At 45.2% G+C, this 144,179-nt stretch overlaps 2 protein-coding genes and 1 pseudogene across 3 annotated transcripts; 2 read left to right on the forward strand and 1 right to left on the reverse strand.

Annotated features, from left to right (window-relative positions):
- The first annotated feature begins 19,919 nt into the window (after positions 1-19,919).
- Positions 19,920-51,201, forward strand: LOC118577440 (annotated as a pseudogene).
- A 170-nt stretch (positions 51,202-51,371) lies between these two features.
- Positions 51,372-83,112, reverse strand: C1H10orf143 (chromosome 1 C10orf143 homolog). The gene is made up of 4 exons (XM_036203632.1): positions 82,981-83,112; positions 63,917-64,078; positions 63,745-63,807; positions 51,372-51,924 (listed from the first exon to the last, which is right to left on the reverse strand). The coding sequence occupies exons 1-4, from the start codon at positions 83,047-83,049 to the stop codon at positions 51,895-51,897; spliced, it is 324 nt and encodes a 107-aa protein (XP_036059525.1). The 5' UTR covers positions 83,050-83,112; the 3' UTR covers positions 51,372-51,894.
- An 18,159-nt stretch (positions 83,113-101,271) lies between these two features.
- On the forward strand, positions 101,272-131,848 carry Glrx3 (glutaredoxin 3). Of its 2 annotated transcripts, XM_036206499.1 has the most exons (12): positions 101,272-101,465; positions 108,811-108,919; positions 116,073-116,161; positions 116,316-116,390; positions 117,033-117,234; positions 122,411-122,583; positions 122,774-122,835; positions 124,741-124,798; positions 126,487-126,539; positions 127,434-127,473; positions 127,564-127,656; positions 131,598-131,848. In XM_036206499.1, exons 5-12 carry the CDS (start codon positions 117,195-117,197, stop codon positions 131,646-131,648), a joined length of 570 nt encoding a protein of 189 aa, XP_036062392.1. In that variant the 5' UTR covers positions 101,272-101,465; positions 108,811-108,919; positions 116,073-116,161; positions 116,316-116,390; positions 117,033-117,194; the 3' UTR covers positions 131,649-131,848. The 2 variants fall into 2 exon arrangements, with proteins under 2 accessions (XP_036062392.1, XP_036062384.1); XM_036206491.1 differs by lacking the exon at positions 116,073-116,161 and having other exon boundaries at positions 101,278-101,465.
- Positions 131,849-144,179: the final 12,331 nt, after the last annotated feature.

Consider the following 144,179-nt stretch of genomic DNA (forward strand, 5'->3'; position numbering starts at 1 on the left):
TCACCATGGCATGCTTGTACCAGCACTTACACACATCACACAGTAATAATCAGTAAATTAAAATAAATGAAAGCAACTAAAAGCCTGCTCTAATACAAGAAGGTGTCTAATAAAAGAGAGTGTTTCTACAATAACTGTTGTAATACAGCCAGATACCACTGTGGCCCTCCCCATATGTGATGGCTAGGAGCCAAGAGAGAAGCCTAGACCCTTAAGGGACCTTACCACCCAAATGAGGAGACTGAATGGAGGGTCAGAAATTGTGCTATCACTCAGCAGAAATGAGGAAATGCCTCATCCCATAGTGTCAATGGGGTTACTCTCCTACCCTTGCCAGCTATTGGGACCTAGTGGGCAGCCAGATATCCCAAGCTACCTGGCAGCAATGATCCCTAGTGGGGGCAACAGAAGCAAGATGATGATTCTCTTTCCTTGCCAGAGTAGTATCAGAAAAGACCAGCTAAAACTGAAAATTCAAATAAGATGGAGTCCTAAACATAATGCACAAAACATCCAGGTTTCGATCAAAAGCCACCAAGAACCAAGATGCTTTCAAACAGAATAGAACATTACAACAAACAGATGCCAACAACCAGGTAGAATGGAATTCACTATGTAGACCAGGCTGGCCATCAGTGGTCTACATTACTGGGAAGCTTCCAAGCCAGCTGTCAACCAACAATTGAAATTGATGAGGGTGAGGGGGGGAAGGAAAGTCTCAGGAAAAAAAGAGAAGACGTAAGGAAGACCCACATGGAGGTCTTAGAAATAAATAATAACATAATTTAAATCTAAAAATTCAACAATGGAATGAAAGAGCCAGAAAAAAAGAACTGAAAAACTTAGAAGAGGAGGAGGAAGAGGAGGAGGAGGAGGAGGAGGAGGAGGAGGAGGAGGAGGAGGAGGAGAGAAGAAATTTCTCAATTTAAAATAGAGAGAAATTAGGGGTTTGAAAGTGAATAGAGCCAATTCTGATGGTGCACGCCTTCAATCTCAGCATTTGGGAGGTAGAGAGAAGCAGATCTCTACTAGTTCAAGGCCAGCCTGGTCTACATAGTGATTTCTATGCTAACCAAGGATACACAGCAAGACCTTGTCTCAAAAGAAAGGAAAACAAACCAACAACAACAAAAAAAAAAGTGGGAGTCTGAGGAACATGTGGGACTTTACAAAGAACTGTTCTCACTGAAGAGCCAAGAGTGTGTATGGGGATGGCTTAGGGAGATGAGGGAGAGGCTGAAATGTACTGCATGGAGTGATGAATGAAAACTACCCAAATTTGGCAAAAATGAATAAGCCTATAGATCCAAGAGGCTGGGCAAACAGACTCCAGAAATCCACAATAATGTACATTCAGCCCAACCCTGAAAACTAAGAAACAAGTGGGACATTCTGGAAGCAGGAGCAGAGGAGATACCCTACTGGTGTGAGAAAGGAGATCTATGGCTGTGAAATTCTCATTAAAATTTAAAAAAAAATTAATTAATTAAAAAAAAAAAAAAACCATGGGATCCTACAGGAGCTGGCAGAAAACACTTCAAGCACTGGGAAAAAGAACTGCCAGTCAAGTCCTATACACAGGTTAAAAACTGCTCCTCAACATGAAAGGAGCAATCGAGACATCTTCTGATGGACACTGGGGGAAACTGCTGCCTGAGCTCCGGCCTAAACATACACCTTAAAGGGAGTTCTCTAACACAAAAGAGGTAATGAAAGGAGGGATCCTGGAAGAAACAAAGAACCCAATAGTGAACTCTAGATGGAATTCTAAAGAAGTATTCAAATAACCATAGGAAAGTGGAGCAAATGAGCGAAATAAAAGGCAGAAAGAATAAACCAAAACCAGTATGTTAGTTACTCCCCCTTGCTGTGATGAAATGCCATGAAAAAAGGAACTTAAGGAAGAGTTTAAGGAAAAGTCCATAATGACACACAAGCCAGCGCAGGAAGCTGACTGGTTACCTTTCATTAGCACACAGGAAGCAGAAGCATAAGAAAATGCAAGAGGGAGAGAGAGATCAGGAAGCTGATGAGAGGCTTTGAACTCTCAAAGCCTGCCCTCAGTGACGTACTTCCTCCAGCAAGGCTCCACCCCTAAGCAGTGACACCAACTGGAAGCTGAATACCAAAGTTCATGAGCCTATAAGAGACATTTCTCATTCAAACCATAAGAAGCAACATATCAAAACTACATTACAATGTAAGCATTCTGAATCCCCCAGTAAAAACAAATTGGCAGAATAGATTTTTTTTCTTTTTGATGACTTGACTATGTATTGTGTTTAAGAAATACAGTCAGCCAGGTATGATGGATTTTTAATTCCAGCACTCAGGAGGCTGAGGAATCAAAGTTATGCGTTCAAAGACAGCCTGGTCTACATAGAAAGCTCCAGGCTAGCCAAGGGCTGCATGGGGAGAAACTATCTCCAACAAAACAAATAATGAAATTGCCTTCAAATACAATAATATAGGTAGGCTGAAAGTAGAAAGACTGAAAAAGAGAACTCATATAGACATCAATTAAAAGAAAGGATTAGCTATGATAACATCATAAAAAGGTAGAATTTGGAGCAAAGGTAATTACCAGGAACAAAAAGGAGTCATAGCAAGGCTAGGAGGAGGAGGAGGAGGAGGAGGAGGAGGAGGAGGAGGAGGAGGAAGAGGAGGAGGAGGAGGAGGAGGAGAGAAGAAATTTCTCAATTTAAAATAGAGAGAAAATAGGGGTTTGAAAGTGAATAGAGCCAATTCTGATGGTGCCATCACAAAACACAAAGCTGTGAATTTAGTTCTACTGCGGTCAGAGAACACCCTCTGCATGACTTTGCTTCTCTGTTGAGGTCTGTTCCATGATCTAGATTTTTTGTTTACACTGGGGCCTTTCATAGAACCTTGGAAAGAATATGCCTAATGTTATTATTAGTTGGACTGTTCCAGAAATGTCAATCAGGTCCTGATTGCATCAACTTGTGTTGAGGTCTATGTCTGTGCTGATTTTGTCATTATTCTGCCAGCCTTTGAGATAATGCCCTGAAATCTTCAACTATATTGCTCAATATATTGTTTTTGCCATCTAATGGGCTTGAGCATATTGTGATCCTCCTGCATCAGCTGCTAAAGAAACTGGTTTTACAGCTGTATACTACCCTGCTAAGCTTTCACCTTGGGTTCAGTAACAGAAAAGCCTCCAATGCTTGGAAGCAGTGCAAGGTGATTTTACCACCTTATGACTCAAAGAGAAAGGAGTGGGGGAAGAAACCACAAACATATTTCACAGTACTGTGTTCTGAGACACAAGTGAGGCAGTGTTAGGAGGCAAACCTAGCATTAAATGTGTGCATCAGAAATGGTGCTGGGCAAAGTGGATTTTTAGGCACAAGTGAGGCAGTGTTAAGAAACAAACTCAGCATTAAATGTATGCATCAGAAATGGTGCTGGGCAAAGTGATTTTCACAAGAGCAAACACAAGACTTGAGTCTGCCTCATACTTCATATAAAACTAAGTACAAAATACACTATAGGTTTATAAGTAAAATATTAGCAAACAAAAAACTAAGACTAATACAGAGGAGGCCAGTGAGATGCTTCATCAGGTAAAGGTACTTGATCTCCCAGCCCTACATGGTAGAAGGAGAGAACCAACTCCTGCAAGTTGTCCTTTGACCTCATGTGTGTGACATGGCACACACATATGTATACACACAAAATAAATAAATAGATAGATAGATAGATAAATGTAGTAAAGCTATTTAAAAAGAATAAAGAAGAAGAGGAAATCTTGTGGATCTAGGGTTAGTCAGAGAGTCCTTTAACATAGGGGGAAATCAAACTTAATATATATATACTTATATACACACACGTGTGTGTATATAACCTTAAAAAAAGAAAACTTTTGCTTTGCAGAAGACCCTGAGAAGTTGCCAAACAGAGAGTAGATAAGCTGCAGACTACAATAAAGAATTACAGACTACGTGTGTGATAAAGGATTCCTGGTCAGCACATATGAAGATGTCTCAAACTCAACAATGTAGCAGGAATCTTAAAGAGTCTTATTAATAAAATCAAACTCAGGCCAGTTATTGGGGTGAATGCTGGAAGATCGGAAAAGCAGAACAAGCCACAGCTACCTCACCTTGCCAGTTCTTCAGCTGATCCTGTTTCCTCAGACTGGAAGCCTCTGAGTCCTCATTCAGAATAGATCTCAGCTGAACTGCTGCTCAAAAGCCTAAAAGTTTAACCAGCCAAATGCTTAACTCACTTAGTTCTTGGTCCGCATGCCTTATATACCTTTTTGCTTTCTTCCATCACTCCCTGGGATTAAAGGCATGAGTCACCATGCTTGGCTGTATCCTTGAACACACAGAGATCTGTCTAGCTCTGCCTCCCAAGTGCTGGGATTAAAGGTGTGAGTGCCACCATTTTCTGGCCTCTGTATCTAGTGGCTGTTCTGTCCTGACTCCAGATAAGTTTATTAGGGTGCACAATATTTTGGGGAACACAATACCACCACACAACAGTATGAGAGAAAGTCATCTTACAAGGAGTTGGGCAGAAAATGTGGAAAGATGCTTCAATGATGAACACAGCCTGATTAACCACATGTAAGGATGCAAAATACCATCATCACTACAGAGACTCAAATGAAAGTCATAAGGGGCACCAACTACAACCTGTCTGAATGATAAGGCGTAAAACTGTGAGGACACATTCCCACCTTCTGGAGGTGAGAATGTTAAATGCTTTGGCCACTCTGGGGGAAAACAATGGTTTATTTTGATTGTTCGTTGCTTGTTTTCTGAGGGTCTTATACAGCTCAAGCTAGCATCTAAATCCACATGTTGTCAAGGATGACCTTGAACTGGTCTTTCCACCTCCACCTTCCAAATACTGAAATTGCAGGCATGCACCACCACACCCAGTTGGGAAAATGGTTTCTTAACCATCGAGTTTGATTTTATTAATAAGACTCTTTAAGATTCCTGCTACATTGTTGAGTTTGAGACATCTTAGCCTATGTGACTTGCGACTGCACATCTGAGTTTTTATTCCTGAGAAATGACAACTATGTTCACACAAAACCAACTGACAAATGCTGCTGCAACATGGACAGTGACATTCAAAGCAAGCCTACATGAGTCTCCAACACCAGAGTTTAACACCGTAGATGATTGCACTAGTATAGGCTATTTTATTATTGTTTTTGTTTTGTTTTGTTTTGTTTTGTTTTGTTTTGTTTTGTTTTTATGCCAGGATCCAACCAAGGGCTTGCACATGCTGGAGAATGAACCACTGAGGTACATCCAGAGCTCTTTGTTTTTTGAGACAAGGTCTCACTCTACAGCCTAAGCTGGCCTCCAACCCAAGACCCTCCTGCCTCCACTGTCAAAGTGCTATATTCCAGGCATGGGCCACCACATTCAGTGCTATAAACATGTGTAATATATTTTAGTCCACACATACACTATAACTTGTAGCATTCTTGAAGTGACCAAGTTCTAGGAATGTGTAATTGTGCTAGTTCATTTTGTATTCCTATGATAAGATACCATGATCAAAGCGGCTTTGGGGAGGAAAGATTTGTTTGTTGTAAACATACCCAGAGAGATAAGAGTCTATGGTGACAGAGCAGAGGCATGGTGGCTAGAGCAGGAAGCTGAGAGCTCACATCTAGAACCATAAGCAGAAAGCAGACAGAGCAGACTGGGAATGATGAGAGTCTTTGGTCTTTGAAAGTTCACTCCCAAGTAGTATGCTTCCTCCAGCAATGCCACACCTCCCCACAAAGGTGCTAACAACTAGGAACCAAGTGTTTGAAGGCCCTAGACTTTGGAGGGTATCTTGTTCAAACCATCACAGTAATGCTTTAGTGGTCTCCAGGATTAAGGAAGGATGTAGATGGGAAATGGGCAAAATGGACCTTGTGGTAAGAGGACATTTCCCTTTTGACCTCATGTATGTGGCTTGCTTGTCAGTGACTGCACCCTGGCTCTGCACAAAGAGAGTCTGGTTGAAGAGGATGTGAAGGCTGTGCATTACCTCTCATAGCTGTGTGTGAACCTGCAAAAATAGGAAAGAGATTAGGGTCTGGGGACATGGCTCAGTGGATAAAGCATTCGCCAAGCAAGTGTGAGTACCAGAGTTCAGATCAGCAGCAGCAGCATGCACGGCCAGGCAGCTGCCTGTAATCCCAGCTCTTGGGAGGCAGAGACAGGATCCTTGGGGCAATCTGGCTAGCTAAGCCAGTCATAATTGTTACTCTCCAGATTCAGGGAGAAATCCTATCCCAATAAAGAGGAGGGTAGTTGAGAAAGACTCCTGATGTCAACTTCAGGCCTCCACATGCATAGACACACATACATACACATGTGCATCTGCATACATACATACATAATACACACACACACACACACTCACCCCACACACAATAAGTACATGCATACATATATGCATGCATATCATATATACATATATGCATGCAAAAAATATAAAAAGTGCCAATGACAGTTGATACCTGATGACAGACATTATTGTCATCCCACTACAGAGGAAGAGAGTGGGGCTTTCACAAAGACAGATAGCTCTCTTGGGGTCACAACTCAAGACACTGAACTGGGATTCCTGGAATTATAACTTGAAGCCTCTCAAAACCTTTACAATCTTCAATGGAGAGGAGCCTCCTTCCCTGGCCATCCTCTGGCCCTTTGTGCAACCTTTCTTGGACTCTGCACTCAAGGATCTCAGAGCTTCCTCTCTTCCTCCCCGTCCACATGTCTCAGCATCTGTACAGAGCTAGCTCTCTTCCTAGGACAGGATCTGGCTACAGATAGCATGTTCCTGGGAGCACCTGACACCTGAACTGAGTCCTCAAGGTGAGAGATGAAGACAGCATCAGAAGGCTTCACCTAGCACCATATGACCCCATGTCCACCAATGCCTAGAGAAGATGAGGTTGTGGAGATGGAGAACCAGTTAGTGACCACCTGGGCTGGGGATGGCAGAGGCAGGCAGCTGCTGAACAGTGCTGAGTTTCCCACGGCAATGAGGAAACTGTCAGAACTTGCAGTGCTGGGGTTATCTGCTCTGTGAACTAATGGCTACCCGAGCATGTGCTTTAATTGGTAAACATGGTCAGTTTTATACCATATCATTGCAAACAACAACAAAATGAGAGTCTAGTTTTGGGTCTGGGAACAGGACCCATGGAAGACCTGGCCTCCTGGTTGCTGCACATGCATCAGCAACAGGAAGTGAAGCAGCAGCTTGTGGAGAAGGCTGAGGTGGCCAGAAGCCCTGGGTCTTCCAGCCCCTGGGGCAGCCCTGAGGATCCAGAACCACTGTCTCACCCCTGGAATCACAACTGGAAACCCAAACTTCATGGTCAGAGCTGGTCCTGGGAACCCATCCACAGGGAATTCTGGGTCAGGTCTCCTGATGCCACACTGTGGAGGCTGACCAGGTTCAGCCGGGGGTGGATTTCAGAAGTCCTTGTTCTTCACCGAGATGAACCAACTCTTCAGCCACAAAGGACAAGTCCAGCATGAAAGGATCAAGGATCAAGGCCAGCTGGCCAGCTGTTCCCACCTTGCACCAATCCAGTGAACTAGTGGCCATCATATGTGTATGTGGACTAAAAAATTCTTACCCTGTGTTGGTTGCCATGGATCTGGGCTGAGACCTTGAGAGGGCTGAGTCTGTCTGAGCAGTTCCATCCTGCCTATGCAAGAGATGCCAGGGCAAGGAAAGAGGCCAGCTGTAAGGCTGTCCTACTGCATGTGCTGGCACTGCCAAGCTCCTGGCTCAGGCTCTCTCATCCAGGCTGGGTTCCGAGGCTGAGGACAGCCTCCAGGCACCTGTGCAGACAGTCTGAGCTATCTGCAAAAACAGCACTTGGGCCTTAACCTCTGCAGAAGTGTCCAGGAATCCATTCCTGGCTGCCTTGTGGCTGGGCTGGGAAGTTGCAAGGAAAGGTATCCAACCCACACCCACTCAGCATTGATCTAGCTAGGCACTGGGGAGACTCGTCAGAGGGAGTCCTGCAGGAGAGAATGGAAAAAAGAAAAAGAAAAAAGAAAATGGTATACGGTTCTTAGCAGTACAGCCCCAAGTCATCAAAAGGCCCCATCAGAGATAGGGTAAGTGCCGAGCAACTAGCCACGATGACACATAGTAGGAACTCTGTCTGTCTGTCCCAGGTCCATGCAATGGACAGAGGACAAGTGTAAGGCCATCAGACACTCCTGCAAACCATTCCAATGAGAACTCACTTTGTGCCGTCAGTCTCCATGTGTTGAAGGAGACCTCAGGAGCTCAGGCCCAGTGGCTTGGTGGGATTGTCAGATGTGATGATATTCAAGGTCTGCTCTGAAAAGAGAGTCCACAGAAACGGGCAAGGACACATGCCAGGAGACGTGATCCCACCTGTCCTAGGATTGCTGCTGCACTCAGCTCCCTGCGCTGGCCAGTGACGGGGGGTGGGGGGGGGGGGGTGGGGGGGTGTGTCTCGCTGGTGTGAGTCATGACTTCTCACTTGTTCTAGCTTCACCTTGTTGCTGTGTAAAACATTCTAACCAAAAGCACCTTAGAGGAGGAAAGAGTCTGATGGCTTACACTTCCAGGTCACAGTTCATCGCTGTGGCGACACAGGGCAGGAACCTGAAGCAGTAGCTCGGCTCCATGGCTCCTGCCCTCCTAGGTTCCTGCTTAGCTTGTCTCCTTTTTTTAAACAACAACAACAACATAATTCTTTATTGATTTTTTGGGAATTTCACATCATGCACCCCTAATCTCACTCACCTCCTAGCCCATCACCCCTGCAGCATGCCCCCCAAATTAATTAAAAACAAAACAAATAAAAAAACACCCCACTCCCTCCTCCACCTTTCCAACACCTCTTCATTCCTCCTAGTAGCATCGGGAGATGCGGTGTGTCATGCAGTATACCCCTTTGTCCAATTAGCCCCACCGGAAAAATGTTCATTGCAACGAGTCATTGGTCTGGTTCAAGGCCTCTGGCATACCATCATCACTGGACCCTCACCGAAACTCCTGTCGGATATCCTGCTGTTGCCCCAGCCATGGAAATCCTGTGCTTATCATTCTGCAGGAGCAGTCTCTTCACACACTCCAGCAGGTCATAGATGGGGTAGATGTTAAGGTGGGCCAATCCAAGGCCCAAAATGAGGGTCTGGGTGGTAGCTGAGCTGGTTAGTCCACTGGGACCATCCCCTAAGGTGAGGGCCAGAGACAGCTCTCCTAGGTCTATTACGGTCAGCTTTCCGATGCCCATGTTGAGGGATAGGACCATCTCTCCCGAGTGTGGGGGTTGGGGCAGCTCTTCCATGGTGGGGCGGGGACAGGGGGAAGCAGCTCTCCTGCTGCAGTGTCCAGTGAGAGGCAGGGCCAGCTACCCCAGCTCTTGCAGTAGTGTGGGCTTTGTTAGCTGGTCATGCAGAGATGGCATGGTTTTAGAGCCCCTGGTGACAGTTATCTGTGGGTGAGTATGCTTGGACATGGGTGGAGGGTTTCTGATGTGGAAGGGCAGGCTCTCTGTCACAGAAGGTGTCTATGAAGATACCAAGATCGAGTCCCTTGGACCTGAGTACACTCTGCTCACCCTCACCGTACACAGTAGTAGCCCTCTTCACCTTGCCTGGGGGCAGCCATCTTGTCAGCCACTCAGTATGAAAACATCTGTCCTGCATAAGCCCCATCATACACTCTACTTATGTGCCAGGCCCACCCACGACAATGACTGGATTTGCAAGACTCTGATTTCCCCTTCTGAAATGAGACTCTCCTGGCATCAGCCTTGTGGATGTCAAGGCATCAATAATTTAGGCAAAACTTCTGGAAATATTCTAGAAAGAAAGAAAAAAGAAAAAAAAAAAAACTACCCCAAATCAGGTTGATGTCCAGCCAAAGAACTGATTGGATTTGGAGATCTAAGTTTCTGTGTGTATGTGTGTGTCCATGTGTGTGTTGGTGCACATGTGTATATACATGTACGTGGAGGCCAGAAGTCAATCTCTAGTGCCATTCCTCAGGAGCTTGGTTTTTGAGATAAGGTCTCCCACTGGTACCTGGGCTCACTAGTGAGTCCCAAGGATCCTCTTGTTTGCACCTCCCATTGCTGGGATTCAGAGCTGGGGCTGCCAAGCTTGGCTTTGTACATGGGTACCTGGGGTCAAACACAGGTCCTCATGTTTCACTGATAGAGTATCTCCCCAGCCCTGGGTGAAAGTTTCTTTTGTGTCTTTCTAACAACTTGTTTTTTCTTTATTTTTTGAGACAAGGTCACACTATATAGCCCTGGCTGGCCTGGAGCTCACTATGTAGACAAGGCTAGCCTTGAACTCTGCCTCCCAAGTACTGGGATTGAAGGCATGCATCATCATGCATGCCTGGCTCTCTGACAGCTTTCTTAGGGACATACTCCAATAAACCCAAGAAGGTGAGGAAAAGAGGCACAGGGTCCAGAAACCAGCCATGCTGTTATGAGCTCAATATGAACAGGGATTCTAGTCTCAAGGGCCTGGAGTGTGGTCTGTACCCATCAGCACTTAGAATAGCACAGTGAAGAAGCTGGCTTCCTACTTTATATCAACATGGAAAAATAAACGCTGCTAAGAAGGACAAGAGAAGCAAAGAGCTATGGAAGAGTAGCCAGAACCTGTATAAAACATCTTAGAATGATTTTGAGCAACTGAAAGAGTGTAAAAAAAAATCCAAGTTAAGGGGTTCTCCTGGATGCTCTCCCGCCAACTGCCAGTCTTAAATGGTGTAAGATTGCATTCCCTTCCTGGACATGGAAAGGAACACTGTCCTGATTTATGATGGTTCAATTTACAATACTATCCTCATCTTTGTAGTGTTCAGCAGGGACTGTACTTTGAATTTTGACCTTTCTGAATTTAAAATTTAAGGTAGATACTTTGCCTGTGATGCTGGCCATTGGCTGGTAACTGCCTAGTACACAGAAAGCCACTTGACCATGAAGGAAACCACCAGCGCTATTTTGTGTTGCCTGTGATTTTTCTTTCTCAAACTTAAGTCACTTTATTTTTCTAGCCTTAAAAACCTTACATGGTGGCCACAGCTAGAGCCTGGATCCCCTGCACAGGGACTCTGATGTGGTTTTTCATAAGATGGCCAGTGAATTATTGATAGGGAGATTTGGAGAATATGGTCTCTTTCCAGAGGATGGGGATCAAGTAGCCATAAGCTCTTGGAGATGGCATCAAAGATGGTCATGGTGAAGTTGGCCAGGGTGACCATGCAGCCTGTGGCTGATGTGGAGCAGCCAGTCATCAGTACCAGCTAGCAGCAACAGCTTCTTGCACATAGGGACAGAAATGATTCCAGCTTCCCTGGGGAGAAGGAGAGACTCACCAGCATAGAGCCACAGGGGCAGTAACCTTACATGAGATGGTGTGGAGCTTGCCCATCTTGTTCTCCAAGTACTCTCTTTACACAGGGACAATGGAAAGCTTGGCCAAGATGATGTCCCCTCGAATGGCAGTGGCTACCTCCTTAGATCTCTTGACACCAAGATCAACGTAACCATTGTAGTCCCCAATAGCAACAAAAAGCCTTAAACCTGGACCATTGGCCAACCCGAGTCTGCTCCTGCACTGGCATGATCTTTAGGACCTAATCCTTAAGGGATGCTCCCAAGAAGAAGTCGGGAATTTTGGATTCTTTGATGGGCAGGGAGAATAGGCAGATTTCCTTCACAGACTTGATCTTCATGGCCTGACCAGGTGGCCCAGTTTGGTGAAAGGGATCCATTCCTCGTCCTCTGCTTTACCCTCCCCCGGCCAACCCCACGGCCTCAGCCTCCAGGAACCACAGCCTAGCCAATGCATGGACCACCACTACAACTACAACCCTTAAGACTGCTGCTTTATCCTCCGTGGAAGCCACTACAGCTCCTGAGGAACCCCACCCCCCATCGCCCCATCCCCCACCCTGCTATACCAGTGTGATCCTCCATTTGGTGTTTTCCCACGGAATAAAAAGCCAGCAGTTTGTTTATGGTATTGTGTTTTGTGTTCTTATACCCTCAACACATATGAATACATGAAGTGTTCGACACTTTATTTGTAAAATGGTCTTTATGTTACATGGTTTTTACCAACTGTAGGCTAGTGTGGGTACTGTAAATTCAGGGTAGGCCTGGCTGTGATATTTGGTATTCATGGTGATTAGTGTGGACTGTCAACCTCACAGGAGCTGGAATCAGCCAGGAGACGAGCCTCCAAGTACACTGTAAGGGCTTATTTAGATGAGGTTAGCCTCTGGGCATGCCTATGATTTACTTCTGAGCTTAGATTAATTAAGGTGGGGGGACTCACCCTGAAGGAGAGTGGCATCGTTTCCTGGGCTCCAGGCCTGGCTGCAGCAGAAAAAGTAGGAAGCGTTCATCACTCTTGGCATCCTGACTGCTGACGCCGCTTGCATCCATGCCTCCTCTGCCATGGTGTACCCTGGAGCTGGGAACCAGAATAAACACATTCTTCCTTTAAGATGCTCTTGTGATATTTTATCAAAGCAACACAGCAAATATCGAATATGGTGTGTTAAGCACACAGTAACAAATGCATTCTTGACTTGTAATAGTTTTAATCTATGATGAGGGCATATCCACTGTAAATAGTATTTATTTACACCTGTATTTATAATATCCTAATAAGAGTTTGCTGGCTGTGGAACTAGGGCAATTTCAGGGGTGACAAAGTGACAGGTTCAGAAGGGAGCATCAGACACACCTTCTCTGGCTCCCTATGATTTTGTAGCTCCACCCTCTCTTCTTTCACTTCTTGTTTTCTCTTTCGGGTCTATCACTACTCGATAGACTGCATCTTTCTCTCATCTGCTGATTTTTCTCCACTTGACTTCTCCAAACAGGAGAGTGAGCCCTGTGTTGTGGTTACTGCCATGCAGGGCTTTGCGTGTCGCAGCTGCCCACCACTCGTTGAGTGACTGAGCTCTGGCTCAAGAGGAGGGAGAAGACGGTAGCCCAGGCCCACCCAAGAGCTACAGCTGTGAGCTCAAGCCTCACCCTGTGCCCTGACACCAGGGGCCCTGTGGTGACCCACTTCTGGCCAAGCAGAAATGGAGGTGTCTGCACATGAGTCCAAGCCATTAAGGAAAGCTGGAAGAGCTAAAAATAATACCACTAACGCAATGAAAGGGATGATGAAGGAAGCGGAAATGACCTGACTTCTCTTTCATCCTGGGACACGGAGTAGAAATTGTCTAAAATTGGTCAATCCTGAAGCAGCAGTAAAAGCATTTTATTTAGAAATACGGTAGCTACAACAAGTTCTGAAAACATAAACCGTTAAAATGGTCTCTCCCGAGAGCTGGGCACGGGGCAGACAACGGTCCTTTTTCATTTAATATCAGTCTACATTGCCTTAATATTTTTACTTTGTGTGTTTATTACTTTATAATTTTAAAAATGTGGGGGGAAAGCCATGTCCTCAGACTTCAATATCTTTGTTTCCTGTAAAAATGTCTTCACTTATTTATGATTTAGTATTATGCCACTGGACTTTATAGAGGGTCAATATAAAAAATGGCCATCCGAAGAGCACATCTGTGTTGTTTGAAAACTCCAATAAAAGGCATTCATGCCCATTATGTCCCCTAATGTCCCCTATATGAGGATTCATGCTGCAAACTTCCAGAACTTCACACCTGAAGAAAGTTTGCCTCGACAGGGGAAAAATATCAACCATGAAGATGAAGGGCAAAGGGTTAGCTTCTTTCTATAGACTTCACCAAGTTAGTAAGAAAACCCTCTAAATATTCCGACAGAGAAGAGAGGGACTTTCCCAAAAGAAAATTAAAATAGCCAAATAAACCATGCAATTAATCTTTTTAACTCTAGCAGAAAATACAAAAAGAAAAAAAACCCAAAAAACAAAACAAACAAACAAACAAAAACCCAACAACAACAACAAAACAACTACAGAGGAAGGGAAACAAATAGAAAAGCATGATGGGTGGTAGAGACCTAGAACCTTCAGGGGCTCTAGAGATGGAGGTGCCACCTTCTGCTGACCAACTGGATAACATGACCGAAATGTGTGTTTGTTCATGTGTGCGTGCACACGCATCTGTGTGAACACCTGTGCATATCCATGCAGAGGCCAGAGGAGGATGTTAGATGTCATCCTTTATCTTTCTATGTGTTATTTTTTGAGACAGGGTCTCTGTACTGGCTGGTTTTGTGTGTCAACTTGACACAAGCTAGAGTCTTCAGAGAGGAAGGAGCCTCAGTTAAGGAAATGCCTCCATGAGATCCAGCTGTAAGGCATTTTCTCGTTTAGTGATCAATGGGGGAGGGCCCAGCCCACGGTAGGTGGTGCCATCTCTGGGCTGATGGTCCTGGGTTCCATAAGAAGGTGGGCTGAACAAGCCATCGGGAGCAAGCAAGCCAGTAAGCAGCTCCTCTCCACGGCTTCTGTATCAGCTCCTTCCTTTGGGATCCTGCTCTGTTTGAATTCCTGTCCTGACTTCCTTCAGTGATGAACAGCAATGCTGAAATGTAAGCCTAATAAACCCTTTCCTCCCCAGCTTGTTTTTTGGTCATGGTGTTTCATCACAGAAATAGAAACCCTAATTGAGACAGTCTCTCACTGACCCTAAAATTCCCCCATTTCAGCAGATTGGCTATTTAGTAAGATCCTGGGATCTGCCTGTCTCTTTTCCCCAGTGTTGGGGTTATAGGCACACATAGCCATGACTGGCTTTAAAATAGGTACCAGAGATTCGAACTCAGATCCTCTTACTTTGATGGCAAATACTCTTACTTACCCATCGAGGCATCTCTCTAGTCCCCTCAAAAACTTTGTAGAAAGATCCCTGTGAAGGGCTGGGTGTATCCTCACCTCAGAGGGTGTAGTGTGAGTCTGAGTGTCACCTTGCCAAGCAGAAGTCTGTATCTGGGCTCTGATATCTAAGTGTTTTGCTTTGTTTTTGAGACAGGTCTCACTATGCAGCCCCAGTTGGCCTGGAACTTACTATGTAGACAGACTAGCCTTGAAATCATGGATACCCACCTGCCTCTGCCTCCCACCCAAGCACTAGAATAAAGGCATGTGCCACCATGCCTGGCCTATGTGTGTGTGTGTGTGTGTGTGTGTGTGTGTGTGTGTGTTTAAAGCAGGCCAGTAGGTTCAGAGTTCCGAGTTCAGACATTTTTGAAAACCAAAGGACTTTGCAAACTCATTTAACTTATCACATGTGTGGGTTAGGACTGCCATGTGTGGTCACGGGACTTTAGTTGAAGAAAGACTTTTAGAAACAAGAAGTATGAATAGGCCCTTGGTTGTAGGCAGGAAGTGAGCAGCAATGAACTCAGGCTGGACAGTGGCACTCTGACCTGGTCACCCTGACCAAGACTCCAGGGTTGAGTAGGAGTGGCCAGGAAGATCCAGAGAGAATCTCTGACTCTTATTGACTCGCAACCTATGCTGGGCCACGAAAATCCCCAGAACAGGGAGACAGATGTGACAGTTGAGTCTCTGAGGCAGAGCCAAGTGCATTGGGTAGCCCTTCCAGCTCCAGAGCACACCAACGAGGAGGGGCTGGCACAGAAGGCCTTCAGAGCCAGGGCATGGGTGTGTGACATGTCAGGGACTGGAGGGTCTCACATGGGGGCTGTGAGAAGCATCTTCCTATTTATAGGTTCATTTCCTGAGACTTCTCATTCAGTGTTTAGGACAACAGCTCCCTGCTCTCCAGGAGACTCCTGTTCTGATCCCATAGGGCAGCAGGCAGGGGGTAGGGGGTTGGGAGCAGGGCCTGACTGGAACTGAAGAGCTTGGCCATTCAGAGGAGGGGACATTTGTGTTCCTCTCCTTGTACTAGACAGTGTCTTTAAATTCCTGCCCACCTGGAACCTCTAAGTGTGACCTTGATTGGAAACAGGGACTTAGAGTATCTAATCACTTACCCTAGATTTGTTCTCATAGGTTGAAATGCACTCTGATCTAATGGTTCTCCTTCTCGTAGAACAGGACACACAGACACACCTAGGGAAAATGTCACATGACGACTGAGGGAAAGACCGGAGGATGAGTCCAAGCAAGGAATGCTGGGAAACTCCAGCAAAGTCTAGAACTTGGAAGAGTAGCCAGGAAGGATTCCAACATGAGAGCCCACGTAGGAAACAAAGCCTCCCCTTGAGTCTGGACGCCTGGCTCCTGAATTAGGAGGGAAAACTTCCTATTTAGGGACACTTCCTTACATGTGGTTTCACTTTTGTGATTTCATTTACACACGGTCAACCTGGATTGCAAGATATTAAACGGGAAATTGTGGAAAATAAGCCATTTCTAAGTTTTAAATTGCATACCATTATCAGCAGTGTGATGAAATCGCCTCCATTTTCCACTCTCTCTGATTTGGGATACAAATCATCTCTCTGTCTCGAGTATCCACTCTGTATGCAATACCAGCCCATTAGTCACTGAGCAACTGCCAAACTTATTAGATCTACTGTTCCAGTAACATAAGATTTTATTTTATGTAATAATGGCTTCCATCCTTAAAAAAATACCGTAGTGTATTTGTATAATCACTCTATTTCATTATTTCTTATTATTAATCCCTTGCTATGCCTAATCTATAAGTTAAAGTCCACAGGCAGGCTTGTAGAGGAAATAACAAAATTCACATAGAGCTTGGTATAACAATGCATCCTCTGTGGAGCTTGGATAAGGGGCTCAACTGTATTGAAACATGTTAAAACCACCCATGTGTTGTTTTTTGTCATGAAGCCCAGAAAATGAATATACTTTTCCAACAATCCTAGGACGGGCTGACAGCCCCCGCTAATGTGTCTGTCTTTTGGTCTGCAGAGGGAAGAAGGGGAAGTCAGACTACTCAGCAAGTCTCTAAAGCACCTACCTGGGAGTGGGCCTATCACATCTGCACAGGGCTACTGCCTTGATCTGGTTATCCCAGCCAGCAGAGAGCTGAGACAGACAGAGGAGACTGAGTCTGTCATAAGTGTTGATCCCAGCTGGAACAAAGAAGGTTCTGCTGTGAAGAGGAAGATGGATGAAGGTACTGTCTGTGGCCTGGAGGTGGATCAGATGAGGACTGTCTTAGTCACTGTTCTATTGCTGTGAAGAGACGCCAAGGCCATAGCAACTCTTGTAAGGGAAAGCATTTAACTGGGGCTAGCTTACAGTTTCAGGGGTTTAATGCATTATCACGACAGAGGGGAGCATGCCAGCATGCAGGCAAACATGGTGCTGGAGAAGTAGCCTAGAGTTCTAAATTTATATCCACAGGCAACAGGAGGAGAGGCTCTATGCCTGGCTTGGGCTTCTGAAACCTCAAAGCCCATTCCCAGTGACACACTGCCTCAACAAAGCCACACCTCCTAATCCTTTCAAACTCACCCCCTAAGTATTTAACTATATGAATCTATGGGGGCCATTCTTATTCAAACCACCATGTCTCCTGAGGCCTATCCAGTGAAGGGGGCTGCATCACAGGAAGGGGCCCATCCTGAGTCAGCTGCTGAAGTGAGCAGAGACAGCACACAATGCAAGCCACAGTGGCTCCTCTCTAGGGGTTTTCTACCAGAGAAGGTGACAAAAATGCTAACATGTGGCATGAGAGATAATTTGGCCCTGTCTAAACAAAGCCATCAAGCAAGCAGGTGTTACAATGTCATTACAGCCCATCTGGTACCCAGGGAGCCCAGAAGATGCCCAGCAACCTTCCAGACTTAGATGTGGCCATACTTCCTTGACCTTTGCTGTGACATGTCTCTTTGAAATGAAATGTGCCTTTGACCTTTGTCAGGCCCTATGAGAGCCACCTATCACTCCCTGGTGGAGCATGAGGGATTCAGTGCCATCGTCCAGCCCCTTTGCTTTCCACTCCACTTGGCAAAATGAGAGAGAACAACTGGGTTATTCTTGGCTACAATTGGGAGTCTGTATTACTGCTTAGCTCATGTGAACAGTAGAAGCAACCCAACGCTTGCCAGCGGAGAAGAATTTAGGTCAGAATTGCAACCCCATGCATCAAAGCCAAACAGGTGCATCACTGCCATGGTGACAGGCAGAGGTGGCCCTTTAGAGCTGTTACATAGCAGCTACTCTGTGGAGAAGGATGTGGGACAGTCATCACCTCCCAGTTCCCCAGAAATGCCAGACAAGCAGATTGTCCATGCTGTCTGACCACTGAGCTGGCAGAATTGCTCACAGTCAGGTAACTGAGTGTGGCAAAGGTAATGGTGTACATAGAGGGGCTACCAGGAGGCCTTAAGAAACAGGGGTTCCATCTGTGTTTCCTGGCAATGAGGGTACCTCAAGCCACAGGAATATAGGATCCCACCAAATCCACAATTCAGACTGGAAAATGCAGGGGGGAAAATTTGTCTGTTTGCACATACATTACTACAATAACCATGTGGCATATCCAATTAACAGAAAACTACTCAGTCATAAAAAGAAATAGAGGACTGATCCACGTCACAACATGGACGAACCCTGCAGTCAATTGCTGGGTATCAGAAGCCTAGCTTCAGGTTCAGTAAGGGATGCTGTCCCAAGGGAATAAGGTGGAGACTGATAGAGCAAGACATCAATATCATCCTCAAGCCTCTGCACAGGTATGCACAGGCTTGTGCACCTGCACACATAAGTGTGTATTCAACACACATATACACACACAACAGATAGGGCTACATGGGATAGCTCTGTGAACAAACTCAGTGTCTGTGATCTGATAGCTAGAGCTCAACCTTGTACATGGCGGCAGGTAAAAAGGTAAACATCTGCACACACCCACATGCACACATTCTGGGTAGCACTGCAGCCAGTATTTTGTTTTGTTGTTGTTGTTGTTGTTGTTGTTGTTGTTGTTGTTGTTGCAAACTGTTCTTGGGCTTGGCGTCAATCAAGTTGTTCTGAAAGTGTCTGGGATGAACCTCAATAAGGATGCTTGGGAGATAGGAGACAAAGCACCATCTCCCCCTCCTTCAGCAGAGTGCACAGGCACCAGCTCTGTGGCATTAGCTCATCATTACCATGACTGGAGGGTCCTGGCAGGGGGAGTGTGGTGATTTGAATGAAAATGTCCCCCATAGGCTCACATGTTGGTCCCCCAGTTTGTGGAACTATTTGGCAAGGATTAGATATGGCCTTGTTAGAAGAAGTGTCACTAGGGACGGGCTTTAAAGTTTCAAAAACCCATGCTATTTCCCGTTAGCTCTCTTACTCTCTACCTTGTGCTTGTGGATCAGATGTGAGCTCTCAGCAACTGTTCCAGCACCATGTCTACCTGCCTGTTGTCACACTACCCACTGCCATGGTCATGGACTCACCCTATGAAACTGTAAGCCCCATAAATGCTTTCTTCTATAGGCTGCCTTAGTCATGGTATTTTGTTTGTAACTAAGGGAACATCATGGGAATTTAACAGTATGCCGTGTGCCAGGCACTTTGAGTTCCAAGATGTGGGGCTAGGATGAGTATCAGACATCCAGGGCCACAGCCTTATTTCTGCCAGTCTCCTACAAAGTGGGCTCCAAGAAAAAATATGGCAGCAGCTGGGCAGAACGTAGAGAGAACACAGCCTCATGGCTGAGAGGAGAGGTCTGGTGTCCTAAAGGCCATTCTGCACACACTCTGTCTGGAGCTGGGTTTCTCCCCACTGCCTTTACCCCTTGATCTGGAGTTTGAGATGAAAAGCACCTTCCTGGCACATTTAGGACCACACCTAGCCCGAAGTAAATGTAGGACTCCCAAGTCCTTCTTTGGAGGGCCTCTGAAACCCATAGGATGATGTACAGACTGGTCAAGGACATCAGTGAGGGGAGCTCCCAGAGCAGCACCAGGCAGAGAAGAATGGGGTCTCAGCAACAAGGCCAACTGGGGCTGATAACGAGGATGGTGGTGGTACCATATCAGCTCTCCAATGTGACAGGTATGAGCCACCAGGCCTCCTGAGATGGGATTGGGCCTGTCACCCAGAGTAGCTGCTCTGTTGGAGACCCTATGCACATAGAAGAGCAAGGCATAGCCACCAAAATTCCTAAAGTAAGGAGATGGTGACGGCGGACCTTCTTGGCCTTCAGGCAAGACAGAGGGTTCAGAGCCAGGGCATCAGTGCTCAGTGACCACAGACATGAAGTATTAGGGAAGAAGGTTCTGGTCCAGGGACACTTGTGACTCTGCCCTGACAGCCACAAGCAGCAAGGCACCAAACATCCAAAGAGTCTCTTCTCCCCAGCTGTGGGCCAGCAAGAGTAATAGTAATAATAATAATAATAATAATAATAATAATAATAATAATAATGCCCCCATTCAATAATACTGAGAAGTGCTCATGGGAAGGTCCCGTCCACATCTCTATAACCAGACTAGAGCAGACTTGGGCTACAACTCAACTGGGAGGTTGGATTGCAGAAGCCACACAGCCAGCCACAAGCCTGAGCTGTTTCCTGGAAGATAATTATTTTATACTTATCAAAATAAGTGGTTCACGGGAAGGCTCTTATTTTATAGTCAATTTCAGGTTTTTCCTATTATGTGGTATGTTCTTAGTTGAGAGTGGAAGCATGGCTTCAAAAGCAAAGATCCTGTGGCCAACCCCTGCTTTACCCGCGGGGGCTTCAACTGTGCTCAGCTCCCATGTTCCGGTCATGACCCCAGCCACTCTGAGTCCAAGAGGCTGAGCAGATGGGCTGCAGGAGGAGGAGATACCAATTGTGGAGTGAGAGCTATTATGCCCTACCTTATCCAGACATTGCCTGTGCCTCTGGCCCTTGGTCCCTTTGCTGGCCCTTGGTCTCCCAGGTAACTGGAAGGCCATTGCAAACTGGTCTGTGCTAAGTGGCCCCACTCCTCTCCTTGGGAGCAAGTTGTTCTTCCTTGCCAGTCCACTTGGAGTCTCTCAAACTTGATGACAGCCATCTAGGAATTTGGAGAGAAAGAGACTATGGCCTGACAGGGCCTGCACTGGAGTGTGGGGCAGCATGGTTGATAGGGGAACCTTCAGTGCAAGCAACCCATCCTTAGTCCCTTCCCCTCTGACCTGTCATTCATTATTGTAGAAGGGTTTAGGGTAGAGGCACTGACATCTATGACATTAATCTAAGAGAGCCCCAGGGGCTGTTTTCAGAGCAAAACAGGAAAGAATTTAGGAACAGGGCAATTTCACAGGACAGAATAATGAATCCAACCGAAGTGTGAGATATGGATTTAGCATCACCTGAGAGGGTCTCTAGATGGTCTGTGGGAACATGTTTCCAGTTTAAAATCTCCTAGTGGATATGCCAATTTTAACTGTTTTTCCCCCCAGATACCTCTAAATCTCTCCTTTAGACCACACTGTGTATCTGTCTGTCATGTGGCAAGTGGGGTAAGAGGCACATCATCACCACTTTCCAGGTAAGTCTCCCAGCTAGGCTGTGACTGGCCTGTATTTCCCCATGCTGGGTCCCAGAGCCTGGGCAGCCCCAAGAGGTGGGAGGTGGCTGTATCAAAGAGCATTCTTCTTTGAACAGGGAAGCTCCTCCCAATGCTATCTGAGATTGCTGCTTGGTTTGGAGTCATATGTATATTTAATTTTTATAATAATTTAGCCTCTCCTTTTCTGGACCAAAAAAAAAAAAAAAAAAGCCCAGAGCAAGGAAATGAGCTACCTCAGGCCTCATAGCAACAGCAGCACTAGCATCGAAGCATCCCTAGACATCTTGTCTGTGCCAGAGACTGCTCTGAACTTCTCTCCTATTAACCCATTTAACCCCACAACATATCATGGTGCTATCCTCATTTTAGAAAAAGGAAAAGTGAGGCATATGGATGAGAGGCTGAGAAGTTCTCCCAGGGCCTCAGGGGTGGTCAGACCACCTGAGCTCAAAACCCATGCAAAGAGAAGGCTGTCTGATGACTCTTTCTGTACTTCTAGGTTATTTACAGTGATTTTTACCCCACAAGTAAGTCAAGGCTGCTTAGCAGTGTGGGCTCCCACTGAGACAAGCTGAGGTGCACTAGGAAAGCAGGACTTCCCTGGGTAGCTCTGGCCTTCATGGGCTACTGTCAGGATGACCAGTGGCTTCCCAGGTAGAAATCTTGGGGGCATGGTAGAACTCAGGAGAAAAGGGTTGGGCCTGCCTGCATACATCCCTTGAGCCTAGGGAGACTCATTAACCTAAGTCTTGAGGTCCTTTACTGCACATTCCACTTGTCTGTGTTCTATTGATTCTGTCACCTTGCTGTGCAAGATTCCCTAGGAATATACCACAATGATGTGCTGATGAAGACTCTCTTGAAGGGGTATTACTATTTGAATAAATTGTTCTTAAGGTGTACCTACTTATGAAATAATCACATGATAGTATCCCATGGAGCATCATATGCACCATAATGTATAGAAGACCATTGAATAGTGTGGTGGTTTGCATGAGAATGGCCCACATAGGTTCACATATTTGAATACTTAGTCAACAGAGAATGGAGCTATTTGAAAGGATTATAAGGAATAAGAGGTGTGATCTTGTTGAAGTGGATGTGACTGTGTGGCTGGAGGAATTGTGTCCCTGGGGGTGGGTTTTGAGGTTTCTCTCTCTCTTCCTATGGATCAGAATGTAGCTCTCAGCTATGATCCAGGGCCATGTCTGCTGCCATGCTCCCCATCATGATGATCATGGACTAAGCCTCTGAAACTGCAACTAAGCCCCCAGTTAAATGCTTCTTTCATAAGAGTTGCCATGGTTATGGTGTCTTTTCACAGCAATAGAACATGACCAAGATAGAAGTTGGTACCAGGGGTTGGAGAGTTGCTGTGGCAGGTCTGACCATGCTGTTTGTTGGCAAAATGTGAACTTTGGGGCTTTGGATTAGGAAGGCAGCTAAACACTTTAAACAGGACTTAATGGGCCATACTAGTGGAAGCATGGAATACAGTGATGCCAAGAGCATTATGATGGCCCGGTTCAAGAAGTTTCAGAGGGGAAGAGTATTAGTAAGTAGTCTAGAGACCATTCTTGTAAGATTTAGGCAAAAAGAATATGGCTGCTTTCTGTCCTTGTCCTAAAAGTCTGCCTGAGGCCAAATTGAAAATTTTTGGATTAATGGAGTTGGCAGGGGAGATTTCAAGATAACCTAATACTGTCTGTGTCATGTGATTATTAGTGATCACACTTATGCATATGTATAATGAAAAGCAAGCTTGACAAGGAAAAATACAAAATGTACAGTTTGAGGAGAAAAAGAGCGCCAGAAAGTACAATGAGTTAAGTCCTGTGCTTAAGAAAATTAAAAGTTTAAAGAAAAGCTGGGTGCTAAGTGGAATAAAGGGAGTGGTGACCTCAGGGCAGGACTCCCACCCCGCTAAACTTCCAACTTGTAAAAAGGAACTAAAGGAAAACTTAAGCAGTGAAGGAAAACAGAAAGCTGATGCAAATCTAACTGAGAGAGCCGAGCTCCAACCCCATCAAGCAGCAGAACTTGGCAACTTTAGCTCAGTGGATATAGCTTTAGAGGCAAGAATATGACAAAGGGGTTGTGGAATCTGCCTCCATAGCAAAGGAAAGCAGCTGAAGCCAGATAGGATGAAAGAGCCTGCTATTCAGGATGGAGCTGTGGTACAGAAGCAAATCTCTCTCAGGGTCAGGTTTCTGCCTTGAGCCCTTTTGCATATTTCACTAAATTCTAAACCAGTGCTTCAGGAAGACTTCCTTGCTTCAGGAACTCTGAATGCTGGTGTGAATGTCAAGTGCACATCCACATCTAAGTGGTTGCTTTATTAAGTGTGCTCTCAACAGCACTAGAAAATGAGAGTGGGGCCATCTTTGTTGGGTCTTAGTGCAAAGTCCATCGATACACAGCTGTATTGTAAAGGGGGGCAAAGTTAATCCTGTTACATAATCAAAGTGCTGAAGCTGCCCAGAAGCTCTTCCCAGAAGAACTACCTGCAGCTGGTGGCTACCCTACAGGACACACAGCCAGCCAGCTCCAGGACACGGGCCAGCAAACTTTGTGTGTATAGGACATAGGTCTTTGCCACAACCACTCAACTCTGCAATATGAGGAAAGGACAGACACAGATACCTTAAGTAAATACCAGTGGTCATATCCCAGCTGGGCCAGGCCAGACCTGGGCAAGTAGGCTAGCATTTGCCAGGCCTTCCTAGGGGTCTTTTCAAGTCTGAAGTCACCAGTGCTTCAAGACTAGTTCAAGCCAGTCTATCTTCCTTGTGCCTTGCTGCAGCTGTGATCATAACCCCGTTAGGACAGTCACTGTTTTGACGTCCAGCCATGGCTTAGGATGCTAGGCTGTTTCCTTCACTCCTCTTGCTGACTTCTGGTTCCTGTGTGTGTACCACCCTCCCTCTCTGATTTATTTTTCTTATCCTTGTTTCTGCTTGTTTAGCAGCATTGTAAAGCATGTGGGACATGAGGTTACCTTCCACAGGGGCCCACACTGTCTGCTCATGGACTTGACACCCTCAGCGAGGACATAGGGGCAAGTGTCAGATGGCTGAAGGCAAGCTGGCAAAAGGTGGGAAGGCCCTATAAGCACATGGCTTCCTGGGTCTAGAGAAAGGCTTTATGCTATCCTCCCTGGTCACAAATCCCCTCAGGCTCATGGCAGTTTTGGGTGGGAGTGGCAGCAGCATGCTGGAAACCCAACAGGTGTAAGTCTGATGACTCCAGTGCTGGCTGAGCTCCAGGCCAAGCCTTTGCCCAGTCCTGCAAAGGGCCTCGAATGACAGCTCGTGGCTTCCAAATGTCATTCCTGGGCCAAAGGGTCACTTTAGCACCCAGCTTCTTAAACTGTGGGTCATGACCCACACAGGGGTCATATAATTGAATGTGGAGTTTGCAAAGCTTTGACAGCTGCCAAAGGTTGCAAGCAATGACCAGAATCTAATTCAAAACCAAGCATGGGATAAATCTGGGGTATTTCTGGCAGTGCTCACCCATGCAATGTTGCATTTTTTACTGCGCGTACAAAGTGTTCTGCTGTGTAACGAGCAGAACAGTTTGATCTCAGAAAACAAGGGCTCTTGTCAGTTCCTGTCAGTCTTCGCATGGGGCATCAAGTCAGTCTGCCTTTGAATTGTGTGTCAGAATATTTGATTTTTAAAATTGCCATTTCACTCACTGGCCAGAGCGTCATAAAAACATTAAAGTCGTTAGAATTCATTTTGGCTTGGGATTAGGAGAGAATTTTCTAATTTTCCTAGGCACACCTTTGCTACATTCAACTATGTACTTGCCATAGATCCATTATTGTCGCTGCAATAAGATACTCGACAGAATCAACCTGTGGGACAAAGAGTCCACTTCAGCTCACAACTGCAGGTTACAGTCCATCATGGTGGGAAAGCCAGGGTGGCAGCAAGTTCGAGCTGCTGCTCCCATCGCAGCCACAGTTGGGAGCAGAGAATAGTGAATTAGTGCATCGTGCATCAGGCTGCTGCTCAGCTAGACGTCCCCATTTTTTTTTTTAAGGTTTGCTTTTATTTTGTGTGTATGCATGAGTGCCTTCATGGAGTGGAGGCAAGATGAGAAGGACCAATGAGAATCCAGGATGCCGGGAGGACTTGGTCTCTTATTGGTTGTTCAATGGGGTGTTTAATTTATGATGGGGGCAGCGTGTTTGGCTCTTAGCCTCCCTAGAAAATGCCCTCTTGCCCTGAGAGGCAGCCTCTTGTGTTTCTTTGGGCTTCTCTCTGTTTGTGGGATACAGAACTGGCCTGCCTACAATGTCAAAGCACCTTGAATCCTCCTTCCCATAGCTGGGACACATTCCCATGCCCTGTGGAGTATTCCCTGCCTCCATTACAAGGGATATTCTCAGGGAGGGCTTTCTTTTTTTCCTCTCTGAAATTCATTTAGAAATGGCTCTCCTGGTGACTTGGGATGGCAAGTGCTCCAAATCTTTACACTCTTTAGCTGGAGATGTTTCTCCTAGCAGCCAGCCCCCAAGGCTCTGTACATGGGATTCTAGTGTTCAGCTTTAACTCAGAGCTCTCTGAGGTGTCAGAAGAAGTGGAACTGGTAATTTGGACACTCTGACAGGACCATAAGAACCTCTGCATAAAATATAAGAAGGGATAGGGATCCTGCAGTGTGAAGCTATTTTCTTAGGGGTTCAGTGATAACTAGGCCTATTGGTGACATGAAGGTACCATGGTGGGGGGCTAACCTAGAACAACGAGTAACCTGAAAGCCAGGCCCACTGAGCCTCTTAGCTTTCCAGTTCCTTGGAATTGAAGATGTGGACACTTCCCTGAGCTTGTGGCACTTTGGTCATTTGGGAAGTCCTATGCATCCCAGAGTCACATTGCTCTGGAGAGCATCATCTTATGGGGTCTGAGTAAGGGAGAGATCTGAGGTCTTGGGGTGTTGCCTAGCATATCAAGGCCTGCCTGGGTAATGAGAAATATCCACTAGTCTATTGTCCAGTACAATCACTGTGTCCAGGCTGGAGAGAGGGAGCAGCTGTCTCCCCCAGCCAGCAGCCTGCCAGCTAGCTGGCCCTTGGACTTTTGTTATCATGCCTCTCTGCTCCTGTTCCACTCTGCAGTTCCATTTCAGAGAGGTCAAACTAACCAGCAGAAACCCATAATTGCAGAGGAAGACCCTGCACCTCATATCATGACAGAACCCCCGTCACGTAGCCAGCTGGTGACTGGGCCACATGTAATGGTCATGACACTGGGATGAGCAAGGCATACTGCTTTCCCTCCCACAGCCTGTTCTATAGGGTTTAAGATAGGGTCAACAGTGGAGCCAGCAGGGGTAGAGGCTGGAGAGATGGCTCAGTGGTTAAGAGCACTTGCTGCTCTTTCAAAGGATCTGGGCTCAGTTCACAGTGCCCTCATGGTGGTTCACAACCATCTATAACTCCAGTTCCAGGGGATCTAGTGCCCTCCTATGGCCTCCTTTGACACCAAGTCCACACACGGTGCACAAACATACATTCAGGTGAAATATACATATACATAAAATAAATATTAAAAACCAAGTTGAGGTCATGACTTTATTAGGGTCAGCTTTGAAAATCTAATTGGGTCAGTCCTTCTCTGAGGATGTTCTGGAACCTGACATAAGCAGGGGCCAAGCTTATCCTGGCAATACCAGCCATAACCTGTGTGACTTTTTTTTTTTACTTATATAAAGTAACTGAAACATTCTACAAAAGCTTCCATTACTAGGCATTTCTCAGGGACAGTTGCCCAACCACTGAGGGCCCTGGGGGTGCCACATATAAAGCTCAACCTACACATTCACTTTCAGACGCCTCAGTAGGGGGCCCTGGCATGGGTGCTCCTCAACATGGAGCTCTGGGCCTTCTCCAGCAGCCTGTCTGGAGAAAGGGAATCACCTCCTAGGGGATATGATGGTTTGGATGAGATGTCCTCCATAGGCTTGGGCACTTGAATGCTTGGTCCCCAGCTCATTAATTGGTGCTGTGGGAGAGGCTTAGGAGGTATGGCCTTGCTGGAGGAAGTATATCACTGGGTGTGGGCTTTGATAGTCTAAAGAGCTCAGTTCTCTTTCTCTGCTTCCTGCTTCAGCTGCCTGCTGCCTCCACTCTGCTATCACATACTCTAACCCTCTGAAACAATAAGCCCAAATAAATGATTTCTTCTGCAGGTGGCCTTGGTTCTGTTGTTTTATCATAGAAATAGGCCATAGTGAAGCAACTAATACAGGAACAGGGACAACTGTGTCTTACATAGGCGACACACACCAGGCACTGTCCACTTGAAGACCCAGGATGTGGATGGGGACTTTTCCTTTAGCTATAGACTTCATTGGCCTCCCAGAGACAGCATCACAACTGGCCTTCCTTGGGCAAGGTTGGCCAGCAGGTTCACAAAATTACCTTCTATCTTCCAAGTGTGCTCTTGGACAATCTGAGAAGCTGTTCCCAGCATCCCTGCCTACTGGTGAGAGTGGAGCTGAGGATGGCAGGGTCTGCCTCGGGTTGCTCTACCTGGCCGGGGAAGGGACCACAGAAGGAAAGCAAGGCAGGGACAGTGCAGTGGATGTAGTGACCCGGTGTGCAGGCGAAGAGTCCACATATGGGGCCAGATGCAGTGAAGGTGTAAGTTCTTATGTGAAGTTCTCAGGTACTGGTTCCCCCAGGCACACATCTCACGGCCTGCAGTGCCATGTAGCCCAGGCTGGCTTTGAATTCAGTGACCCTCCTATCTCTGCCTCTCCTCTCCAGTGCTGGGATTATAGTCATGTGCCACCATCCCTGACATTGATTTTGTATGTGTGTGTGTGTGTGTGTGTGTGTGTGTGTGTGTGTGCATTATATATATACATATATAATACACACACACACACATATATATGTGCATATATACTTATATATGCACATGCTTGTTTGTTGCTTGTTTGAAACAGGGTCTTTCATTGATATATAACTCATTGAGCCCTGGAGACCTGCCTGTCTCTGCCTCCTGGTGCTGGGAATTACAAGCATGTGTCATCACGTGTGGGTTCTAGGGGTTAAATTCAGGTTTTTCATGCTCACACAGCAAGCATTTTACCAACCAAGCTGACTCCCCCCAGGTCCCTGGCATTAACTTTAAATTATATCTATTATAACAGCCCTTATGAGTTAAAATTAGAGGAAATTTTTCCATTGTGTGGTAAATAAATGTAATATTTCACAGTCCTGTAGGTCAGTATTCCAAGCCAGATCTCATCAGGTACACGTTCAGGTATGAGCAAGGCTATACTTCCTAGAACCCCAGGCTTTGCTTCTTTGGCCTGCCTGTCTTCCTTGGCTTGTGGTCACTTCCCCTGTCCTGCAGGCTGGTGATGGCCAGTGGCGACCCCTTCCTGTTACAGTCCTCTGGCCACTATATCTCCTCTCTCTTTCCCTTTCACAGTTGTCCCTGAAGACATCACCGCACCCCCAATAATCCAGGATGACATGTCATCCTAAAGTCAAATGGTTAGCAGCTTTAATTCTGTCTACAGTCTTAAGTCCCTTTGCCATATAAGACGACATACAGGCCTAGGGATTAGGATGTGGCTAACTTGGGGGGGGGGGGCTTATTCTGTCTACCACGGGGTTTTCCTGGCTATCATATTGTTATTGATCTCTAACTTAATTCCACTTTTATTAGACTACACCTTGTGCATTATCCCAGCCCCATACATTCATTACCATTCTCCGTGTGACCCAGCCGGTGGGGCTGTGCCTCACAGAACCTCCTTCACACCCTTGGAGGGAAAGTGTACTGCACAATGTAAAAACCAGTCAGGTCACGGTGATGGTGTGTGACATCCCCTGTGCACAGTCACATCAACAATTTCTTTTTTAAGATCTCTGAGCTGGCAGGACTGGCTGCTTTTTCTTTTTTCAGGTACATTCGTATTTATTATTATGCCTTCCTAATAAATAGACTCTCTTGTCTTTTATGAAGTATTCCTCTTTATCTCTTTTAAAGCCTGGTTCTTGTTGTGTGTGCTGTCTGATATTCATGTAACCATTCCAAATATCTGCATCAACCATTTCTGTTCCATCCATCTCAGTTTTCACATGCAAAACATCATCATCACAGCCAGGTCCCCAGCTTCCAGTTTTTAGTTCTACTTGAGGTAAAACACATATGGTACAGAATTTACTCCCTTCACCATTTAGGGGATAGGAGCTGGGTTGAGACAGGGTCTTGTGTAGCTCAGGTTGGCCCTGAATTTGCTCTGTAGCCAAGGCTTTCAATTGAGCTCCTGATCTGCATGCCTTCAGCTCTTGAATAGTGGCATTGCGGGCATGCATCACACATCCAGCCAGCTTCACCCTTTCTAAACACACAGTCCAGCAGTTTCAACTCCATTACATTGCTGTGCAAGTAGTCTTGAGAATGTGTTCATCTTACAGAGCTGAGATTCTACACTCACTGGAAGACAACCCCTGCGCTGGGCATGGTGCCCTTGCCCACAGTCCCAGCACTCAGAAGGCAGAGGTGGGAGGACTGTTGCCAGTTCCAAGTCAGCCAGGGCTGCATAGCAAAGCTCTGTCTCAGAAAAAAAATAACGCCATATTTCTCCCTTCTCCCAGCCCTGGCAGCCAAGATTCTGCTGTCTGTCTGTAACCATCCAACTGCCTCAGCTGCCTTTGGGAAAGCAGTATTGTTTGGCACCTGTCTTGTGACTGGCTTATCCCGCTCCCTATAACAGTCTCCAGCCTAACAGCCTCACCTGCCTTGTAGGATATGTCAGGATCTCCTTCCTTTGAAAGGCTGAATCATTTATGTTGGTTTGAATGAGAAATGCCCCCCACCCGACCCCTATAAACTCTGGTATTTGCATAGTGGGTCCCTAGTGGCACTGTTTGGTGAGGCTTAGGAGGTTTGCTCTTGCCAGAGGAAGTACGTCACCAGGGGCGGGCTTTGAGACTTTAAATCGTCAAACCACTTCCCCTTTGCTGTCTCTGTTCAGTGCTTGTGATTTAAGGGGTGAGCTCTTAGCTTCCTGCCCCAGCCACCATGCTTGCTCTGGCTCTATGCCCCGCCGCCACCAGGATGGACTCTTATCCCTCTGAAACCGTAAGCTCACCTGAACTTCTGATGTAAGTGACCTTGGTCTTGGTGTTTGCTCACAGCCACGGACAAGGAACTGATACAGCACTGTACCTCCGCCTCATCCGCTTACCTGCTCAGCTGTCGGTGGGGCCCTTCCACCTCTTGGCCACTGTGAGGAATGCTGCTTGGAGGCTTTGCTTTCTATTCTCTTGGAGAAATACCCGGAGTTGCTGGGTTGTATGGAAGTTCTATGTTTAATTTTGAATGAGCTACTATGCTATTTTTCATAGAGGCGATATTGTTTTTCATTTCTACTGGCAGTGTCTAAAGCTCCCCATGTCTCCAAATCCTTGCCCAAGCCCTCTCCTCCCTCCCTCCTTCCTTTGCCCTTCCTACCTCCCTTCTTTCCCAATAACCAGGTTAGTGGTGGTGAGATACAGTTCTTGTTCCATCCATTTGTCTCTTTTCTATTTTCTATTTCTTTCTTTCTTTTTTTTTTCCTGTGATAAAACACCATGGCCAAGGCAGCTTATCAAAGCATTTATTTGGGCTTATGTTTCCAGAAGGTTGGAGTCCAAGGTGAAGAAGCAAAGGCAAGGTGACAAGAACGGCTTAGAATTCACATACTGATACACAAGCAGGAAGTAGAGAAAAAATCACGCTGGGATTGGCACAAGTCTTTTGAAACGGCAAAGCCTGCCCCTAGTGACACATCTCATCCAACAATGCTATACTTTTTAATCCTTCCCAAACAGCTTCACCATTTGGAGATCAATAACTCAAGTATATGAGCTTATTGGGGCCATTGTCATTCAAACTACCACATACCCCCTCTTTTTTATCAGCACATATTAATTATTAAAAAATGGATTTTATTATTGGCCTTTCTTTTAGTCATTTCTGTTAACCTCTGCCTTTGAAATACTGGGCTTTGCCCACTAACATTTCACATGATTATTGATGCAGTTGAACAGGCTTTGCTAATTTATTAATCTTCTATTTCCTTCCTTCCTGGTATTCTTCATGGTCTGCCATATTTGGGAATATGTAGATACTTGTAATTTTTCCATCTTATTAATCTATTGTGTTCCAGCCATCCCTCTTTCTCTGACACTCTATTGGTGACTGCTTAGGAGTTAAAGTATACACCACATATATTTCATATCAGTTAATGTTGTGCCATTTTACACCTGACTGTGCCCTGCTGTTCTCCATGCTACAGTCCATAATCTGTGTCCGATCTGTAATAGACCTCACAAGAGAACATGCTGTATTTCTGACATAAACAGTCTTTTATATTTCAAAGAAATAAAGACATTAAAAGCTCTCTAATTTTCACACATCTTCTGAGACCTGTCAGCCTTTGTTACTTCTTTAACTTGGAAATTCCAACAGAAAAACTACCCTCCTGGGGACTTCCCTCAGTGTTTTTCGTAAGTGGCAACACATTGGCTAAGCTTTCTCTCATCTCAAGCTTGCCTTCATCCCAGAAGGATGCTCTTGTGGATTCTGGACTTTGAAGTCCGCAGGAGTCCTTTCAGGATTTAAGGATGTGGTCCCACTGCCTTGTGGCTTCCACAGTCTGTAGTCACAGTCTGTAGTCACCGCTGTTTTAAACTGTGTGGAACGTGTCTGTTTTCTCTGGGTGCTTGAAAGACTTCCCACTCTTCACTGCAGATATCTCAAGCACCAACCTACATCACAGTTCAGAGAGCTTTTTCTTGGCTAAAGTGAGGTATGTGTGGTTGAATGTCAACGGAGCTTGGGGAGAGTTTGGTCTTTGTCCAGGGTTTGTAGCTCTCATTTGCAGTGGGAGCTGACCTGGCTGTGCCCACATGCTTGCTTCTGCTACTCAGATGTCCTTTCACCCGTCTCAGATCCGTGAGGACCAGGAGCAGGAGCATGGACTATGAGAGAGGAAAGACTTTGGAAGAGGTTGAGGAATACAGAACCAACTCTATGCAGAGAGTAGAGACAGCTGGGGGCAAACCTGCCCTGTGAGGCTCCAGGGAAGCTGTGGTAACACACACTACCTAGGTGGTTAACCATCTGAACTAATGCTGCTCTAAAGGTGGGGCATCTATCAAGGTCCAAGTAGAGGTTTTTCCATTTGGTTTGCGGGTAGCCATTTTGCTGCTGGGTCCTCATAACGTCATCCCCGGGTTTTATTCTCTGTCGTAACATCTCTTTTAAAAATGATGTTAGCATTCATACTGAATTGGGCCCCCTCCACTGATCTCATTTAACCTTTATTGCCTTCAAAGACTTCCTCTCAAAGTGGCCACAACCTGATCAATTTGGGACTTTCACGGGAAATCTAGGGGAACACAATTCAGCCCCACAGTTCTGTCACAGCTGTAGACAGAAGAGCTGCCCCATGACTTGTGTTGTGAAAGTCAGGCGGCAGCTCCTCAGGTTTGGCCACTGGCTATCTATCACTGTATCCCTTTATTCTCCCCACAACCTGTGTTGCAGCTCTTGTGGCCTCTATTTTGCATATATGGAATTAATCTCAAATCACTCGGCTAGTGAATGACTGGACCTTTCCCATGCTGAGTGTTTCCTCCACTGGGTCTGGCATTTGGTAGCTCAGGGTTAACATTTTTAGATTTTTTTTTTTAATTACATGTAGTTATTTATTGTGGTGTGTGTGCGTGTGTGTATGCATGCTAAGGTGCGCACTGGGGAGGGCAGAGGACAACTGTGGGAGCTAGTTCTCTCCTTCTACCGCGTGGATTCCGAGTTTAGAACTCAGGTCCTCAGGCTTGGTGGCAAGCACCTTCACTTACTGAGCCCTCTGGCTGTCACTAGGATCAATTTGGCTTGTGTTCCAGATTGATTCTGCTGACAGGCCCAACAGCTCATGCTGTAGTTCAGGTTGCCATAAATGATGCTTTAAACAACAGCAACACATTTGTTCCCAGTTCTAGAGACTGAGAGTCTAAAGCCAGGTGCCTCATGTGCCAGTACTAGTGGGGACCACAACACTTCTGGCCTCCAGTTGCTGCCTTCTTGAGGCTGTAAGGTGGAGTGGCAGAGAGTGAGTTTCTAATGACATATCTCCTTGCCATGTCAAGGCCAACCCTAATAACCTAATTATTAGCTCCTGCTAGGCCTTGCCTCCAAGCATGGTTTCTGGGAGCTATGGCTCCCATATGTGAATCTGGAGATGCATTTTAAATCATCGTAGGCCCTGTGTTTCTCTTACACTGTGATGAGAAAGATGCAGGCACTGAGCTAGAGACTAGAATGGCTACTTGCCTCTTCCTGTGCTAGGGCTGTGTTGCCAGAAGTCTGGTTGGGGTCTTGATCCCTGGTCTTCTAAGCTATTCACAAGCTCAGTGCCTCCCACCACAAGACACTGATACACCCATGTCAGGAGAGTGTCTGTAGTGACTGGAGTGCCCAGGGGTTCTGTGCTCCACCAGAAGCTTAGTGTTAGTTCCTGCCATTGCCAAAAGCCTGACCCAGAAACAGCTCTTTTTCAGGTCTTTCAGGCACCCAGGGCCTGACCATTTGCAGGCACTTGGAGAAAATCACCTCTCATGGGCTGCTGAATCATTGCATGGCTTTTGAGTGTCCTGAGATTGAGGGAAAAACCCATGTGGCTCTGTGGCAGTCTCCTGCACAGAATGTCCCCACTGTGATATGTGAGCATGTCATGGCCTGGGCAGCTTTCTCTTTAGCAGGGTCTGTAGACTGTGGCTTGGCCTGGCCTAGGTCTGCAGTGTCTCCTACTCATGACTCCTCCTCCATGCCAAAACAAAATCCTCTGCGGAGCTATGTTCCATGTGGAGTAGGGCTGGATCTTTTGAAGTGCAGACACAGGGATGAGGTGATGCCTGCAAGAGGCCAAATTGGAACATTCTACAAGTTTCGGCTTCCATGTTAGTGTACAGATGGTACAGATCAAAGAGATCCCCTGTCCTCACCAGACCCAGAGGTGGAGCCATGAGGCTGGAGCGATGATCTCTGCACAGGGGCAGGTAGGTGGGTGAGCAAAGAGGACTCATGGCACGCAAATTCCCCAGGGTGAGAGGTGATTTGGTGGCACTTCCATGCTAAGGGACATCTGAGCTGAGCACTGCTTCCTCACCCAACTGCATAAGGCACGGCTCATCTTACCACTCCACCTCTCACTCCACCCCCATGTTGTGAGGGGATTGGGTTTCAGTCCTGGAAGAAATGGCTGATTCTTGGTCCTTCCACCTCATAGAGGGAGGTGCCATTTATAGGTGTGTACCCTCCTGGAAGAACAGAGGGACACATGAGCTTCTTGGCATCAGGTAACTGTAGCTCTGCATGTAGCAAAGGGTACTGTCACAACAGGAAGATGTGCAATTACAGGGACAAAAATACCCCAAGGAAATCAACACGGGACTTATTAATATAGGACCCATAGGTGACAAGTGTCAGACAATCGGTCAACAAGGGGCCTCGTGTCTGCATGATCCCAGCTAACCCATCATGATCTTTATGAAGTGTCCTTCTGGGGGGTCCGGATCTTCAAATACGAGGGGAGACCCTTCCCTTTTATTAGCAGCTAAGCTCTTTATATACTTTTACTATATTGAGGCAGGTTAGAAGTCTAAGCTTTATTGTCTTATGTTATTGGAAATCCAGATTCCGGCAGGCTTCTCCCTCAGGTCAAGCTTTGTCTGCGAATATATTCTCATTTTTCCATGTACAGAGACCGTCTGGAGAGGGGCAGGAAAGATTATGACTGTAATATACTTAAATCCAATTTATTTGCCTGACCAGAAACTTCCACCCTCCGCGATTGCTTCCTACCCAAGATGCTGTCTTTGATTCTTTCATGATGGGGAGAAATGTGTGTAGGCTGCTTTCAGCCCCTCCAGGTGCCCACAGCACTGTGGTGGGGCCAAAGGATGGCTGGTGGGCCTGCTAGTTTTCATTCAGAACTTTCCACTTGCTCCCGAGGCCACACTTGTCTCCTGGAAGAGAAATAGGGTAACTGAGGCTCAGCTGTCTTCTTTAGAAAGTCCATTGGCTGCCTGGTCCCTGTTGTGGCCACTTATCTGCCTCATCTGATCCAGGCATATCTTTATCAGTGGTCATCCTGCCCATGTGTGGTGTTGGCCTGGGCCAGGGTGGCTCTGGCTTCACATTATGGGCATTACAATCTTGTGCTGACATTTACTCCACAGCTTGCATCTGGATGCAGGCTCATAGCCCTGCTTTGGAGGGAATGATTTTGGAAATTATTTTCTTAATTGGTGTTTGTTCATTTTAAATGATGGGCTGCAAAGGCACTAGCTGGACAAATGGAGAGGTGTGGGCAGGGCTGCCTGGAGAGTGCCCAATTGTGTCCAAGTCCTCCTGACCCCCATCCTGGCCAAGGGATGTATGATATCAGCCTTGGCCTTGGACTGTGCAGCTAATGAATTTGGGATTGTAACAGCCTTTCTGATTGTTATCTGTGGGCCTTACCTACAGCCACTTCAGTGTAATATATGATACACACATTAGTTGCCAACTGTGTATGATCTTCCTTGCTATTCTAGAAGGAGATGAAGCAGAAAGTGCAACTAGCCATGAATAAGGAAGTGGTGGGCTCTGGACCTGGAGCAGCAGGGTCGTGGGACCCTGGGTAGGGTCCCAGCTACAGGGAAACAGGGTCACAGAGATGCTGTGTAATATGACCAACTCAGCCTCCCATATCCCAAGAAACCTTCCATTTCAGACAAACTGGGACAGGTGATCTCCACAGCAGCCAAAAGGTGGCATGGACCTGGCATCATGATGCTCTGTGTGTCTGGGCCCAAAGAAACTGAACCAAGAGGATATGTACAGACCCCAAGAAAGAGACATATCACAAGGAGTTTTGATCTGAGATTATGAAGGCCAAGAAGCCCCCCAGGTCTCTGAGCTAGAGGCCCCAGCACAAGCATAAATTCAGTCCTGCTCAGGCTGTAAGGCCTGACACTCAGGGAGCCAATGGGGAGGTCTCAGGCTGAATCAAAAGGTGGACAGACAGGAACATCAGGGAGTAAGGCTAGAGAGATGGCCATCTCTGCTTAGGCAGAGAGCAAAAGGACCTTTCTTCTACCATTCTGGACTAATCAGGGCCTTAGTAAACTGGATGATGCCTGTCTTCATTGGAAAGTGGACCCACTTAAGAGTACTAATTCAAATATCTCTTCAAGAAACATTACACACACACACACACACACACACACACACACACACACACACACACACACCATTTCCCAAGCTACCTGGACAGCCTTTAGCCCAGTCTAGTTGACAGAAAGTTCAGCATCACAAGTTACCTTGGTCCTGGCTCTGTCTCCTCTCCATGCCACAGATGATAGCAATGAATCCCCATTCCTGGAAACCTTTGTCCTCTCCATGAGACTTGGGAGACTTCTAAAGAAAGCATGGTAGGTGACCAGTGATGGCCTGAGAGTCAAGAGTGCTAGTCTTTGGAGACATGGTGAACTGCACAGCATAGCACATGACAGGGGATGACAAACTGGTTTGCCTGGGAAGCTCCAGTCTCTTGCTTTTTAGTCTGTGAGGACCCAGGATAGGGTTCTCGTCCCCTGGCATTCTCCTTATTCTGGGGCAAGCACAAGGGGGACACCAGAAGCTGGACCAGGCAAGTTGGACTTAGTGCTACTCCCTCCTCAAGGGAACATGGCATCAGGAAGCCTGAGGCCTGTGGCTCCCATACTCAGTCCCTATTGTGCTCCTCTGTCCTAGGGAGCCTGTAGTAAACAGTCCAGAAAGAGCCCTGGGCTTGTACTATAGAACCTGCTGATCTCTGTACAAAGACAGAACAGCCCCATTCCCCAGCCTTGCATGGAAAGCTGGGGGAAAGGTGTTTGTGCTATTTAGATCTTTCTAAGGGAAAGGTCACAGCAAGGCTCCTCTTGCAGAAAAGTCTAGGAAGTGGGTCATTTGGGTTTGGACATTAATCCCTTCCTTCAGGTTGAGTAAGTATCCAGTGGCTGTCCTCCTTTCCACCACATCCTGTGTGGTGGTTTGACTGAGAACCGCCTCCACAGGCTCATACGTTTGAATACTTGGTTTCCAGTTGGTGGAACTGTTTGGGAAGGATTAGGAGGTGTGGTTTGTTGAAGGAGGGGTGTCACTGGGGACAGGCTTTGAGCTTTCAAAAGACTTGTGATTTTTGATTTAGCTCTCTCTGCCTCCTGTTCACGGATGAAGATATGAGCCTCCAGCTGCTGCTCCAACTGTCTGCCATCACATCCTCACTCTGCCCATGGACTCTAACCCTCTAGAACGGTAAGCCCAATTGAACTCTTTTGTGGTGGTATTGTGTTCCCTGAAATATTGTGTGTTCCCCGAAATAAATTTATCTGGGGTCAGAGAGCAGACAGCCACTAGAACAGAGCCAGAAATGGTGGCTAGAAAATGGGTCAGAGCAAGCCATAGCAGAAGTTGGGCGGTGGTGGTGCACGCCTTTAATCCCAGCACTTGGGAGGCAGAGCTAGCCAGATCTCTGAGTTCAAGGCCACTTTAGAAACAGCTATGCACGGTGACACATGCCTTTAATCCCAAAAATCCAGCCTTTAATCCCAGGGAGTGATAGCAGAAAGCAGAAAGGTATATAAGGCGTGAGGACCAGGAACTAAGTGAGTTAAGCATTTGGTTGGTTAGCATTCAGGCTTTGGAGCAGCACAGTTCAGCTGAGATTCATGTGGAGGAGGACTCAGAAGCTTCCAGCCTGAGGAAACAGGATCACCTGAGGAACTAGCAAGGTGAGGTAGCTGTGGCTTGTTCTGTGTCTCTGATCTTCCAGCGTTCAGCCTCATGTTTGTTTTTTATTAATAAGAACCTTTAAGATTCATACTACACTCTTTCTTTTTTTTTAAGATTTATTTATTTATTTATTCATTTATTTATTCATGTATTTGTGTGAGTGCTCTATCTGCATGTATACCTTTATGCCAGAAGAGGGCACCAGATCTCATTACAGATGGTTGTGAGCCACCATGTGGTTGCTGGGAATTGAACTCAGGACCTCTGGAGGAGCAGCCAGTGCTCTTAACCACTGAGCCATCTCTCCAGCCCCTGAACTCTTTCTTTTAGAAGTTGCTTTGGTCATAGTGTTTTAGTACAGCAACAGGAAAGTGGCTATGACACCTGCCTGTCACTGGGTAGCCCAGCACCTTGCTCAACAGACTAAACTGAAGTGAGCAGGGAGGTGGTCCACAAGTCCAGTTGAGAGGGGCAACAATGGCCATGGGTGGGTACAGGAAATTGTGTTGGCCTCCTCAGCGGCCCTGGACATGAGCTAGCCTGCAAAGGGAAGCTTTGATCTTGCTGAGCCCTCACTGCTGTCCTGAACCCTGAAAACCTTGATGGGGTTACCATGATGGGATCATTGTCCTTTCACCCAAGACTCCATGAGATGAACTGCGAAGTGGCAAGCACCTCACTTCTGACACTCTGGGTCTGAATCAGGCACCTCCTGCAGATATCAGTTTCAAGGATACTGATAGTTACCACCAATGTGTCCCCAAAAATGAAGCCAGTGGTCCCTTGGGTAGATTTGGGGAATAAGTCTCAGGAGGCAGCTCTGAGCTTAAGCCTGAGCTCAAGACTCAAGCCCAGCCGGAAGCCCCTCCCCCAGCCTCCCTTCTGAGGCCGCTCTTCACAGTAGAAATCTCAGCTTCTGTGTGTCCTTCCCTCATTCTGAGGCCCATAGCTGCTCAAAGCCACCTGCTATTTTCAGCATGCCCCCAACACTTCTACAAGTCCACCTGATGCCAATAGGAGCCGGAGAGCAACTCCTGGAGGGGACAAGTGGCAGGGCTTGTGAGCAGAAATAAACTAGGTATGGGCTTATGCTGAGGAGCAATTGATTTTTGTTGCTATATGTGATAACACGTAAGTTATGTTAAATATCCTTATCTGTTGAAGACACATACTGAAGTCTAAGGACTCTTTGCAATGAACACTTGCAAGTAAATGGAAAGGGGTTTACTGTATACTGTAGCTTCCATCATGAGATTTCTAATTTTCCCCTTTTTTTCTCTTAAATCTTGTTTTATTTTGGGGGTGGGGAGTGCAGGGGTGGATGGCAATGAGTGGGATCAAGGTACATATGTAAAAGACACATAGAATAAATTAAAAGAAAGTAAAAAAAAAAAATGGATCAGAACAATAGTGTGGGCTTGCCTTTACACAATCCAGGGGAAAATCGAGGGAGGGGAGAGAATAGGCCAGCAAAAGGCTCACATGAGGCTGGGCAAGGTGGCCGTGGCTCACTTTCCTAGCTGCTCAACATATTTGTTTACTGTATGTTTATTTATGGGGGGATGAAGGGTGATGGGAGTGGGTGCATGCACGCTACAGTATGCATTCGGAAGGCAGAGGACAACTTGCAGGAGTTGGTTTTCTCCTTCCACCATGTGGGTCCTGAGAATGAAAGTCAGGTCCTCAGCTTTGGCTGCAAGTGCCTTCATTTGCTGAGCCCTCTCACTGACCCCTGGTTTTGAGTGTGTTTGGATTTTTCAAAGCATCTACTGACTGAATTTTTTTTTTTTTCAAAATAGTGATGTTTAGGAGTTGAGATATTTAAAGTGCATTATCAACATTTATAGTACATTGATAGTTTCCAAAACTCTAAGGAAATTGTTAAAATCTTAAAGCTCATTGGAGGAATTATCTGATAGAAAATGTATCAGCCCTAAAACTCCTTCCCAAGGCCATCCATAAGCAACCAAAACTGAGGACCTTCTAAAACCCCCACTACTAAGACTGGCATGCCTCCTGTGAGGCAGTGGACACCCTACCACATGCACCACTTTGCTCTGAGGCTCCTCAGTGAGTGCGACACCAAGACAGGAATCAGGAAGTCTCTCCACACAGTCCTGTTGACTTAGGGACCCCCTCTTTCACCCCAAATCCAGAACATGCCTAGACCAAAAAAAGAATGAAATACACCCACAATAGCACCCATCATGCCATGGCCTGAGTCAGGCAGCCCCCTGAAGTCCCAAACCCGAACTTCTTCCTAACATGGCTTGGTCTTCCAGAAGTTTCCATGTCTCCACATGTCTGTCCTTGAGATGTTCATAACTCTTCTTTGCAGAACAAGGTGTCTGTTTGCTGGGTGACTTTCTAATTTCTATGTGACCTTGACAATCCACGGGTCTTGGCATTCTGTAGCACTCAGAGAGGCAGGGAGAGGGAAAAGCAGAGAGGAGTGAATGTAGAGACAGGAGAGATGGGTAATCTGGGGCTGGAGAACTCCAGTCTGGGACAGAGCTGACATCTGGGCTGCATGGCACCTTGAAAGAGGACATGACTGAGATGTGACCACAGAGGCTACAGCAGAAGGATGCCTGGTAGAGAGGAGGCTGAGAGAACAGGTGGGCTGTCCCAGGTAGTGTGACCGAGCTGTCAGGGGCTCAGAGCCAGGCCCCCCACTACAGGAGGACAACAAGACTGCCAGAGACTGGAGAAATGGTGCAGTGATTTGCAGCAAGAAAGAAGGCTGAAGCCCACAATGACACCTCCATCTGACGACGACGAGTGAGCCCATGGCCTCCCCCCCCCCCCATCTCCTCTGTCCTGCCATTCACTTCTACCTGCCAGGTTTTGAAGATGGAGCTGGGAGAAGATAGGAGAAGGGAGGGGCATCCCCGGGCTCAGCTGCATGCTGGGCTCCTGCTAAGTCTGGGCAAGGCCTTGCTCAGGGCTTCAAATTGTACCCAGCTGCAGGAGTCACAAATGCAGGGAAGTGAATTCTTTGGCTCCTAAAATCCAACTTGGCTGAGAATGGATTGACATATCGTTGCTTCCAGATAGACCGCAGGGTCCTAAAGCAGACAACCACAGCAGATCTGGCCCTTCCTCCAACCACTGGCAGCCTCTAAAATCACAGGCTCTTCTGGAGGTGTGTCTTGGCTTCCAGAGAGGGCTTCCACATGCAAAGGTTGAGGCCAACACTGCCAAGAGAAATGCTGTAGCAGCCGCTGGGAAGAAGGTTCAGTGGGTCAAAGTGCTGGCTGTGGAATCCTCATGATCTAGATCCCATGTGTGTGGAAGGAGAGAAGCAACTCACAAAGCTGTCCTCTGACCTCAACACACTTGCTGTGGCACACGCACATCCATGCACAGGCGTATCACACTCACACACACACACACACACACACACACACACACACACACACACACACAGCTATGTACCTGCATAGAGTGAGGTATTCTGTGTCCCAGAAGTGTTTGTTTGCTTCTCTAGCAGCTCAGCTCATTCAAGGCAGATTTCAAAACACAAATGCAGCCAAGAGGGTGTCAGGCGGCCACAGCATGACCAGTCACACAACTGGATGTGTGGCTCAGAAACCACATCCAGGCCTAGTCCAGGCGTGAATCCAATGCAAATGCTTATACGGGGTGGAGCTGTCCTCCCCCAATCCTCTCACTCACCCTTTCCCCCAGACTGAGGCAGCCAAGTGTTTAGACCCAGAGCAGCTGCAAACTAGATGCTGACAGCTTATTTCCTAGGTCTGACCATACCATCTCTGTGGCAGAACCGGTCACGAGTAAAGGTACTGGGCCGTGCTGAAGACGTTCCTTCCTCTCTCAGGCCTGGCACCCTTGGACTCCCTGCCACTACCACAAAGCTCACCTCTGAGGCGCCACCCCTGGGGACCCGCTTGGGAAGCACCAGCCGCAGGTCGTCACCCGGCAGGCAGTCATCGGTGGATCTCATTGCAATTCATTTTAATTACGTGTGGCATAAAAAGACCACCTACAGATGAGACGACGCTGCCGTAAGAGTCCCAAGGTTGCTGTGGGGAATACTTCATAACTGAAGTGTGTTCTCCCCAAGGAGTTATACCACCATTTGATTTAATTTTTAATTTTTACATTTTAATCAAAAATAGATCAAATGGTGGTGGTCTCTCCAGGGAAGTATACTTCAGATAAGAAACCGGCCATGCTCCTCTTAAATATGTAAAGCTGCCATCTCCCTGTGAGTCATGAGGGTGATGACGCCTCTGCCAGCCACCCCCCACTGCAGCTGGGCTTACAGTTTCTGAAGAGTGACACCCTCACACCCCAGGCCGCACCTGCTGCAGTCTCTCGCCTGTTTCGCACAGATCAATGCAGCTGTGCACAACAGCCTACCCTGGGAAATGCCGGCTACGTGACCCAGGCAGACCCTACCAGCCAGGAGAATGTCTGAATCCTCCTCTCAGGTGCTGCGGGACGTCTTTCTGTACGCTGTGAATATATGTTACTCCCATTGGCTAATAAATAAAGCTGCGCTGGCCTATGGCAGGGCAGGATGGAGCCAGGCAGGAAAATCCAAGAGAGATAGTGAAAGGAAAAGGAGAGGAAGGGGAGATGCCAAACCCCCATCCAAGGAGTAACATGTAATGGGACACAGGTAAAGCCACAGAACATGTGGTGATACATAGACTAATAGTTATGGTTGAGTTAAGTTGTAAGAGCTAGCTGGTAGGAAACCTGAGCCATAGGCCATATCATTTGCAATAATATTAAGCCTCCGAGTGATTATTTTATAAGTGGCTGCAGGACCGCGGGGCCGGGCAGGACCAGAGAAACTTATGGCCACATGTGCACACCTGCAGACAGTCACTTTGTGATATGGTATGTTCTAATCATCGCAAGGAAAGGCACGCACATTTTATTCAGGTGCCTGCACAGAACCGATGTCTTCTAGCTACCATGTCACCTGGCTGTCACACCATGGCTCTGAGGTTCCCCTAGTCTCCTTCTGATGCTCATGTGTATCCTAGGAGCTGCCACCCTTACTATACATGTGATTTTAGAGTGCAAGGTGTGCATTCAGCAGCTATCATCATGAAGTGGAGTTGAAACTGGCACAACCCCATATGGCCCCATACTGAGGAGGAAGACAGTCCATGGGGGAAAGTCCATGGAAGCATTGACTTTAGGTGGCAAGTGTTAGCATGGGCCCTTTAGTTCATGGTACTGTTAAGAATGAGGTGGAGGCGGTGGTGGTGGCAGTGGCGGTGGTGGCGGCGGCGCATGCCTTTAATTCCAGCACTTGGGAGGCAGAGGCAGGTGAATCTCTGTGAGTTTTAGGCCAGCCTGGTCTACAGAGCAAGTTCCAGGACAGCCAGGGCTACACAGAGAATCCCTGTCTCAAAAAAAAAAAAAAAGAAAAGAAAAGAAAAGAAAAAGAAAAGAAAAGAAAGAACAAAAGAAAGGAAAAAGAAAAGAAACAAAAAAAGAAAAAAAGAAGAAAAGAAAAGTGGTCCATGGCCTCACTCTCATCTTGGCATCTGGGTGGGGCACTGAAGGGTCTAGGGGGAAAGGCTGAGTGCTTGAAGGCACTGGACCCTGGCATGGGGCTGAGGAAGATAAGTTCTGCCCAGCCCTGAGACAGGCTTTCACACACTTTCTGTTAACATGCTCAAGACAAAGACATGTCCCCCCATCTGTTGTAAGCACCCCAACTCAGTACCAGGAAAATCACGTGGTACTTCCCAGAGAACAGGTGTGCTTCCTTTCTGCAGCCAGAGCTAGCAGAGTGGTTCTGTCAGAGTGGACCAGAGACAAATGGAGTGCTCAGTCTGTCGGCCTAGGTCTTGTTCTAGTTGTCTTCACCTTCAGTGTGCCTCAGCATCTCCTGACTCCCCCCACTGGCAGGGTAAGCAATTGGCATGGAAGCAGGTGGCCTTTCACCCAGATCCAGCATCCTTGGACACCCTGACCTCCCTGTTATTATTATGGTCCATGACGTGGTCTCCTCTTGGCGACACACGGCCTCTCTCAATTGCTCCGGCTAGAGCTGCCAGTCAGCAGTACAAAACCTTAAATCAGACAATATCCAGACTCGTGAGGACCCATGGAAGCACAAACTTCACAGAGATCTTGGCCATTCACTGGCCCCATGGTCCCAGTCTGGTTTTAAAGCTCCTGAGGGTAAGAAACAGCTCTGAAGACATCACTGTAACCTATCTCATAAGGAATGTGCAAGGCCACAGCTGGCCTCTGAGACTTCCGGTTCCAAGTGATGGATATCCCAGAGGTGTCGCTGAGGGCAAGGCCAGGGTGGATCAAACCCCTGTGCCTATGGCTTCACTTTACAATAAATAGTGGGTGTCACACATCTGGTCCCAACCTACAGTTAAATAACTCAGTGAAGAGGCCTGGAGAGGCAGGGGGTACAGCAACGATATACACAGCAGGTGGAGATGGCTGATGTAGCCCAGCACACAAAGCCTGCTGAAACCAATGCAATTTGCTTACTCAAGCCTACCAGCCAGGGTAGTACCAGGAGAATCCTGCCATCCAGGGTGAGGCCAGCTTGGTGTGCTGCAGGCCAGGGTGCCCCTGGGAAGGCCAGGCCTCCTGCATCTGAGGATCCGTTGTTGAACTTGAGCGCTCCTTCCCTCCCTTGCTTTTCCATACTCAGGATGGAAGCAAGGTCCTTGGGCTTGCCAGGCACACTACCTACTCCATGGTGAGAACACTTGCCTGGACATCTACCCTCTTCCTGGGCTGCTCCCTGTGTGATGTGATTTGTTATGTAGAGGCACAAGGCCGCACACCACATTAGAACTTCCTGGTCTTCCATAATGGGAGCTAAGCACCTTAACTCCCCACCCCCACCCCACCTGCCCCAGCCCTTGGCAGCTATCATTCTATACCCTGCCTCTCCGAACTAAACCTTTTTAGATTCCACATATGCCTGAGAGCATGCAGCATTCACCGATGAGCGACTTCCTGTATTTAGTGTAATGTTGTGTGGGTTTCCCCACACACTGCTGAAATGGCAGGAAGAACTTCAACAAAGAGGACAAATTACAAATGTAGAAAGGCCGACCTTGTCGAGAAGTGAAGTCAAGAAAACTGGATGTGCACATGTAAAAGAGGAAACTGAACCCTAACACCTTTAAAAAGAAAGAGAGACGGAGACAGAGAGAGAAAACTGAGATGGAGTGCAGACATGAATGAGGGGCCGTATCTCTCTCTGCACAAAAGTGAAAGCAGAAGGGGGCGGGACTCTGGACATCGCTCTGGGCACTGACACCAGAGACATCAAGCCCCAAAGCACAGGCAACAAGAGCAAATCAGACAGGTGAACTGCTCCCACCAGTAAGGGAAATGGCGAGTGCAGAGGACACCCAGATGCAGAGATATTGCAAACAGACATGAGGCAGGATTACTGCCCAGAATATGTGAGAAATCCAGAGCTTAATACCAAAACACAGTAGACTGACTAAACTTAGGTTCACAGACATCAACAGGACCAGCAAGATGGTTGAGAGGGTCAAAGTTCTTGATAAGCAAGTCTAAGGGCCTAAATTCAATCTCTGGAGGCCATGGAAAGTGAAAGGAGAGAAAGGGGCCCACAAAATTGTCCTCTGACCTCCACACACATGCCATGCCATGTATGCACACAGTTGTGTGGGCATGCGCACGCGCATGTGCACACACACACACACACACACACACACACAGAGACACAAACACATGCCATGTATGTACACACACACACACAATACATGCCATGTACGTACACATACACACACACAAACACATGCCATGTACATATACACACACACACAATACATGCCATGTATACACACACACACACAGCTTAAAGGGATTAAATAGCTATTCCCCCAGATGTCTTTAAATGCCTTGGGTCACCATTGGTCATCATTAACTTTGGGGGATTAGAAAAGACATTCCTAATGCTTGAGATTACATTCTTTCTGCTAATGCAAATTACTTAGGAAAGGATTTGTCAAGATTATTGGGAAATTCAAGAAATTAACAGCATTATTAACTTGAGTTTTTTAAAATGATGTTAAAGTTGGGGAGATGGCTCAGTATGCCAAGGGCTTGTTGAGCAAGCATGAGGACCCGGGTTCCTATCTCTAGCCGCCATGTAAAAACTGGGTATGGCAGCGCATGTCTGTAATCTAAGTGTGTGGGGAGTGAAGATGGGCAGATCCCAGAGGCTCTCTGGCCAGTCTAGCTAATACAGCAGGATCAGTGGCCTCCTGAGGAATGATACCTGAGCTTGACCCCCAGTCACAAGCAGGCGCACACGCACACATACATACACACACACACATAAAAGAAGTAGAAACAACCGTGTTTTCAAAGGTGAAGCAGCTTGAATGGTGTCAACACGCCCTTCTCTGTTAAGGATGTAACATGCCTGAACTTTCTGGAGTGAGTGTTTTTCAGACTGTTGGTTTTGAAACTGCCATTAATTTACTTTTTTTTTTTAAGCTGAGGATCGAACCCAGGGCCTTGGGCTTGCTAGGCAAGCACTCTACCACTGAGCTAAATCCCCAACCCCATCAATTTACTTTTTAAAGATTTGTATACTTTGATACTTTTACCCCAATACAAAACCCAACAGTGACAGATTGAAGGGACAAAAAAGAACCTAGCTAATGTCACACACTTAAGTGTTTCCTTGGGTGGAAGGAAATGTCTTTTTCCTCTTCTTGACAGGGAAACAATGAGGAAGCACTGGGAAGGGATAATCCCATTTCACGCTCCTCCTGGGGTGCCTGGCAACCCAGTTTAGTGCAATCTGTGAGGTTCTGCCTGTGGGCTAAAGGGTTGGGCTAGTACCTGCCATACTAACAAGTGGCCTGGCAGGGACAGCAAGGTGTGTGTGAGGACTACTGACCTGGCCACCTCCAGCGGGCTGCATTCCCCACTCCCAGGGACTTCCAGAGCTGAAGAAGGATCTGCTCACCTCTCTGCTCATCCACATCTGTCCACAAGCAGCAGGACACACCCAGGGATACCCAGGATAGGGTTGGCCAAGGGAGGCCTGTTGTAAACAGAACTTTCTGTTGACTTTTAAGATGACTTTGGCCTCTTTTCCCTCAGATGCTAGCAATAGCTGGCATTCAGTTGTATGTGTGTTGTTCGAATTTCTAAAGGTCCTATAATAAAAAATCCGGAACTAGATATTGAGGTAAATGCTGAAAGATCAGAGACAAAGGAACAAGCCACGGCCACGTCTCACCTCGCCAACTCCACAAATCCTCTGACTGAAATCCTCTGAGTCCTCACCTGAAAGGGACTTCTCAGCCAAAAAGCCTTTACTTCCTATCTCCTCACACCTTATATACCTTCCTCTGTCCAGCCATCACTTCCTGGGATTAAAGGTGTGTGTGCTTCCCAGGACTGGGATTAAAGGCGTGTGACTCCCCAGGACTGGGATTAAAGGTGGGTGCCACCACTGCCTGGCTCTGTTTCTCTCCTAGACTGAGTCAATCTCATGTAGTCCGGGGTGGCTTTGAACTCACAGAGATCTAGATGGATCTCTGCCTCTTGAGTGTTGGGATTAAGGGTGTGTGCCACCACTGCCTGGCCTCTATGTTTAATCTAGTGGCTTGTTCTGTTCTCTGATCTTCAGGCAAATTTTATTAGAGTACACAATAGATCACCACATATGTGCTGCAGGGTCTTCGCGGTCCTCAGCTGAGCTTGCCATAGGAGTAGCTTGAGTTTCCCTAGGCTCTTCTGCGCTGCTCTCTCACCACACATGTCGTAGTCATAACCTGCCATCAAAATGAAACTCACGAAGGCTGGTTAAAAAACAGTCCCAGCAACTCCAAGAAAATGGCTCCTCCCCAACAGGAGGTGAACGATAAGATGACAGCAGTGGAGAAGAGGTTGTCATCCCTCAGAAAAAAAGGCAAGATGGCTACCTCAACTCCAGCAAAAAAGGTAGTGGTTTCACAAACCAAAAAGATTAAAGCTGCCACACAAGCAAAAGCGTTGGCAGCAACCCCCGCTAAAAAGGGGAGCTGTCAGTGCAGCCAGGGGGGCTAAGAACAGTAAGGATGCCCCCAAGGAAGGCAGTGATGGGGATAAGGAAGATGAGGATGATGGCCATGAGGATGATGATGAAGAGGATTCATCGGAGCTGCCAGGTATGAAAGCAGAGAAACCAGAGAAAGCGGCAGTTGCTGTTCCTGCTACAGAGGATGGAGGATGAGGATGATGAAGAGGACGGTGAGGAGAAAGATGATTCTGAAGAGGATGCAATGGAGATCACACTGGCCAAAAGGGGAGAAAGCTCCTGTAAAAGTTGTTCCTGTGAAAGCCATTGAGTGTGGCCAGGAGGGAGACGAGGACGAGGAGGAGGAGGAGGAGGAGGAGGAGGAGGAGGAGGAGATGAAGAGCCTCTTAAGGCAGCACCTAGAAAACAAAAGAAGGAAATGACCAAACAGAAGTTCCTGAAGCCAAGAAACAGAAAGCGGAAGTCTCGGAACTGTACCTTTCAACCTGTGTGCTGGACCCTTAATCCCAGCGAATCTGCTGCTGAATGAAAAGTGGCCACTAGTGGGCTTTTTGCTAAAACTGATCTTGCTGTTGTAGATGTCAGAACTGGTACAAATAGGAAATTTGGTTATGTGGATTTTAAGTCTGCTGAAGACCAAGAAAAGGCCTTAGAACTCACTGGTTTAAAAAAACGTTTGGCAACAAAACAAACCAGAAAAACAAAAAGAGAGAGACACTAAGAAAGCCCAAGCTACAAGAATACTTGTAGCCGAAAACCCATCTTTCAACATCACTGAGGATGGAGTATTTGAAGATGCCACGAAGATCAGATTGGTCATCGAGGATCATCATGATCACCAAGGGATGGCTCATGAGTTGAACTCAGGAAGCTGATGCAGAGAAAAACTCTGAAGAAAAGCAGAGGACAGGGCCTGATGGGTGATCTTTTTCACTCTGCTACACTGGAGAAAGGACAAAGGCAAGAGAGAGCCAGAAAGAAAAGCACTGGGAAAGAAGCAAAAACTTTGGTTTTAACTTCCCTTCAGCACATCAGAAGAACCTTTTCAGGAAGTATTTGAGAAAGCAACTTTTATCAAAGTGCCCCGGAATCCAAATGGCATATCTAAAGGGCATGCATTTATAGAATCTGCTTCATCTGAAGATGCTAAAGCTTTAAACGCCTGTAAGAATATGGGAACTGAGGGCAGAACAATCAGGCTGGAATTACGAGGACCCCGGGGATCACCTAATACAGGAAGTCAGCTATCCAAAACTCTGTCAAAGGTCTGTCAGAAGAAACCACCGAAGAGATCCTAAAAGAGTCATTTAAGGCTCTATTCGTGCAAGAACAGTCACTGGTCAGGAGCCTGGGTCTTCCAAAGGGTTTGGTTTTATAGACTTCAATGGTAAGGATGACGCCAAAGTTGCCATGGCGGCCATAGAAGATTGTGAATGTGATGGACACAAAGTTACCTTGGACTGGGCCAAGCCTACAAGGTGAAGGTGGCTTTGGTGAGGGCAGAGGAGGAAGAGGCAGATTTGGTGGCAGAGGCCAGGGAGGTTTGGGAGGTAGAGGAGGTTTCCAAGGTGCCAGAGCAGGAGAACAGAGAACAAAGTTTGAAAACTTTCTTCCATTCCCACCTTTCACTCTTCCTTTGAAAGAAAGGACTCTGGGGTGTTTACTCTGTCTCCTGTTCAATGACAGAGCTTTCTGAGGACATTTCAAGACAGTAAGTACACAGCCATGTCATCTAACTAGGAAGCTATATAGGTAACATCTCAAGAGAAACAACCCTGTTGGTTTTGAATGAATATTCATATTCATATAAACAAACTTGTTTTATGTTTTTTGAGACAGTTTTTCTGTGTAGCCCTTGCTATCCTGAGTGTCCTACTTGCTCTACATGTAGTCCAGGCTGGCCTCAAACTCACAAAGATCCACCTGCCTTTGCTTCCAAGTGCTGGGATTAAAAGTGTGCACCACCATCCCCCAACCCAGTCATAAAACTTTTTTTTTTTTTTTGGCTTTTCAAGACAAGGTTTCTCTATGTTGTTTTGGTACCTGTCCTGGATCATGCTCTGTAGACCAGGCTGGTCTCAAACTCACAGAAATTCACCTGGCTCTGCCTCCCAAGTGTTTTTAATGATAAGCAATAGAGTTAACCCTTATCTGTACATTTTGAATGCATATTGTTTCATCCCATGTATAAAAATCATCTTTTTCCTACACACACCACATACATACAATAAAAATACACTAAATGTAATTTTTAAAAATTTAAGGTGGGTCTTTGAGGCCACTCATGACATTTTCAGTAGGCAAAAGACAGAGTCAGAGTCTGCTGAATTCTAACATGGAGTAGGGATGTTTCTTACAAAGTGGATGATGTTCAGAGGGACTGCTGGGTTCATTGAAATGCTCAGGTAAACTGTGTGCTTCTGCAAGCACCAGAATGCCCAGCACAAAGTCTCGGACATCCCTTTCCGTGAGTCTGGGCAGAGTTTACAGGAGAAAGGAAAGTGGGAACTTGGAGGTTTCCATTTATTCACAAAACTTAATGTCATTTTGAAGAAAACAAAACTAAAGCTCAAAAACAAAACAAACAACAACAACACCCCAACATTTTAAGGCCACACACCACAAGCTGTCTCTCACAATCTTAGCTGTTTGGGTGTGGGCTATCATCTCTAAGCCCATCTATAAGCAATGCTGGCATCTTCCCAGGGTTAAAGGCCATGTCCTGCCATGTGGGAGCATCTCTCTCACAAACAGCACCACACTGGTTGCAGCAGCTTGGTTTCCCGTTCCGGTTCTACAGTGCGGGCTTCACCATGACCACACACCAGGGCTAGCATGGACTGGGCTCTTCCACGTGTTCCTCACAGGGAACACAGCCCTGTAAAGAACATGATGGACACATGTAGAAAGGCTGGAGCCCAGCTCCAGCTTCCAGTTAAAGAATGTGAAATCAGCTCTCTCACCCAGTCGTTTCCTTAGGACCTCAGTGAACAGGACAGATCACGAAGCTATCTCCAGAATTACACAACACACTGAAATCCAACAGCTGTCCACAATTTCCATTTTAATATCGATGGGGTTCTGTCCCTCATAATTACAGTTGGAGAATTACACGGTTTGACTGGACATTAACATTTAGTAAAATTCACTTCAAAATTATAGAGCATTATTCTAAATATAAAAATAAGTCTTAATTAAAAAGAGTATGTGAACAACCCCAGTTATATCCAGAAACAACCCCCAAAGTCCAAAGGCAGGGAGATCTCCAGCTGTGCCTTATGATTACATAAGCTACCAGGTTCCAAAACCTCTAGGCAATTCGATACAGAATTTGTTGACTTCTAGATAATTTCTTCTCCAGCAGAACATGAGAAAAGAGGCCACAGTGAGCCAGCACACTCAGGATGTGCCTGGCCTTCTGGAGGAAGCTGGATTACCTGAGAGGCTAACAACCCCTGCACAGAGCCCTGGCTGTCCTTTGAATGGTTGGGCACGTAGGAGGGCTGTAAGGATTTGCACTGGTCATCATATGAGGATTCAAACCCAACTGGAATCTTCCTTCTTCCTATCACATCTTCTAATGATTCCCGGTATGGTTAAAATGGCCCTGCAATGGTGAAAGAACATATTATGAGTATTAATTTACCCTAGGCTCATTAACAGGCTTCAGCTACATATTCACCAACATGGAGGACACTATCTATAATAACTGGGTTAAGATGGGTGTGATGGCGCATGCCTGTAATCCCAGCACATTGTAAAGCTATGACAGAAGTACTGCCAGCCTAGGCTACATAGTAAGTTCTAGGCCAGCCTGGGCTTCAGAGTTAGACCCTGACTCAAAAATAAGATAATAAAATTAATATATTCACAGGAGAGGGAGAGGGAGAGAAGCACATGCACACTAGGCTTGCTCCTGTGTACCACCTCTCAAGTACTGGGATCACAGGAGCGGGACACCAGGCCTAGCTTGCACTTATAAATAATGACTTCTAAGGCATAACTTACAGGGGTATTAACATGCATTACACTGTAATCAAGGTACTTAAAGTATTCCTAATGCTGCCCAGTGCACAGAATATTCTTAACAAATGTTACATCCTTTATAACTTGGAGAAGAATGAAATACCATTCAGGTAGTAATAAAGTAAAAATATAAAATACACTGTCAAAATAATGAATCAGGATTCAAAAAAACAGCAGTGTGGCTTGACCCTCAGGTGGACATCTGGAAGTAGCCAGGGTCATAATGGTTCCCACCAGAGCCCCTCACCCCAACCCTTCTGGAGCAGGCCTCTCTTCATATCCCAACGGAAGTAGATGGGAAAATGAGATGGCTGAAGATGACAGTGGCTAGGTGCCACACTGCTGTGCAGCAAAGGGTCCCATCAACATCCTAGAGACTCTGTCACACTTGGCCATGTGCACTGGCACACAGCAGTGTGCTTTCTGGCCACAGGCTAAGGAAGGGTGGGCATCCCTGCCTACAAGGCCCACACCAAGACACTAAAGATTCCCTGAAAGGACTAAGGTTTAGGAATGTTTGGGTGGTCAGGGTTTCATCCATTCTGCCAGCGGGAAAGACTAAGACATTGCCTGGAGAAGACTGGCAGGTGGCCATGTACCCATGTTATACCAATGGCTCATGGCTCACTTGGGCCATGAGAACAAAGGACTGTGGAAGCCAGAACAGGCACATGTGTCTACACATCCTAGAAGGCATCCTAGGCAATGTTGAGGTCAGAATGTTCTAGAACCAGAAACAACAGGAACCTGATGTGCATGTGACACACAGGCAAGACTGGATTATCTGTCTAGAAGGGCAAGCTCATTGAGGTCATGAGGATACTATATATCATGATGGAGAAAGGTGGAGAACATGTAAAGGTATGGGTGAGGACACGTGAAAACATGAGAACATGATATAAAGAATATATACAAACATAACATACAAAAACTATAGATCATCATTTAAGAACACAAAACATACAAGATCATAGAAGAACACCTAAGATCATCATAAGAACAGGCAAGATCATAGAAGATTAATAAACAAATACAAAAAAACACACAAGATCGTTGAATATAACATACATCATCATAGAACACAATCATTTAAGCATATACAAGAACATACAAGATCATAGGAAAACATCTAAAGAACATCATTGAATATACAAGATCATAAAAAACAAATAAGAACAGCACAGAATATACAAGATCATAGAACAATATCATATATGATCATAAAAGAATATCGGGGGCTGGAGAGATGGCTCAGAGGTTAAGAGCACTGACTTCTTCCAGGAGTCCTGAGTTCAATTCCCAGCAACCACATGGTGGCTCACAACCATCTGTAATGAGATCTGGTGCCCTCTTCTGGCCTGCAGGCATACTTGCAGACAGAACACTGTATACATAATAAATAAATAAATATTTAAAAAAAAAACATCATATAAGAACACACAAGATCATATAAGCACATACAATATACAAGATCATGGATGAATATATAAAAAATACACAATTATGAAATCATAGAACATCATATTAAAACATACAAGATCATAGAAGAACATCTAAGATCATACAGACACATACAAGACCATAAAAAAATATCCTGTAAAAACATCCATGATCATAGATCATCCTATGAGAACACATGAGATCATGGAACACACAGGCCATATTCCCAGTCCTGGAAGAATGATGAGCAGGACAGGTACCCCTTTAGAACCAAGGTCCTTCCTGTGGTGCTCAAGGTCTTCCATGGCCCAGGACAGCAGTTCTCCAGAGAGAATGCAGCATGCCCCCACATTCTGCACAAGACTGTTCTCTCCTGAGGCTCTTGTGTGCTATGGGACCAGGCCAGGGGAGTCTGGGACGTCTCTGGAGTGATAGGGCCTCCCTAGAAAAAGGTCCAGGATCTGGGGGTGGGACTGGGTGGACACTTAATGAATCTGCTCTAATCATGCCATCACTACCACAAAGCTTGAAAAACTGTTTTCTTAACTAAAGTATTCACTGAGACATCACACTTCTGCACCCACTTACACTTGGAAGACAGGCTGCAGGCAGAACACAGTAAAGGACCAGGACAGGTCATGAACTTTGTGGTTTCTGCCACTGTTAGGGGCCTGCGTATGTTCCCTCCCACAACCAATGTTCATAACTAAGTATCCAGGGGAGAGCAAGCTAAGCTCTCTAGCCAAAGCCTAGTGTAGCAGCCACTTGAACTGCACACTCCTGAACTCTGCAGCTGTGCCACTCCAAGGTGAATAGGTGAGAGGCCCTTCAAAGATAACCCATCACTTCTCTGTCACAGCCCTCTGTGGCAGTCAAGGGATACAGCCATACCAGCTCAGTCTAACAAGTCTATAAAAAGTCAAAACTGAAGGTGTTTTTAGCTTTTAGTCACCCCAATCCCCTAGCACACTCAGAACCTCCAAATGACCTAAAAAACACGGCTACAATTTCAGTGGACTGGACATGATATAGCTACCTCTCCTGGAACTTGACAATTAACCCAAAAATTTTCTTTTCAGGATCCCCTAAAGATGCCTTTGCCCACAAACAGCAGGAAACAATTTTAAGAAGAAGATGCCCAAATTCCCAAGAGGAGGGGTGGGATGGGTGGTTTTTGGTCTTTCAATGGGTTTGGGATAGTTGTCATTGTTTAGGAGAGTTGGTTACAAGTTGTTGTTAATGGTCAGGAAAAGGGCTAAACAAAGGAGATTAAAGGTTCTTGTTTGGAAAAAAAAAAAGAAAAGAAAAAGAAAAAAAGAGGACATAGAAAAGGGTAGATTATTAAATCTACTCTGAAAAGAAAAAAGGGAAGATATAGAAATGATAAGATAAAAGGTAGATCTTTGAATCTACTCAGAAAAGAAAAAAGAGAGAATATGGATATAGGATAAAAAGGTAGATTTAAAAAGGAATTACTTGTTTTAAATAGGATAAGTAATGAATTTTTTTGTCTGAACTTGTCAAATATTAATGGACTGGACATTGTTAATATATATAATGGAGCCAGGCGGTGGTGGCACACGCCTTTAATCCCAGCACTCAGGAGGGAGAGCCAGGCGGATCTCTGTGAGTTCGAGGCCACCCTGGGCTACCAAGTGAGTTCCAGGAAAGGCTCAAAGCTACACAGAGAAACCCTTTCTCGAACTCCCCCCCCACCAAATATATGTGTGTGTGTATGTGTGTGTGTGTGTGTGTGTGTGTGTGTGTGTGTATAATGGAATTTTTTATCTGAATCTGTCAAATGTTAATGGACTAGACATTGTTAATGTAATTCTTGACTGTATATATTGTATATACTTATACTTATTGGATATGGATATAGTTTTTCTTGTATTGGTTATAAGCTTTTTAAAATTTTAGACAAAAAGGGGAAATGTAGTGATATTATGTTCCCCAATATATTATGCACCCTAATAAACTTATCTGGTGTCAGAGAACAGAACAGCCACTAGATAGAGGCCAGAAAATGGTTGCACACACACCTTTAATCCAATCACTTGGGAGGCAGAGATCCATCCTGATTTCTGTGAGTTCAAGGCCACACTGGAAACTGCCAGGCATGGTGGCACACACCAGACTTGAGATCTCATGTCTTGCTTGGGAAAGACACACACCTTTAATCCCAAGAAGTGATGGCAGGAAGCAGAAAGGTATATAAGGCGTGAGGATCAGGAACTAAGTTTGTTAAGCTTTTAGGCTTTTAGCAGCAGTTCAGCTGAGATAAATTCGGATGAGGACACAGAGGCTTCTACATTGAGGAAATAGATCAGCTGAGGAATTGGTGAAGTGAGGTTGGCTGTGGCTTGTTCTGCTTCTCTGATCTTTCAGCATTCACTCCAATACCTGGCTCCTGAGCGTTTTTAATAAGATATTTTAAGATTTGTGATACACTGCTATACTCCCATCTTTCTACTGACAGAACCAGCACTTCACTTCTGTTCTCTAGCCCAGCCCGGCCTTCAGACTGACGCACCAAGTGTAGCACCATTTCTTTGTGGCACAGGAAAAGGCAGGAATGGCTGGCAGCTAGATGGTCCTGCTTCTGCATTGCACTCAGAGATAAGATAGACATAGGAAGCAACTACCTGCAACCTGAAGAAATATGAGTAAAGTGAACAAGTGTTTTGGGGGTCACTCATTTGTAGGTCAAAGAAGCACAGAGGGTGCTAGAGAGATGCCTCCGTGGTTAAAAGCCCTGGCTGATCTTCCAGGGGACCCAGGTAGATTCCCAGAACATGCTAGGTGGCTCACACTGTCTCTAACTCAAATTTCAGGCCTCTGATGCCCTCTTATGGTCCCTGTAGGCATTGCATGGATGTAGTGTACAGACACATACAGGCAAAACACTCAAAAATATAAAATGCAAATAAAAAATTTAAAGAAGTACAAAAAAGGGGACTCTTTGTTTGGTTTAGGAATCAGGGTAATTGTAGCCTCATAGAAGTAGTTTGGTAACATTCCTTCTGCTTCTATTGTGTGGAACAATTTAAAGAGTATTGGTATTAAGTCTTCTTTGAAGATCTGGTAGAATTCTGCACTGAAACCATCTGGTACTGGGCTTTTGTTGGTTGGGAGACTTTTAATGACTGATTCTATTTCCTTAGGGATTATTGGACTATTTAAATGGTTTATCTGGTCTTGATTTAACTTAGAAATATGGTACCTATACAGAAAATTATCCATTTCTCTTAGATTTTCCAGTTTTGTGTAGTAGAGGTTTTTGAAGTATGACCTGATGATTCTCTGGATTTCCTCATTGTCTGTTGTTATGTCCCCCTTTTCATTTCTGATTTTGTGAATTTGGATGCTCTCTCTCTGTCTTTTGGTTAGTTTGGATAAGGGCTTGTCTATCTTGTTGATTTTCTCAAAGAACCAACTCTTTGTTTCATTAATTTTTTGTATTGTTCTCTTTATTTCTATTTTATTGATTTCAGCTCTCAATTTTATAATTTCCTGGCATCTGTTCTTCCTGGGAGACTTTGCTTCTTCTTGTTCTAGACCTTTCAGGTGTGCTGTTAAGTCACTAGTATGAGATGTCTCCAACTTCTTTATGTGGTTATTTAGTGCTATGAATTTCCCTCTTAGCACTGCTTTCATAGTGTCCCGTAAGTTTGGGTATGTGGTGTATTCATTTTCATTGATCTCTAGGAAGTCTTTAATTTCTTTCTTTATTTCTTCCTTAACCCATTGGTGATTCAGTTGAGCATTATTCAGTTTCCATGAGATTGTAGGATTTCTGTAGTTTTTTTGTTGTTGAAATCTAACTTTAAACCATGGTGGTCTGATAGAACACACAGGAGGTTATTCCAATTGTTTTGTATCTGTTGAGATTTGCTTTGTGGCCAAGTATGTGGTCGATTTTAGAGAAGGTTCCATGGGGTGCTGAGAAGAAGGTATATTCTTTTTTGTTTGGGTGGAATGTTCTGTAGATATCGATTAAGTCCATTTGAGTCATAACATCAGTTAAGTCCATTATTTCTCTGTTAAGTTTCAATTTTGCAGATCTGTCCAGAGGTGAAAGTGGAGTGTTGAAGTCTCCCACTATTAATGTGTGGGAGTTTATATGTGATTTAAGCTTTAGTAATGTTTCTTTTACATATGTGGGTGCCCTTGTGTTTGGGGCATAAATATTCAGAATTGAAACTTCATCTTGGTGGGTCTTTCCTGCGATGAGTATGTAGTGTCCTTCATGATCTCTTTTGATTGATTTTAGTTTGAAGTCTATTTTGCTGGATATTAGGATGGCTACACCAGCTTGCTTCTTAAGACCATTTGATTGGAAAGTCTTTTCCCAGTCTTTTATTCTTAGGTAGTGTCTATCTTTGATGCAACAAAGAAAGAGAACTACAGACCGATCTCCCTCCTGAACACTGATGCAAAAATACTCAATAAAATACTAGCAAACAGACTCCAAGAACACATCAAAAGTATCATACACCATGATCAAGTAGGCTTCATCCCAGGAATGCAGGGATGGTTCAACATACGAAAGTCTATCAATGTCATTCACCATATAAACAAGATGAAAGAAAAAAACCACATGATAATCTCGCTAGATGCAGAAAAGGCATTTGACAAAATCCAACACCCCTTCATGATAAAGGTCTTGGAGTTATCAGGAATACAGGGAACATACCTAAACACAATAAAGGCAATTTACAGTAAGCCAACAGCCAACATCAAATTAAATGGAGAGAAACTCAAAGCAATACCACTAAAATCAGGAACAAGGCAAGGCTGTCCCCTCTCCCTATACTTATTCAATATAGTACTAGCCAGAGAAATAAGACAACATGAGGAGCTTAAGGGGATACAAATAGGAAAGGAAGAAGTCAAGCTTTCCCTATTTGCAGATGACATGATAGTATACATGAGTGACCCCAAAAATTCAACCAAGGAACTGATATAGTTTATAAACACCTTCAGCAACATAGCAGGATACAAGATCAACTCAAAAAAATCAGTAGCCATCCTATATATAATAGACAAACAGGCTGAGAAGGAAATCAGAAATACATCACCCTTTACAATAGCCACAAATGATATAAAATACCTTGGGGTTACTCTAAGCATGTGAAGGACCTATATGACAAGAACTTTAAGTCCCTGAAAAAAGAAATTGAAGAAGATGTCAGAAAATGGAAAAATCTCCCATGCTCATGGATAGGCAGGATTAACAGTAAAAATGGTGATCTTACCAAAAGCAATCTACAGATTCAATGCAATCCCCCATCAAATTACCAACACAATTCTTTACAGACCTGAAAAGAATAATACTCAACTTCATATTGAAAAACAAAAAACCCAGGATAGCCAAAAGAATCCTGTACAATAAAACAACCTCTGGAGGTATAACGATCCCCGACCTCAAGCTCTACTATAGAGCTACCATAATAAAAACAGCTTGGAACTGGCATAAAAACCGACATGTGGACCAATGGAATCGAATTGAAGACCCTGACATCAACTCGCACACCTATGAACATATAATTTTTGACAAAGAAGCCAAAACTGTACAATGGAAAAAAGAAAGCTTCTTCAACAATTGGTGCTGGCATAACTGGATGTCAATGTGTAGAAGGCTGCAAATAGATCCATATCTGTCACCGTGCACAAAACTTAAGTCCAAGTGGATCAAAGACCTCAACATAAATCCAGTTACACTGAACCTGATAGAAGAGAAAGTAGGAAGTAGTCTTGAACGCATTGGCACAGAAGATCACTTCCTAAATATAACACCAGTAGCACAGACACTGAAAGAAACAATCAATCAATGGGACCTGTTGAAACTGAGAAGCTTTTCTAGAGCAAAGGACATGGTCAACAAGACAAAGCGACAGCCTACAGAATGGGAAAACGTCTTCACCAACCCCACATCTGACAGAGGGCTGATATCCAGAATATATAAAGAACTCAAGAAATTAGACATCAAAATGCCCAACAGTCCAATTAAGAAATGGGCTGTAGAACTAAACAGAGAATTCTCAACAGAGGAAGTTCAAATGGCTGAAAGACATTTAAGGAATTGCTCAACATCCCTAATTATCTGGGAAATGCAAATCAAAACGACTCTGAGATACCACCTTACACCTGTCAGAATGGCTAAGATCAAAAACACAGAAGACAGCTTATGCTGGAGAGGATGTGGAGCAAGGGGAACTCTCCTCCACTGCTGGTGGGAATGCAAGCTTGTACAGCCACTTTGGAAATCAATATGGGGCTTCCTTAGAAAATTGGGAATCCATTTCCCCCCAAGACCCAGCTATACCACTCTTGGGCATATACCCAAGGAATGCTCAATCATATACCACAAGGACATTTGCTCAGCTATGTTCATATCAGCATTGTTTGTAATAGCCAGAACCTGGAAACAACCTAGATGCCCTTCAACTGAAGAATGGATAAAGAAAATATGGTACATATACACAATGGAGTACTACTCAGCAGAGAAAAACCATGACATCATGAGGTTCGCAGGCAAATGGATGGATCTAGAAAAAAAATCATCCTGAGTGAGGTAACCCAGACTCAGAAAGACAAACATGATATGAACTCACTCATAGTAGGATACTAGATGTAAAACAAAGGATGACTAGGCTGCTACTCACAACTCCAGGGAGGCTATCTAAAAACAGGACCCTAAGAAAGACACAGGGATCGCCCAATGACAGAGAAATGGATGAGATCTACATGAACAACCTGGGTGACAGTGGGAGTAATGAAGGGCAAGGTTCAAGGGAAAGAGAGCTTAGGGAAGCAGGAGATCCCAGCTGGATCAAGAATAGAAAGGGAGAACAAGGAATAGCAGACCATGATAAATGAACACCACATGAGAACAGGAAGAAGCAAAGTGTTAGAGAGGTCCCCAGAAATCCACAATGATACATCCACTGTAGACTACTGGCAATGGTCGAGAGAAAGCCTGGTGATCAGATGGCCAAACACCCTAACAGTCGTGCTGGAACTCTCATCCAATAACTGATGGAAGTGGATGCAGAGATCCTTGGCCAGGCCCCAGGTGGAGCTCCAGGACTCCAATTGTCAAGAAAGAGGAGGGACTTGTTGAGGGCGAATTGTTGAGACAAAGATTGGAAAAAGTGCAAGGACAAATAGCCAAAACGAATGGAAGCACATGAATTATGAACCAAAAGCTGAGGAGCCCCCAATTGGATCAGGCCCTCTGGATAAGTGAGACAATTGAATAGCTTGAACTGTTTGGGAGGCACACAGGCAGTGGGACCTGGACCTGTCCTTAGGGCATGAGCTGGTTGTTTAGAGCCTGGGGCTTACACAGGGACAATTTGCTCATCCTGGAAGGAGGGGACTGGACCTGCCTATACTGAATCCACCAGGCTGAGCTGAATCCCCAGGGGAGTCTTGGCCCTGGAGGAGATGGGAATGGAGGGTAATCCTAGCACTTAGGAGGGAGAAAGGGGGGCTCCCTAGGGCAAGCTGGCAGGCTAGACTAGCCAGAATTAGTGAGCTCCAGTCTTACGGGGGACCTTGCCTCAATAAATAAGGGGAAAATGATCAAGGAAAACACTGTCAAGTTTGAGCTTCCACACATACACACACACACATGTCCAAACACATGTGCGTCCATACTCATGCGAGTACACAACACACATATAAATATATACATATGCAAATACAAGGCAGTTGAAGAGCAAGGCACTCAGGTCCCACAGAGACAACAGCTCTGTCTAGGATTCAGAGCGGGAAGTATCAGTTGGATCAGGAAACTATAGTCAGAAACAGAAGGGGCTCAGGCCACACAGCAGCTTTGGGGGAAAGCCACCAAACAAGCTGAGAGGCACACAGGGGACTGCTGTTAGGGATTCCTAGGGATTCCACGTGAACTGTACTGACATAGTCTCTGCCTCCCTGAGAGGCAGGGGAGCGGTCAGAGTCAGGCTGGGAGTGGTGAGCTGGCGGGGGAGCACTCCAGTGTGTGCGGGCAAGCGGCTATGAATGAGCCCGAGTTTAATAAAGTCCTCTGAAGTTTGCAGTCGCTGCCCACCAGTGATTTGCTGCTAAGTAGTGCTCCCTGGGACCCCGCATCTCTAAAAATACTATTTGCTTTTTATTTAACACTGAACCTTTTGATGTTTTAGAATATAAAAATAGTAAGTGTCTTATTATTTTAAAAGCTTAGGAGAGAAACTAGCCGTATTATTAGAAAAAGAAGATATATGCAGCATAGTCTGTTCAAATATCAAGAGGTGTGACTTTTCAAATTCACATTTCAATCTTTATTTACATAAGACTTTTAGAAATAGTAGGTGTAAATATTAAACCGCCCAAGCCTGGGTAAAATTTTATTGAGAATAACTACAAATAAAAGGAAACTGATTTTTTAAAGTCAGTTTCTGAAATTTAGATGAAAAGAATATTGAGCATTAACAAAAAAAAAATGATATTTACATATCAATGTAGGTTTTCTGCTCATAGATTCATTTCCTATGAAACTAAAGGAGGCAAGCTTGGGGAATTACAAAGAAAGGGAAAACCCTAAGCAAACAGGTACTGTTGTTCAAACAGAATATTAGCCAAAATGATCCAATCAGGTGCTTGAGCTAATTCTTTCTTTCTCTCTTTAAGCTATTCATGCTACAACACAACCTCTCAGAGTGTTAAGAACTCACACTACTTCCAAATGTGCCTCCCACAGACAGGAGGTGAAAACTATATCCCAAGGATACAGGGCTGGGGCAAGAAAGAGAGCCAGCCAGTCACAACCAACGATGTTATTTGACCACAGTGGGCCACAATTCTCAAGCAAGGTATGACTGATCTGCATCCTAGGATATATTTGGCAGCCATGGGAATCAACCTAAATATACTACACACAAATGACTGCATCTTGAATTTGACCACTGTTCAGAAATACACCACACATCCAACATGATGCTCTGCAGACAGAGAACAGAAAAGTAGCAATGCACACTTTCCTGGAGGAAGCAAGACCCTGAAGTTTGTTTTTGTGTTGATCTAATGACCTCAGCTACTCAGGTTTGTGTGGGTAGCGGCTACCAGGGCGTCAGGGCTGTCTAGAGCAGAGCCGGTGCCTGGCATCGTAGAACCCCACAGCCTGTCCTGTGTCAGCTGAAGATGCTGGTAAGTTACGGACTCAATCTTCTGCTCATCAGGAACAGCAATTCACTTCTCTGAAGATCTTTAGGGGGCAATCTCCAACACTCATACTTAGACACATGCTCACTCTCCTGGTTTCTATGTGGAATTTAAATACAGTTCTATTTTATTACAATATTGAGATTTCAAATTTAAAATAAAAAACCCAAGAATTATAGAGGTTATCAAAAGCATATTAACTTGTTCTTAGGGTAAGTTCAAAATTAATAACAAAGGCATTATTATGCTAATATATACTTTATGATATTCTGCCCTACAGCGGAGGCTGAAAATTGACTGGCGGTCTTTGAACTCCCTTTATTTTGAACTGATGGTGTGAACACTGTGTTTCCTGCAGAAATCTAAAATTTATGGGAAGCTCATGGAAACACACTAGGAGAGTGTAAACAGGTGAGGAACACCCAGTGCATACGCCTGCTAAGTTCTTGCTTTAGCCAAGCAGAGGATCAACTCCTACCCGTCCAGGTTGTCTTCTAGTCACCAGCACCTTCACACATGTACACATGTACACATGTACAAATACTGCTGCCTGCCTAGTCAGAATTTTAACTTTATTGTTCTAAATGTGAAGCTGGAACAACATTTTTTTTTTAACCTCAACAGAATGCTAAAAAAAAAAAAAAAAAGCTCAAATCAACCTTTATTTATGTATCTCATTTCTTATGTGTGTGTAACTGCAGATTTTATTAACTGTTCTACAGATCTGATGGTGAAGAACTCTATCATTTATGTCTCAAACCACACTTACAGATTCCCCTGCAATACATCTCAGGCAAGGCTGGGCTGAACTCCTCCCGCTGTTCTGCAGAATCTATGAGATGAACCACAGACATATGTGTGTCAGCACAGGGGTAGCCACGGTTTTAGTAAATGAATTCTGTGGACTTGCGGTGGGTTTGGTGGCAAGAGGAAGCACATACCACTGAGCTCGGCCTCTCCTGGCTACACTCCAGTCGCGGTGTAGGCGGGCCTGGTGGCCGTGGCTCCTGTTCCTCTGTGCTCCAGGACAGCAGGGCACAGGGGCTTACCATGTGGCTGCTGTACTCATGCCCACCAGCTTCTGACCTCCTGCACGCCCGTTTCTGAAACACAAAATTTCACTTCCAATGACCTCAGACAACACACAACACTCTCAATTTCTTTTCAGAAAACTTCGGTTCCTAACATAGACCCCCGTGGGCTGGAAAGCCTTCTAGAACATGTGGAGATGACTTACAGGACTAACAGCCATCACTTACCTTAACCTTGTTAGTTCAAATGCTGTCTGTAGTTACTCGGCTTGACAGATTTAAAATAGTCATTTTAAACAATTTTGGCTGAAATTCCTGTAATAAACTATTGTGACTGGTTTATTGAAAATGTACCAAACCTATAAATTTTGTTCAAGGAACTACTTATATGCTTCAACACATCTTCCTTAGCATCGAGTTGCATTCTTCCTTAACACATCACACATGGCTCACTTGTGAATAATTCTCTTACTGGCATGGAAGAACAAATTACTTTTATTGATCTCAGAGTCTGCACACACAGCCCATAACCAGGTAATTCGGGAGAAAGTTAACATTTGGTTTCTACATCCACATTAACTAAAGAAGGTTAATTACAAAGGCAGTCCTTCAACACTTCAGAAGAAAGTTATCACGTCCTAATGCCCCAAGATACATTCCTTGAGCCATCCTTTTCTGGGCAAGAGAGTCAGGAGGACCTCTGTAAACACCCACCAATCTACTCCCAGCCCAGGGCCATCCCTCTGGTTCTGGACACCTCCCAAGTCAGAAAACACTTGCTGGTATGAACCACTGCATGGCTCCAACATCTACACTCAGTTGTAAATCAATGTCTTTGCCAAGTCTGAGTTTCCCCAACTGTGTTTATTATCAATGGCATCATTTATTTAATAATTCCTAGCTGGTTCTTAAAATTTACTCATTGAAAGTTTCAACTATATAGTGAGTTTTAATCATCATCATCATTATCATCATCTGTGTTAGTTATTTTCTGTTGCTGTCATAAAATACCACAACCAGGCAACTCACAGAAGAGTTTATTTGGGCTTACAAATCCAGGGAGGCCAAAGGGATGGTGGTGGGAGCAGAAGCTGAGAGTACTCACTTTCCTTTCTTTCTTTTTTTAAGATTGGGTCTAGTCTCAAGCTCACAGAGATCCACCTGCCTCTGCCTCCCAAGTGCTAGGATTAAAGGGATGTGCCACCACACCCACATTGTTTACCACAAGCATAAACCTTGAAATGGCGTGAGTCTTTATATTCTCAAAGCCTGACCCCTGTGACACACCTCTTCCAACAAGGCCACATTCTCCAAATCTTCCCTCTACAGCTGGGGACCAGGTATTCAAACTTATGAGCCTGTGGGGAACATTCCTCATCAAACTATCACATTCTACTTCTCGGCCCCCAGAGGCTCGTGGTCATATTATAATGCAAAATGCACTTAGTGCAACTTCCAAAGTCCCTACAGTCTTTCAGTCTCGACACTGTTCAAAAGTCCAATGGCTTCTGAGACCAAAGACAAGCTCTTAACTGTAACCCTGTAAAATTAAAAACCCAATTACACACATCCAGCATGCAATGGCACAGAATCTACATTAACAGTCCAAAAGGGAGGAATATGGACCTCGTGAGGACTCTTGAACAAGAACAAGATGGAAACCCAGCGGGGCAAACGCCAAATGCTGTAGTTTGACGTCTAATGTTACAGGGCTTTGATAGCTCAGCTCCTCCAGCTTTGAGTCTGCAGTACCATCTCTCGCCCTCCCAGCACTTCTTCCACTGAACCCATCCAAGAGGAGCCTCATCTTTTTTACTAAAGTGTTTTTATACTTATTTACATTTATTTCTCTATTTCGGGGAGGCCATGGCACACATGCGGAAGACAGAGTGCAACCTGCAGAAATCAGTCTCTCGCCTTCTTCCATGCAGGTTCCAGGAATCAAGCTTCATGACAGAGTCTTCCCCATTGAGCCATCTCATCAGCCCGAGCCTAAAATGTTTTTTAAACCAAAATACTTAGGAAATCCTTATGAAAGGAAGTGGGCACATCAACAGGGCACTGGTGCCAACCTGATGGTCAGAGCAATTTAAACTGTGGTAAACACCACGCACCTGCCCATTCTGAAAATAACTCGATAACAGATGCAAGGAGGGATGGGGCTTCCTTTTGTGATAAATTCTAAGTACTGAATGTCACTGGTGTGGCAGAAACAAAATTAGCGATAAGTAAATACCACAGAGACAACTAGATGAGATTTGCCAATAGATGCTAGAACCTGTGTGTGGGGAGGTGGTGGGGGTGGTGGAGAGGTTTTAATGAGTAGCCCAATTAGGCTGGCTCAAATAATGATCCTCCTGCCTCAGTCTCCTAGAATACTGGGTGTGCATGTGTTTGCCACCAAGCCCAGCTGCAAAGGGTTTTCTATTGAAAACCATCCCTCACATTGCAGTGGCGTACATCCCTGAATCCAGAACCACTGACTTAACTCAAATTGTCTTCTCGTAATTGCAAGCCATCAAATCTAAATTTTCCTTTCTGATCATCCTGAAATGGACACAGCCCGCCCTGGTGGCCATCACCATCCTCTCAACGTTCCAAAGTTATCCACGGATACTTCCAACTAAGCATCTCTGTACTCTCTTGCTCTTCTATTTCTGGATTACTCCTTGGAGTCTTTCCACTCTGGGTCACTTTCTAGGTGGTCTGTGTTCCATTTAAAACAAGCCCCACAAAATACTTTCACTGCCATGCAACCACAGAGGGAGAAGGAGCAGAGTCCATGTGCTGTGATTTGGCCATTGTGTCTCTACAGAAGAAACTGTCAGCGACTACATCACACAATGGGTCCAAGTGTGCCTTCTCTATGTTTCCACACGAAACAACTCTCCAACTTCTGGTGTTATTATGTCTCATCTTCCTTATCTCCTTCTAATTTAACTATAGGCTTTCCAACACATACTCATTAAATTTAATTTCCATTTTGTTTTCTATTTTTTATTTATTTATTTTTGTGTATATACAACAGGGGGTGTCTATAAAGATGTCTGCATATGTCTGTGGAGGCCAGAGGCCAACTGTGGGTATTATTTCTCAGGAACACTCTCACTTTATTTTTTTGAGACAGGGCCTCTTATCCATTAGTCTAGACTGAGTGAGCCCTGGGACTATGTCTGCATTCCCAACACTGGGATTGCAAGGACATGCCACCACACTCTGATTTATTATGAGACTTCTGGGAACCGGACTCAGGTCCTCATGTTTACAAGGCAAGTGCTGTTGCCAACTGAGACAACTCCCACCTCCATGTTGTATTCTGTCGTATCAAAATGTTTTCAACTCTTACTCTGCCATGAATCACAATCACCATGTCTACTTGCTCGAGGATTTTGCAAGCCTTCTACATTAAGTTAGACGAAGGCTTTAAGAGGACACGATCGAGGCCCGAATCTCTGGTTATTTGGGATCTGCTCAGGTTTTACATGGAGAATGATATACAATGTATGGTGGCTGGAATGACAATGTTCTCCATAGGGTCAGATATTTGAATACTTGGTCCCCGGCTGGTGGTGCTGTCTGGGAAGGCTTAGGAGGTGCAGCCTTGCAGGAGGAGGCCGTCAGTGGGGGCAGGCTTTGGGAGTTTAAAGACTCAATCACTTCCTGTTCACCATCTGATTGCCATTTAAGATAGAAGCTCCTAGCCGTAGCTCCTGCCACCATGCCTACCACTTGCTGCCACGCCTCCCACCATGATGGACTCTTCTTCCTCTGGAACTATAAGCTAAAAACCCTCTTTTCCTTAAGTTTCCTTGCTCATGGTATTTTATCAGAGCAACAGAAAATTAACTAATAAACTGTGTTAACACTGGGTTGCTGCCAACTCTCAATACCTGGGGCTAGCGTGGGACTGTTACTATTCCTCACACTGTTTACATACATGTTTTCGTTTCTCCTGTTGGTAACATAGTCAGCAGCAACAGCATCTCCCTCTTCTTCTTGCAATAACTGGACTTACTGGAAAGAGGAGCAGAAGCATAAACACAAACCAGAACTTATATTTCACCAGCGAAATTCCAGACACTTCTGGAACTATTCACAACAGCTTGTGCGGCGAAACACCTGTTACAGGAAGGACAGCAGACTTGTGATCCCCCATGGTGACGAGCCAACATTTTTTAGGTGGCTGAGGTGGTGGTCCAGGTCCTTGATTCTCGGTGCAGGAGAAAAGGAAAGGCCTACCCTGATACCATGGTGAGCTGATATCCTCTGGAGCATGAGACCATGATGTGCGTGGTGACCTAAATGACTCTCATTTCTGCTGTTTATGAACAACATGCTCCTATGACCAACAGTTCAGTAATCAAGGACTGTCCTGGACCCTAGCACACTCACCGCTGCTGGAGCACTGATGCACTATCTGGGGCATTATGCTGGGGCACTGATGCTGGGGCACTGTCTGGGGCACTGATGCTGGGATAGTGATGCTGGGGCACTGATGCTGGGATAGTGATGCTGGGGCACTATGCTGGGGCACTATGCTGGGGCACTATGCTGGGATAGTGATGCTGGGGCACTATGCTGGGATAGTGATGCTGGGGCACTGATGCTGGGGGATAGTGATGCTGGGGCACTGATGCTGGGGTACTATGCTGGGGTACTATGCTGGGGTACTATGCTGGGGTACTATGCTGGGGTACTATGCTGGGGTACTATGCTGGGGTACTATGCTGGGGTACTATGCTGGGGTACTATGCTGGGGTACTATGCTGGGGCACTGTTAGAGCTGAGCGCTTCATTCTCTCTGCTCCTTTCCAGAGAGACCTGTCAGCTTTCGTGAAGGCAGATGAAGATTTACCACCAAACTAAAAAGACACTTCACTATATAAACAAAATTAAAATCCCAACTAGACACTAAGACCCCATTACTTAACAGTAATTGAAGAAGATCAAGAGAACAGCAGCCTCATCTGTGCACAGCTGAGTCAGGGGCGGAGCTGAGCAGACACCTCTGCAGACGAGGCATGAATTAAAATACAAGTCATGATCCTGCTGCCTCAATGATGGGACAAAGTTGAGACAGGCCTCAGAATGTCCAGCTGCCCTCCCTGAGGAGGAAGGGGTCACTTCTTTGTTGATGTGGATACTTCCTTTATTGGAAGTGATGGGCTCAAATGACCTTAATGAATGAAGAGTCCAGAGGGAGGAGGGGGTTAAGACTTAGCAATTTGCCAGAAATGAGATTCAAAGCATAGTTTCTGTGCTGACAAGATGAGCCCTTCCAGAAACCAGATGGGACATGACCCTGGGACTCCTAGAAATGCAACAGGGACTGAGGACCCAGGGGACCACACAGCGGCTCCTTGGTGGGTAGGGCTCTGGATTATGAAGCATCTCCCAAAGTCCACCTTCCTACTCAAAACTCTAAAGAGTGGAGTGGATAAAAATGGAGCGCTGCCCTGTGAAGTCTCCAACAGGAAAGCACTGCATAGTCTCCACAGTGTACAGAAGAAGGAGATGGCATACTCTAAATATCAAAACACCCGGGGGAAGCACTTATACTACATGTGTTAATGTGATTTAGCATGAGTGATATATGCATAGCACAACTCAGAAAACCTAGCCAGGCATGGTGGTGCACGTCTTCAATCCTGGCACCTCAGAGGCAGAGGCAGGTGGACTTCTGTGAGTTCAAGGCCAGCTTGGTCTACATAGTTAAGCACTGTCTCAAAAAAAACATTAATTAAAATTAAAAAATAGAAAACCAGAAAGAGTCATTAGAGATAAGTAATGCTAAGTCCACAAGAAAACGTATTTTATATAAAAATGAACATAAAAGAAATAACTTAGCCAGGCGGTGGTGGCGCATGCCTTTAATCCCAGGGCTCAGGAGGCAGAGGCAGGTGGATCTCTGTGAGTTTGAGGCCAGCCTGGTCTACAGAGCGAGATCCAGGACAGGCACCAAAACTATACAGAGAAATCCTATCTCAAAAAAAAAAAAAAAAAAAAAAAAAGAAAAGAAAAGAAAAAGAAAAAAAAAGAAAAAAAAAGAAAAAGAAAGAAAGAAAGAAAGAAAGAAAGAAAGAAAGAAAGAAAGAAAGAAAGAAAGAACGAACTTAATCTTCCAGGCATTGGGGTGGTATACACATGTATCCCAGCACTAGGGAAGGGAGGGCAGGAAGATAACAAGTCTGAGACCAGCCTGGGTTACACAGTGACATGTCATCAAAATAATAATGAGAATAATACACAGTAGCAACAATGATCTAACCCTTCCTTTTGAAGGTATTTTGAGAAGCTTTATTATCAGCCTTATCCTGGCGCTGATAAGCACTCTGCACGTACACCACTCCACATCCAGCTACAGGAAGTCTAGCAGATGGTTTCTCGAGCTTTACTCCACTCTATCTGCCATAATAAAGAAGCTTCCTTGTGCTGCAGTTGGACGGCCATCAGTCTGTACAGGGAGCGGGGACTTCCAGGAATCGAGATTAATAAGGCCCCACAGATGGCCATTTAGAGTCAAAGAATGGTTTCCATCAAGCAAAGACTCCTTCCTGATGACATTTTCATTTGGAAAATGACCTTGCACTCTTGAGAGATTTGCTTCCTACAGCACAACAAAATCTGGCTGAATGTCAAGCAGAGAGTCAGAAGTTAGGACACTTACTCACTCTTGGTCCCTACCTTACAAGGGGCTCTCACCAGACAGACCTTGATATCTTGATGCTGCAGCCTCATTCAGCCATGAGCATTATTCAAAAGACTCTCAACTGAGCAGGCAAGATCTTCCAGTATTTCCCAGCCAAGTCCACTTGGCAAGGAGATGGTGAGTTACAGTATCAACAAGCCAAGGGCAAAGTAACAGGCCAACTAACACTAGGACAGATGGTCACCTTGAGGAAGCAATGGAGAAGAGAAAGGGGAAAACTCATTCTTCCACTTTTAATAAAAAGGTGTGGGGAAGGGATTGGAAAGATGGCTCAGCAGTTAAAAGCACTTGCTGTTCTTCAGAGGACCTGAGTCAGCCCTTCACAGCTCCAAGGGATCCAAAGCCTCTGACTTCTGCAGGTACCTGCACATACCCACATGTAGACAGACACTCACCTACACATAATTAAAAATAATAAATATATATATATATATATATTTTTTTTATTTTTAATTATAAAAAAAAAAAAGGGAGTAGGTAGAGGAAGGAGGATCACCATGTTTGATGCCAGCCTGGGCTACTCAAAATACCAAAAAACAGAGAAGGACACAGGCCTTCCCTCAGCTGCCAAGGTGCTCCATCCTGGCGGAGTCTGAGAAAACACTGTGGAGAGACTCTCCTTCCATACCATGACTGGCCCCATGCCTGGCAGCCCACATCACACCATCTCCAAGCCTGCCTGAACTATTCTGTCTTTATGCGAGTGGACGGTGGGGGTGGTGACCATCTCCAAGGACAACACTGGAGTCCTCATAAAGTGCTATTATAAATTTGGACCTTCTGGACCTGGCCTGTTAGCAAAGACTTGGGCCACTGTGGACGCTGAGAGCTTGGCCTGCAGTCAGGGCCCACAGCTGTGCAGCACTGAAAGGTGATCCTGCCGCCGTGCAAGCCTTGCCACCACTGCCCCAGCTGAAAGGAGAGCAGAGACAAATGCAAGGTCTGAGGAGTCAGGTGCAGCTCAGACCTCTCCTGTCACGTGTTCAATAAAAAGCTGAACTGGGGTGTAGGAGTAAGGAGGACAAATGTACTCAGTGGACTTGCTGATGATTAGATTTAGGCCTGTGTGAGTTTACCCAGGACACAAAAGCCTATGTCACATTTGGACTACGACATTAAAGATCATTTCCCCCGCAGTGTTAGGGGTAGAACAAACACTCTATCGCTGAACCACAACTCTAGCCCCAACTCTGAAGATCTTAAAGAAAGCAATTACATCTACTGACAGCAGGCAGAACCCAATAAACACCCTGTATGTAAATAAAATGGCATTTCATTTCTTCCCCACATCACAGTGGAAGGTAAGGGGTTCACTGGAGCCTTGGAATGAGAAAAACGAAGCACAAAGGCCTTGGCTGATTTGCCTGATGCCTGTGATTGACTGACCTAGGCTTTCCAAAGAGCTGGAGACAGAACTCAAGAATTCAACAAATGGAATCCTAAAAAACAAAACAATGTATAGAAGAGATGGCAAAGCCTAATAGAATCTCAGCATACAATTATCCCTGTCAAGAGAATACACTATTGGTAGAAGGATAAACATGCAGATTGATGGAAAGACATTGGAAGCTGAGAAATAAGCCATTATGTTTATTACATTACATTCATTTAAACCATTACAGTCAAATGATGTTTGACAATGGTGTGTGAATGAGACTTCCCGCCCCACCCCAACAGCGGGGGCTCCCTCTGGATTAGGCACAAACTACACCCAAATACCTATTTTCACAGAGAGATCCTTTATTAAGTGGGAAGGGAAGGTAAAGGGCTGCTTTCTGCCTGAGTCAGAAAAACAGCAGCCAATGACCTTGTAGACATGGTTTCTAAGAGCAAAGGGGAGGACTGTGTTAGAATGGGCTAGGATGTGGTGGTATAGGAGATGGAGGACGAGGGAGAAGGGGAAGGGGACAAGGGAAGGAGGCAGGGCTACCTGTCCTGGAGTGACGAAGGACTGCCTCTGGAGAGAGGGACAGATGTGGCCCATAGGCAAACGGCAGCTTATAAAGGTAAAATGGGAGACCCTGTTTTCAGATGAGGTGTTTAATTTTAATTGGGCATGTTAATTTGGTAAACCAAAGGGGGCTTTTGATTGCTGGACTTTAATACTTCGATAGCTGGACTTTGGTGGTCAGCCTCAGGAGGAGGAAGTGGCCACATAAGACCTTGGTGGCTAGCTTTAGGAATGTAATCTAACGGTTTTTAGCAAGGCAGAAGGAATGGGGGAGAAGGGCAAGGCCTGTCAGAGCCATATGCTCAAGTGGGCCAGTGTCCCTTCAGTGTCAAGAAAATCTAACAAGGGAGATACAGTCTTTAGGAGACAAGGGTGCTAAGAGGACTCACTTTCAAATGTAAAAAAGACTGAGGACCTGCTACTTGTCACATACAGAAATCAACCCAATTTGGATCAGACACTACATATAAGAATGAATAGTGGGCTGGAGAGATGGCTCAGTGGTTAAGAGCAGTAACTGTTCTTCCAGAGGTCCTGAGTTCAATTCCCAGCAACCACATGGTGGCTCACAACCACCCATAATGAAATCTGGTGCCCTTTTCTGGCCTACAAGGACACATGAAGGCAGAGCACTGTATATATAATAAATAAATAAGTAAATCTAAAAAAAAAAAAAAAAAAAAAAGAATGAATAGTAAAGCCAGGTATGTGGCACGCACTGGTAATACCAGCAACCAGAAGGCTGAAGCAGGAAGACCCTAAGTTCAAGGCCAGCCTGGGATACATCAAAAGACTTAATATCAATCAATCAATCATCAATCAATCAAACAAACAACAAAAAACAATGGTACTTTAGAGATGACTCAGGTTAAGAGCACTTGCCGCTCTTATAAAGAGGTGTGGTGGTGGTTTAAATAAGAATGGCCCACACTGGTTCATATATTTGAAGGCTGCATCATCAGGAAGCAGCACTATTAGGGGGTGTGTCCTTGGTGGGGGAGGTGTGGCCTCATTGGAGGAAGTGTGTTACTGGGGGTGAGCTTTGAGGTTTCAAGGGCCTAAGTCAGGCCCAGTTGCTCGCTCTCTCTCTCTCTCTCTCTCTCTCTCTCTCTCTCTCCCCTGCCTGATGATTAGGATATAGACTGCTCAGCTACTTCTCTAGCATCATGTCTGCCTCCATGCCACCATGCTTTCCACCATGATGATAGAGGACTAAACCTCTGAGCCTGTAAGCCAGCCCCAATTAAATGTTTTCCTCTATAAGAGCTGCTGTGATCATGGTGTCTCTTCACAGCAACAGAACACTGACACCGGGTTTGAGTCCCAGCACCCAAATGGAGACTCACAACTGAAGGGATAGGGCCAGTTGTTTATTTCCATGTCCAGCTTCAATCAGACCCTGAGGAAGAATATCCAGTCTGGTAGCCAATCAAGGTCTACCCGGCCATAAGCAGAAATTGTTCTTGCTGTTTTCAGTCAGACAGACCCCTGATGCAGCAGATAGACCCCTGGCACAGCAGACAGAACCCCTGGCACAGCAGACAGACCCCTGAGACCACAACCACAGTTGCCGACCAGATGTCATGAGCCAATCATAAAATGATTCCTGTACCATTAAGGATCTATACCCAATCACCTCAAAGTACACTTAACCACAGCTGGAATTCCCCTAAGCAGGCTTATAAGGGACTGTCTTACTCTGGGGTAGACACCATTTTAGGTGGATCCCAGCATGCTGATTTTTCTCTCTTGAAAATAAAGCTGCTTTTTGTAAATGCATATTTGATGTCTTCTGGTCATTTGGAGAGCTCTAAAGACCCTACAACAACCATACTCAAGTTCCAGGGAATCCAATGCCTTCTTTGACCTCAGCAGATACTAGCCAGGTACAGGGTACACAGACATACATGCAGGTAAAACACTCATAAATATAAAATAAAAATAAATCTTTTTTTAAAAGTTAACTTTATGGTATATAAGTTAAGCTTTTTCTTTCATGGACAAAAGACTTAAATAGGCTGTACACACACACACACACACACAGGACACAATATCAAATCTAAATTATTATTTTTACACTTCAAGATCAGTGCAGCTCTCAGATCTCAGCAGAGAAATGTCTGTGCAGTGGATTCTGGGTAACACAGAAACTCACAGCTGGCCAAAACTCAGCCACAGATGGGACATGCCCTCCCACCAAGGCTGAAGGGTCACGTGGAGAAAGGGCAGAAAGACGATAAGAGGCAAAGTTCCAGGAAGATCAGCGTGAAGCCGTGTCTTCTGGACAAGACAGGACCACTGTACTCATGAACTCACAACAGCTGTGGTTGCCCCTCACGATCCAGCCAGTCAACACTTTAGCATGTATAAGAAGGGGTTCATGAATCCCTAGCCCTGCCTGAGGACACCTGATGGCTTCTGGGAATGCAAGAGTCAGCTTATCAGGAACCACACCCTTAAAGAAAACTGACTCCAAGTTTATCCGACAACATGGTCTTGAGAACTCTAAGAGAAGTCAGAAGAAGCAAGTTACAGTCCCGATCAGGAAAGCAGATTACACACAATGACAGTTTTTTGTTTGGGTTTGGTTTGGATTGTTGAGACATAGTATTACTCTGCAGCCCAGGCTGACCTGGACTCACTATGTAGCAGAGGTTGGCCTTGAACTCATAGTGACCTTTCTGCCTCAGCCTCCCAACTGCTAGAATCACAGGCTGCTTTTTTTTTTTCTTTTTTATTAGCATGCATTAATTGTACAAAATACTGCATTTTGTTATGATACTTCTGGTTTTTCCTAAATAAATGTTTTGGAAATATCAGCAATATGACACATTCTTCTAGGCTTCCTTCATTTCTTTTCAGTGAAACGCGTGTGCTCTCCGAGTCAGACAGACAAGGTGGTGTTCCCAGGACACCTACTAAGTACCTGTCTTGGTGCCAAGCACCTGATAATCAAAGAAGTCAACCCATAGTCCTTCCAGGGCAGCTGCTGAATACAGCGGCCACGCGGGAGGTCCCCTAGCCGGGGAAAGTTGTCTTCCCGTGGGCCCTTATCTCCTCTCCACTTTTCTGTGCATCTATAATAAAATCCAACCCCAGCTACAACAGACTGGTACTCTGTGTAGCTGTAGGGGAACACTTAGGTCAGGGGCACAACCAAAGACGAACCACTGACCCATTTCTTTTACCAAGGAGGAGCATGGCCAAACATAACCAAACCAAGTCAGGCGCGACACTCAGCTCAGCAGATTCTAAGAGAAAAAGTGGGGGCGAGGGCTCAGTAGCTTGTTTCTTGAGGAGTGGGCTAAAATGACTGAGGAAGAAAATCTTAATAACCACCAAAGGGCAAAGCAAAGGGTTTTGTTGGAAGGCCCTGCCTCATCAGCGGGTGCTCATTAGGGTTCCACTGGGGACCGCACTCAGCAGACGAGCTATCAAATCTGCATCCGACGGAGTGAAACGGGCAGATTCAGCTCTCCATCTTTGTACTTTTAAGTTAGACCCCTTAGGGTTTCTGGGATGGTGTTAAAGCCATCAATACGTTTAAGTGGTTTTGCTGACAAGGACTACTGGCTTTATTGGATAATTTCCCAAGTGTTAGCAAAGGTAGGTCTTGAAGTTCCCCACAGATAGAACAGAGGGATGAAACACAGTTCCACCCTCTCACCCACCTACCCTCCCATCCCCAGTTTTTAAGCCAGTTCATAACAGTAAGAATTGGTAAACGTGACAGACTGAAGCTTTCTGGTTCATTCACATCAAAGTCTGTGTACCTGCATCAAAAATACTCCAGGTTGGAACTCAAAATTACCTGTTCTCTCGACATCCTTGAGTCTGTTATCTCTGGACCGAGAGCCTGGTCTGCCTGAGGGTGTCCATGAAAGGAACGGTTGGGCTAGTCTGCCAGGACACGATATACCACACTGCCACCTTTGCCCCCAGAAGAATTCACAGAGGCGAGACCACAGCCAGGAAGCAAAGTCAGATCCTTGGTGCTTTGTTGTTGGTGGTTTTTTCGAGACAAGGTTTCTCTGTGTAACACTCCTGGCTGTACTAGAACTCGCTTTGTAGACCAGGCTGGCCTTGAACTCACAGAGATCCACCTGCCTCTGCCTCCCAAATGCTGGGATTAAAGGCGTGCACCACTGCACCCGGCCCCTGGTGCTTTTGGCTGACTGTGAAGTAGCTGCTGCTGAACTTTTTTTCTAAGACAATTTTTAAAACATTCCCAGTCAAAACAAGTCAGGAAACACTTAAAATTGACAGTCTTAAGCTTTTTGTGCTTTTAGCAGAAAAGGTGATTTCTTCTATCTACATTACATTTGCGCACCCCTAAGAACACAGCCAGTTAGAATGCTACAGATTTAGGGCAAAGGTGGGCTAGGGCTGCTCCGGTTATGAACAAGACAGGTGTCTCAATGGCGGTCTTGGTGACAGGTTGGTGACAGAAGTTCCAGATGCGCTGTTGACAGCAGCATGTAGCCCAACAACTCACAAGAAGGTCCCAGTTCCCAGCATCCCTTTTATCTGCTCCTTCAGCCTCCACGGGTGCACATAGCTAATGTGGACCTACACTTTGTCTTTTGTCTTTGAACTTCAGACTACATATTGGCTTCTTCATCCACGTGAACCCCATGGCTCAAAGGTTCTGAAGATGCAAGCTCTGGGGGTGGAAGCTCTTAATTTTTTTTTATTTTGATTGATTGATTGATTGATTATTTCATGTATATGGGTATTTTGCCTGCAAGTGTATCAATGTACCACTTGTTTGCCTGGTGGTCACTGGGGCCAGCAGAGGGCATCAGATACTGTGGAACTGGAGCTACAGGCAGTTATGTGCTGACATGTGGATGCTGGGAATCTTCTCTCTCTAGCCCAGCCCAAACTTCTAAAAAGTCTTTCAAATTAAACGTTACTGGGTACCTCTGTGTTGTGTAGCCATTTCCTATGAATTGAAACATATCCTCCTGGAGGGAAGCTCTTTTTAGAAAGCTAAGGAAATGGGAAGCTCAATTTTATAAGACTTGGGAAGCTCAGAAAGTTACAAGGTGCACAAGGTCCCTCTCCAGATTTATATAAGCAGCAAACAATTGTTGGGAACAGGGGATTCTGTGGACTGCCTGCTTGCTGTTCAGGGAGCTCCAGGGATGCAGCTTTCACAAGTCACCACCATGCTGGGATGAGCTTTTTCTGATGTGGATGTCACCCATGCCTCTTGTCCTAGTCACTGTTCTGTGGCTGTGAAGAGACATCATGACCAAGGCAACTCTTATAAAAGAAAGCATTTAATTGGGTGCTTGCTTACAGTTTCAGAAGTTTAGTCCAGTAGCTGAGAGTTACATCCTGATCCACAGGCTGAGAGAGGAATAGATACTGGGCTTGGCATGGGCTTTTGAAACCTCAAAGCCCACCTCCTGTGACACATTTCCTCTAGTGAGGCCACACCTCTTGGCCCTTCTAATCCTTTCAAATAGTGTCATTCCCTGGTAACTAAACATTTGGATATGTGAGCCTATGGGGGCCATTCTTATTCAAACTACTACACCTCTAATTGACAATGTCTGACCAATAAAAAATTATTAGGTATAACAGTTTGTTAGTAAGTGTCCCCCAGAGTCGCATGAACTAAAGGCTTGATCCCAATGCAGCAGTATTCTGAGGTGGGGTCCCAGAGGTGATGGGTGTTTACCACTGTAGTGGCAGTGGGACCTGGGAAAATGGAGACCATAAAAGGGGTGAACTAAAGTCTCATGCAATAAGTATCTTAGAGTATCAGACAATTTATATTCTGAAGGTTAAGAAGAGTCACATGAGTAGAATTCTCAAGAGTTCAAGCTGTATAAAATCACAAAGACAAGCCACACATGGCAAAAAACGTAGTTCTCCACAGAAGCACATACAGGATAACAGCAGCAAGCAATAATGAGTGATCTGAAGTAAGCTCACTCCCGTCTGCTATATCTGGAGCAGCATGAAAACACAGTCCCAGAACAATCCCATGTTTTAAAAAACTGAAGTCACGGCTCCAGAGATGGCTCAGCAGTTAAGAGCACTGGTTGCTCTTCCAGAGGACCTGGGTTCAATTCCCAGCACACCCACACGGCAGCTCACAACTGTCTGTAAGTCCTGAATCTAAAAACCTCACACAGACATACATTCAGACAAAAAAAAAAAAAAAAAAAGTACATAAAATATAAATAAATAAATTTAAAAAAATAGAAATTGAAGTCACAAGACTTGTTCTGTTTTCTCACAAGCACTCAGAATTCTCCTCACACAATTCCATTCTTGGATGGTGTTCCAATAGATGGGCAGTGAGGGTGTTAACCTCACTAATGAAATCATAGCCTCAGTGGCTAATAAAAGGCATGGCCTGACAGCAAGTCATGGGCTGTGCCTTTAAAGCGGACATCTGGTCCTCAACCCCTTCCTCTCTATCATCCCCCTTTCCTCTCTCTCTGCCCACAGCACTGTGAGATGAGCAGCCTCACTCCCCAACATGACACTCTGCTTGTCCACAGGGTCACAGCACTGGGCCAAAACAAACTCTTCTAGTTGGAAAATGAAGAATGACAGGAGAGCACTATAGCTGCATATGCTCAAAATGTTAGACATGGAACATGTGTGTGTGCATGATCCAAATGGAAGGTTACAGTTCCTGAGATGAAAGCCGCACTAGACGCAATGAGTGGCAAATTAAGACACTTTCAAAGAAAAGGCCGCTTAGCTTAAAAACAGTCCTAGAAGTTATCAGAAACTGAACACAAATGTAACTGTCACTGATGAAACTACTGTTCTGCTAGGATCGTTTCCAGTGTGAAGCCACAGCCCTCTACGTTTGTGTCTCCATACACAGCTTGTCTCTGGCTGCTTTTACATTTTTCTATCAGTACCTTTGAACAATTTGCTCATTAATTGTCTCTGCCATAGTCTTCTCCTCGATATTGTGCTTGCAATTATTGAGATTCTTCGATGTCTGGGGTTACAGATGCCATCGAATTTGAGACACCTAGCTATGTCTAGTGGCATGGGCCTATAATTCTAGCTCCTTGGGAGGTTTGCAGGAGCATCACAAGTTCAAAGTCTGCTTTGGCTACAGAACAAATTAAATGTCAGTATGGGTGAAGTAGTAAGATCCTGTTTCAAAAAGAAAGCTGGGGATGTAGCTTAGCAACAGAACTCTTGTCTATTATTTGTGAGGCCCTGTATATGAGCCCTAGCTAGCAGCAGCAGCATCATCTTCACACACATACACACACACCCCACACACACAGTGAAATACTTTGACAAACAAGAGGAGAAAATAATTATCACTAGCAGATCTGTCCTCTAAAAATTCCCAAAATAATCTAGGGACGCCACCGAGTAGCAGAGTTCTTGCCTAACGTGTATAAGGCCTTGTGTTTGATTTCCTAAAACTGAAAAAAACACTAAGAAGAAATATTAGCACTAAGAAAAAATATTAAAAGGGGCTATAGACATCAGATGTTTCTGTTCAGTATTAGGGCACCAAGTATGCACAAATCTCTGGGTCCAATCACCAACAAATGCAAAACAACCTCTGACCCTCAACATTCCAGAAGGAAATATGGACAAAAAGAAGACTCGAACTATGATGGAACTCTGTGAGTAAATCTATGGTTTCTTGGTTCCTGCTATGGAAACCTCTCTAAAGTATAATGGCTTAAGCAGAAGTCTATGGAATGACACCTTCCAGGAGCAGATCTCTTGATCCTGACAGCTAAGCAAGGTCCGGCCTGGTTAAGGCTTGTGTGAGTGACACAGTAAACAGCACAGTGCAGCATGTAGGACTGCAACAGAGGGGAACACACTTGAGAGGGAAAACATGGGAGCTCCTTCACCATGAAGGGGTTTGCTGCAGCCTGTCAGTGACTGTGTCAACTGAAGATACACACTAGATCATGGGCAACAGCAAAGCGGCAACTAAGTAACCAATGAGGGAAACAGCACAGTCAAAACAGAGAAACAAACAAACAAACAAACAAACAAACCCATTAAACCTACCGAGGAAAACAGGAAAGATAAGCAAGGAATGGCTAAATAGAAAACAAATAATGAGCTGAAAGCCTGTAATCTCAGCTCTGCACAAGCAGAGGCAGCATTAGAAGTCCAAGGTCATCCATGGCTACGTCCTGAATTGAAGGTCAGCCTCAGGTATATGACATAAAAACTCAAACAGCAAGCAACAACAAAAACCTCTTGAGAAGCAATGCCAGGAAGATCACTTTAAGTTTGAGGCCAACCTGGTCTCCATAGTGAATTCCAGGCCAACCAGGGCTATGTGGTAACACTGCCTCCAAAAAAAGATGAAGGATTTTTAACTATATCAATAGTCACGTGACAAGACATCCACAGTCAGATTCAACTATGGTATACAAGAAATTCACTTCAACCAGTTGTCACAGCACATACCCTTTAATCTCAGCACTTGGAGGCAGAGGCAGGTGGATCTCTGTAAATTCAAAGCCAGGTTGGTTTAAGTAGTGAGCTCCAGGACAGCCAGGGCTATGTAGAAAGATCCTGTCTCAAAAAAATAAAAATGAAAACCCAAACCATTCCCTAAAGCCAACCACATTTGAGGCCATGGAAGAAGTCACTGTCATAAATTTGAAAGGATACAAGCCACACTAAGTATGTTCTCAGACTGGAGTGGAATTAAATTGGAACCACAAATTTAAAGCCAACTTGTGTCAAACTAAAATTTACAAAAGGGTGTAGGGGAGAATGACCTAGGGGTCTCACTCAATGGTAGAACACCTGCCCAGGACACCATGGCTCTGGGGTCAAGCCTCAGCACAGCAGAACTCTGGCTGACCTGTCTGCAGGAGGTCAGATCATAAAATTCATATGGGAATTCAAGGGACCCAAAAAGGCTGACATAATCTACAAAAAGAATAAACTTTGAGAATTGCATTTACAGATCTCAACACTGACTTCAAGCAAAGTGTCTGCAAAACACAACTTCACCTTCAAAGGAAATAAGAAATGGTTTATTCTGAGCGACTCGGGAACAAGGACTCTGAATGATGTGTTCCATTGTGGAAGTAGAGACAGATGTGATAGCTTAAGGCATTTACTAAACACACTGGTGCATCAGATAGGCAAGTGACAATCAAGGAAACAAGGCTATCTTACAGGTCTCTATTAGAGGGCTCACAGAAGCTAATGGTCTCCTAAGTTAATACATCCCAAAAGCTTTACTCTATAGCTGCAAGAGTAGGTGACAGAGATACAGGGGTGGGTGATGGATAGCTATAAGTGACTAAGGACAGTTGGAGAGAATCTTAGTTCTCAGTCTGTAAGACGTGCAACATTTCAACTCTCCAGAGTCATGAAAGGTCAATCAATATGTGGAACCTTTAGCATGGGTGTGGCCTTTTCAGGGACCTCCCATTAACACCACAGTACTTCAGACTGTATTGTACTATCATAAAGATGAATATATTGATCAACTGAAAGTCCAGGAAAAAACCCTCCCATTTAAAAAGGAACTAATTTCCAACAGAGCTACAAAGGTGATTACTGGGAAGAAAAAAGCTGTTCTACAAAGGGTGCTGAGAACTTAGTACTCACAAAATAACCCAGTTATTCTGAATCTGCTCTGTGCTATTCTGATGGACATGGTACACAGATCTAAATGCAGAAGTTAAAACTAACTTTCTTACAAGAATATACAAAAGTTCAGCGTGGGAGAGGATTTCTGCAATCATGAATCTGATAAGGAACTTCTTATAAGAATGTGTAAAGGGGGCGGCTGGAGAGATGGATCAGTGGATCGAGTTCACACAGTTCTAACCTGTCAGACCACCTCACAAGATGACAACGATGGGCCAGTGTTGGCCAGACCACGCTTCTGACACGGACTGCTTAGATATTCTTGGCTCTCTATTTCACCTTTACTCTTACTGTAGAATTCCAAAGTCGGAGGGGTTTCCTAGGTCCTTTTGTCCCTCTTCCAACGTGGCTGCATTAAATAAATACTTTTCTGCTTTCTACTTTTAACTTGGTTCTATCAGTTTGCTTATTAAGGATGGCTGACGAGACAGGACTTAAGGCACAGGTTGTGATTCATAAACTCCATAACACGATCTTACGGAGCACAAGGCTAGGCATCTATGCGCAAGCGCAGCCGGAGGGGCGGGACTGTCCTCTGCCCGGCCCCGCCCCCGGCCCCGCCTCGGCAGCAGGCGTCCACCGCCCAGCCGGCCCGCCGTCCGGAAGGGCCACGCCTCAGCCGCCCGCACGCCAGATAGGGCGCCGCCTCCCTCGGCTCGCGCCCTGCCCCGAGCTTACCGCGTCCCCTGCTACCGGCAGCTCCTCGATCCTCCGACGTCTCCATCGGCCTAGCGCCAAGCTGTCCATGCGGCTTTGCGTACCGCCTCTCAGGCCACCCGGGGGCGGGACCACCCTACCACGTGCCTGGAGGAGCCAATGAGGAGGCGTGGGGCGTAGCCTGCAGGGCAGCGTCTGTGCCCCACTAGAGGGCTGCAGGCAGGAGTAGCCGAAACTCGAGTCTCCTACGGCCCGAGGTGCAGGGATTCGTTCACCCGCCACAGGTCGACGCCTAGTAAACCGTGACTAGCTTGTCGCTTCTCGGCTCACAAAGTCAGTCCCAAAGGTCGTTTGTTTAGTATTTGCCAGGCTTCTGCAACCCTTGGTCCGTGGGAGGCGCGCCCTCCTTCTTTTCCCTTTTGATTGGTTACTGAGTCCTGATTGATGGAGCCGCAGACCAATAGGCATGGCTGAGGCTGCGCTAGCCGGGAGTTGCGGTCTGATAGCTACTAGCTTTGCTTGGTGGTGCGTGAAAACGGAAATTCTCATCCCGGCCTTGTGGGCAGCGCCCTGCTGTTTTTGCTGGCTGGTCGTGAGCAGGCCCCCGGGAGCACCCCCTGGGGCAGGGACGGCAACAGATATCGGGAGTGGGGTGCGGCTCCAGGCCCCGGCTTTGCGGAAAGCTGCACACCGACTTCTTAGAGACTAGACCAGGGTTACTGCGGTAGCTTGTCCAGCCTCTTCCTCCCTCCGGGCCCACCGCAAAGCTCTGTACTGTTCTGTACTAAAGCTCCCAGACCCCTATGCCTTTTTGACGAATTAAAATAGGGCCAGTCCTTTGGCAACGATTGGCTAGCAGTGAGCGTGTGAGCTGGTTTGAACCAGTGAGAAGTAGAGAAGGTGGCTTGAAGCAGATTTCTAGGAAGTAGACCATGGGGTGCCTTTTTCCAGTTCTCGTTCAGTGTTAGCTTCCTGGAGCGGTGACAGCCTTCACTTCACCAAGAGGACTGCTGGTGGCAACGCTTCTGCAAAGTGGGTTTCAACAACACGGTCTTCTGAGCCACGTGACCCCTGGCTACACTCCACACTTCTCTATTGAGGCACTTTTGAGTTTACCACAGGAAACCATTATGAGTGCACAAGCTGTCCTTAGGTTGCTGCTGCAGAATCTCCAGGTGGCTCTCATACCTCGATTTCCTGTAGGAGATAACCTTGGCGACTGATAGGGGACTGGAAGATATTTACCTATTTTAACGAATTTTGCTGCCTAGGTGTGGTAGCATATACCTTTAATCCCAGCACTAGGGAGGCAGAGGCAGGTGAATCTCTGAGTTTGAGGCCAGCCTAGTCTACTTTAAAAGTTCCAAGACAGCCAAGGCTGCATAGAGAGACCCCACCTCAAAGGAAAAAAGTTGAAATATTTTAAGCCAAGTACTCACTAGATGGAATGTCATTCCTCAGGGTTCCTGGGCTGACACTGACACTGGCTATCCGAAATCTTGTTCACACCCTCTTCCCACCAGGTGTGTTTTTGGAATTCAGAATCTTTTGAATTTTTGAAAGAGGCTGGGCAGTGTGTCTCTGGTGTTGGAGTTCTTCCCTAAGGTATTAAGTCAGCGTTCTCTAGAGGAACAGAATAATTAGAAGGGATGTTTTAAAGGGGAGGAAGGTAGGTGGGGAAAGGAGGATCAGGAGTTCAAAGGTCATCATCACAGTGAGTTGGAGGCTAGTCTAGGCTACTAGAAACTGTCTCAAAAACAAAACACAGGGCATATTGGTACACACCTTTAACCCCAGCATTTGGGATACAGAGACAGGCAGATCTCTGTGAGTTCCAGGACAGCTTGTTCTGCATAGGGAGTTCCAGCCAGTATTACATAGAAAAACACTGTTTCAAAAACAAAAACAAAAAGCATGGGCTGGGAGATGACTTACTGGTTAAGAGCATCTATTGCTCTTGCAGAGTGAATGAGTTCAGTTCCCAGCACCAATGTCAGCTGACTCTCAGCTGCCTGGAACTCCAGCTCCTGGCGATCTAACATCTTGGGCCAGCACTCACACACACCCTCAAAAAATGTAGAGTTAAGAACAATGAAAATAAACCCTTACATAAAAAAGGATGGGGCCGGGTAGTGGCATCGGGGGAGGCGCACGCCTGTAATCCCAGCACTCAGGAGGCAGAGGCAGGTGGATCTCTGTGAGTTCGAGGCCATCCTGGTCTACAGAGCTAGTCCAGGACAGGCTCCAAAGCCACAGAGAAACCCTGTCTTGAAAAACAAAAAACAAACAAACAAACAAAAAAGACGAAAGCAGCAACAATGAGAGAATACCAAGTTGTTCAAGATCCCGTTCTCTTTTTTTAATTTATTTTTTAATTTATTCTTTGTATCTTTCACATCATGCCTCTCAATCCCACCCATCTCCCTATCTGCCCCAAAAAGAAAAGAAAAAGAGAAAAAGAGGGGGAAAAAGAAAAAAGGAAAAAAATTCATCACGGAAGCTGCAGTGTGACACAGTGAGTCAGTTATGCAGTAAACCCCCTTATCCATATATTTTTACATGCAGGCGTTTATTGGTCTGGTTCGAGGACCCTGGTCTCTGCTGCACCATCTACTCTGGGCCCTCACTGGGACTCTTCCTGGACATCCCATCGCTGGCCTGTGTTGTAGAGATCCCCTGCAGTTGGGTCCACAGGACTGACCCCTACTTCCCCTAACTCCCTACTCCCATGCTCCTGCAGGTCACAGATGGGGTGAATGAATGTTGGAGTGGGCCAACACATAACCCTGGTTCTGGGCCTGGGTACTTGCAGGGTCGGTCAGCCTGCCAGCTCTCCCCTATCTTGGCCACCAAGGTGAGCTCTCTCATGCATTGCTCTGACTAATTCAACCCTTGCAGCCATGGGCAAGGGGCGGGGCCAGTTCCCCTGCTTTCACAACCTCAGGGTCTGTTCTCCCACACCTACCCCTTCAGGGCCAGCTCTACTGTGCTGTCTAGGCAGGGTGTAGCGGCCCACTCTTGCGATGCTGCAGCTGATGAAGGGCAGGGACAGCTCTCCCAATCCTAGGACCTCAGGGTTGGCTCTCCCTTCTGCCTCGGGCGGGGGCGGGGGAGGGGCGTCTCTCCCCAGCCCGCGTTGCCTGGAGACTCAAAGATCCCTTTCTTTTATAGGAGAATTAATGAAATCTTGTCAGCTCAGTGCAGTAGTGTGGCTCTCTTCTAATCCCTCAGAGGGTTGGGTCTTACAGATATCACGTAAGCGTCTGGAATCATGGACCCTTTTAGGAGCAGCTCCATTTTGAGCCTGCTCTCTTTTCTTTTAAAAATGCTTGTGACAACTCCAGAGCTAGGTACAACAGTGGGTATATGGAGATGGAGCTCGGTGGTAGACCCGGTTGGATCCCCAGTGCTGTAAAAAAGAAAAGAGACTTGAGCTCAGATGATATTTACCAAACTCTGGTCATTTCAGAACTGACAGCAAGTTGTGTACTAGACCTCTTCTATTATTTATTTAAACTCTATCTTAAACTTTTGTTGTTGATGTTGTTTGAGACAGCCTTCACCTCCTAATGCTGGGGTTACCATCAAACTTGGTTCATCTTAGCCTCTTTGAGGTGCACAGTACCTAAACACATTCACAGTGTGGGGCAAGCATAACCCCTGCCTGTTATTTATTAAGCGTCACAACGTTATTCATTAAGCGGCACTGTTTCCCCATTTGAGAAAAGCCACAAGGCACAACAAAATCCACTATAAGAGTTTATTAAGGGAAAGGAATAGAAGGGATGTGCATAGGCCTATGGGGAATGACCGTGGAGGAAGGGGGAGGAGGGATAAGTGGAACCTGCTTTTATAGGTTCCCCCCTTCCCCACCACACATGCACATATGGACTTATGTAGCTACGCCATGCATGCGCATAGATTACGTGATCACGCTGTGCACAAATGACATGATCAAGCAGCGCACAGATTAATAGGACGTGAGGCCCTGGGATGACTAAGCATCTTGCCAGCACACCACAGTCATGTAGCTGGGGGAGTGACTAGGAATTCTAACACTACCCATCTCCCGAATAATTCATCTCCCCCAGCTAAAAATGGCTCTATAAAAACTGACTCCCATTGCTACCCACCTTTCTACTGTCTTAAGTTTGTGCTTGTTTGCTTGGTTTGGAACTAGGCCTCACTATGTAGTCCTGGCTGGACTCAAACTCACAGTGATCCTCTTGCCTCTACCTTGTTAAGTGTAGAAATGACAGCTGTGCACCACCGTGCCAGGCTGTCTGTAAATCTGACCAGCCTGGGTACCTGACATAATTGGAGTCAGAGTATCTGAATCTGTGTAGCGGCTCTGCTGAATATGAATGCTTTCAAGTTCATCAGCGCTGTAGCGTGTGTCGACATTTCCTCCTTCCTGAGGCAGAGCCACGTTCATTCTATGGGTCAATTACACGATATGTATGCATTCATCCATCACTGGGTGCTTGGCTTGCTTCCATGTTTTTCCATTTTGTGGGAAAATGCCGCTAGAAAACACGGGTGCCCCCTGCTTCAGTTATCTGATGTATATTTCTGGAAGAAGAATTGCTGGCTAGTGGGTAATTGGCCGTTCTTTGTTTTTAAAGAAACACAACTTTGGGTTGTGGCCACAATGTTTTCCATTCCCACCAACAAAGCACAAGAGTTTCCCTTTCTTCGTGTGCTCTCTGACACTTGGCACTCTTGCCGACAGCCACCCTGATGGATGGGATGCTATGTCAACATGCTTTGATTTCTAGTCCCTAATAACTAATGAAGCTGATCATCTCAGGTGCTTATTGGCTATTTGTTTATCTTCTTTGGAAAATTATCTGTCCATGGTCTTTGTTTTTCATTTAAATTTTTATGTTTGGATGTTTACATATCTACTTATTTATTATTATATGTGTATGCTATGCATATGAATTCAGGTAACTATGTCTCTCCACAAATGTGTGGAGCTCAGAGGATTACTTTCAGTAGTCAGTTCTCTGCATCTACCATGGGTTCTGGAGATCCACTTCAGGTCTCTAGACTTGGACAGCAACTACTTTAACCCACTGAGCCATCTTGCCCATTTGTGTGTGTGTGTGTGTGTGTGTGTGTGTGTGTGTGTGTGTGTGTGAACTTGGATGCAGCTCTCTTACAAAGTCATTATTTCCATCCCCAACCCCAAACTCCAATGGCTTTTTTTTTTAAAGAAAAAAAAAAAGCTGCCACCTCACCCTTTCTACTGAGAGGTGAAAGATCACATGTTCATTGTCTACTAGCATGGAGTCTGGCTTGCAGAGGGCATTTAATAATGTTCTTCTCCTCTTATTTCAGCTCCTCTTTGGGGGGTTAGTATGAAGGTTTTTTTTTTTTTTTTTTTTACCATTGGGGCTCACAGTTTCTTGAGATATGATGATGACATCATCTTTTCTGAAGATACTTCCCTTCTCTATGTGGCACCTGGTCCTCTCTCTCAGTTTTTAGGTTTTAACTGATTGTCCCTTCCTCAGAGGAGCTGTCTATGTCTGACTACCTGACCTACAGCAACCACCCTGGTCCCCTGAGTGGCCTCAGTTCTCTGATACTGGTCACTGTGCAGTGGTTTTCTTATTTGCAGATTGAGGGTCCTGGGTCTCAAATTCCACTCCCACCTCACAAACTGATTGTTTCCCATTGGCCAGGGCCAGGTATCCAGTAGGCACTCAGGAATGAACTCTCCCAAATGCACACTATGTTGCTGACTCATTTTGGCATCTTTGACTTCACTATATCCACACATGACACACTTCGGGACTACCCTCCTGTTTAGATTTTAACAAACAACAAAAAACAAACAAACAAACAAACAAACAAAACAGGCATGGTGACCACACCTGTAATTTCAGCATTAGGAAGTGAAGGCAGGTAGATAGCAATCCAAGGTCATCCTCTGCTACTTAGTGAGTCTTAGACCAGCCTGCTGGGATACAGGAAACTGTCTCTAAAAGAAAGGAAGAAGAGGAGGGGAGGGGAGAAGGAAGGAGCCCAGGCACAGTGATGCCCAGGCCTGTAAAAGGATCAAGTAACACATCTGATTGTAAACTATACCCTTTCCTACTTTCTGCTGTTCTGTGGGCTTCGGTCCGATGTGACGCCTCTTTACTGAGCTGCAGATCTTTCTGAAAACAAGTGTATTGAAGAAAACTTAAAACAGCTCCGTTTCTCTCTTTTGCCCCAGGAGCCCAGCTGTAGTCCCAGAGCAGGAGGGACTTCTTCACTGAGAGCTTTCATCTCTGAGTCTAGTGGGTCACTGCTGCCCTGCTCCCTGTTCCTCCCTCAAGGCTGGAGCTGGCCAGTGCTTCAGTGCGCAGCCCTTTGCTTGCCAGGCTCCACTTCACCCTGTTGGTCTTATCAGTGTGGCTTGAGCTTTGTACCATATGCATCCACGTGGCTCAGATACTGCTAGAGTATTAAATGAGAAGGCATGGCGTACCTGAGTTGGTCTTTATCCCTTTAGAGCTGAAGCTGCCCTTCTAAGTCAGCCACGTGGTCAGCTCATGCAGAGGAAGGACATGGCTTTCTTCCTATGCCATTTTAGATCAAGTTTTTTGTTCCTTGAGGAGTTTTTGTTGTTGTTGTTGTTGTTTTTGAGCTGAGGACCAAACCCAGGGTCTTGCGCTTGCTAAGCAAGCCTTCTACCGCTGAGCTAAATCCCCAACCCCTAGATCAAGTTTTTGTTTCTTTGGTTTTTTTTCCAGACAGTGTCTCACACTGCAGCCTGGCTTGAATTTATGGTAATCCTCCTGCCTCAGCCTCTCAAGGGTTAGCTCTCTAACCGTGAGCCTTCTGTCTTGGCTTTTGTTCTAGTTTGTCTTCCTGTTGCTGTGATCAAACAACACTGGAAATCAATTTAGGGGAGGAAAGGGTTTCTTTCAGCTTACACTCTCACCTCCCAGGGAGCCAGCGCAGGTTGTCAAGGCGAACACCTGGAGGCAGGAACTGAAGCAGAGGCTATGGAGGAACGCTGCTTACTGGCTTGCTCCCATGGCTTCCCTGTCTTTGTTATACAACTCAGGGCCACCTGCTCAGTGGTAGCACTGCTCACAGTGGGCTGTGTCCTCCCACATCAATCCTTAATCAAGAAAATGCCCCCCCACACACACACACTTGCCTACAGACCAATCTGATAGAGATGGTTCCTCAGCTGAGAGTCCCCCTTCCCAGACGACTCTAGCTTGTGTCAAGTTGACAATAAATAAATAAATAAATAAATAAACTAACCAACACAGCTTTTAAACTATTTTCACTTCTGGCAAGACTCCATACAAGGTTGTTTAACTGCACTCACTCCTCATGACCAGGAACACTTCATTCCAGCAAATCTCAGAATCACGAACAGCCCCTGGTGTTTCAGCGCTCCTGAAGACCCTTGGTGAGTTAGCTAATTACCTAGAACATTTTCTGACATTGGAAATATGCTTGGCAAGGTGACCCCAAAGAGTTCAGATTTAACATCTGAGAAACTGTATTACCTATACAGACTGGAGATGTATAGGAGTGTAGAAGGTATGTTGGGTGTGTGTCATCTGTCCCATAGCATCACAGCAGACACATGATACACACAGGAGGTAAGCCTTCCACAGCCTGTCACCTTGAATTTTCTTCATAGGTGCTGTCAAGAAATAAGAATATCAGTCACAAATGTGCCTTCCAAAATCAATAGCTTCATATTTGAGTGGACCGCATTAATTATATCTCCTTTTAACCTAGCCCTGCCTTTAATCAGTGGGTGACATTTGTCAAATGCCATATGCCCATGCACTTTCTGGGTTGTACTTGGTTTTCAGGAATAGATGAGAACTTTAGCACAAGGTTTTATATTTTGTCCTAAATTTTTTCACTTGCAAGGATCCGAAGTCACATTAGTTATGTTGGATAATGCATTTTGGGCATGCATTTTCATATAAATTATGGCGTGTTTTTGCCTTTCGGCTCTCTCAGCATAGGAAAGGAAAAGCTCTAGCATGTGGAAATATGACTGATGCTGTGTTCACATGTGGGTTGGAAATAATAAGGATTATAAATGACTCACTAGGTATAGAAAATAAGGGGGAAGACTTATGGAGGAGGAGTAAAGAGCTTGCTCTCTTTATGCACGGCCGAGGGAAGGCACCAGGAAAGATATATTGCTATCCACCTGCCTTTTATTTCTAAGGGAGTTTTTATTAACCCCTTTTTATCAATCAAAATAAATTGATTGCCAGAGAATGCAATATTTCCTGACTATTTGAAATTATAAAGCAAAATCAAAGACGTGCAAAGCCACATTCCACATCTCAGGTAACTAAGAGATGAACCTTTCCTGAAGAGCTTGCTAAATAATGTTAAAGATTGCAAGCATCTTTTAAAACAGAACATTTCATTTAAGGATAAGGCTGGGCCTCAAGATTCTCTGAGACTCCTACCTCTCCCAGCTGTGCTGGTGACCAGGTATGTCAGACGTTGTTAGTTAATATTTATATCCCATCATAAAAGGACATATATCTGTAGGATAAACACAGTTATACCCAATAATAACAACTCTGGATAAGGAATGGTAATATAATAACCCAATTCTAGAGGAGAGAAAACTGGGTGACAAGGGATACTACCCCAAGAGGGGGTCTGGTCATTTGTGGTGTCACTCTGGTGCAGTGATTTACAGTGTAGAGAAATCAGAAAATAAAGATTTCCATCAAATTGGTAAGATTTCTTTTGGTCTCCATGAATCTAGGAAGATGGTCAGAGAATTTGGGACAAAGAAATAAAACTGGGGGACTGGACAGATGGCTCAGTGTTAAGACCCCGTACTGCTCTTGCAGAGGACCTGAGTTCAGTTCCCAGCGTCCAGGTCAAATGGATTATAACTGCCTGTAACTCCAGCTCCAGGGGAATCTGAGGCCTCTGGCCGCTGAGGGCACTGCACTCATGTGCACATACCCCACCCATACACATAATTAAACAACAACAACAACAACAACAAACTGGGCTAGAGAATTGGCTCCGTGGTTAAGAGCACAGGCTGCTCTCCCAGAGAATCTAGTTTTGATTCCCAGTCTCCACACATGGAGGCTCACAATTATCTATAACTCCAATCCCAGAAAATCTGACTCTGTCTTCTGAGAGCACCAGGCAGGTATATGGTGCACAGGCAAAACATGCAAGAAAAATACCCATACACACAATAAAACCTAAAAAAAAAAAAAAAACAAACCCAAAAACCAGTTACTATTCAAAATTAAATGACACAAACATATAGGGTTAGGGGCATAGCTTAGTGGTAGAGTATTTGCCTTTGCGTGCACAAGGCCCTGCTTTCAGTCCCCAGCATCATATTAAAAAATAAACAAAACAAAGTTGCCTTAGAAGATGGGGCCAGATGCAGCTCTGGTGTGGAAGAGAGGAGTTGAGGAGCAGGCTCCTGAGGCCCCTCGAGGCTGTAGGCAGCTCTGGGCCTCTTGCTAGCCACTCCTAGGGTCACTGTTACTTGCTCAAAGCCAGACTTCTGATGGACTTGATGACCAGAGGAACCGTCACTGTCCTGGCTCTATACAGTTGACTAGGCCCAGCAGAGGGCTGGGCACTGCTCTTTCCCTCAGCTTCATGAAGGAAGACCACCCATCTGGGGGCCCTACCCATCCGTCTCTAAGCCTAGAAAGGTAACGATTGGTAATAGTGAAAGTGACATGTTTGATTGAAACATTTCTTGGGCTAAACAAAAACCTATTCCCAAGCAAGTGATGGGTACTGTCTTCCACTCAGGTGCACCTCAGAGCCATCTCTGAGTGTGTAACTGTCAGGAAATAAGCAACTTAGTCTTGAGAATGTGAGACTAGCAGATCATGTGTTTAGACATGCTCTGGGGCTGTTAGAGACAGCACATTCTTAAAATTCCCATCTCCTTCCTTCTTCCTCTCTTGCTGGGCTTTATGGGGTTCCCTCAGTTTTTATAGCCTAAGCTGGCTTCAAACTCATTACATAATGGAGGTTGTCCTTGAACTCCTGATCTTCCTGCCTCTTCCTTTTGAGTGGGATTATAAGGTTTAATGAGCCTTTTCTGCTCATTAAAAAGGAAAATGATTTGTATTTTTATGTGTCTGGGTAGAGGCAGTTGTAAGCAGTGGTATGAGAGCTGGGAAGTGAACGCAGGACTTCTAAAGGAGCAGCAGGAGTTCCTCACCACCCACACACCTTTGCAGCCCTTATCCTGTTTGCTTTTTTTTTTTTTTTTTTTTTCCTGAGAAAAGGCCTCATGTTACCTGCCTTGGCCTCAGACTGCTCACTCGCCTCTACCTGACAGCTGGGATCAAAGGTCTGGGCTATCTTGCTTGGTGCTTGTTTTTTTTGTTTTTTTTTTCTTGAAGAAGGATCTTAGTCAGTAGTGGTTTTCCAGAACAAAACCACAGAAAAAATCCTGGCTGTTTAAATCCAGAGTGGGGCTCCAGTCTGAAGAGCTTCCCATGGGTATGCTTTGGGGTTGAAGCAGGTCCAGACATCTCCCAGGTCATCTGATGGGATGCTTGCCCAGGTCATCTGATGGCACCGCCTCCCTGAGCTTCCACACTTCCTTCAGTCAATGCTGCTGTTTCAGAGGCCATGGAGGTGCATGAAGAGGGCTAAGGACCACACATTCCTGCCCACTCTGCCCACCAGACTCCTCGGGAGCTCAGGATGAGTAGGAGTTCAGATGACAATGAATAAAAGTAGCAAATGACCAGTATTCCTTGAGCCTGGTGGCACAAGCCTGAAATACTATGTAGCCAGGAGGCAGAGGCAGGAGGATTGAGTGTTCAGTGCCATCCTGGCAACTTGGAAGTAAGGCCTATCTCACAGGGTAAGATGGCTGGATTTGTAGCTCAGTAACGGAGTGTTTGCCTAGGATGCTGAAGCCCTGGATTCTAGCCCTAGGATTGAAAGAAGAAGCCGTTGTCTCTCTTCTTGTACCCAAGAGAAACGTCTCTTGTGTATTAGGTAGGAAGCCCTTGTGGGTGTAGTGGATGTTTGAGGAATATGGTAATGGTGACTGAGATCATGGACTTAATTCAATCTCAGTGCATCTGATTTCCAGGCTAGGACATCATCTGCTACATAGAGAATCATGTAGTGTGTGTGTATGTGTGTGTGTGTGTGTGTGTGTGTGTGTGTGTGTGTGTGTGTGTCTGGAAGGTTCTGACAGGGATGTGAACTCTTTGAGCCACCTAGCCTGAGTTGGCTGGCTAGAGACTCTTAGCCTTGTAAAGAATTACTCCACATTATGTGTGTGTTAGTTTGTGTTTTGCTGTTGTGATAAATACCTGAGTGAAAAAAATCCAAAGAGGAAAGATTGCTTTGGGCTCATGGTTTCAGAGGTTGACACTTGTGGTCCAATGGGACCATTGCTGTGAAGCCTGTGACCTTTGGTGAGGCAGTGCACTATGGTGGGGGTGGGGTCTTGACAGAGCATAGCAGCTCACCTTGTAGCAGCCAGGAAGCAGAAAGAAAGAGAGGAAAAAAAGGACCAGGAATAAGGTATATCTTTCCAGAGCATGTCCTCTACTAGGCCCATCTCTCAATAATGCATCATATTTGGAATCCGTGAAGGAGTTATTGCAACCAATTCTCAAAGCCCATGAACAGGCAACCAAGAAAGTGTCCAACAATGGAGCTTTTGGGAAACTCCTGACTCAAGCCATTCCATAAGCTAGTGCCTGTGATGCAGGCAGGTTCACCCATGTCCTTAGTTTTGTAGATATGAAACAAAAATTACAGCGATCACACACCTTTAATTCCAGAATTTGGGAGACAGCAGCAGGCAGATCTCCATGAATTTGAAGCCTGCCCAGTCTACATAGTGAGTTCTAAGTCAGTCAGGGCTATGTAGTGAGAGATTCTGTCTAAAAAAAGAAAGAAAGAAACAACACTTACAAAGAATTATAGAACATTGAATCTCAAAGGACTTGGAGAATGCATTATACACTGTTTATACACAAAACATTTTGACTCAGAAAAGACAGGATGCACAGCCACGTATAAACACTTGTTAGGTAATTCTGCATGCTCAGGCCAATGCAGTGTTCTGAACCACATGTCTGAAGTGGTCCCTTGGACATGGACTCCTGGAAGGTAGTTAGGGGTGTGGAAATGTGTGTGTCAGTGATTGGGCAAATAGTTCTTCCTTCTCCCACCCACCCCTCCCATCCCTGTGCGGGCAAAGCTTTCGAATGCACAGTCTAGACCTGGTGACATTGATAGGATCTATATGGCTGGTTGAAATGAGAAGGGCCAGAGAAGGCATTAAAACTTCATAGTCAAGAAACAGCAGGACATACAGCAAGAACCAACAGAGCCCTGGAGCGGTTTGTGTTTATTCTTCCCAGACTCTAAGCGGACTTAGAGAATCCATTCAATGAAGGCACTCCAGTCTGAAGAGAAGAAGGCTGATGTCATCTGCAGCTTGGAAACTGGCTCTACCCCACCCAGCTCCTCCTGGGCCTAGGTAGAGAGAGGAGATGGGGATTCAGCCTGGGGATGGAAGAACTGTACACCCATTAAAAACAAGTTTAAAATGGTTTTAACTGAAGAATTTGTGGAAAGTGCAGCAGCTGAGTTAAGATTGCTGAGCTGCATTCTCACTGATGGATTCTTTCCGAGCTGGCCTTTTGGGATCTGATCATTCAGCCCTCATAATAACAGCCCCAATGTTCAACCCACGCTCCTGGTGGAGGATACGCCTGCTCATCCAGCCCATCTTACCTTCTTAGGGGAAACCAGATTATGTGGAGCATTCAGACAGCACCCGCTCCTGAAAAGAAATGGAACACATTTTATTGGCGAAGCCAAGATGAAGTATGTCTTGAAATCTGTTTTACAAATAAACTCGCACATAAATTGTCCATTCGCTGCTCGGAAGCCTTTTTTTTTTGTTTTTTTGTTTGCATTTGAAGAGCTGTCAGAGGTCCCTAATAAACACTGAGTCTTATTTAGTTTACTGGATATGTAATTCTTCTTTTCTTTGAAAATAATTATTTTTCAAGCAAGTGCAGCAGAAATATAACCAATAAACATCTGGCTATGACAGCATAAACAACCTTTATAGCAAGCCTATACACGGAGCGCTCCAATAAAAGCACCTCTGGTAAGAAGGGAGTGAGGAAATTGGCTGTCTTGTCCCTAGATGGAGCTCCTCCTCCTGAGGGTCCAGAGGACTGCTCATAGCTACTTTCACTTCTGTGCTAAGAGAAATGGCTGTCAGAGTGGCAGGCAAACAGTCCGACTGCCAGAGTGGCCATAGGTTAAGGAGGAGTCTGGCCTCATGGTTGCACCAGCGTCCAATGTATCTACATGGTTTGCTGAAACCTGCCTCCCAAGGTCCATTGTGGGGTAAAATTCCCTACAGGACTCTCTGGAGGAGACCTGGGAGGACCTTGGCCTTTGGGCATCCTCAGGCAAGCTGTCACACAAAGTGTGGCTGTACTTGTGCATGAACAAGGATGGCCTCTTTAGGAGACTCCCACCTCAGGATTCTGCTCAGGCCTGGTCCTCACCTTTCCAGGACCCTGCAAGAGGGAGGCTTGTTCAGGCCCCAGGCTCTCTCTGTGCCCAAACTGTGGGGGCAGCATGGGGAATGAAGGGGTGGGGCGAAGTCCTGCTGGGCCAAGTGAGCTCCAGGCTCCTCCTGAGGAGCTGTGAGTTGCCAGTCCTCAGCAGACTTGCAGGGCTCATTGGGGCTCATTTATGCTTTTATGGTAGCTCAGAAGATGTTATCGCAGCTTGAGAACTGAAATTAAAATATGTATCCTTCAGGTGCAAATCCTGTACTAACAGCTTTACCGCTGCTCTGCGGGGGGCTCCATTAATCTCTCACCAGTGAAATTCCTAAGGAAATTAATTCCCTCCAGTTGGGGTTATTCTCAACTGGTCTTTTGGGGCAGAGTAATTGGAATTTAAGAGTCTCTTTTAAAAGAAGGGAACCCCGGCCATTTTGCTTGAGTGGCAGTCCTGTTCAGCGCTATGCTTTTCCTCCCCCAACTCCCTCCAACTTCTCTTTATGTCTCTCCCTTCTCTCAGTAGGGTTTCCGGATTTCTACCCATGGGAGGGAACTGGACTTTAGGCTTCATTTCAGCTGATGGGGTGTGGTCCTCTGCAGAATGGCACTGTGCATGCTGAGTAAGATTTGGCCATAGGAATGCATGACACATCATTAAAACCTTGTAAAAAACATTACCCTGTTTAGGAGGAGTAAATATCAGCTGTCACTGTCCAGCCCAGGAAAATATGTCCTCCACCCGCACAAGTCTGCAACACGGTTAAGGGCTGGGAGCTAGCTCAGTCGTTAAGGTGTTTGCTGCTTGCCTTGTAAACCTGGGGGCCTATGCTTCATCCCCAGAACCCACTGGAAAAAAGCTGGCTGTGGTAGCGGGCTTGCAATCCCAATGCTGGGGATTGGGAAGGGGAGATGGACATCTAGATCCCTGGGGTCTGTTGACCGGCCAGCCTAACCTACTTGGAGAGTTCCAGGTCATTGAGACTTTGTCTCAAAAAACAAGGTGGACAGCTCCTGAGGGACAACATACAAAATTGTCCGCTGGCCTGTACATGAATGAACTCACACATGCACATATCCCATAGTTGACTTGCAGACATGAGATGGAGTTTCTTGGTTGCCTCCTCATTGAAGTTTTCACCTTCCTAGGCAAGCACTTCAGCTCCCTGGCCGGAATCCTGTTCCTATGCTCCAGAAATACCTCACGGTGCCCCCAGGGCACCTTCACTGTTTCATTTGCAGAAGGTTTAGAAGCATCTGCTGTGCTGAGAGGGCGGTTCCGGGTTAGGCAAACCTAACAGCATAGGATGGTATCTCATCAGAGGACACAGAAGGTCCAGGGGTCACTGGCTTTCAAGTGGGAATCCCAGCTCCTAAGAAGGCATCAGACACCAGTGAGTGATGTTTATATGTGAGATCAGCAGAAGTCAGTGCCCAGAATAAGCCTACGAGGGACATGGGTCCAAATCAGTCCCAATCTCTTGCTTTCTCTTTTTACTTAGATTTGGAGCACTCACCTGCATAGAGGAAAGCCAAGTGTCTCAGTTAGAGTTCCTTTTGCGGTGATAAAACACCACAAACAAAGCAACTTAGGAGAGAAAGGGTTTATTTCCCTCACAGTTCCACATCACTGAAGGAAGTCAGGGCAGGATCTTAAACAGGGCAGGAACTGATGCAGAGGCCATGGAGGAGTGCTGCTTACTGGCTTGCTCATCATGATTTGCTCAGCCTGCCTTCTTACAGAACCCAGTATCCCCAGTTTGCATAATGGGCTGGGCCCTCCCCCATCCATCACTAATTGAAGTAAATAAAATAAAATAAAAAAGGGCACTAAGAATTTGCCCCTCAGGCCTGTCTGCAGCTCAATCTTAAGGAGGCATTTTCTTAACTGATGTTCCCTCCTCTCAAGTGATTTTAGCATGTGACAAGTTGACATGAAACTAGCCAGCACACTAAGTGTGCAGTGTTCTGAACAGGCCCAAACTATCAACTCTGGAAGTGGCCAGTGTTTCCCTAAGGTTGTCAGCAGGAAAGGGCTGGACTTCCCAGAGCAGCGAGATGAGAGTTTGCAGTGGTTGAAAGGGAGATTGTGGCATTGTCCTTGTGGCTGTGGGTGGGCAGCTTCCTTAGCGGTAAGTGGGATGGGAACAGTGATGGTATATTCTCTATTGGCTGGATCCTGAGGGAAACATGCACCCCATGTAACTGCTTTGGGAGGCAGAAAAGTTCTACCCCCCAGTATGGATCCGTATACAGCTATAACTTGGATTCATTAGCTTCCCAAGATGCAGCTTGGCCCATCCCAAGCTCACTCATCTTAGATGCTGCAGTCAGCATTTTCTAGGCATGAAGTCACCTGCTGCCCCCTAGGTTTATCAATATTAGCTATGGTAACTGCAGAAAGGGAAGCTGGAGAGTTCCCCAGGACATTTCCTGCTCTTTCTCCCAAAATGATGAGCCCGTCTGCAGCTGGTATAGGCCACTTTCAGCAAATTCCATTTAGAGGGAAAATCAGAATTTGTAAAACTGCTAGATAAGAAGCAGGTGACTCCTTAAAAAAAATGTAACTCTATAACACATCTCCTCCCTGAATTACGATTTTACTAATTTCATGTGACAGAGGCAGTCTGAGCTCTCTGAAGACAGGCAGAAGCAGGCACAGTGGTACCATGGCTCTCTGGCTTCCTGATGCTGTGACCCTTTAATACAGTTCCTCATGTTGTGGTGACCCCCAACCATAACATTATTTTGTTGCTATTTCATAGCTGTAATTTTTCTACTGCTATGAATTATAATATCTGAAATATGAAATATCATATTCTGTCCCAAAGGGGTCATGGCCCACAGGTTGAGAACCATTGAATTAGACGATAAAGGGCTCCCTGTTAGCACCCCAGCTCTCATTCTTTGCTAGCATGCCCTCACACTTTGGGGGAACTTTTTGGAGACCCTTTTCTATGCTGTATTCAGATTTATATGCTTAAAATAGAAATAAGAGCAGGTATTTTATTTTATATTCTTTTATTAAGGCAGGGTTTCACACCGAAACCCAAGCTCTCTGGAACTTACTATGTAGCCCAAGCTGACCCCAAACTCTTGAACCTCCTGCCTTAACCTCCAGAGAGCTGGGATTCCCCACCTGCACTACCATTCCCTGGAATCCCAGTATTTAGGAGGTGGAGGCAAGAGGATCAGGAGATCCCGTCACAGCAAAGCTTGGCTACCCAGGAAACTGGAGGCCATCTATTTGAGAACATATTTCAGTAACAATAGTAATACATTTATTATCAACTAGGCAGGGTGTCACATACAAATAATCCCAACATTTGGGAGGCAGAAGCAAGAAGATCATGAGTTCAAGGTTAGTCTTGGCTACATAGTGAGCTCTAAGGCATCATGAGTTACATGAAAACTTGTTTTAAAATAAACCCAGGGTGGGGCAGATACAGAGATACTGTGTGCACTGTCTCCCAGTGGTAAAACTTTGTAACCCTGTAATACAATATTCATATTTGATGTTGATGTCTGTGTATGACCAACTGTCTTTCTGAGGTTTCTGTAGATTTACTGGTACTTGAGATAGGGTTTCTTTGGGTAGCCCTGGCTGTCCTGGAACTTGCTCTGTAGATCAGGCTGGTCTCAAACTCGCAGAGAGCCACCTGTTTCTGCCTCTGAGTGCTGGGAATAAAGGTGTGGGCTACCACCGCCAGCTTATGGTTATGTCTCTATTGTCTTAGGGTGGGGTTTCTACTACCCCAGTAAAGAAGCAAAACAGTCTGTCCCTTTGCATTTGGAATACTGTGATTTACATTTTTTAGTAGCTGCATTTCTCAAGGCATGCATGTGTATCTCATGTATGCAACATGGCTCCTAGGGCTGTTTGTAAGCACAGGAGCAGGGTCGGTAGAGAACATGAATGAGCCACCACAAGGAACCCTTCTGTATAATTTTAAATGGCCTGGCGAACAAAAGTAAAAAGATGTAAGTTTAATTTCCAATATGTCCAAAATAAAATATTATTTCAAACACATCATCTGCAATTGTTACTCAGGCTGACCGGGAACTCACTGTGTAGCTCAGGCTGAACTCAAACTTAAGGCTTCTTCCTGTCTTAGCATGGGAAAAGGTGTGGAGAAGATTCCAGAGAATCTCTGCAAAGGAAAGGGAGGAGATTTTTGTAAGGGCAGCCAGGGAAGGCTTCAAGTAAGAGGGGCATGGAGGCTGAGCCTGGGTGGGAATGTTGCGGGAACTCTGAAAAGGAGCCTAATGATACTTAGAGGAAGTGAGGCCGGCCATTCAGGCCTTGCTGTGCCAAGGCTGCAAAGGGTGTCCCAGGGCTGTACTGAGGGTTGGTTTTGGGATTCAGAGAACTCCAGAGGTGTTTGAGATTCCTCCAGGACTGAGGTACAAGGGCCGTCGGGGTTGTGCTTCAGACACGACTGCCTCCTATTCTTAGACTTCCCAGTTCATCTTTATGCAGCTTCATGTGAGATTTCAGCTTGCAAATGTTCTAATCTGACTTCACTAGGATTTACAATACACACACGATTACATCCCTTGTTACTGTAGATGTATGAGCTCTACGGAAGGTCCTGAGCTACAACAGTCAGGGACCAAGACATCCAGCTAGTTTGCACAGAAACACAAGGCAGGAGGGTTCCACTAGCGGGACTCAGCGCTATGGGTGGGGCCTCCCGGCCCGAGGGCGTGGCGTTCAGTGCCGGAGGGCGGGACCTAGTGGACCAGGGGTGTGCCCTGGCCGCAGGGGGCGTGGCTTCCTCGTGCGCAGCCTCCTCGCGCGTCCGTCCCGCCCTATCGAGCCTCCGGCGCTCGACTGCTGGTGTCTGGCGGCGACAGCATGGCGGCGGGGGCGGCTGAAGCAGCAGAGGCGGCCGCGGCAGTGGCGGAGGTCGGCTCGGCCCGGCAGTTTGAGGAGCTACTGCGCCTCAAAGCCAAGTACGCTGGGCGGCGAGAGGGCCGGGGGACCGGCGGGTGGCGGGCCGGGGCCTCTGGATCCGGGGACGGCCCGCCAGTGCGGCATGTCCGGAGCTGAGCTCGCGGCCCAACGGCGGCCCTGGCCGGGCCTCGGCGGGACCCGCTCCGGGCATGCGAGGGCAGCTCAGCGCGGCGCGGCGGCCCCCGCGAACAATGGATCCGCTTCCCGGAGACCCGTGTGTGGCGCCTCCTGAAGGACAGGCCTAGCTGGGCGTCCTGGGCTTTCCTGAATCGCCAGCTGGCCTAGGGAGGGTCTGCTGCGGCCGGGGGCACGTGCAGCCCGCCTTTGGGCAAGACTTCCAAAGGCCAGTCCCGGGATGCGTAGGAAACGAGGACCTCGCAGAAGACGTGCACGTGGCCCCCTCCCTGGGATGCTGCCCAGCCTTGGGCTGCAGAGTCCTGGGGAGTTCCAAGGACGACTGCCTGGGATTCCCCCAACCTTTCCTTAGCCGCTTAGCTGCCAGTCACCCTGGGGCAGGTTTCCTAACCCCACTCTCTGCTTCCTCCTGGGTGAATGGGCAGGTTTCCCCAGGGTGGTTGTGATGGTTCGGTTAAAGGGCCGCAGTGGTTGGCGTACCGGAAGCGCTCTCCACTAATGTGGGGTTTGGTATCTTCACAGAGCAGAGTGGGCAAGTGGGAGGGTGACTGGCTGATTTCTGCTACTCCATGCAGCATGGGGCGGAATTAGGATAGCTCATCCAGAGACAGGAGGTGTCCACCTAGTGCTTAATATATAAGAAGCTCTAGCACCGAAAACCTTCCAGTTCTTTTGGATTTCAGATTTACTTGGTACTTTTTTTTTTTTTTTCCCAAAGAAAAGGAAAAAGAAGAATGATATTTACTCGTTGGTAGAAGCAGGATTCTGATTGATCCAACATTATCTACCATTCTTCAGGCGGAGGCCTTGTGGAGGACACTGTCGATGGCCTCATGGAGTGATGAGGGCTTGTGTCAACGTGCCCTTAAAAGTTTGAACTTACATCATCTGAGAAGATTCTTTAGCTTACCTTGTTTTTACTGTTCATATTTTAAATAGGTCTTAGTGGGTAAAAGTTTATATACCTTTTGTTCTGCAAGCTCAGGGTCAGCTTGGTCTGCATAGTGAGCTTTAGGTTAGCCAGAGGAATATAGGGAGACCTTGTTTTCAAAAAACCAGGAAACAAACATCCACTCCTCCCAAGGGAGGAAGAAAACCCAACAAGAGCAGCAACAAAACCCAAACCCATTTACGTGTATTCTTGACACTGGTGTATGCCTGAGATGACTCGGGAGATACTATTCCCTTCTGCAGTGACTAATCTGAAAGGGCGTCCTGGAAAGTGCTGTGTTGTGAGGGAGCTTCTTTGGGCCAATATGGAAGTCATGAAGAAGACTAAATGGCACTTGGGATGCAGTCATCCGCACGTTATTGCTTCTCAGTTTTAAAATTTGATGTGGGTTGAAATCGACTTTTATTAATTTTTTTTCATTCTTTTATGCATATGGCTGTTTTGCCTGCATGTGTCTCTGTGTACCATATGCACACAGTGCCTTCAGAGGCCAGAAGAGGGCATTGGAGCCTTTGGGAGTGGAGTTACAGACTGTTGCGAGCCCCTGTGTGGGTGCTGGGAATCGAACTCAGGTCTCTAGAAGAGCAATTAGGGCTCTTAATCACCGAGTCATCTACTCCCTGACCCACCCACCCACCCTTCCTTCCTTCCTTCCTTCCTCTTTCTCCCCCCACCCCCTCCCTTCCTTCCTTCCACTCTCCCTTCCTTCTTTTCTTTTTTGGAGACAGAGTTTCTCTGTGTAGCCTTGGCTGTCCTGGAACTTACTCTGTAGACCAGGCTGGCCCCAAACTCACAGAGATCCACCTGCTTCTGCCTGGAGTTCTGGTTAAAGGTGTGTGTCACCACCACCTGGCTCAGAAATTTACTTTTTATATTAAAGTCATCTAATCTGATACATGTATTAAGTTACTGAAATCTTAGCTCCTGTCTATGCAGTGGGGGTGGGAGGTGGGTACTGGTACCATTTGTTGAGTAATTTAGAGGTTTGGTCCATTCATCAACCACTTAGAGTTCAGAATGATAGTGCTTAGTAAGTGGTAGTATAATTGCAGATGAGTAGTGGAATATTATAGTAGAACAACACATGGTTAGTGAGCGCTAATTGTTTCACTGATGGAAAACAGAATCATTATGTCTGCTAAAATATTCAGATATACTGGGATGTAGTGCAGCTCAATGGTGGGGCGCATGTTAAAGGTCCTAGGTTTGAACACCAGTGCAGGAGGTGAGGGAGTCATGTTAGTGAGATTTTCAACTTTATCTTTCCATAAATGTCCTTAAACAATGCATTGGGCATATTGGCCTGTTATGAGGGAGGTACTGGATGCATACACTACACGAGAGGATGGTACCTCTATCATATATATGTGCTTCTAATTGGTATTCCATGTTTAAATGGAAAATAAGAGCTATGCATGCAGATATAAGAATATCTCACATTAAACACATGCAATGATGCTATCAAAACACATTTTTGTTTGATCTTTCCAGCATCCCAGGATGTGAGTTATTACTGTTTATAGTTGTGGGAGTTCAAAGATTCAGTCATGTTAATGCCAGTGGAGCAGAGCTCAGCTCTGCGTACACTTTGTTCTTCCTTCTCTTCCTCCTCCTCTTTTTCAAGCAGGGACTTGTGTAATGGAGGCCAGCCTGGAACTCAATTGGCTGAGGATGACCTTGAATTCCTGATCCTTCTGTATCCGCTTTCTGAGTGTTTTTCACACTGGGCTCATACTGCCAGTCACCCTGGGGCAGGTTTCCTAACCCCACTCTCTGCTTCCTCCTGGGTGAATGGGCAGGTTTCCCCAGGGTGGTTGTGATGGTTCGCTTAAAGGGCCGCAGTGGTTGGCGTACCGGATCACCTGTTTTATTTTATTTTGCTGGGATTAAGCCCTGGACCTCTGCCACTCAAGCTACATCTGTATCCACTGATTGCAATTTTAAGAAGCAATCCAATATTGTCAGCATTTGCCCGTGTCATTAAAAATTATTTGCAAATTTTATTTTTGATGGATTTTATAAAAATATTTTTATATTTTAAAGTATTTTGGCTATCTAAACGCTATTGTTAGATAATTTTTTTTTTTTTTTTTTTTTGCTTATTTTCTGTAATAGGAAGATAGCCGCCTTCATAAATCTTTGTATTTTTAATTCTTAGATAATACCTTGTGGGTATGTACTTTCTGGAAGGTCTTGGTTTTAATTTCTACCAGCAGGGTAAGAACGTGCTTCTTTCACTTCTTTTTTGAATTCCTAACTGAAAAGGACATCCTACCATTCAAAACTGTAATATTGCTCTTTTTTTAAATTTTTGTTTTTGTTTTTTTGAGACAGCGTTTCTCTGTCTCAAAAAAGCTTTGGAACCTTTCCTGGAACTCACTCTGTAGCCCAGGCTGGCCTCGAACTCAGAGATCCGCCTGCCTCTGCCTCCCGAGTGCTGGGAGTGCTGCCACCACCGTCCAGCAATATTGCTCTTGTGTAGCAATAGAGTGCAGTGGTTGAGGCTGTCTTGGAAGCATTCTCTTGAGGTCCTGGAGCCCCTCCAAATACTGATCTGTCACTGTGGCTTGCCTTATGCTTGGACTTTATGTGTTTACCTTTACACAGTTCCTGCCCTGCGTCATTCCATTCTCAGCCCTCCTTTCCTCTGTGGTGGTCGACAGTGATTTTCACCTTGGTAGGAGCTGCAGTTCCCAGGAGACCTGTCCATGGGCATTTCTGAGAGGGATCTAGATTAGATTAATTGTGGTGGGAAGACCCATCCTGAATGTGTAGGGTACTCCACACCTGCCTCTGCTTCCCAAGTGCTGGGACTAAAGGTATGCACTACCATGGCAGCGAAGTGTTATTTTTCCTTTATTATTATTTTTTTCTCAGAGTAGGCCCCTTAAGTTGTTTTGTCAGGTGTTCCACCACTGCCATACCTGGACCAGTTGCTAATATACTTCCCCCTTTCCTTGTAAGGATTTTATCTGTGCTGTGATTCCTCCTACTACCCGTCAAGATCACCTTTGTTCCTCAGAAGTCAGGTCAGGATTTACCTCAAGGAGGCCCTGCTCCTACTCTTCTCTGTTTGAGTCATGAATGCAGTGATGCCAGGTTCACAGTCTTTGGAATCTTACTGTTTTCAAGCAGTTTCCCTCAGGTCATTTTTTTAGCATATGATCATGCTTGTTCTCGGTTTCTGTCACATTCTCCATACAAACGGATTAAGTTGTATTTGTTCGTTGTTTGTCATGCTCAGGAAGAGTGCGGGTGTGTGGGGTAGTTCAGTGCCCTCAACTCAAGACATGTTCTCAAGATAAAAGCCCCCTTTAAAAAATGGCTCGTTTGATTTCAGCATGTCAGAGTGAAAATTGCATGATAGCACTAAATGAGTGTGGCCAAGCGATTCCTTCTTTTGCTGCCCTTGCCACTCTACACGGTCTTGGGTATTATGATACTATGATATTAATCTGGCATCTTTGGCTTCTTTTCCAGGCTTGTCTATGTGGTTGTATGTATCTCTTTTATACAGTTGAGTTGTGTTTCATGGTTGGAATATAAGGTCTTTGTTCTATCTGTGGACACTTGGGTATACTATATGTCAGACTGCTGTGTGTTCTTTGACAAGGCCTTGTGTCCCTGCTTTTCTTCTTGTCACTCTTAGGCCTTGGAACCTCTCTTAGATGCTCTGCTGGGTTGGGAGGGGTGGCCACAGCCTACACAGGCTTATAAGGGAGGGTTTCAGTGTTCTGTAGGCTAAAACTCAGTTCAGGTCCCTAGACAACTTTAAGGAGGACTGAAAAAATGTCTACTTGAAAAAATGTCTAGAAAAATGCCTGAAAAACAGGTAACATTGCTTGATAGAGCAGTCTGCTATCGTGTGAGGCCTAAGAACTCACTCTTGTAAGATCTGCCAGATACAAGTCTGTCTGGTGTAGATTGTAACCCATTTAGTGAATGGACAGTGCGCCCTTCTTTGCTCTAGGTGGAGCCACCTATTTGCCTTTGTGTGTTCTTAGAAGGCTTTGTCTTCATCAGTTCTAACTAGTCCCTGTGGTTGTGTGTGTGTGTGGGCGCCCCCCATTTTTGAGGTGGTCTGACTGGCCCAGCCTGGCCTTGAACTACAGTGATGTGTATCCAGTCTGGCTTTGAACCCCTGATCATTCTCGTGCCTCAGCCTCTGGAGTGCTGGGGTTGGTTACAAGCATGAAGCTTCACACTGGGCTTCCTTCCATTTCTGTTTCAGCATATGACCTAGCTTACACCTGAGCAAAACCAGGACTTAAGGAATCTTCTGTCTAAGCCCTCCCCATCCCTCCTTCTGACGTGTCCTTTAAGCTGTTCTTAATTTCTTGGCTCTGGACTGGAAGGCACTGTTCTCTTTGCTCTGGCTTCCTTTCCCAGCTTCTTGGAAACCTTACACCTACAAGTTGTCTCAGATTTTCAGCTCTCTGTCTGCACTGGCATTGTCCCTGCACCAAAAAAGTATCTGGGGATTGATTTTTTTTTTTTTTTTTTTTCTTTTGCACTGAAGTCAGGCTGGGCCCTCCATGCTGTTGGATTCCTCTGTGCAGTTCAGAATTCTTGAGGTTGATTTCTGCTCTGGCCACTTCCAGATAGGTCACTGTACTGATGTGGGGCTCCTGCTTCTTTAGCAGTTGGCATCATTCACTGTTTGTTGCTACCTTTCATGGTTCTTATGCCTTCCTTCTTGCCACTCTACTCTTGACTTCTGCAAGACTCTGGACTTAACACTCCTGAAGCCATCCTCTTTTATTTTCCTCCATCAGCCTGACGTGATGAGACCCAGAGACACCGACCTCCAGTCTCCTATGTCCTCTCTGTGACATGGTTGGCTCTGTATTTCTTGATTGCCAGATCTGTAGAGAACCTCGGTTGAGCTTGAGCCTTGGTACTAATATTCCAGTAGACTTCCTTTCCTCCCAGTATGACACTTGACAGATTATGGTCTTGTCACTTTTTCCTGCCCCTTCTGGCTGAAACTTTCCTCATGCCCTTGTGTGTGTTACAAGAACTTTTGTTGTGGGTAGGGAGGGTCCCACTTCTCACCTGTTTTTTTTTTTTTTTAAGATTTATTTTAATTTATATCTGTGTCTGTGTGAGTACATGTGTATGTGTTCTGGCTCGTGGAGGCCAGAACCTTGGAGCTGGTGTTTGAGACCTTTGTGAATTGTGTGACATGCGTGAGTGATGGGATATGAACTATGGTCCTCACCAGGGAACAGCAAGAATTCCTAATGCTGAGCCATTTCTTCAGCCCCTTTATCTTTCCTTTTCTTTTCTTTCCTTTCCTTTCCTTTTCTTTTTTCTTTTCCTTCCCTTCCCCTCCCTCTTCCCCTCCTCTTTCCTTCCTTCCTTCCTTCCTTCCTTCCTTCCTTCCTTCCTTCCTTTTTTCTTTCCAAGACTGGGTTTCTGTATGTAGCCCTTGAATTCAGAGATGTGCCTGCCTCTGCCTCCCAAGTATTGGGATTAAAGGTGTTTGCCACCACTGCCCAGACCCTTTATCACCCTTTATCATTTCATATTTCATTCCTTGCTTATAGGTAAATATAATTGCATCTTTTCTTTATATAACACATTTTTATGTGTTTTTTTCCCACTTTGGAGGAGGCTTTTATTTGAAATTAGAATTCTGTAAATTCAAGTTTCAGTTAAATTTGAGGTTTCAAAGATATGTCTTTGTGAAGATAGTTTTGTGAAAATAACTGAGATTGGTAACATTGAGGTGTCTAGGAAGTTAGCAATCTAATGGCCCCACTACCAGTTCATATGGAGATGCTCAGAGGGTCCGTTGGCAATGTAACTGTAAAGGGCATGTATGAGCAGTGGTCTCAGCTCTGCTTTTTTTTGACTTGCCTAACTGTTACGACTTTTTTGCTCTTCTGTGGTTATAATTGTACCCTTTTGTGACAATACTATGTGAGGTTAATAATAATAACGTGTCCACAGCCATTTCTAAGCAGCAACTTTCTTGTATAAAAATTCAATTTTCACTTTCATCATGGGTTTGAAAACATAATTGACATGTCTGTTAGTTGAGATGGATGGACATTTAGAATCACTTAATGGGGCTTAATCTTGACTCAGGAAATTTCATTAACTTGAATATTCATCTAAGAGTCTGAAGTCTGGCAGTGATTCTGCGAGATACAACTGAATTCTTAGTTTCTTAGGTTGGAGAATTTAATCTACACCAGTATTTGCTTCCAGAATTATTATAATTTGAAAAAATGTGTTTTATTTATTTACAGGTCGCTCCTTGTGGTCCATTTCTGGGCACCATGGGCTCCGCAGTGTGTACAGATGAACGATGTCATGGCAGAGTTAGCTAAAGAACACCCTCATGTTTCATTTGTGAAGGTACTATATGTTTTTAGTCTTAGTTTTTTTTAATTTCTGACATATGAGGTAAACTAGATTTTAAATGTAAAGGAAGAAGCTGTGAAATTCCAAATACTTGAACTTTGTATTGAATTCTGTTGTATTTGCACTAAGTTATTCTGACAGATGGTTTAATGTTGCATTTCTCACATAGTGTAAAAATCCCTACAGAGTTGGCAAAGGACAGAAATGTTTGACAGTAACAGACCAGATAGTTCACTGGATAATTTTGGTTTGATAGTAGTTAATTAAGACTTGATTGAGAAAGTATCTATGATGTGGGAAATGATCCTAGAAAGTGTATGTGTGAACAGGTTGAACAGGGTCCTTGGGAAGATGCTGCTATCTCTGCTGCTTCTGTCTATACTGAGCCCCTTGTTTTATTCAAGTCTTGGGTCCTACTTTCCTGCTGTCTTTTGAGAAGGTAGACTCTAGGAAGTTGATGGCTGTGCTGGAGGTTAGCCTACTGGCTTTTGCACCTGTAATCTTGTCATTCAGGAGAATTTAGGAAACTGGTTTAGGTTTAAAAAAAGAAAGCAAAATATATATTGAGAATAATGAATTATTGGGAAAGGAGATATACTCTGTATTCACACGTCTTAATTCTTCGAGTTTATTTAATTTCTTTGAGACAGCATCTCAGCACAGGCTGGCCTCAAGATCTTAGTTTTCTCGCCTTCCAAGTGCTGGGATCAGTATCTTGTGCCTCTGTGCTCCAATGCTGAATCCTCAGGATTTAAAACAAAGCCCCAATCCTTGTTTTTAAAACTATAAATTGTGAGTTCAAAATACATGTTGACATACATACCTGTATATGAGGTTAGAAATCATATGACGTTCTGGGTGTCTAATTCCTTAATTCCTTTGTGGTAGGTGATTATGTTTTCTAATAGTCATTTGTATAGACAGCACTTGTGTTCTTTGAATAGGTATTGTATCCTGATGGCTCAAAATGCCAAGCAGTATAGCAAGGTGGACATTGAGAAGGCTCACTCCATGTCTTCCCTCCCAACCCTTTGTCCTTCGCCATAAGTAACTAGTTGTATTAATTTTGTATGAATTCTCTCAGTGTTTCTTTATGCAGATAGAGCAAATATGAATATAATAGTTAGCTTTTTAAAATTTAAGGACTTATTTAAAATTCTGATGAAATGCATAATGTAACCTTAGAAGGTAACCCTAAAATGTCCAATATAAATAATAGAAGGGGACATTAAAACTGCATGTTTGGTCAGTGATAAAAGATAATGGGTACAAGTGAAATGAATGATTAAACACTGCAGTCATAGAATTAGTCAGGATGATGGTAATTGTTCCATGTCCTCTTTCATATGGATAATGTTACTGGTTTAGGTAACACACTCTTCTCAGCTGCCATCTGAATGATTTATTTAAAGTGACTATAGAATTGCTTCTCACATTGGTACCAGACTTGGCAGTGAGATTTTAAGTTGTTCAAGTGCTTAAGTGTTGCTGTGAGCCAAGAGTTGGAGCTGTGTAGTACCGCTGGATTGTCAGGGATACCTAAGCCTGACTGTACCTGCTGTTTAAGGAGATGGCAGCAGTACTTCTGTTAATTAGGATTTCTGGAAATTTCTGGAGTAAGGCTAATCATGTTCTACCCCATCAGTGTCTTTTTTTAAAATCTTTTCTTTGTGTGTGTTTGTTTGTATTTCTTTTTTGAGACAGGGTTTCTCTGTATAGCCCTGGCTGTCTTGGAACTTGCTCTGTAGACTGGTCCAGCCTCGAACTCAGAGGTCCACTGGGATTAAAGGTGTGCACCGCCACTGCCCAGCTATCTTTTCTTTTTGAGTTGGGAGTCTCACTATGTTGTCTAGGCTGGTCTCAAACTCTTGGACTCAAACCAGCCTTCTATATCAACCTTCTGTAGCTGGCACCTCAAGGACATCCTACTATACCTACTTTTCCTTTTATTTGAGTTTTTTTTAAAAAAAATGTATTAGTTTGGCATTTTGGACTTGTGAAATGAAGTGATTGTTCCATTCTTTGGTGATAGACTCACACAAAGTCATTTAAATAAGTGATCTTTTTTTAAATCAGTTTTTTGGTTGGCATACAAAATAAATGAAATTATTATTTTGAAGCAGGGCCTTATATATCCTAGGCTGGCTTGGAACATACTATGTAGCCATGAATGATTTTGAGATTTTGATCTTTCTGCCTCTATCTCATGAGTGATGGGATTGTAGTGGGTGCCATCATGTCCTGGTTATATAGTGCTGGGGTCAAACCAGGGCTTCCTGTATGGTAGGCCAGCACTCTACCAACTGAGCTACACCCCTAGCCTTAGGTGACCTTGAATAAGTTGTTAAAATGGACTGTAACTACCAAGAACTTAGTTTTCTAAATGATGAGATACCAGCTCAGAGAAATTAGCCACATGTTTCTAGTCAGTTGTGAAGCTTGTTCCCACTGAAAGCTGAGAGGCAAGGCTTTCACATTCAGTCCCTGCGAGTCCCTTGTCCCCTGACTTGTGATGTGGCTGTAAGATGCACTGGTTGTTACCTTTATGAGGGCTATGTCTTTCCCTGTCTCAATTGCTGCCATATCCAGTTGGTTCCTTAAACTTGGGTCCCTCTGTCACATCTAAGAAATAAATGCCTTACAAAAAAATTCAAGCTTATTCAGAATAGAGTGAAATAGCTAATTAAAATATTAAGTACTTTTTCTTTTCAAAGTATATAGTTATTCTTCTACCTAAAATGGAAGTATGCTTTATTGATCTGTGCATGTGAATGAGGATGGGTGGATGGACAGATGAATTCATGATCTGCTTCAGCCTCCAGCTGCTGAGTTTACAGGCTTGTGATACCATTCTAGTAGGAAAACATGTTTATCAATTAATTATTTGCTAGCATCTTTCAGAATATGGCATTTGGAAGGGAGAGAAAGTAGGAAGGAGGAAGAAGGTCTAAGGCTTTGTCAATGATGAAAAGATTGAATGCTTTGGGAAAAAAATCAGCTCCAGGTGGTAGGAAATCTGTCCTCCCCTGTACATTTCTCACTTGCCATGTGTCTGACAAAACAACTTGAGAGACAAGTTATTTAGCTCATAATTCCAGGTCCATCGTGGCAGGGAAGTCAGCTATGGAAGCTTGAGGCAGCAGCTCACATTGCATTCATACTCAGAAATAGAACAAGAATGATGCATGCTCATGCTTGACTCCCTTGTCCACTTACATAGCCTAGGATTCGCCTGCCTATGGAGTGGTGCCACCCACATTGAATGGGCCTTCCCACCTAAGTGCCATCAAGTTAAATTGGATAGTCTCCTCACAATCATTCCCAGAGACCAGTCTTTGTGTGGAAATTTTGTCAAGATGAGAGTTAGTTAACACTGACCATTACTAACCATGCCTCTTCAGTATAAACTCTTTTAGAGATTAGAGTCAGCTGCTTAGGGAAGAGTTTTATGATGGTGCTCTAGTCTAGTCAGTATTTTCATTGTAGACTGTGGTTTTTTTTTTTTTTTTTTTCCCCAAGACAGGGTTTCTCTGTGTTGCTTTGCACTTTTCCTGGAACTCGCTTTGGAGACCAGGCTGGCCTCGAACTCACAGAGATCCACCTGCCTCTGCCTCCTGAGTGCTGGGATTAAAGGCATGCGCCATCACTGCCCAGCAAGTGTAGCGGTTTTTAACCTGGGGGTTGAACAACCCTTTTCCAGGGATCATCTAAGATCATCAGAAAACAGATACTTACATTATGATTCATAACAGTAGCAAAATTAGAGTTATGAAGTAGAAATGAAAATAATTTTAGGATTGGGGGGTCACCACAACATGAACTATATTAAAGGGTCACAGCATTTAGAAGGTTAAGCACCACTGTGACTGCTGTGTTTGAGAGTGAAAGGTACGGAGGAGTTACAAAGGTAAATTGCTGTGTTTTGTAGCCCCTCATCATCCCTTGTAGTGTTGGGGATTGTACTCAGGACCTCACATTTGTGGTAGGCAAGTGCTCTACTACTAAGTTACATTGTCAGAGGCCTATTGTCAGAGTCTTCAGGAATGGAGAGGTGGCTCAGCGGTTAAGAGCACTGTATACTCTTGCCAGGGACCTGGTTTCAGTTCCCAGTACCCACACAGTGGCTTTTAACTGCCTATAACTCCAGTGCTAGGGCATATGACCGCCTTCTCTAAGCTATGGGGGCACCAGGCATGCACATGTTGCTCATATATATATTCATGCAAACACTCATACATATGACAAAAATGCATAAATCTTAAAGGAAAAATAGGTTTCTTAATATCTGATTGATTCCTCTTCTGACATAGGCAAGTGTCTTAAAGACAGAGTTCATGCTGCTTAGTTTCCAGATGCCTGTACAATGGCTTTGTATAAAATGACAGTGCTGGTTATTGCCAGGAGTAAACGAATTAGTGCACAAAACACCAGGCATTATCTAGCTTAGAGTAATTTCTATGGCACTGACTTGCTAAACTGAAGTAGAAGAGTGAGGACTCTGTTGGGCATGGTGACACACACCATTAATCCCAGCATTCAAGCAGAGGCAAGTGGACCTCTGAGTTTGAGGCCACCCTGTTTTACATAGCAGGTTCTAGGCCAGCCAAGGCTTCATAGGGAACCCCTATTTCATATTCCCCCAAATGAATGAGGTCCCTCTATCTACTCACTTCTTACCCTTTCTCCTGGAAACACCAGGAGAAGGCTCTGCAGACCTTCTTGGGGGTAGGGAGCAAGTGTTCCCACCATAGGCATCTTTGTGAAGATGCAGTCTGGGTAAATCCAATCCCTAAAGTGCAGTCTTTCTTGTGACTGTAGTAGTAGGAAGCTACATGTGGCATAATGACTGCACAGATTTTATAGTTCAACTTCATTTCTGAGCTGTACCATTTCTCTATATTTGAACAGAAGTCATCCAAGTTACCTTTTACATTAGCCAGAGTTGTCTAGAGAACCAGCCAGTGGGACATGGAGATGCATATAAGTAAGGAGAGTTGTTAGAGTTGGCTCACCTCACCACAGAGCTTTAGAAGCCTTTTCAGTCTGGAGAAGCAGGGGTGGTGCTGTGCACTCTGTGCCAGAGGTCCGAGAACCAAAGAACTGATAGTGTAAAGCTTGGGCTCCAGTGGTGGGAGCACAAAGGCTCAATAACGTGGGTCTCTTATTCCATGGGAGGAGATGGCTGTTCCAGCCTAACAAGAGAGTGAACTCACCACTTCTTTGTTGTTTTTGCCCATTGAGGCCTTACTCCTTTGGGTGATGCTCACATTTTGAGGACAAGTGGGTCTTCCTTTACTCAGCCTGTCTCTCAGGTGAACACCTTTATAGGCATGCCCACTAATGATGGTCTACTGGTTATCAGGCCTATCCATCTAGTCTGTAGCAGGGCTCATGATATGGAGCTGGCTGTTCATGAAAGGTAGCTTTGACCTCTTATACATGCAGGCATTTAAAAATATTTTCTATTTTCTTTCTTTTTTTTTTTGAGCTGAGGATCGAACCCCCAGGGCCTTGCGCTTGCTAGGCAAGCGCTCTACCACTGAGCTAAATCTCCAACCCAATATTTTCTATTTTCATTACTAAACCATTACACTACATTAGAACCCATATTTTCAAAGGATTTTGAGTGCTGCAAAGATTTCTTTCTATGGTGCTGGGGATTGTACCCAAGGCTACAGGCATGCTAGACAAATCCAGGGAGCCTCTACCCCAGCTCTACAGAGGTGTTAGGCTGTCAAATGGTGCTAATGTTTTGGAGAACTGTTGTGGCTTTAGTGGAAATCCTGTCCCCTCTTCTGTGGTTTGTCTCTTACCATGGCCTCAGTGAGGAAGAGCTAGTCTTCTAGAAGCTGGTTTGAGGGAGGCACTTGTAGTGATCCTCAGGCAGGAATGGCAGCAGAGATCTAGTTAACACCTGTAGTCATGCATTAACAGTTAGTGTGCTGTCTGTTCTGGTCCAAGAACATGTGTCCTTTTAATGTTGCTCAGGTGCACTGGAGGTAAGGTCTCTTTCTGAGTGACACTCAGCTCCTCAGAGAGTTAAAGGCAAGAGTGAGTTGTTGGGTGACATTGTGGGCATGCTTTTGAAAGCCCAGCTTTTACTGGCACCATTGGTCTGAGTATGGAATAGCAAACGTGTTTCTAACTGCAGCCTGTTCTAAACCTTCATGTCAGGCTGCTTTCTCTTTTTGCTTTTTTATTACATGAGAGGACAACTGGTGCTAATTGAAGATATAAAACCTTATCATTAAGTACTTTTGAAAAATGGAAACAGTTAAAAACATGGTTGCAGAAGGCACTGACAGTATCTGTATAAAACCTGTGAAAATGTGAGGCAGGCAGCCAGCAGGAGACAGTACAGGCTAAACAGTGCCTCCACAGGCCAGGCACCATTTCAGCACAGGTAGCCTGACTGGGTACAGCAGAGGTAAAAATCACATTTTAAGCCCAGTGGAAATCTTTCACTCTTGGAGAAATTCAGAATATATATTTTAAACACATTTAACAATATAATTTATCAATAAATTTTATTTCCTATAGGTATAATGTGAATACAGGTTTTTATTGGTTTCAAAAAGTTTATATTAAATTGACAGTCCTATGAGAGAAAAATATAATATATCTTGGTTTTTCCTCAAAGCATATTTATAAAGACCTACGTAAATAGCTTATAGTAATTGTGGTCTAATTATCTAGAAACTGTGTTTCTAAATCTTTTTGAAACCCATATGCCAGATACCACATCATACATTGTTTGATGAGGTGCCCCAAGGAAATGATCAGTCATCTTAGTCAAAATGAGTTTACATGTTTGAATAGACTGGAGAGCAAGTAACCAAGCAGGCTGTTTGCTTAGTGTCCAGCAGCCATGCAGGGGTTAAAAGTAAAATTTATCAGACATCAATAGTTTATTGAAGAAATACTCCTTTTCGCTTCATAATTTGCAGAAAGCTGCAACTGTCAGTCATGATGTACTGCCTCTTGAAATTAGTCAATAGAGCAAACAGCAAGAATTGCTGTGGGCAGAAAATAAGCACTGTAATCATGACATAACTGGGGTCAGTGATTTATGGATTTCAATATAGTAGTAGCTGCATATGATTGAAAATTTACTAGGTCACTAGTGCACCAAAAATTTTATTCACAGCCTCCAGGCATCTTTTGAAATGTGCAACAAAATAAAAACCTCTGAACCTGTTTTGACACTGCAGACTCCGTGGATGACATGCCAGCCCAGTGAGTCTCATTTAAATGTAAATGTGTCATAAACTTTTGTCCTATAGTCTTAAAATACCATGGACTTGAAGGGACAGTGCATGTGAAACTGATTTACATAGCAAAGTAGAGAAAGGACCAGTAATAATGAAGCTTGGATTCTTTTATTTTAAAGCTGGAAGCCGAAGCTGTTCCTGAAGTATCTGAAAAATATGAAATTAGTTCTGTTCCCACCTTCCTGTTCTTCAAGGTAAGGATGAAAGAGGCACCAGAGATGGTCCATCCAAGTGGCTCCTGGGACTGTGTGTTCTTATTCTTTTATCCTTTTCTGATCTCTTTGGTTGTTCCTGGCCTCGTACCTTTTTCTGGTACTCTCTTTTTGCACTGATGAGGACCATGCTTGTTGCTTGCCATGAGCAGTGGGCAGTTAACAGCTAGACCTGGAGCCTCCTGACCAGAATCCCGACTTCTCCTGCAGACTTATACTCCCTGACCCAGGTTTGAAGTGGGTTATTGAGGCCATGTGCCTGGATGTGAGGAGGCATCTGGTTGGTTCTAGTTGATTAATGACTCCTTGGGAAGTGAGTGTAAATCTTTGCTTCAGGGCACCCATGGGTATTACACAGCTCTCCAAAACTTCATTTGTGTTCAGTAGGTCCATTCAAGCTGGTCTTGCTTTGAGATGTCAGTGCTTACCCAACATGCTCCAAAATGAGTGTTTCTAAGTGAGAAGTAGTCCAAGCAATTGCTAATCAGACTCTTTCACCTCAATAACAACAGGGATGCCTTTAAAAATTGGCTAGAGCTATGTATTTCTTATAACCTTGGAGTCTAAAATATAGATAATGGTGAAGGAATGCCACTTTATTCTAAATGACATTTCAAACTTCAGAATTCTCAGAAAGTCGACCGGTTAGATGGTGCACATGCCCCAGAGTTGACCAAAAAAGTCCAGCGACACGTGTCTAGTGGATCCTTTCCTCCTAGTGCTAATGAGCATCTTAAAGAAGATCTCAACCTTCGCCTGAAAAAGTTGACTCATGCTGCCCCCTGCATGCTGTTCATGAAGGGGACACCTCAAGAACCACGCTGTGGTAAGAAGCTGATCCTAATGATGGGAACAGAGAGTTCCTGCCTGAGTGGGTGCTGTGGATGTGTATGGGTCACATTTCCGGTATCATCATGCAAGTCAGTGGTAGCTGTAAGTGTGTACTATATGCTTGGAGGACACAGGAATCTGAGGGGGGGCATCATCTTTGGAAATCACCAGGTTCAGACTTTCTGTGTTTCATATCTGAGTTTTCAGCTATGAAGGTAGCTTGCTCACCTGGCAGCAGAGCTGGGAGAGATTAGGTTCCAGCTATCTGTTATATTGCTATCTCTGTTAATGGGTCTTTTTTTTTTTGTTTTTTGTTTTTTTGTTTTTTTGTTTTTTTGTTTTTTGAGACAGGGTTTCTCTGTGTAGTTTTGGTGCCTGTCCTTGATCTTGCTCTGTAGTCCAGGCTGGCCTCAAATTCACAGAGATCTGCCTGGCTCTGCCTCCTAAGTGCTGGGATTAAATCACTACCTCCCAGCTTGTTAATGGGTCTTTGACCTGTATAAGGTGTTTTTTTTTTTTTTTTTTTTAAGGTTTGTGTGAAAGAGTGCACGCATGAAGTGTGTATGTGTGTGTGTCTCTCTGTGTGTGAGCATAGCATGTAGGCCAAAAGAGGCCAGAAGAGGTTGTTGGATTCTTTAGAGCTGCAAGTAGAGGTGGTTGTGAGCTACCCAACATGGGTGTGCTGAGAATGAAACTCTCTGCAAGAACAAGAAGCACTCTTAACCCCTGGGTCATCCCTCCAGCCCTTTTAAGATAGTTATTTGTCAGTTGGTCTGTCTGTGTGAACGTATGTGCATGCCAGAGGAGGGCATTGGGTGTTTGTTCCCACTGTTCCTTTGAGGCACCGTGTGTGGAACCTGCTAGGCTGTGGAGCCCCAGTCATAGTCCTGTCTCCTTCCTCCGGAGCAGGAGTCACAGTTGTTGACTGGACCCTTAGCTTGTTGTGTCCATGCTGGACACACCTGCAGGCCTGATGGTTGTGCAGGGAGCACCCTCAGCTCCTGGGCATCTCTGGCTGTGAACGCTTTTCTTGATGGTCTCCTTCTCATCTTTTTGTTGAGATTTAGCAATTTAAAAGCTTGAGGGCTTTCATTAGGGCCTTGGTCCACCCTGTGTCTTCTTGCTTGCTTTCTCTCTTGCACTTACCTGATGGCATTTTTCACCTGCTGCTGTCACTTCTGGTTGATAGCTGCTAGTAGATTAAAGATCATTGAGTCTTGGCTTATAGTCACGTACTTTCTATATGTGAGGGTGCTTGGAATTTTACTCTTAAATAAGTTGTGTAATTATTTGACCCCTCTGGTATTGAGCTTATGTTATTTTCTTTTTACTGTGCCTACTTCAACGTTATGCTGCATAATTGAGTTTTTAATGCCTTTTGATGGTTCTGTTGAGACTCTAAGGATATTTGTTTCAACTGCACTGGAAGGGATTTATTAAGATAGGTAGCAGTAAAGTTGGGTATGCTGTTGATAGGATTACTGAGTGTCCAGTGTGACCGGAAAGAGCCATGCTGCCATTCTGAGAGTGTTTAGGTTAAACTCTTCCTGTGTGGTCAGGAGGCAGTCTACTTCTAACAGTAAAGCATCGTGCTAAGTTGTATTAAAAAGATGAAGAAGTGATTCCTTTCTCACTTAGTTCTGCCTGAAAGATTTCCCAGTTAAGCAATGACACGAAACAGGCCGTCTTCACAGTGCTCTCTTGTTACTTTATTTTTAATGGAGGTTGCATCTGTTGCCCTCTCTGGTGCTTAATGTAGTCTAGTTAAGGACTTACCTTCATTCTAGTTGGAAGGACAGTAAAAAGGCCTGTAAAATGTGTACACGCCTGTATGGCAGGCTATGCATACAAACCCAGAGTCAATCCAATAAATAACCCTGTTCTTTTGTGAAATCCAACGGTAGCACTCTCTTAATCTGTTCTGGTAACCTAGTGAGATTGGCAGGAGGCAAATTGACTGGGGAAGTGTTGCCAGGCAGCAGAGAAGGGCCTTTGTGTCACTTGCTGTCCTTCAGCCCTGCCCTGAAGTTGGCCCTGATCAAGAACTGGGTAAAAGTCAGGTACTACCTTGGCTTTCAGTGCTCTGCAGGGTGCTGGGGTGGGGTTAGTCTCAGAAGGCCTTTCAGTGCAGCGGCTGTCTAATTTTTCAAATGTATTAGTGGCAAACATAGAAATAGTCATTTTAAAAAATTAACTTTTAGGTTCACATACATTAGACTGTGATATCATCTTTCCCCCTCCCCCACACTATCTCAAGTCCCTTTCGGTTCCAGCTGGTTCTCCTCCTTCCTTTGTTAGTTCCTTGCAGGTTTTCATGTTGCTTGTACTTCATCCTTCTCTTTCCTACCCACTTAGAGTACCTCCTTCCCTCCCCCTCCCTCACAGTACTGACTGTCACACACACACACACACACACACACACACACACACACACACACAGAGAGAGAGAGAGACAGAGAGACAGAGAGACAGACAGACAGGCACTGACTCACAGGTGTGTGTACACATAGACAAATGGACACAACATTTTAAATCTAGTTTCTGCACACAAGGGAAAATGTGTTACTTGTCTTTCTGGATTTGACTTATCTAGAAATAGTTTATTTCACTAAACTGAACTTATGACATATTTCTTGAGTTTTTATGTTGTGACATTTAGTCTACAAATAGAATAAAAAGATTTAAACATTTTAGAGCTATCTGAAACAAGATTTTATAGATATTTAGATAATGAAAGAAAAAAGGTAAAGAGATTGTTAGATGCATAAGGTTTTAAACTGCAGTTTTTTCTGTTTGGATGTGATCTTCGTAACTTTTCTAACAGTTCTAGGAAGTTTCTCTTTCCTGATCTTTTGCTTTCTTGTTATGTGTCTTCTTCTTCCTGTGTGGCTTCACCTCTGGTCTTGCTTTCTGAGCCTGCTTGGTGTAGAACTGTTGGTGCTCCACATGTATAGTCCAGTGAAGAGGGTAGACTAGGCCTTCCTGAAAACATGGTTCGTCTCTGTGAGCTCGGGAGGCTTCCTTCTCTCCTTAGCAGAGTTGCTCTTTAGAGTGCTCTGCCATCAGCACTGCTTTGCTACTGGTCAGCATCTGTAGTGGAGGAGAGCTACACTTGCATTTGAATGGTAGCCCTGACCTTGCTTTGTGTTACCCGGAAAACTTGAATGACATTTACAGTGTATGTCCAGGAGAGAGGGAGAGCCTGTTTGTCCTAGAACTAGTATAGGCCCTGGCTCCACCTTCTGCTGTACTTTTAGGCTCCATCTGTAGAATTTATGGTGATTTAAAAGCCAGGATTGAGAAGGTCTCAGGTCACAGAACTGCATTTCCTCTCTTCTGGTTTCTCATGAGGATAGGAAGAGAGCTTGCTTACCTTTGAGGAGGTTTCCTGAAGCACTGAGGTCCTTCAGTGTGCTAATGAGGTTATTGGGGGACTCTTGTAGCTATTGCAGCTAAAGCTAGTAGGTATTTGGCTATAGGAGCTTCAACAGTGAGAGTCAGATGCAAGGCACAAGTGCAGAAATCCTCTTAAGGGTCTATTTTAGGTAGTTATTAAATGTGGCAGTTAGGCTTATTACTCATGTCATGAGTGGAAATGACTGCAGATAGAAATGGTGATTTTGTGGTAAATGAGTTTTTTTTTTTTTTAACTTTTAAGTGCTTCTATTGCATGCATGCATTTTTTTCTTCAAGAGTGTATAAATATTTTGTTATTAGAATAAAGCCCTATTACTACTTTATCCTTAAGCATAACATTTCCAATCTGCCACTTTAACCCTTAAAAATGAAACCCTACCAATCAATCTTTCTAGTCTGCATGTAATTGCCTAAAGCCAAAATAAAGCCTTTTCTCAGCCAGTTACAGTAGAAACGAGCTAATATATTGGGAGCAGAATAACCATCAGCAGTCAGCCGTTAGCTGTTTACTAATGAACTCCCAGATGAGTGCAAACATTCAGAAACAGTGTTTGACTTCAGGCTGTGCATGAACACCACACTTGAGTTGTAGGAAAAGCAGCTTATGTGCCGCACACTCATCTGGGTGCTCCATCTCAACAAACTGCAGAGCTGGGAAGCAGCTGGGGCTCAGCTCTAGATCTGTGCTTTTAATAGTAAATGCACTTTGGGTGACGTCAGGTAAAACCATTGCAGTTAATATTATGCTGGATTTTATGATTTGATTTTGTTTGAAAATAATGGCTGATGTGAGGAAATCCTAGAGGAATTTTTAGTTGGAAGAATAGGTTGTGTTCCAGTGAATTAAAGAATATGTTTCAGAGAATGGTGAAGTGAGGAAGAAGAAGGTGCTTCAGACCTGGAGATATAATTGATAAGAATTAGCATTTGGGAAGAAAAGTAACCCTTTTTTTTTTTTCAGCTGGACTGATGCTTACAGCCTTTCTTCAGGTTGATAAGAGTCATGCTCACACCCTTCTTCATTGTGAACATCTCACCAAAGACTAGTAAACTCCTGGGACATAAATTTGTCACTATAGTGTAGGAAAAAAAAAATCATACTACACACTGTAGGGAATGTAAATAATCTTAGGAAAGCATCTGTCAGGTTGTAACATAAGCTGAGAAGGAATGGTGTCAGTCTATAGACAGTTCATATGTACCAGCAAAGATGACTTCAACATTTACTGCACTGTGCCCACTTCAGACCCAAAGAGAGCACTTTTGATTCCCATCCATCTTGCTCAGAGGTGAAGATGAGAAGCACCTGCAGAAGTGTGTGGATGGGCTCACTAGAGTGGTAGGAAGGACTACACCTGGCTCTCACTGTGGTTAAAATAGCTGTCCTAGGTATTCTGGTCAGTCCTCTGATGGAGAGGGAGGGAGGTGGCCATGGAGGGCTTTGTCCCATGTCAGGGTGGAGCCTTGCCAGGCTTTCAGGGTTCTGCTCTTCGGCCAGTGCGGTGTCTCCAGTTCAAGAGCAGCTTTGATAAATACACAGCCCACTTTTCACTGCAGTTATGTTAACGTATATGTTAAATTCTCGTTGTGTGAAGCTCTAGGTCGTATGAGGGGTTTTAGCTTTTATTTTCCTCTTATACTATCCAGTTATGCTGATTCAATCACTGTGCAGGCGAGGTGGGCTTTTCTGTCCCCTGGACACCATGTGGTATGTAAGAGATGCTGAATTCTCTTATTTCCTTGTTCTGTTGCAGGTTTCAGCAAGCAGATGGTGGAAATCCTTCACAAACACAATATTCAGTTCAGCAGTTTTGATATCTTCTCAGATGAGGAAGTGCGACAGGGGCTCAAAACATACTCTAATTGGCCCACCTATCCTCAGCTCTATGTTTCTGGAGAGCTCATAGGAGGACTTGACATAATTAAGGTTAGAGTCTTTATAAAGACATTTTGTTTAGAGCACACTTTTCTAAAGTGTTGTAATAAATTGAAAGCATGTTTTCTTATCGCACCTAAGGTTTACTAAGGAGAACACAGTATTTCTGATAGACATTTGTCAGTATTTCACATTGGGGGTGGTCAAGGTGGTATATGTTGTAATAATGTCCTTCTTTCAGGAGCTGGAAGCATCAGAAGAGCTAGATACAATTTGTCCCAAAACTCCCAAGTTAGAGGAGAGGTAAGTACTAGAAAGCTGACAGCAAGCAGTGTGCCCTGAGTGTTTTCACAGCCTACAAATGTTACCACATTGGCCTTTCTGAGTAGACACCAAGCATTTGGTGTTTGCCTGTTGGGGTCATAACTTGGTGGTTGTTCTCAGCATCTAGTCTTGGAAACGTGGATGCTCTCTCTGTTTTGGACTGGAGATGTTTTAGCACAGTTTAGCAACTATGGAGAACATACTTGCTATTATTGCAGAAATGTCACTTTTAGTGGATTCAGGGCCCTGTTTGTTCCTGTTCTTTCATGTGAGCATAGCACCCTGTGTTTTTGTGTGCAGCTGAAGTGCCATGTTCTGTCCTTGAGTGTGGCAAGAGTTGAATGGGAAGGCTTCTCTAAGCAACAGTAACAAAACTCAGGCAGACCATCTTTATGAGGGATCACAGTCTGCTTCAGAGTCTTGTAGAAATGTTGTGTTTTGAGTAGAGAGACCCATGAAGGGAACTCTGTTGTAATAAATGTGAATTTACTAATTCACATTTTTTTATATTAATAATTAATTAAAAGGAATTTCTTGAAATGTGTTAGCCAATCCACTGTTAGTTGGGGCTTGAGTTTGTAATTTTCTTGCTATTTCACATTTTGAAAATGTCAACAAATATTTAATAAAAAAAGCCATCTGTACTTAATTAATTCAGGTACTCCTTAGGAACAGAATTCCATGTGTGGCATGCTGGCCCAGTGCCACTGGTGTGTACCCTTTCCTTGTGATGAGAAGATGGGGGTGTTTTTGGACACTATATGGTCCCCTTTTGTGTCTTTATTGTGGCCCATGTCCTTTCCCCCTGAGGCTGTGCTGCTCCCAGTGTGGCTCTGCATTCCATATCCTTGGATTGGCTGGGCACTGGTCTTTCCTCTGCACTGCCCTTGCTGCTGCTGCCTTGTCTTCCTCAGACCTTCTTTCCTAAAGTGCTGCTTCTAGCTCTCCTGTGCTTTAGGATGCACAGATACTGGCTAGAGCTGTATGGAAAGAAGGCACTGTTTGGTCTATTTGGGGGAGTAATTTAAAGGGCCCCTTCCCACCTAGTGAAATGACATGTATTCTGACAGTAGCCTGACCTGTGGTGCATGAGCCTAGGTGATTAGATCATTTGCTGAGTGTGCTGGGCTAGGTCTCTGTCCTGTTGAGGAGCTTGTAATGTAAGTGTCATGGCCTGTGTGATCTGGTCACTTGACTGACATCAGTTTTATTCTACGAGGAAGTTTGGACCCATGGTACTTCCACAATGTGAAGAGAGTGAAGAGAAAATGATGTGACCTATTGTCCCTACTGATTTTCCCTAAAGATTTACGACTAAACTTTGTTTCAAATTTGGGTGATAAACATTCCTGACAGTGTGCTTTTTGACAGGTGGCATATAAAACAGGAAGTATTAAATTCAAATGAAAACTGTTATTTTCAGCAGTTAGTGATGGTTGGGGGGCTAAGATTGGCCTTCTTACCTTTGCGGCTGGCAGCCCTGCTCTGGGCTGAGGAACATTATGCAGTATCGTGATGGGAAAATGCTCACTGATCCATTTTGGGAACTTCTAGATGGCTCAATATATAGCGTGCCCCCCCCCCCCATCGAATAATTCCTTACTGAATTGGTTATTATTATTTTTTTAGTACTACAAGTTGATGGGCTTAAATTGCAACTTGAAGGAACATTCGTTGCCTTAAAAAAGCCACATTATGTTTTACAGTGGCTCAGGGAGAGGAGGAAATCAAGGAAAGTGTCAGTGTGTTTGCTTGTGGAATACCGCTCAAAGCTGTGAGCTGTCAGCCTGCTCTCCCTCAGATATGCCTGCTACTCAGGAAGCAGAGCAGAAGTGGTGGGTAATAACTGAGCTGAGCCATTTGATATCAATTTTCTCTCTTCAGGCTCAAAGTGCTGACCAATAAAGCTTCTGTGATGCTCTTTATGAAAGGAAACAAACAGGTAAGGAACTCAAAAATGGTTTTATTTGTAATTTCTTTTGATGTTAACATCTGCAGCAAGGGGACAGTTAAGTCTTTTTTTTTCCAGTTTAGCTAATGAAGCTGTAGTGGTATCAGGAAGTTATCCTGGCCTTAATTGGTGCTTATGGAGATCAAACAAAGTAATCTCCATTTCGCTTGACTTTATCATCAGCGTCTCAGCAGGGTGCATTGCTTTCTGCTGCCAACCGTTGTCAGCTGAAGTGGTCAACACTGCACGAGCACTTAGCTGATTCTCTCAATTGCTGTTCCAGTCCCCTGTGTTTGAGAGTGTGGACTGTGGGCACTTGTACATTCCTGGTAGTCCTGAGCTTCTTGGGTGGAGGTCCTTAGGTCCTCAGAGTAGGAAATAAACCCTGACAGTGGCCCTTGTGCTCTGTGGTAGCTGGTTGCTAAGTGAGTGACACTACCACAGTCCTCATTTGTAATACAATGGTTCTTGTGCTTGATGAAAGCACGTACTGACTTTTCATTAGTTTGATTGTTCCCCTTGCACTCATCAGTTGGCAAAAAGCTCACTCTCTTCTGGATTGGGATTAGATTGGTAATTTTGAAAAGTTAGTCCTATCACTTCTCTCGCACTTTAACAGTTTTAACAGTTGAGTTTCAGCTGTTGAGCTTTAGGCAGGCAAAGCTCTGCAGTTTGCTTTCCTCTCGAGATAAGGAGACTGAAGCTCAGAAGGGTGAGGTGGTGGAGTGAGGGTCTGTCCAGGTTCTGGATGAGCCACTCTGGGCAGGTGAGCCACAAGAGGCCCTTGCCTTCCTTTGTCTTTCTGTGAACGGACCTAATGATGCCATAGGACTGTTTTAACGTCAGGTTGCTGTAAGGGTTGCTGTGGTCCCAACACAGTGAAGCCCGTTAGTTAAAACAGCTGACTAGTTAATGTAACTAGTGTGATGGAAGTAATAATACGACAATGCAGTTTTAGCATGTTGGTAGCACTGTGTTAGGACATAAACTTGGTGACTGGGAGACTGCACTTATTAAAGTAAACGTGGTGTTAATAACGTACAGTAGTGGTGAAGCGGCACTCTTTTGCTCCATTGTTTTGAAAGCTGATTTTGGTTCTCCACATTTCTGGTGGCTGTCCAGGAAGAATTTGCATTTCTTGGAAATGGTGTCCTGGGAGCCTTTAAGATGTTCTGTATTGTCAGGCTTCTTTCCCAAGATAGCTGGGGCTTGGGGAATCTGTGGCCTGAAATAAAGCATAAGATTTCAATCACTTCAAATGAGCTGATGCCACAGTGCAAAGAGAAGTATGAAGGTATGACTAACAGTCCATGGGATATGAAAACAATTAGTTTAGTTCTTGCCACTGGCTTGACTAGGTCCTGTCACCTTGCATAACGCAAGGAAAGTCAGGTGAGTCTGTGTAGATGATCTGGGTTTGACTGAGGGGAACTTCTGACCTCAAGGATTTTCAGCTGCTATATGTCCCTCATCTTACAAGGTTAAAGCCAGAGTCAGTCTGTAGGTTGTTTGGGATGATGTCAGCCTGGGCCAATACTTCAGAGGGATGAAAGAAGTATGGGAGCTGGGTAAACAAAAGTGGCTGGGGTGCCGACTTGAGCATTTGCTGCAGCCACACTTACTGAGTCTGTGAAAAAAAATGTACAATATACTTTTTTTTTTATATATATATAATTTAGGAAGCAAAATGTGGATTCAGCAAACAAATTCTGGAAATACTGAATAGTACTGGGTATGTAAATCTTGTTTTCAAATAGTATACTTAAAAAAAAAATCCAGCTTTTCAGTTCTGCCACTGATACATTAGAGTTTTAATGTCAAATCTATTTGCATGGTATTTATTTATTGACATATATTGTCTATTTTTAATAGTGGCTTTTGTTATTGTTGTTGTTTTAAAATGCTTTAACTTAGACCAAATTGGAATTTTCTGGCCTTTGTTCTCACTATGCATAAAGACATACAGGGAGATGTTCATATATTCTAAATGTTATTTAGAAGCCAGTGTTTTCAGGGCTGGAGAGATGGCTTAGTGATTGTGTGTGTACTACTATGCAGAAGGTGAGAGTTGGGTTCCAGCATCTATTCTAGGCATCTCACAGCTGCCTATAACTCAGGTCCTGGGGATGTGAGGCATCTGGCCTCATTTGCCTGGAGTAGGGTGAGCTGTTAAGTCTTTGTTCATGTGGTGGAGCTGCTGGGATGGCTGCCAGCTGGGGATTCGCCAACTGATTTTTGTGGTTAAAACCAACCCATTTATGTGGAGATGTTCCCCAAGACTGATGACCTAAACTTGATCCCTGGGACCCAAATAGTAGAGAGAGAGAACCGACTCCTACAGATTGTCCTCTGACCTTCACACAAATGCCTTGGCCTTCCACTATCCCCATAAATACGTAAGAGAATTTTGGCAGCTCCTGCTGTAGCTAGTTTTGTCCATCAGAGACTGGTATTTTTGTCTTAGGATGACAAGTCCGATGATAAAGTCATTCCCCTTGCTTTATAGTAGGCTTTCTGTAGTAAGTTTTGTTAGCAGGGAATGCTTTCCTTTACCTAAAAACATTAGGTAGGTGTTTATGTTTTTTGTTTAAAGTGAGCACCTTTTAAAAGCTTTCTCCCTTTTCAGGGTTGATTATGAAACTTTCGATATACTGGAGGATGAAGAAGTAAGTTCTGGGTTTTCTGTTTCATCCCATGTTTTAGCTTCAGTCACAGGGTCTGGTTGAATGACTTCAGGATTCCTGTCGTTTCTTTAGGTGCGGCAGGGATTAAAAACATTCTCCAACTGGCCAACCTACCCTCAGCTGTATGTGAGAGGGGAGCTTGTTGGAGGATTGGATATTGTTAAGGTAAGTGCTTTTCATTTCAAGAACTGAAAATTTGAGTTGTTAAGCATCCAACTTTAGTGTTGTCTGGCTCACCTTTTCTGCATCCTCACATTCAGCATCCTCTGTGTGTGTGTCTTAGTGTCTCATGCTTACTCCTGCTCTGACCTGTCTTCAAGTCCTTTGAATGCTGCCAGCTGCCAGGGAGAGCTGAAGGTCCAGATGAACTCAGGACCCTGTGGTACTAACTGCAGCACAGCCGCCTTCCCTATTTTCTTGTTTATTAGCCATCTTTACTCGGTTCCCCCAACTTAAGATTTCCTTGTATCATCCATAATTAAATATTTTTTTCTCCATCCTTCAGAGTCCAACTTCCTTGTAAATTTGTACACTTTTCCTGCCAGAAACATATCTGTCCCAAAATTCTTAAGCCCCTTCATTTTTTAGATTTATTTGTTTATTTATTATGTATACAGTGTTCTGTCTACATGTATGCCTGCAGGCCAGAAGAGGGCACCAGATCTCATTACAGATGGTTGTGAGCCACCATGTGGTTGCTGGGAATTGAACTCAGGACCTCTGGAAGAACAGCCAGTGTTCTTAACCTCTGAGCCATCTCTCCAGCCCTGCTCCTTCACTTTTTGTTATTGTAATTGTTTCTCTGGGCCATTTTTCCTTTTCCCTATCCTACCTCAGGTACAGGAGTGAGGATGAGGAGTAGGAGACTGAGGCAAGAGTCTTTCGGCTCCTATGCCATATGGCTGCGGGTCACCTCTGCCAGGTGACAGGACTGTTAGGTGGTAGAGTGTAATTCTGTTTAAAGCAGGTACTGTTTGTTACACACTTCTTATTTTTTTGTTGAGACAAGATCTCATTCTGCAGTCCAGGCTGTCTTTGAGCTCCTTCTGTAGACCAGGCTGGCCTTGTAGCAGTCTTTCTTTCTGTCTTTGTCTTCCTAGTGCTGAAGTTACAGGTGTGAGTTGAGAGCTGGCCTTAAATTCCTTTGAATCCTTCCTGATGCTCTTGTTTATTTTAGGCACTTGGTAAATGGCTGTTAGGCAGTTAAAAAACTTGTTTTTCTTGTCATTTAAATGGAGCTACCTTTTTTTTTTTTTTTTGTGCTAGAAGGTGACCTCATCTACGAGTAACTATTTATTAGCTGTGTTGGTTAATGTAAACGTATAAAGGAAAGCTGCAGCTTTGGTAGACATATCTCATCCCGCTGCCTTGGGTAGTGTGTTAAAGAGGGGACATGTGTGACTCAGATGACAGTGGGGGCAGCTTCTCCTCAAGGGCTAGAGACTGCCCTCAGGCCTGATTGTTTGGGGGAAAGTTTCTCTGAGTTTCAAGTAGAAAACAATTTTTTAAAATTGTTAAACATTATAAAATAAAAGCTTTAAAAACAGGTTTTTGCTGGGCATTGTTGGCGCATGCCTTTAATCCCAGCACTTAGGAGGCAGAGGCAGGCCTTATCTACAGAGCTAGTTCCAGGACAGCCAGAGCTACAGAGAAACCCTGTCTTGAAAAACTAAAACCAAAAAAACAGAAAAACAGGCTTTTACAATGTGAAGAAACTCAGTATCTGGACTAGCTAACATGTCTGTGGAATCAGGGCCCGAGGCAGCTGCAGGGCTGTTCTGTCTTGCTGGTTCAGGGCGGCTTTGTTTGCTGCCCAGGGTAGAGTTTGATGGCCCTTTGAAAATAAGGTAGGGGAAAAAAGAACTGTAGCTTTGAGTACCCTGGAAGCAACAAGGTAAGTGTGCATTTGTTACTTTAATATCTAGGTGCCTACACATCAAATGTAGGTAGGCATCTTAGTAAGATACAAACTGTCTTTCGAGATGCTTTTGAGCCTGTTTGAATGTCTCACAGCCCGTTCCTTAGCCTTGAGATCTTGGGAGACTAGGAACTAGCTTTAAACTTTTGGGGTACTTTATGATCTTTGCTCAGAACATATGCATTTGCAAGTTAATACTACTTCTCCCATTTTGTCTTGAAGGTTTTTGGAGCTGTCACTTTGTGTTTCCTAGAGTGCAGTTTTTCATCTGTTCATTAGTGTACATTCCATATGTTAATTCTGATTAGCCTCTGTTGTAGCTTTGGTACTTTTTGTTGATGGGTCAGTAACTCTGACTTGTTCAGTCTGGTGTCCTGGAAAAGGCCACTATTGACAGACACTAGATGAAGTGAGGAGTGCTTGGACTTGGAGCCTTTGAGTGATTTAAAATGCCTATCGAAGAGGAAAGAGAGGTTCTTCATTGTATCAGAATCAGAGGGAAAGACTCTTATTACTATGTGGAATTCATCCGCTTCTCACCATAGCTTAGTTATAAACTTGGAGATTAGAACAATAGACTGTGGTGCAGCAGACTGTTAGCTTGCACAAGGAAGAGAGACTCAGGAGACTGGATGCTGCTGAAGGCTACCCGATTTGTTGTGTGTCTGGCTATGGCTGCCTGGGCTCAGTGGTTAACTTCGTAAACTGAGGTTTGGCTTGCCAACCCTCCTATCTGTGGGTTCTAGATGTTCAGATTCAACCACTGAAGATCAACCTCCCTCCCCCCCCCCCCCCCCACCCCCCCTCTCTGTAGAAGCTGGACTTGGTGGTATGTGCATGCTTTTAGTCCTAGCACTTGACAGGCAGAGACAGGCAAATCTCTTTGAGTTCAAGGTCAGCCTGGTCTACGTAGTGAGTTCTAGGATAGCCAGAGCTACATAATGAGACACTGTCTCAACACATTTTAGTCTCTTGTGAACATGTACTGAGGGAGTTCTTGCAGGTGTCATGTCAGGCAGGGAAGCAAACCAAGAAGAGGGAGAATGAAAACTCAGTTCAAATTGACTTGTCAACCTGGATCAAACTTCAGGGAGTCTGATGCTGGGCGGTTTATTGCCAACATATTTAAACCCAGTATAATTTAGAAAAAAGTTCCTGGTGTAATACAATCCCTGGTACACAAGGAAGATAATTGCATTGAAACTCAAGTACATGTCATTTCTTCTAAGAAGATGGGTTCTAGAGATAGGCTGCCTGTGCTAGCTTAAGGGCCTAAGGAAGGATCTAGCCTGGTTTTAGTCATATAGATAGCGAAGAGGTTATTTGGGCTATTAGCCACCTCTGGTCTTGGTTATGGGAGCTTGGGGGAGCCCCTGGCTATACGGATAATGTAAGGGTCCATTTAGATTATTAGGTATCTCAGGTTCTGGTTGTGGGAGCTTGGGGAGCCTATGGCTATATAGGTAATATAATGGTCATTTAGATTACTAGCCACCTCTGGACCTGGTTGTAAAAGATTGATATGGCCTGGCACAACAGATAACGCTGATCACCAGGCTGTTAATTACCTCCACTTCCCAGCTTTCTGGATAGAAGAACAGGTTTCCATCTTTTACATTGGAAAAAAAAAAATCCTGCATCCTTAACATTCCTAGTTTCCGTGGAGATCTGTGGGTACACAGACCTTCATGCTCCCAACAATGTACCAGTGTTTTCCTTGTCATTATTTCCCCAGCAACACAACATTCACATTATAACTTGGAGACCAAGTTCAGCATTCGAGTGGTGTGGACTGTATCTTCTATATACCATCTTCTGTAAAGACTGTTCTTGGTCTGTAATGAATCCACAGTCAGTCTCCATGAATACAAAGGTGGCTGTATTTGCTTTAAAATAAATTCTAACGTATAGTTTATGTTCATTTTTACTTGTGCAGAGAAAGAGGAGAGGAGAGAGAAGAGGGAGACTTGGACCCAGGGCCTTGGCATGTTAGGCCAATGCTCTACTGCTGTGCCTTGTACTTTGTTTTATGGTGTAAGAATGTTGACATGTTGAAAACTTGCAAGTTTAGCTCAGTATATATCCTTTTGGTGTCAAAATTGGGTAAAAGCTTATTGCTTAGATACATTTGTTTTTTTGCATGACTGTATACTCATGAATACCTGCTTTTTTTTTTTTTAATTTTTAGGAACTGAAAGACAACGGTGAATTGCTGCCTATATTGAAAGGAGAAAATTAATAAATGTTAAGCATGGTGTCCAAGGACTGCAAGAAATATTTAATTACAGTGGAACAGTTGATGGTTTGGTCCTGAGAAGTGGACGAGGAGTAGAATTCGTCTCACCCAGCTATGCTCTGCGTTTCAGAGCTGTGCTGAAGAAACATGCTACATTTTCCATGAAACATAGAAGGCAATAAACTCTTCAGATTCAGCTAAAAGTGATTATGTGTAGAATTTGTGTAGAATGTCTTTGTAACGTACAGTCACTGTCACTAATTCCTTTAAAGCTCTCTCAACACATGGGCCTCTTGTAGCAATTAGGAAAGACTGTCAGGAAATAAAGGCCTCTCACAAAGAAAGCAGTGTGCAATAGAGCTTAGCAAACTCCTGTGCCAGTCCAATGGCTCCCCTCACTGGCCAGAGAGCTCTTCACAGCCTTGGAAAATGCAACCAAAAGGCTTATTCTGCTGACAGTGAAGATGTTTATCCAGACCACCTTCAGAAAGCCAGAACACTTTTGTCCCAACATCCATTACAGGGAGCAGTAGTGACCAAGAGTAAGGAAGCACCCTTCAGTCTTAAAGGACTACAAATTACTTTGATCATTGCAATGAATATACTAATTATGCCTTCCAATAAGCAGAGAATATTCCAAGAGCCATGAATTTTTTCCTTTTTTTTAATTAAGGTTTTCATTTATTTTACATATCAACCATAGATTCCCCCGTTCTCCCTCCTCCCACCTCCAGCCTTTCTCCCCAACCCACCCCCCACTTCCACTCCCTCCAAGGCAAGGTCTCCCATGTGGAGTCAGCAGAGCCCGGTATATTCAGTTGAGGCAGGTCCAAGCCTCTCCTCCCTGCACCAAGGCTATGCAAAGTGTTCCACCATAGGCACTAGGCTCCAAAAGGCTGGCTCATGCACTATGGACAGGTCCCCTGTCCCACTGTCTGGGGGTCCTCTAAACAGTTTAAGCCAAACAACTGTAACTGTCTCGTTTATCCAGAGGGCCTAGTCCAGTACCATGGGGGCTCCTTAGCTATTGGTTCACAGTTCGTGTGTTTCCACTAGTTTAGCTAGTTGTCTCTGCACTCCTTCCAGTCATGGTCTTGATATCTCTTGCTCATAGAATCCCTACTCTCTCATTGACTGGACCCCTGGAGTTCTGCCTGGGACCTGGCTGTGGATCTCTGCATCTGCTTCCATCAGTCACTGGATGAGGGTTCTGTGATATCAGCTAGGGTATTCAGCCATCAGATCACCAGAGTAGGTCAGTTTAGGCACCCTCTGGACCACTGCCAGTGGATTCCTGGGAACCACCCTAGCACTCTGCGTCTCCCTATTCCCACGGTGCCTTCATCTATCACGGTATCTCCTTCCCTGCTCTTCCATTCTGCTCCTGACACAGCTCGAACCTCCCGCTCCTCTAAGCTCTCATTCCCCTGTCCCTTGCCCTCCATTACCCCTCCCCCCCTTACCCCCAGCTTGCTCATGTAGATCCCATCCACCCCTGCCTTTCTGGGCAATCCCTGTGTCCCTCCCAGGGTCCTCTCTACCAGCCGGTCTCCTTGGAGCTGTGGGTTGCAGTCTAGTTATCCCTCACTTCACATCTAGTATCCTCCTATAAATGAGTACATACCATGTTCGTCCTTCTGAGTCTGAGTTACCTCATTCAGGATGATTTTTTTCTAGTTCCATCCATTTGCCTGTAAACCTCATGATGTCATTGTTTTTGTCTGCTGAGTAGTAGTACTCCATTGTGTATATGTACCACATTTTCTTTATCCATTCTTCAGTTGAATTTTAAATGTATATTTTTCCACCCTGACTTTACATATTTGAGAAACACTTGTCCCATCATGCTTTGCTGGCACAGGCCTTACTTAGGATTTCTTAATTCACAGCTGTGGGATCTGGGCATTTGCTGCCTGTGGGATGTTCTTAAATGATCTTAGCCTGCTGCTCTGGGCTGTGAGCACTGTAAGAAGGAAAAGGGTGTGTCCAGTAATTGGAATGAACACAGCCAGGGAGGGAGTACAGACCCAGCTTCTCCAGAGCTCTTGAGCTGCTGCTCCTGACCTCAGTCCTGTGATTTGTAAGGTGGAGGGACTGAAGTAGCCCACGTTTTAAAGGTGGTTTGGCCTGGCTTCCTAGGACAGGATGCCTATAAGGGGATTTTCTGGAGAAAAAGGCTCTTTATTTCCACTTAAATGGAAATCATTGTGTAAGTAAAACTTAAATGCAGATAGATATTCTTACCAAGGCGTGGCTTCCCATGTGCCTCATGAAGGTATGACTATATTTAGTCACTGTTTTTATGGCTGAGTTAAATACTTGTGACCAAGGCATTTTATAGAAGAAAGGATTTATTTGGGCTTTATGATAGGAAGCCATAGGTATGGTGTCTGGAGCAGAAGCTGAGGATTCACATCTTGAACCTTAAGCATGAAGCAGAGATAGAGGATTTAAGTGACGTAACCCTTAAACACCCAGAGCCCGTCCCAGTGACATCTTTCTCACACAAAGCCACCTAAACTTCTTGAAGAGCATCATCAACGGGGTGACGGGCTAAAGCTGGAGACCATGGGACGTCTGCAGGAAGACTGGTTCTCTTAGGCTCCCAAACTGAAATTGTTGTACATGGCTTTTAGGGTTTTTTTTTTTTTTCCTTAATCTACAAATGCTCCCTGTCCTATTCCAGTATGTTTACCCTCACCTTATCCTAAGTATTCTAGCTTCCTGTCTGTTACTGTGATAGATCACCCTGACAAAAACTAACTAACTTGCATGAGAAATGGTTTATTTGGTTACAGTACCAGGTCACAGCCCATCTTTGTACAGAAGTCAGGTTGGGAGCTTGAAGCAAGCAGCAAGAACAAGGTGAGAACGCATGTGTGCATTCCTTGTGGCTTTTACACAGTTCATGGCCCAGTCCTTGGAATGGTGCCATTCACAGCGGGCCAGGTCTTCCTGCCTCAGCTAACCTAATTAAGAATTCCTCGCACACATGCCCACACTAGAAAATCCTCATGTAGATTTTCTTCTCAGGTGATTGACAAGACTGGCCAACACATACCTTTGTGACTATAGATTGATATAGTGTTCCCCCACATTGAAATGTCTAACTTTTAATATAAGTAACCAAACCAATTTAACATTTTTATTTGAAAATTTCATAGAACAGGTTTTGATCATGTTTGTCCTCTACTCTTCTCCCCAACTCCTTCCCCAGGACCCATCTTCCCTGCCCCCTTCTTTGTGTCTTATTTATTCCCTCTCTCCCTCTCCTCCCTTCCTTATTATCTTACCCTAGTTTATTTTATTAATTCCTAATTAATTTTCTTTTATTGATTTCTTAATTCTGTTATTTGCTCTCTTGACCCCAGGATAAGTAGGGGGTCACAGTGAGGCAGGGAGCCATTGGGGTGATTAAGAGATCTTGACTGGTGGCTGCTCCTAGCCTGATTTTATTAGATATAATTTGGAAGTAAAGAGTTTGGGGGGTCCAGTTGAACTTCTGTTGTCAGACTTTCTAGCAGAAGAGAGTTTGTGACTGGGCTGAAGACAGTCCGCTTTGTAGATATCTTTTGTCAAAGTTGAAGTCCACTTCCGTTCTAGAGGCAGCTTTGTTTCCAGTGACATCCATTTACTTCCCGGGGAAGGGCTGCAGTATTGTTTGGATGTTTTATTTGGTGCCTATTTGAGGAGACTGCCAAGTGTGTGCTATGTGAAGCTGAGCAAGTTTGGACATGCCTTGGGACTATCGAGTGGTCCTAGGTGATCTGGTATGGCTGGCTTCTGCAGCCTCCAGAGTGTGACGTGGGATTGATTCATCATGAATGGGGGCTGAGAGTGAAGTCTGGAGGCACCAAGGCCCGCCAGCCCTGCAGGGGCTCTCAACAGAGACTCCTGTCACTGGCTTTATTTACCTGTCACCAGGGAAACCAGTTCCCCCATAAGCAAGATTCCCTTAGAAGACGGAATCTTCTAAGAAATTAGAGGACCTCACACTAACTACTGGTCAGTCAGTGTGTTCATATCTGAAAATAACTTCCTTGATAGAGAAGGGTTCTTTGGAATTTGTGTCTACTTTGGGAGATAAGCCTGTAGGAATGGTGTTACATTTGTTTATGCTGCAGAATATTACTTTAACCGTGTAAAGGTGTGTTTACGATGCATTTGTTTAATTATGAAAAGATGTGTTTCACCTTTCCTGCCTAAGGCACCTGAACGGCCAGTAGCTAGGGAGGAGAGAGGGATAGGTAGGGCTGGTGGTCAGAGAGAATAAATGCAAGGAGAAATCTAGGCTCAAAAGAAGTGTGAAGAGATTGAGGAGAAAGAGACAGACATGCCTGGTGCCAGAAGCCAGGCAGCCGTTAGCCAGCCAGACATGAGAAGCAATGAAAGTAAGGTACACAGAAGGAAAGAAAAGCAAAAAGCCCTGAGGCAAAAGGTAGATAAAGAGAAACAGGTTAATTTGTTAAAAGAGCTAGCCAGAAATGTGCCTAAAGAGCATTCATAACTAATAAGAAGTCTCCGTGTTCTGATTTGGGAGCAGGTTGGTGGCTAAAAGAGAACGCCTGCTGCAGACTTTCCCCTCAAACTCTGCTTTTGTAACAAGTAGGGAGTGGAACTGTGGGGTAGGAGGGTCAAGGCAATGAAAGCCTGTCTTGGTGGCGAGGTTTTCCTTTGGAGTTGGGGGAGTTGGGGGACACTGACTGCAGCTATCAGGAGAGGGCTTTCCATGTAGGTGTGACTCACCAACTCGAAGCACACTCTCTGGCAAAGGCGCGTGTTAAGTCACTCATGGCCATTTCAAAGTGCTTGCCCTTGTCTCTTTTCCAGCCTTCAGACACATGTGTCCTGCTCAGCCAAGTGGCTCTTATGACTACTAGTGACCTCCTAAGGTCATGGTTGGTTTGACTTTGTTCTGCCTGTAACTGAATGTGTGGACCTGTCCATACTCAGTTACTTTCCTGGTTACTGTGATGGAGTACCTGACAAGCACTTCCTTTCAGGAAGTGTAGAGAGATGCATGCTGGTCCTCACCTGACAGGCTTTTTCTCTTTTCTTTCTTTCCATGTTTTTGTTGTTTTAAAGACAGGGTTTCTCTGTGTATCCCTGGCTGTCCTGGAACTCACTTTGTAGACCAGGCTGGCCTCAAATTCACAGGCCTGGTTCTGCCTCCTGAGTGCTGGGATTAAAGGTGTTCACCACCACTGCCAAATATTTTCAGTTTGAGAGCTCAGCCCACAGTATGCTGTGGTCCACATTCAGGGTTAAACCTTCTGGAAACACAGATACACTCAGAGTTGTGTCTTTTAGGTAATTCTAAATCCAGTCAAGTTGACAAGATGAACCCCATAGGGCACACTAGAGTTTCTGAGGTGTGTGGTACAGTGCACCTTCACAGCTGCTTTGAGCTTCAGGGTGGCAGCCCCTCACCATCCACTGTCTTTGTTGTCAAGTCCCATAGCCTTGGCTTCTCAATAGGTAAGACTCATTGGCATTTTCAGTCTTTACAAAAGTGCTTATTTAATCTTGCTGAGGAGTTTGAAGTTGAGATTGATTTTCTTTGTCTTTTTTTAAGTGATTGCTCAGTGCTGGGCCCCAAATGGGACCACCTCTTCCAAGGCCCAGAGAACATACCAGAAGAGGATGTGGAAGTACTAGGGACTGAAAGATACTACAGTCAAGAGGGTAGGAGGTGGGGCTGGGTAGGAAGAAGGGTCAGGAAGAGGAGGGGAGTGAGTGCAGAGGTGTGTGAATTGTATACAAGACCAATATTGTCAAAAGTCAATGACAGCTCTCCAGAAAATTCACCTCCCTAAGTGTGGAACATGTTCCAGGTACGGTTTATGCAGAAGTGCACATACAACATCTACCCTGACAGTTGAAGCTCAAAGCTGAAGATTTGCTGGGCTTCATGACACATGTATAATCTGGACCCTCAGAGGTGTAGGCAGAAGGGTTAGCAGGTGGATGGAGGCATTCAGCGTTAGCCCAAGATACATGAGACCTTGCTTGTCTCAAAGTGTTTAAAAAAAAGGCTTGTGGGTTGGCACAGGACTTAGAAGCACACACAGCTCTTACAGAGGGCCCTAGTTTGAGTCCCAGTACCCATGTCAGGTGCATACATGTCCTCTGAGGGCAGCTGCGCAGAGCTCTACACAAACACGTGCACATACCTACGTACAGCCATACACACATAATTAAAAGTGAAAAAGTTCTAAGAAAGAAAAGGCAAACAACCCCTCCCCCCCAAATGTTTAAGATTTTAACATGAAACAAGATTCCATTTCTGAATAAGTTTTCAAATCATTTCTCTTGAAAATTGACAGCTGGGACTTATTACCATATTCAAGCATTTCTGAACAGAAATGACTTAGTACTTTGTAAACACACCCCTTTTACTGCATGTATCTGATGTTCAGTTGTAGCAATGGTCCAGCAGAAGTGACCCACTTAAGAGTAGCTACCACAGCTGTTGCATAGTCACAGATGTTCAGATTTGAAGGACTTCAGGTAAGCTTGTTTAGGGACTTTAAAGGATTAGACATAGACTAGGTCATCATGGACCCCTTGTCCCAAGCCTGGCACTCCTGCGGGAAGAATATTGTAAGATCCTCCACACAGGCCCAGGGTAAGGAGCTGAGGATTTTTTCTTTTAGATTTATATATTATATGTGTATGCATGTTTTGTCTACATGTGTATCTGGGTACTATGTGTGTGCTTGGTGCCTGTGGAGGTCAGAATAGTGTTGCTGGAGTTTTCTCTGGTCCTGCCTGGGCCTGCAGCCACTCACCCAAATAACACAAAGGAGCTTATATTATTTTCAAACTATATGGCCTACTGGCTCAGGCTTCTCTTTAGCTAGCTCTTATATCTTAAATTAGCCCATTTCTATAAATCTATACTTTGCCACATGGCTCATGGATTACCAGCATCTTTACATCTTGCTTCTCCTGCCGGCAGCTAGCAGTATCCCTCTCTCTCCACCTAACCTTATTCTGCCTCACCATTGGCCAAACAGCTTTATTTGCTAACCAATCAGAGCAACTCATTTTCACAGCATACAGAATGACATCATCCATCAGAAGAGGGTGTCAGAATCCCTGGAACTGGAGTTAGGGATGTTTATGAACCTTGGGTGCTGGGAACCAAACCCATGTCCTCTACAAAAGCAACAAGTGTTCTTAGCTGCTGAACTATCTCTCTAGCACCCTACTTATTATGTTTTTAACACAAGGAACCCAGCCTGAGGCAGGATAGCTTTGCTGGTGGTTCTCTCCTGCCTTTGCCTTCTATGTATGCCATCAGGTTTGGTAGGAGCTGGCATTCAAATCAGGCACCTGATGTCCAGCCCTGGGCTATGTCTGAAGTACTGTGTACGTTCTATAGGAGAGCTGTGCCATCTAGCGGACATGGGAAAGCCTTTGGTTTCTGATACTGGGTGTGTGTGTGTGTGTGTGTGTGTTTGTGTGTGTGTGTGTGTGTGTGTGTGTGTTTAAACCTTGTGTTAGGAGGAGTAGGGTGGATTTTCAAAAGCTCATGACCTGCCTGGCATATTCTGACTCTAAATGTCCTTTTCAATGCCGCCCCACTTCCATCTAAATGGCTAGCAGTGGTTAATTATTAAACACTCCTAATAATTCCTTAGAACATCACCCTTCTGTTGAGGAAGTTGCAGTTTCCCCACATGAACACTAGAGGGGGAGCTTGCCTGGCTGATGGCCATGGAACCAAGGTCAGGTCTGAGCATTCTTCCTGCAAACCCTGGTTCTGGACCTGGGCTTGGTAGATCTTGTCTGAGAAGAGACAAGGATTGGTAATTGTGGGCATTAAACTAGTTTTTATGCTATCAAGCCCAGTTTGTCCCCCAGAGCAATGGCCATGGCATGCTGAAAAGCTAGAAGGAACTTGGATGCCCTCTGAATCCCACCATCTATCTTTCTCCTCCCCATTTAAAAACTTTGGTTTTCTGTTTTATTGAGGCAGTATCTCCCTCTGTAGCTGTGTCTGCTAAACATGTCAGAAGGGTCATGTCCATGAATCATGAGATCCTAGTACACAAGGTGTACACATGCAGCAGAGGACAATGGGATCCAGGCTGGACCTGGATGAAAGCTTGAGCTTGGAGGTGGTGGCCACAGTTTCTAGGGAAGCCTTGCACCAATGTTCTGTCCCAGTGTGTACTCCACAACACTGAGACTAAAGGCACTGGCACAGAACTCTGGGGACTGATGGTGGGTTTTGTCTCTCCTGATACCTGCCGCTGAGACCCAGTGCCTAAAGTTCTCCGTAGTTCCTTTTCAAGGCTGTTCTTGTCCACTCCCTGGCAAGGAGCCTCCGATTCCAGTGGGGCCTGCATGCAGTACCTGCTGTGTGAATTGTGGGTTTCCTGATCAGGAAGTAGGTCTCTAATGGTGATATGGAAATCAAATTTTTCTTCTGGCGCCCTCCTCACTTGTGGAGTGTCATGAATAAGGCCAAAATCACGAACATAGGTGTTTTCTTAACCTCTGGAGTGCACAGTGAGAAATGCAGGCACAAGAATGTTTAACCTGTATGAGTCACATTTGTCTAGCAAAACCTCTATGGTGGGAATACTGCACAAAGTGGGGTTTCACTTGGTCTGCATGCTCTCTTCACACTTCCTTTGGTGTGGAATGGGTAGAACATGGACTACAAGGGGGTGGGCTGCTTCCAGGTGCTACGTGAAAGAGACGGGCTGGTTCAGACAAGGTGTGTAGCTCACTTCTGTAGTAGGCGCCTGGGCTGCTGAGTTCAGGTTCTTTCTCTGTGCAGTATCATGACTTGATAGGGGGATGTGGTTGCTGGGCTGACACTTGGTCCCAGGTGTGGCATGCTGTCCCCTCACTTCCTGTGACTTTCTGGAGAATTGCAACTGTCTCTCAAGCAACACAAGTGGACTGTTGGCAATGGGGGTGGTTAGGGCACTTGGAGCCAGGGAACCCATGGATAAATAGCAGCCACACTACGTGCTGTGTAACCTTGCTGGGTCTTACTCTGGGTTTGAGCTTCCATACATCATGTCCACTAGGATTCCGCTCTGGGGCATGTGCCCACTGCCATCAAGGAGTTCTGCACATGAGCTTGCCGCTGCTGCACCATAGGACGTAGGTTTGGAGGTAGGACAGGAGGTTGGAGATGATGGCCGCAGAGCCCTCTGAGTGCACACTTGAGGTTTTCCAGGCCGCAGGTAAAGAGACAGTTGTGCTTCTCTGTCATGTGTCCTGGCTGAGGAGGGTCCTGTGCTCTTCTAACTGGTCCTCTGCAGTCCTCTCTCTAAGTGTGATTAAGGGGTTCATGGAGGAGTCTGCACTGGACTGACTTACAGTGTCACTTGTCACGAGCCTTGTTCAGGAGCCGTTCTTACCAGAGCACACGTTCCACTCATGGCTGCCATACAACAACCAACATACCCACAGTGTTGCCAGGCAGTGACCCAAGTATTGGATGCAACAGAAGTCACTGCCTTTTCAATCCCACTTTAGGGGGTAAGGAACAGGTTAAACAAATTGCTCAAGCTCATAGTACTTGGTGTAGCTGGGAACTGACCCCGGGTCTCAAGCCATGCCTCCAATTGCCCTCTTAAACCCCACAGGATGTGGAGCTATAGTTCAAATGTGTAGCTTGGAAGGGAGGACAGTTGCAATCCCTGAGGATCAGGGCCAATGCTAGGTAGAGGATGAGAGGGGCTGGATCCTCTTCACTGGAGTAAGAGAAGCCAAAGATGAGGTAATTCCAGAGGGTGGAGCACACACTTCCAGCAGCCAGAGGAGCAGGATTGAGTTCCCAAGCACAGGGACAAAACATATGCCCCCTGTCCAGTCACCTTGACAAACAGCTACCAAGTGAATTAGGGTGCCCAGAGCCTTCGGGCGCTGTTCTCCCCAGGGTAGACTGCCACCTCCTTGGCATTTTGTTCTGTTCTCTTTTACCACAAGGACCTTGGTGTACACAGGGGTGATAAACAGCATTGGCTGTAGGCTTTGGAGGTCTGTGGAGAAGAGTGCCCGCCCCGTTAACACCTGCTTCTGGAGCTTCATAAGGTGGGGAACAATGCACCTCTGGAGGGGTCGTCCCCTGACTGTAGGAGCCTTGAGGGTCCAGGGCTGGCCACTTGCTCTCTCTGTGGCTGCCAGGGGTTGTAAAGTCCCGGTTCTCCTCCAGTTCTGAGATATCGGCGCCAGGATAAGGTTGGCCCCCAGACTGGACACTGGGACCCTGTCCTTGGCTGCTGGAGGTTCCCAGTGTCCAGCCATGGCTTGGGTGGGTCATTCCCCAACCCCAAGACGGGTAACGGTGGGCGATGCTGGGGTTCCTGTGCTAATTCAGCTTCTCTGCCTCCAAGGTCTGGCTGAGGCCGCCTGTGACTTTGCAGGAACTAGCCTGGTGTCCTCCGTATCTGGTCACCACTGGACATCAGCATCAACTCTTGGCTTTAGAAACCGGCTGCAGGTGGTGACCGTGTGCATCCACACGAGGGCGCTGCACACCGCGGGCCGATCAGCCGTGCCTCCTGTAGGGGAGGCTCTTGGGCACCAGAGGGCGCGCGAGGACCGAGGAGAGCGCAGCACTGGTGGGCCGCCCAGCTCCCCACCTTCCCCACGTGCACGCCTGTAACTCTACTAACCTCTTCCTGTTACAGATCAAGTGTGTGGAAGACTGCGGATGATTTTCTGGGGATTAGAGTTCACAGACTCGTGTGGCTGTTAACTTTTCGCCTGCCCTGTTGCCTGTTAGAAAATTAGAGCCGAGCCCTGTGACCTCTATCCCCTGATCCTTGAAAGCCTCTTAGATGGCGCTGCTGACCGTGCACCCTGTAGGTGCCAGCATCAGCTCCGCGAAGTGAAGCCTATCTGCTGGGTAGCCATCAGTCTAGCCTAGGCTTTCAGGTGTGTGCATGGAACACCCCACCCCCCACTCCCCGGATCCACCTCGAGGAGGATGTACCATTATTTCATTGCATCATGAGACCTGACCTACTGTCCCCACGATCTGTCACGGCCTAAAGACGTTTGCCAGGTGCCACGACCCTCTTCTGCCCTCTACACTGTACTGTTTGGAAGTCACGGAAACAGCCCACACCTGGGGGGTACCTTTAGGAGAGCTACAAAACTTCTCTGGGCTTCTGTTGAGAAACTTTTGGATATTTGTCTTTTCCAGCTTATTCATTTGTCTAGCTGTGTGTTCACATCCAGGTGTACATACAGGTATTTTACACCTGTTGTGGAGTTCTGTTCTTTGGGCGTGACATGGCCACTGCCATCTCAAAATCATCTCAGCTGCAATGATCTGCATGAGACCCTTGCCACTAACATTCCCTCAGTGGGTGGGGCAGATAAGATGTGGCTTGGGCTGTGTTTGTGAGCAGGATATAATTGATCATCATTTAGGGGCTCTCTTCTTCAGAGGGCCCCATAAATTGCCCATGTTCCTGTAAGTAACTCGAGTTACACTTAATGATTATTCAAGCTAGACTTTGATGACATCGTTTCTTTGGTCTGTTGTTGGTGCCCTGTCTGGAGTGTGACATCTCCCCAGGAAAAGTTTAACAACATTGCCCAAGGGAAGGAGGGGTGTGGTCATAGGAGTGTGGGAGAGGTGGTTGGTGTATGCACAGGGCATCTCTCTCTCTCTTTCTCTTCCCCCCTTCTCTCTCTCTGTATATCTCAATTTTTGTCTGTTTTGAGGTAAATCCAAAGTTGACTTAGGATAAACACTGTGGCCCAAACAGGCTGGGGATGGTCACTCGCCATAGCCCTGGCACTGTAGTAGGAAGGGCTGGATCTGGATGGTACGTTGTTATGGCTTTATCTGTCCCTGGTCCTGGCCCTGCTCTCTCTCTGTTCTAATGGCTGTGGTCATGTCAAGAGGTTTTGGAACACAGGTGTGTCTCCTGTTGGCATCCCCTATCAGCCCCAGCCAGTGCCCTTGCTCAGCTGATCAGATCTTTGCCTTCTCAAGTGAGGTCCCCACTGGGTGCATCCTCAATGCCTTTCTCTGGCCCCCAGTAGTGCTGACACAGACAGGGGCTTCTGGATGTCCTGTAGAGACGTTCTCATCTGATTTGCCAGGTGCTTGGAGCCTCGCCTAAAGTGCCAATGAGTGTCATTTCTTGGGAGCTGGCTTTGCTCTCTTGGGGCACATCCTAGCCTCCTCTGATGGCAATTGCCTAGGGTGATGGATGCAAGCTAATCTTGTCTGTCTTGGAGGAAGGTGATAGTTTGGCAGTTAACAAAGAATTTTAATTAAAGAGGAAAGAATCATTTTGGCAAACTAGCTTAGTCCCTAAACTAAAGTGACCTGTCAAAGTTCTAAGTTTAGTTAATTTCCACATAAGCCTCACTATTTGAGGGAATTCACCCTAGAGTCTGCAGGAGACAAAGCCCCAGGAGCAGGCATCCTGGGGAGAGTTCTTATCATTTCCTTCTTCCCCTGTGGACTCCCCCAAAGCTATGTCCATCTCTACTCTGGGAAGTTACTCTTCACCCCAGGTTGCCAGTAGGTCCTGAGCTTGT

This window comes from Onychomys torridus, chromosome 1, assembly GCF_903995425.1.
Source record: "Onychomys torridus chromosome 1, mOncTor1.1, whole genome shotgun sequence".
NCBI lineage: Eukaryota > Metazoa > Chordata > Mammalia > Rodentia > Cricetidae > Onychomys > Onychomys torridus.

Excerpts from the sequence above, each read along its gene's own strand:
- Glrx3 (XM_036206491.1), top strand. The coding sequence starts at position 101,368 with ATGGCGGCGGGGGCGGCTGAAGCAGCAGAGGCGGCCGCGGCAGTGGCG. Across the intron at positions 101,466-108,810 it reads CTACTGCGCCTCAAAGCCAA|GTCGCTCCTTGTGGTCCATT; the intron begins GTACGCTGGGCG and ends ATTTATTTACAG. Across the intron at positions 124,799-126,486 it reads TTATGAAAGGAAACAAACAG|GAAGCAAAATGTGGATTCAG; the intron begins GTAAGGAACTCA and ends TATATAATTTAG.
- C1H10orf143 (XM_036203632.1), bottom strand. The coding sequence starts at position 83,049 with ATGGACAGCTTGGCGCTAGGCCGATGGAGACGTCGGAGGATCGAGGAG. Across the intron at positions 63,808-63,916 it reads AGGAGAGGCCGAGCTCAGTG|ATTCTGCAGAACAGCGGGAG; the intron begins GTATGTGCTTCC and ends TTCATCTCATAG. Across the intron at positions 51,925-63,744 it reads GATGTATTGCAGGGGAATCT|GGCCATTTTAACCATACCGG; the intron begins GTAAGTGTGGTT and ends TCACCATTGCAG.